Source organism: Phoca vitulina, unplaced genomic scaffold (assembly GCF_004348235.1).
Source record: "Phoca vitulina isolate PV1807 unplaced genomic scaffold, GSC_HSeal_1.0 scaffold13, whole genome shotgun sequence".
NCBI lineage: Eukaryota > Metazoa > Chordata > Mammalia > Carnivora > Phocidae > Phoca > Phoca vitulina.
In genome coordinates this window covers 43629599-43770752 of record NW_022589716.1, presented here as the reverse complement: position 1 = coordinate 43770752, position 141154 = coordinate 43629599, and the positions used below count along the sequence as shown (strand labels likewise).

General features: G+C 53.6%; 1 protein-coding gene and 1 pseudogene across 2 annotated transcripts; both read left to right on the top strand.

The window, feature by feature from the left end:
- Positions 1-50271: 50271 nt before the first annotated feature.
- LOC116636880 lies at positions 50272-50522 on the top strand (annotated as a pseudogene).
- An 8974-nt stretch (positions 50523-59496) lies between these two features.
- On the top strand, positions 59497-139518 carry SLC6A6 (solute carrier family 6 member 6). 2 transcript variants are annotated; one of them, XM_032412004.1, is made up of 15 exons: positions 59497-59776; positions 71918-71955; positions 100384-100626; positions 102324-102458; positions 103536-103770; positions 113624-113756; positions 121241-121375; positions 122561-122664; positions 122794-122918; positions 126717-126829; positions 131267-131404; positions 132721-132823; positions 133389-133489; positions 136070-136240; positions 139215-139518. In XM_032412004.1, the coding sequence occupies exons 3-15, from the start codon at positions 100398-100400 to the stop codon at positions 139353-139355; spliced, it is 1863 nt and encodes a 620-aa protein (XP_032267895.1). In that variant the 5' UTR covers positions 59497-59776; positions 71918-71955; positions 100384-100397; the 3' UTR covers positions 139356-139518. The 2 variants fall into 2 exon arrangements, with proteins under 2 accessions (XP_032267895.1, XP_032267896.1); XM_032412005.1 differs by lacking the exon at positions 71918-71955.
- Positions 139519-141154: the final 1636 nt, after the last annotated feature.

Sequence of the window (141154 nt, the reverse complement as noted above, 5' to 3'; positions counted from 1 at the left end):
ATTCTTGGCCCGTCTTCCTCGTTGTTTGTCTTTCTAGGCCCCTGAACCATCTCTTCTGGTTCCTTCATTCTTTTGTTTATTCATCAGGCATCTATTGAGCACCTACTGTGTACCAGGTTTATTCATCAGGCATTTATTGAGCACCTACTGTGTACTAGGTTCTGTGCTGGTCATTGAGACAGATTCGATCCAGTTCCTGACCTCCGGGAGTAAACATGTTGTCAGGAAAACAGACCCAGAAAGAAATGGGGGATCTGATATGATGCATCTGGCCACGTATTTGATGACTATTTATTGAGTACCTACTACATACTGGGCCTGTGTTAGGGGCTGGGGACATCACGGTGCGAGAGAAGCAGCATGGCCGTGACTTGGGTGCCCAGACCACAGCAGCACTGCCTGGGGGCAGGTCCTGGCTCTGCCACCGACCAGTTCCGTGACCCTCTCTGTAAAGTGGGGACAAAAATGGAATCTCTGCTCCGGGGCTACAGTTAAGATGAAAGGACTCCATCTACGCAAAGTGCCTGCAACAGTGCCTCCTCCCCACTAAGAACCAGGTGCACGCTGGCTATCATCACAATTGTCGTGGCAGTTCTGCTAGATGTGAATAGTCTGGGGGAAGCAGAGGTAAGAAAGCCAGCGGGAAAACATATCTCTGCCTCCAGCGCCCTCCCTCCTTCTGTTGTTGTTCTGAAACTCACCCCTGCTGTTGGCTAAGCACTGGCTTCCTCAGCGCTGGGGGCCTGAAGAGCTGTGATGTAAGACGAGCCTTTATCTGATGGGCAGGCTCAGAATGGCTGCTTGGATGCTTGGGACCAGGGTACGGGTGGGTGGGGCAGGCAGCCCTAGGGACTTGGCAGGCTCCAGACCCCAAGTTATTCATGCCACCCCCTCCTGCCTGCCACTCCTCCACTATGACTGGAACCCAATGAGCATCCTGGATTTGAGGGTTTGAGGACCACCCTGCCTCCCAGGACACGCCATGCCCTGTGGTCTGATCCGCAGCTTGGGTGGGGTCTCCGAGCACTCCATAGGGAAGAGGACCTTCTCTCTGGGCCCTGTTTCCCCACATGTGAAATAGGGTTTAATTTCTCTGACCATTCCAGATTTGGGGAGGGGGATGATTTCCTAAGCCCCTCTAGCCTGTGCCTGGTGCACAGTGGTCTGCTCCCTGTCCATGTCCTTCTGTCTGGCCACACCACCCGCCCTGAGTTCCTCACACGTGCTCTGTCCCGGGGCTGGCTGCATAATTCAGAGGCCCCCTAACTCCCATTCAAAAGGCAGGAATTAAGTATCATTAAAGGGACTAAGATATAGGGGCACCTGGGTGGCTCAGTCGTTAAGCGTCTGCCTTCGGCTCAGGTCATGATCCCAGGGTCCTGGGATCGAGCCCCACATCGGGCTCCGTGCTCCGCAGGAAGCCTGCTTCTCCCTCTCTCACTCCCACTGCTTGTGTTCCCTCTCTCACTGTGTCTGTCTCTGTCAAATAAATAAATAAAATCTTAAAAAAAAAAAAGGGGACTAAGATATAAACCTTTTCCATTCTTCCATGATCTTTCTTTCTCTCTCTTCTTTCTGTCTGTCTGTCTGTCTCTCTCTCATGGTGCTAGTTAATGTCACACTCCCTCGAGTGCAGAGACGCTCATGGGGAACCCACACCTGCACCTGGTGTTGCCCCACAACTCAGCACTCACGTGCCCACGGACTTCTGGCTTGCCTCTCCCACCGGCTGCCTGATCGATGATGAGCTGTGCCCCAGAAAGGAGTGGCAGACCAAGCCAAACATCTCCCCTCCCTGGGCCTGCCACCCCAACCCACTGGGACAGGCAACCCACAGGGTACTGTGCCATCCCTGCTGGGACAGTGTCCTTCTGCACTAGGTACCTAGATCCCCCTGCTGGAGTGGCCCCCATATGCCTTCTGGTGCTGTCAGCTTGGGGCCAGAGCACCCATTGCCTTGCCCTTCTCTGAGATGCTGTGGACATGTGACCCTGACCCTCTCTCTGCCAGCACCCAAGCCCCTGGCAGAAGACACGTCAGCGGGATGGGGCCTGGGATGCCAGGCGGGATCATGGCGGGACCTTGAACGTCCTCAAGTAGTGGCAGAAGGTGGGACCACGTCCAGCGTGCCAGCCGAGCTTCCAAGTCCCCTGGTACACACTCCATGTTGCACTTAAGCAACACAAATTCGAAGATAAAATTATGACAAATTTCAAGGCAGCAATTGGGAGCTTTAAAGCCCAAGCGCGAGGCTCTTCTGAGCAACTGCACTGGGCATGTACCCCTGAGGGTGGCCTTGTCCTGCCCCCTCCTGCTTCCTGGCCTCTGCACAGACTGCTCTCTCTGCTTGGAATGCTCTCCCCTCCCAACCTTCCCCAATTCTCTCATACACACTCAGCGCTTGCCCAGGTAGCCCTCCCCTGCGGAGTCCTGCATCAGTCCCTCCTCCCGGACTGGAGGCTCATGAAAGCAGGTACGGATTGTAGCTGTTCATCCTCAGAGTCCACAGAGTCCACAGCACCTAGAAGGTGCTCAGTAGCGTGCAAGGAGTGATCAACTGCATGAGTGGCCAGGGGTGAAGGGGAAGGACGGTGTGTCTCCCAGGCACGGGAGGCAAGGAGGCAGCTGCCTGGCGGCTCCTGGTGTGTTTGGGAGAATGTCACGTCCTGGGTCTGAAGGCAGGTGAAGGGATGGTGGGAGAAGAGGCACAATGTCAAGTTGGGGTCAAACTGGCAAGAGCCTCAAATGCCAGGCTAAGGATTCAGGCTGTATCCTGGAGAGGGCAGAGTCCTCCAAGGGGATCCTAGCAGTGGCGTGCTAGGGTCACAGCTGTGCTGAGTGCGGATTGGAGAGGGTTAAGACCGGAGGCAGGGAGCCTGGTGGAGGCTGGTACAATTGTCCAGATCTTGGGGAAGTGAAGGAGGAGGGAGAGCAGAGCCCTTTAGCAGCTGCCCCCGGTGCTGGGTCCCACACAGCCTAATCCCTCTCTCTGGCACATCTTAGAACGAGGTGCTTAAATGTCATGTGGCAGCCGAGCCCCATGCTATGGGATTATTGTATGCTCATGGACGACTCGAGCCCCGAGGAGGGCAGGGCCACACACCAAGTTGCAGCCACCTCTGAATCTCATTGTGGCCACGGAGCTCCTCTCATCCGATCTAGGGTCCAGATTTAGCTCCGAGTTTGAAACCCCACTCTTAGAATGAGAACACTAGAGATCTGGCTGGCCATTGGAAAAGGGAGCGTGGAGAGAGACGGGCAGAGGAGAGTAAGTGACCATTCCAGGAGCCCTGCAGGTGCAGAGCCCCGTCTCGGTTTGAAGGGTTGCCCTTAGAACAGAGTGACACCCTAGACAGGCAGAGATGCTGGGGTGGGGAGGGAGTTGACAGAGGGCGTGTGAATGCCAGGTGAGGGCAGTAGGCGGGGAATCAAAGATCTGAATTTACCGGATCCTGCTTAGTTCTGAGTGACTTCCATGTTTGGGGAGAGACCCTGACAAAGGGAGAAATACTGGGCTGGGCTGGAGACCATGGGCTAGACCGTCCTGGTATCAGTGCCTGGGCACCGCTGACCCTGACCGGCGCCGAGAGGAAGGGGGGAGTGACTTGCCAGATCCTGGCGGAAGTGTGAGGTAGTCGGTATATCAAGTGTATGACAGAGAGCTTGTTCAATGAGTTAATTGACTAAGTGTGTGTTTCAGAACTGCCCGGCACCATGGTGAGGCCCCGGAAGAACCGGACAATCAGATGCTGCTTCTGCCCTCAAGGGGCTTCCGGTCTTGGGGTGGGGGGCAGGGGGCTCGCCTTGGTGAGTTACTTTTAAGACAAAAGAGGTCATTGACTTCAGAGAGAGGAACACGCTGCTGGGGGGGCCCGGAGGAGGGAAGCTGAAGCTTGAAGCTAGAAGATGCTCTGCCGTGAGCGAAGGGAGGCCCCAGGCCTCAGTGTCCTCTCTCGCACTGGACGGGAGCAGGGGTTCTCAGCCCTGCTGGAGCCTCAGGATCCCAGGGGCTTGTGACTCCCCCCCCCCCCCCCCCCCCCGCCCCAGAGCGTGTGTCTGTAGGTCTGAGGAGGGGCCAGGAAGGGACATTTCTAACAAGTTCCAGAAGCTGCTGCTGGTGGTCCCGGGACCCCACCTGGAGAACCAACAGACTCGAAGAAGGGTTTTCAGACGTGGCTTTAACCACATAGCCTGTCTTCATGAAATCCTACTCCTACAAGCAGCTCTAAAAGAGAGGTGCAGGGGTGTGAGGGAGAGCGCGGACACCGTCCCCCACTTCGGTGACAGTTAACCACCACTGTGTGTTCTCAGCGGCCCCGAGCGAGGCCCCGGGGACATCACAGCCTTCAGACAAGGTTTGCTGCTGACAAGGTGACCTTGGGTAAAGAGCCAGGGCCTTCCCTGGCCCTTGGTTTCCTCCTCTGTGGAATGGGTCGTGGAGGGGAGCGAGCCAGGCATGGAGCTGTGGGGAGTCCTGTCAGCACTTCGGCTGTCGGCCTTCCCCCTGCATCCTCGGGCGGCTGCGTTGGCTTCTGGGGCTCCTGGCCAAGAATCCAGCTGGATTCGGCCCCCAACACCCCAAACCACAGGCATGTGCCGCCCCCACTGGGGAGGAGCAGACCAGGGTTAAGCTGGCCCCCAGGATCCCCTGGCTTCTGGCTTTGGGACAGGGCGAATATTTCCAATTACAGAACCTCCCCGGGCAGTGGCTGTCCGGGGTTTGCTTACCTCTCTGCCCACCCCTTGCAAAGCCCCTCAGGCAGAGGCGGTCACAGGGGTGTTGTTCGGTGTTTTGTTACCGAATTCTTCTAGAAGAAAGGACCCACTGTGTCGGGCAGCAGCGCCTGGAGGCTGGCCGGGCAAGAGGGTCAGCTCCCCCGTCCCCCTTCCAGGGCTGGTTGCTGAGGCTAGAGGGGGTTCCAGGGGCTCAGTTTGCTTCTCTCAAGCTCTCCTTCCTCTAAGGAGCAGTTTCCAAAAAGTCACAGCACTTCCTGATGCCCACATCTTGTGCTTGGCATTCGAGGCCCCTAGAACCCAATCCCTCCTCTTTCCTCCCTCTCCTCCCTGCTCCTTAGACCCAGAAGTTTCCACAAGCCAAAGCAGCCAGATCTGCCACTCACACACTTTCATTCCCACCTCCCATCCTTCACGGGGGCCGGGCCTCCTGCCTGCCTTGCCCTCCCTTCACTTGAGAGGGACCAATAGGCCCAATTAGCCCAGGACTAAGGTTTCCAGGATCTACGGCTTCCAGTGCTCAGGCTGGGACTGTCCTAGACAAATGGGATGATTTGGTCGCCCTACTTCCCTCTCCCTGCACCACAGCAAGGCCCCTACTTGCCCCTAGCAGGGCAGGGACACAGACCCAGAATGGAATACAATTCAGAGTCCAGCCAATCTAAGTAGACCCTGGTCCAGGTCACAGAGCCTCCTCCTGGGTACAAGGCTCTGTCTGTCCTCTCCCACCCCATGCTTTGCTTCCTGGAGTCTGGGATCTGTTTTACGGAGCGAGTAGCAAAGTAGCAAATGTTAGGGAAGCTATGGGGACAGAGACGGAACCAGGAGAGGCAGCCAAGGGTGTGGGCAAGATGTGGATTTGCAGTCTCCACCCCTTACTGCTGTGTGGCCTTGGACAGGCCACTTCCCTTTCTGAGCCCGGTTTCCCCAACTGCAAAATCAGCCTTTTGATCCTGTACCTTTAGGGGTATCAGTAAATGGCAGACCATGTTATAACGAAGTTTAACCAGCAGCCCACAGCAGAGAGAGGATCCAGAATCCTGCAGGCCAATGCCCTGTGTTCCCCACATATTTGGGACATGAGACTCTGGGCCCCCAAATAGAAGAGATGTCCCCTCCCAGGCACCGCCACCACCCAGGGAGTGAAGGTGCAACAGGGCTGGGCTGACCGTGCCTCCTGGGATGCTCAGGAAAGGCCTCTTTGACAAAGTGACTTTTGGGCTGAGACACAAAGAAAGAAAGTAACAAAAATCTGGGGGAAGAGCACTCCAGGTAGAAGAAACTGCCAGTGCAAAGGTCCTGAGGTAAGAACTAGCTGGATGTGGCTGAGGCTGATGGGGTCAGGGTAGGAGACAAGATCAGGAAGCCCCGTGTGGGTTAGGTCATGCAGATGGATGAGTGCAACAGATGTGAGTCTAGAGAGATCATGCGGCCCACCTGGGGTCACACACCAAGCTCAGGAGTACAATGCTGAGGTGGGAGTCATGCGAGGTTGGCGAGGGGCCCTCAGAGCTGCCCTCAGGGCCGAGCAGAGGATGCTGCTTTTCTAGTGCTCGTGAGCCAGAGAATGCCAGGATCCAAGCTGTTATCACCCAACATGGTGGTGGCCTGAGCCACCTACAGGATGGTGTTATCCCCCTACAGGATGGTGGCCTGAGCAGGGAGCAGATCCCAGATCCCCTGGAACTGGACAGAAGGCAGAGAAGGGCCAGCCGCACTTTTTGGTCATGGGGACTGGGTTCCAGGTGTTTCTGGATAACACATGACATGTCAGGAAGATATGAGAGCGAGGGTCCCTGCCTCCAGAGCCTCTGCTATCCCTGGAGATTGCACGTGACCCTATCCCCACCACCCGCCTACTTGTTCATTCATTCATTCATTCATTCATCCTTTTACTCACTTAATTCACTCACTCACTCATTCATTCATTCACAAAACTTTCATGAAGAGCCAAGCTCTGAAATCAGACCTTTATTTATAGCCACAGAGCCTCAGATCCCAACAAGACCTTTCCAAACAAACAAACAAACAAAACCCCTAAGAGGGACTTGTCTCTGAGAAAGGATCCCCAGAGGTGAGCCCATGTGCACTAAGGCTGCGGGCAGTCAGTTGGAGCAGAGGAAAAGGCATTCCAGGCTTCAGGTACTGGCTGCAAGGGCAGAGTGAACTTGCAAGTCTTCTAGTGACTGGGGACAGGGCCACCCAGGGAATGACTGCATCACAGGGTGCAGGGACTTGTGGGAGCGTAGGAAGGGACGAGTAGGTGTAAACAAGACTGGGGGGCTAGATGCCACAGAGGCTGGGGAGCCACCGAGGGAGCCATACCACGGGCTCCGTGAGTCCAGGCCACGTCTGAGCTGAGCCCAGGACCCCAGCACCCTGGCTCCCCTTGGCAGCTCAGCCACTTCTGCCTCTCTCTCTCATGAGCTCCAAACCTGGGCTCATGCGTGTCTTTTTTCCTCCCATAGCCAGTCCCCATAAATCAACCCTGCTCATCCCTGAGTTATTTTTTCACTGTGGAGATATAACCTTACACATGCTTGGCCTACAGCCACCCATTTGCTGGAAGGAGATATCAAGGCTCGTGTTGCTCAAAGCTCTACTAGCCTATCCTGCCCCAGCAAAGCTGGGAAGGGCAACTAAGTTGGGAACATTCCTATACTTCGGTCATTAAACATGTACAGAACAAGGGGCTGGGCCCATCGAGGGGCTCAGTGCCCGCTGGTGGCGTCAAGAGAACAAGATGGGGCTCATCCTCCTCCCCAATATACAATTCAAGTGAGGTAAAGAAGGTCCTCAGAGGACCTCCCTTATTCACATAAAGGCTGAGTCTTCAATGTCTTCACATTTCCTTCTTAAGCCCCCCACTTTCCTTTCCCAGTTCAGCAGGGTCTTATCCTGGCTGAAATAACAAGGGTATTAATGTCCACTAAAGCATTAGCTGACAAAGTGGGTGGTAGGTGATAACCAAAGTGTTAACTGAGAGGTAAGGTGTTTAGCTGGAAGCAAAGATGTTAGTTTGCTAATTAAGACATTAGCCAAAAAACAAGAAGTTAGCTCATCACCAGGGTGTGAGCCCATTTTTAAGATCTTGGCTAAAAGTCAGGGCTGGTGAGTAACTTGAATGTTAGTCGATAACTAAGATGTTGGCTGAAACACTGAGCCGTCAACCGTAACTAAGGTTGAAACTCAGATGTTAATTAAAAAGTCAGGTTTTCGGGGCATCTGGGTGGTTCAGTTGGTTAAGCGACAGCCTTCAGCTCAGGTCATGATCCCAGAGTCCCAGGATCGAGTCCTGCATCGGGTTCTCTGCTCAGTGGGCAGTCTACTTCTCCCTCTGACCCTACCCCCTCTCGTGCTCTCTCTCTTTCTCACTCTCTCTCTCTCAAATAAATAAATAAAATCTTTTTTTTTTAAAGTCAGGTTTTCCTAACTCAGTAATGAAATGACTGCCCAATTATTGAGGCAGAAACTCTAAGAGATATTTGTACACCAATATTCATCTCAGCATTATTCACAATAGCTAAAACACGTCCATCAATGGATGGATGGACAAACACAATGTGGTCTGTCCATACAATGGAGTATTATTCAGCCACAAAAAGGAAGGAACATGGAACCTTGAGGACATTGTGCTCAGTGAAATAAGCCAGTCACAAAAGGACATACAGTTTCACTGATATGAGGTCCCTAAGGTAGTCAAATTCATAGGCACAGAAAGTAGGATGGTGGCTGCCGGGGGCTGAGGGAGGAGAACGGGGAGTTAGTGTTCAGTGGAGACAGATCGTCAATTTGGGGAAGGTGGAAGAGTTCTGGAGATGGATGGTGAGGATGGCTGCACGACACTGTGAATGTACTTAATGCCAATGAACTGCACACCTACAATGGCAATTTTACGTTATATATCTTTACCGCTATAAAAAAATGACAACCCACGTGGGCGAAAGGAAAGATATATGGTGGCCAGTAAGCACATGGTGAGATGTTCAACGTTACTAGGCATCAGGGAAATGTGAGTTGAGCCACAATGCCACACCAGCACAAGGCCTTTGGAGCTGGAGTCAGAAAGACTGGCCACGTCAAGTGTCGATGCAGAGACGGAGCCCTCGGAACTCTCACGCACAGCTGGTGGGAGTGTGAAATGGCACAATCACCCTTGGAGAACAGTTAAAAGTTAAACATCTGCTCACCATTCAATCCAGGGATCCAGCCCCTGGGGAGGGGGAAGGATACCCAAGAGAAATGGAAATCGATGGCCACACAAAGACCTAGACCCAAATGTTTCCAGAACCTTTATCTTATTAAACCCCAACCTGGAAACCACCCAAGTGTCCCTCACACAGTGGTCCATCCAAACAAAGGATCACTCCTGACAATAAAAAGGAACAAACTACTCATGTGCACAACACGGAAGAACCCCAAAATCATTTTGCTGAGGGGGAGAGGCTAGACCCCAAATAGTACACACTGAGTGATTGCATTTATGTGAAAGTCTAGAAAGGACTAATCGAATTGATAGTGACATGAGGGGTAGAGGTGGGAATGGTCTGCAGAAGGACATGAGGGTAATGTTTTTGGAGTGATTAATATGTTTTGCATCTTGATTGTGCCATTCACTACACGGGTGTCTACCTTTGTCAAAACTCAGCAGAGTGTAGACGTAAAAGGGATGTATATTGTGTCTCCACTCGACCGAATTCATATGTTGCCATGCTAGCCCTCAGCCCCTGAGAATGTGACTGTATCTGGAGGTAGGGCCTTTAAAGAGGTGATTAAGGGGCGCCTGGGTGGCTCAGTCAGTTAAGCTACTGCCTTCGGCTCAGGTCATGATCCCAGGGTCCTGGGATCGAGCCCCACATCAGGCTCCTTGCTCAGCGGGGAGCCTGCTTCTCCCTCTGCCTGCCACTCCCCCTGCTTGTGCTCTCTCTCTCTCTGATGAATAAATAAATAAACTCTTAAAAAAAACATAAAGAGGTGATTAAGTTAAAATGAGGTCTATATCGACATTCTTCCAAAGAAGACAGAGAGATGGCCAACAGGTACATGATAAGGTGCTCAACATCACTCATCATCAGGGAAATGCAAATCACGACCAGAGTGGAATATTACCTCACACACGTTAGAATGGCTAGTATCAAAAAAACAAGAGGAAACAAGGGTTGGCAAGGATGTATAGGAAAGGGAACCATTGTGCACCGTTGGTGGGAATGCAAATCGGTGCAGCTACTATGGAAAATGGTATGGCAGTTCCTCAGAAAGTTAAAAATAGAATTATCATATGAGCCGGCAACCCCACTTCTGGGTACATATCCAAAGGAAATGAAATCACTGTATCAAAGAGACATCTGCATCCTCGTGTTCATTGCAGAATTATTCACAATAGCCGAGGCACATTAAAACAATCTAAGTTTCCTTCAGTGGATGAATGGACAAAGAAAATGTGATGTGTAAATACAGTGGAATATTATTCAGCCATAAAAAAGGAAATCCTGCCCTTTGTGACACTGTGGATGGACCTGGAGGACATGATGCTAAGTGAAATAAGTCAGACAAAGGCAAATACCATATGATCTCACTTACACAGGCGGTTTTAAGGAGTCAGACTCAGCACTGGAGAGTCGAAGACTGGTTGCCAGGGGCCAGAAGGTCAGAGAAAGGCGAAATGTTAGTCGAGGGCACAAACTTTCCATTGTAAGATGAGCCCGTTCCGAGGATCCAACGTGGAGCGTGGTGACTGTAGTTAACAATCCTGTATTGTGTACTTGAAATTTGTTAAGACAGTAGATCTTAAATGCTCTCACCACAAAAAAAGAGGTAACTATGCGAGGTGATGGATGTGTTGACTGATTTTATTGTGGTGATCGTTGCACAACATATACATATGTCAAATCATTATGTTGTATACCTTAGACTTAATATAATTTTATTTGTCAGTTATACCTCAATAAAGCCGGGGAGGGAGGGAAGTTAAAACGAGGGCGCGTGGCTGGGCCCTAATCTAATAGGACTGCTGTCCTTATGAAAAGAGGAGATCGGGACACAGAGGGATGAATGGGAGGGATGACTGAGGGAGGACACAAGGAGAAGGACAGAGGCCTGAGAAGAAACCAACCCTGCCAACACCTTGGTCTTTGGACTTGCCAGCCTCCAGAACTGTGAGAAAATAAATTTCAGGTGTTAAAGTCCCTTCCCCGCACCACCCCCGGGCTATGGTATTTGTTATGGCAGCCCTAGTAAGCTAATCCAGGGTTATATCATCTTACTGTATATAAATTACAGCTCTATAAAATAAAATTAAAGGAAAATAAAAAGATGAGCAAGGTTGGGCACTAACTGGATTGATTATACAGTAACTCTTCAGGGCTCATGCAGCCCCGTACTCAGCTCCATTCCTAGGGAGCCCTCCATGAATGCAATAAATGCTAACTTAAAGTCCCAGCTGCTACCTAAAGTATTAAATGGTTGTCGAGGTGCTCCCTTCCCTTCTCCAAGAGATTCTGGAATTTTTTAAAAGCCTCTGCAATAGGGACAGAAAGTAGGATGGTGGTTGCCAGGGGCTGGAGGGGGTAGGGAACGGGGAGTTAGCATCTAGCAGGTGCAGAGTTTCAGTTTGGCAAGATGAAAAGAATTATGGAGACGGATGGTGGTGATGGGTGCAAACAACATGATGAATGTGTTTAATATCACCGAACTGTACACTTAAAAATGGTTAAGAGGGCAACATTTTATGTTACATGTATTTTACCATGATTTTCAATACTGAAGAAAAAAAAGCTTCTCCAGTCCAGAGCAATACTTATTACGTGCTGGACTAAATGTGCAATAATGGTCAAATGACACAGTGGTTTGCAAACCCCGTGAGGCAGTTGTTTTCTTTTTCTTTTTTTGTTTAAAGATTTTATTTATTTATTTATTTATTTATTTATTTATTTATTTAAGAGAAAGAGAGCACGAAGTGGGGGAGGGGCAGAGGGGGAGGGAGAGGAAGAGAATCTCAAGCGGACTCTCCGGCAGAGCACGGAGACTGACGCGGGGCTCCATCCCACGACCCTGAGATCATGACCTGAGCCCAAACCAGGAGTCCGATGAGTAACCGACTGAGTCACCCAGGGGCCCCGGGGCTGTTGTTTTCATCTTTACTTCACAGGTGGGGTTTCTGAGGCTCAGACAAAGGACATGACTTGCCCAAAGTCCCTCAGTGAGTTGGTGGCCATTTCCATGTCCCAATGAAAGGCGTTGTTCAAACCGGGGCGGGGCGTGTTTCCATGGCCTCGCTAGTCCCCTGGGCAAGCGCCCAGGTCCTTTCAGGGGAGGTGAGTTCCTCCTTACCTATCTTTATCGGGCTTGGAGAGGCTTAAGACAGGTGTTCTCTTTCAGGGCTGCAGGGTTCCTTCCCTCAGCCGGGAGGCTGCACGCAGACGCTAGCACCCAGGGCCCAGGGAAACGGCCTGGAAGGTGGGCTGTCCCAGCCCCCACCCCACCCCCACCCCCGACGGGCAAGCTGGTTTAGTAACTGGAAGCCCAGGAGATGCACCCTGGTTGACGGGGGTGGGGTCACGTCCCTGAGACCCAGGGAGATGTGGCCGCGCTGGAGGAGGCCGTGGTGGCGTGATCAGACTGCCTGCCACAAACTGGCCGTGACCTTGGGCGTTCCTCTCTGGCCTCCTTTTCCTTATTTCATGTCATGCCTTCTGGGCAGCCGGCCCTGACCCCGGCAGTTCGTGGGGCGGGGGGGGGGGGGGGGCTCTGGCTCCCATAGCCCACAGGCTGCTCACCGAGCCTCCTGCTCTCAACTGCGTGTAGACCTTCCTCCTCCCCTCAGACAGTGAGCTCCGTGAGGCAGAGCCTTCGCCAGTCTTCCCTCTGAGCCCCCAGCACCAGCCACGCTCACAGGGAGGCCACACAGTGAGGGGGACAAACACACGAGCTCGAGTCAGACCTGTTGTCAGCTCCCAGCTCACCCACCTACTTGCCGTGGGACCCTAACAAGTCACCACATCTCTTTGAGCCTCAGTTTCCACTTCAGTCAAATGGGGCTGCCGAGGACGGTCCTGCCTCTCTGACTGCACATGACATGACATGGCTTAGAGAGGCCCTGTGGCTGGAGATGGCGGGCCAGGAGGGCCTGGGGACTCTCTCCAGCAGAGTCCCAGCAGGTTTCAGGGAGAAGGACACTCCTTGTGCAGGGCTTTGAAGGACACCACTAGGAGGAGTCATGCTAAGAATCATCATAATGATCATAATGGCAGACATTTCTTGGGCCGTACTCTGTGCCAGGCACTGTTCTAAGTGCTTTTCACAGATTCACTCATTTGAAACTCAAAATACTCTTGAATGTAGTCACTCTCATTAGCCCCATTTTACAGAGAAGGCCAAGGCCCAGAGAAGCTACATAATTTGCCCAAGTAGGAGTTCACCAAAGTAGGGCTTAGCAAGCCAAGGGGACAGTCTGGAGGAAGGCGCAGAGACAGGAAACAGACCAGTGCATGGGGTCCTGGTGGTAGGCTGGCACAGGAGTGGTTCCCCACGAATCACTCCTCCCTGTATGTTTGCCTTGGTATACCCCCTCCCCCACTGATTCCCAGCTTGGCCAGGTGACTTGCCTTGGCCAGCAAATGTGATGTCTGCAGACGTTTAGAAAGAGGGATGCCCAAGGCACACGAAGACTTGCTCTGGGAAAGTTGGATCCAATGGAGAAGCTCAGGCTAGCCTGCTGGAAACGTGTCGCTCAGCCACCAGGCCCACCGCCAGACCTAAGGGATGACATCTTCCACCATCCGGCCCCAAGGTGTCTACAGCTGCCCGAGTGAGCCCAAACAAAACCGCAGAAGTGCCCAGCTGCACCCAGATCAGATGGCAGAGCTAATAAAGTGGTTGCTATTTTAAGCCACTAAGTTGGGTATGGTTTTGATGCATCCATGGATCATTAAGACAAACTTCTGAGCGTCTGGTATCTAAATGGAAAGAGACAGGCAAGGCTGTACAAGGTGACATAGCAGATGACTGTAAGGTGTCCTGTCCTGCGGAGCACCATAGGAAGAAAAGCCTTAACAGGGGGATTCTGGGGCTCTGCTTCCCTGACATCTATAGCCCCCTAAGGAGGTATCAGGGGTTTGCACCCGCCTCTGAATTCTGGACCCTGAAAAGAAGCCTAGCCTCCCTCATCACTACTTCCAAAACACCCAACTACCCTCAAAGGCTGCCAGCTCACCTATTTATCTAGCACCCAGCATGAGTCCAGGCACATAGTAGGTGCTTTAGAAATAGTCAAATGACAGAGGATGCATGGGTCCTCATGTCCCCACCCTGTTCTCTGAGCCACTGTGGAACACTAAATTTCAGCTGCCTTGTGATTCAGGGTGTGTCCACCCCTAGAATGTGTGGAGTGTTTGCCTCCCTCATTAGACTGAATCCGGTGTCTGTTCTGCCCCGCCCCTGAGGCGGCATCTGACTCTTCCTATGGAAAGAATGGGGGTGTCTGCCCCGCTCCCCGGAATGGATAAGTGTAATCTGCCATCCCCTTTAGATGCTATGGAATGTCTACTTACTCCCTTACACTGGGTAGGATTAGCCCACCTCCCTTTTGGGACTGGGAGTTCCTTGAGGGCAGGGTGCACTTCATCAAGCCCTGTGGGCCCACACTCAGCATAGGACGTGGCCCTGAGGCTCTGCAGCGTAGAGCCTCCGGGACGTTTTCCGCTTCCTGATCTTTCGGTGTCCTTGAGCCTGGAGTCCGTGTGTGTTGGTCAGAAAGAGGGACTGACAGACAGCCCTCTGCCCCAGCATGTTTCTTGCCCCCACTTCACAGAACGTGAAACTGAGACCCAGAAGGGATGAAGGACGTGATCACTTTCACGACAGGCAGCAGGTGGTGGAGCCAGGACTCAAACTCTGGTCTATCTGGCTACAGCCCCAGTATTCTACCTGCCACCGTGCAGGAGGGTCTTGGGAGCCCGTGCTGTTTGCGGGGGGCCTGGGTGAGGCTCATGAGTCAGTCTTGAAACGTTGCCTGGAGTGGGCCCCTCTGGGAGGGCTGTGCACCTGGGCAGGGCCTCCAAGGACCACCTGTGGAGGGCTGCAGGAATGACTCCAGACCCACAGGGACTTGCAGGCCCTGCAAAGAGCACTGGACCAGGAGTCCCACACGGCTAGAAGCCAGTCTCAACTCTACAGCTCACCAGCCACTTTGCCTCCATTTTCTCATCCATGCAATGGGGACAGCAGTGCCCACCTGAGATCATGGTGCTAAGTGCCTGGCCCACAGTTAGGGCTCAGTAAACATGAGTTCCCCTGCCTCACGGAGCTCCCTGTCCCACTTTTGTCTCCCTTCTTCCTCATTCACACAGGGTACCCCCATTTCCTGGGTCAAAGGCCAGCCACAGATTTCTTCTTCCTTTGACTTAACCAAGGCAAGCTGGAGTTGGCCACAAAATAGAACAAAATACCTGCAAGGAAAAAAAAAAGAATCTCAGAACAAACAAGCTCTCAAGGCTGGATGCCTCTGAGTGACACATGAGGTGGCGGGGGGAGTCACTTGGGCAGCCATGACCATCCAGGGGCTGCTCACCCTCACTCCTGCCATCAGGGGTCGGGAGGCCTGGGGGCCAGCCCAGGATTCTGGTGCTGCCAGCCCTGCCATTCATCCAGGTTCCACTTTTCAGTCACTGTGTGACCTTTGGAAAGCTGTGTCGCCTCTCTGTGCCTCACTTTCCTGATCTGTGAAATGGGCAGAGAAGTAACAGTACTTGCCAGTCAAACATTCTGCTGAAGGTAGAGCATCCAGCACAGTGCGAGGCAGAGTGGGGCTTTTGAAGAGGCAGCTGTGGGTATTCTTCCATCATAGGTGGACAGCGTGCGGAAATTTAACACTGCCATAGTCTGAAAGCACCCCCAGAATGCTCAGCCCCTCCACACTCCATAAGGGCTATGAGAAGATTCGGAAGCCTGCCCAGAGTCCTGCACCCACTAGGTCCTTTGCCAATCATAGCATTTCAGCCCTGGAAGTTCATCTAAGCCAGTGGGGTTGAACTTATTTTGTGATAAGAATTTTTAGCCTCAGTCCTCTTGCTTCAAATGACTTTTTACAGAGTACCCACTGGGTAAAAAGAGCATAAGGTCCCGAGTTCTGGCAGCTTGGTCCTTCTCCCCTGCCTCCAGCCACCCACAGACACCCCCATGAACCATGGTGTGTAAATCCCTGCTGGAGCACAGTAGGAATGATGCCTGCCTGCATTAATAGTGCGCCTGCTGTGTACGCTGCACTGCCTGAACCCGTTGTCTCCCTCCCTTCCACTTTCCAGTCACAACCTTAAAATTGACATCTCATCCTTCCATCATTTGGGTGAAAATACTAAGTTAGCCGAGGTCACCTAGCTCCTATGGGGTGGACTGAGATTCACACTAAGGCCTGCCATGCCCCCAAAGGCTGTGCTCCTTCTACTGTCCCACATGAGACATGGAGAAACTGAGGCCCAGAGTGGGGAAGAGAGCAGTGCCTTCTTGAGGCCATACCCAAATCTGCTGACCCTGGGTCAAGGCCAGTGTCATCCTGGTGACTTCCAGGCTGGTCAGCTGTGCTGCAGCTAGACCCAGCCTCTGGGTCCCTGGATGGGGAGAATGTGCTGGGCCAGGTCTTAGAGCTATCCTGGACTCGGCCTGGCGGCAGATTGATGTCCAGAGCAGCTGAGTCTTAGAGCGTCTGGGGCTGAATGCTGCCATTGCTTTTCACCCTGAAACCCAGCTCCAAGGTATCTGAGGGTGGCTAGAATGGAGGGATTATCACGTCTAACCCTGTTGTTCATAGATAGGGAAGCTGAGGCCCAGCCTCCCAGCTGGCAGCCATTGGCTTTCCAATGGGCATTCTCTGTCACCGTTATTTTATGTGTGATATTAGTGACTGCATCCTCCCAACAACCCAGCAGTCAAGGAAGGGGCAGCATTTATTAAGTGCCAACTGTATACCTATCCTGCATTCATGGCAGTGGGGCAGGGAGGGTTAGTTTTTATTATTGAAGTATGGTTGACATACAATGTTGTATTAGTTTTAGGTGCACAACATAGTGATTCAACAATTCTATATGTTACACAAAGCTCACCACCATAAGTGTGTCGCCATCTGTCACCATACAACATTATTGCAATATTATTGACAATACTCCTGATGCTGTACTTTTCATCTCTGTGACTTATTTGTCTTAAACTCGAAGTTCATACTTCTTAATCCCCTTCACCTTTTTCATCGACCCCCCACCCCTCCCCCCGGCAACCACCAGTTATGTTCTCTGTATTTATGAGTCTGTTTCCGTTTTCTTGCTTGTTTTATTTTTTTTCTAGATTCCACATATAAATGAAATCATATGGTATTTGTCTTTCTCTCACTTATTTCACTTAGCACTATATCCTCTAGGTCCACCCATGTTGCACATGGCAAGAGCTCATTCTTTTTTATGGCTGAGTAATATTCCTATATATACCGCATCTTCTTTATCCATTCATCTATCCGTAGACACTTGGGCTGTTTCCATATCTTGGCTATTGTAAATGATGCTGCAATGAACATTGGGATGCAGGTGTCTTTTTTAATTAGAGTTTTCATTTTCTTTGGGTAAAGACCCAGTAGTGGAATTACTGGATTGTAGGGAATTTCTATTTTTAAAATTTGAGGCACCCCCATACTGTTTCCCACAGTGGCTGCACTGATTTACCTTCTCACCAGCAGTGCACAAGGGCTCCTTTTTCTCCACATCCCCGCCAACACTTATTTCTTGTCTTTTTGATACTAGCCATTCTGACTGGTGTGTAGGTAAGTTCTCAACGGTCATCTTCACTCTGCACAACCGCCCATCTGGCAGAAGGGGAAACTGAGCTCTGAGAGGGAAAGTGACTTGCCACCTCTGCCCGACTCTAAGATTCTTTTCCCAATGCCAGAGGAGTGGTGGCGAGAGGTGGGGGGAGTAATTTATCTCTAGAGACACCCACTAAGAAGCCTTCCACCCGCCACCAAACAGAATGTGGGCTCTAGCACACGTGGTACATGCCTGTTGAATGTGTGGTGGATGGCTGGATAGATGGATGAGTAGATGGGTGGGTGGATGGATGGATGGATGTGTGGGTGGATGGATGGATAGATGGATGAGTGGATGGGTGGATGATTCTCAAGAGGGAAAATTAAAGGCTCCTAGCCTCTGACCTTAGACAGGAGGCCTGGAACAGTCTGCTTCCATGCCCCCAACACCATGTGTTCTCTCTTCCCCTTCTTATTCCTCCAGGAGAGCCACCTACCCAGCTCCGTTTCTCATTTAGAAGTTATTGTTTCTGCTTCCCTCTGTCTCTTGCCTCTCAAAGCTAGTTCTGTGATCCATTCCTTCAAGGACATCTCTTGACTGAGGAATGAGCACTGATGGGCGACCTTGGTTCCTTTCTAGGGGGCAGGTTCACACTTCAAAGGGGATAGTCTTGAGACAACTGAATCTGAGGACTTAGTGTATGGTCTGGCAGCATCCAGGATTGGGGCTCAGCCTGGGGCTGGGCTTAGAGCTCAGTGTGTAACCAGGGGAAGGGCTCATCTTAGAGCCAGGACAATGGGTCATCCAAGGATGAAGTTAGTGCTCAGTCTATGACCAGGAGCAGGGCTCAGTCTTTGACCAGAGTTGGGGCTCGGTTAGGAGCTGGTATTAGAGGTCATCCAGGGATCAGGATCAGAGCTGAAGATTCAGTCTATAACTTGTGTTAGGCTTCAGCTGGGTTGATGTTTGGGATCAGACAAGGACGAAGATCAGGTTCGAGTATACAGTCATGGTCAGGGCTTAGTTCATTCCATGAACCACAATTAAGAATTAGTCTAAAGTTAGCATCAGAGCTCTGTGTAAGACCAAGATCAGGCCTAATTCTATGGCCAGAACTAGGGCTCAGTCTGTGACCTGAAACCCAGGTCTGTCTATGACCAAAGTCAAGGCCCAGGTTATGATCAGGAATAGGGCTTAGCTTGGAACTAAGGTCAGGGCACAGTCTATTTTTAGGGTCAGGGCCCAGGCTATGACTAGGGTCAGACTTCAGTCTGTGACCAGGATCAATGGCAAATCTATGAACAGAAATAGGCCTTATTTGAGGGACAAATTCAGGCCTTAGGCTATCACTAGGATTGGGGTTCAGTGTGGAACCAGGGCCAGAGCCAGAGCTCAATCTGTGACCAGGGTCAGGGCCCAAGTTATTATGATCAGGATCAGGGCTCAGTTTATATCTGAGGCTATGTTTATAACCAGGCTATGATAGGGGTGACGAGTCTGTCTGAGACTCCGATTAGGACTCAGCCTACATCTGTGTTTAGAAGCTCCTCGATGGATTTCTAAGGACATCAAAGAGTGAACGCAGCTTCCAGAACAACTTAGCTCTCTCCCAAAATGTGGACCCCTCTGGAGCCAACCGAATGTTTCTTCTATTCCTTAGAAACCTAGCTTCTTTCTAGCGGTCACCGTCCTGGTACTCCCCGCGCCACCAGGGGAGCTGCCTCAGTGCCTCCACCCACACCCTGTCTCCCCGACCCCTGCCAGGGAGACTCCTGGCTCCAGGGTTATTAAGGGAGGAATCTGTGGGAAGAAGAGGGTAAACAAAATCCGTCACGCGGGGCTGGGGCCGGCGCCCGTTCCTCCTGTGGCTCCACCAGCTGACTCCGAGGGAAACCAGCAGCTCCGCGCCAGTGGTGTTGACGGGAGACTTAATGAAATCCAGAGGGAGGGGCCCTGGCAGGGCCCACCTGGAAGGAGGCCCGAGGTGGTAATTAAATTAATTCTGGTATATGTCCCAACAAGCGCAGAAGTAAGAGCCGGGGCCAGGGTCCATTCGCCCAAGGCTCCAGGAGTTTGTCATAATTACAGGGAAGAATACATTTCAGAACTTACGGAACCCCACTGCTTGGGCCCTAAGGGTGAGGCCCAAATTGTTTTTCTTTTCCAGGAAATGCACATACTGCAAACCTGCACCTGCACACGGGGTCACCTTTGTGGGTCATAGGACATGAAAGAGCACAGAGCAAGAACTTAGTTCTTGTTCCCATTTCTCGGATGAGGAAAAATGAGGCTCAGGGAGCAAAAGCATCTTTTCAGAGTTATGTGATCAGGATCTAGGACTACCATCAAGCCCCAGAACCCAGTTATGCTGCCCCAAGCCCTCTCTCTCTCCACTGTGGAACTGTGGGCAGCCAGGGCAGGGGGAGATTCATTCTACCTGAGATTGAGGAGGGTAAGGCTCCTTTAAGGTTGAGTTGGGGCTGGCCAGGCAGAGAAGGGGAACAGCATACCAGGCAGAGGAAACAGCACATACAAAGGCACGGTGGCTGGAAAGAGCACGGCATGATGGGAGGAAGGGGTCATATCAGGCTGAGTGCTGGCTCAAGGGCAGGGCTGGAGGAAGAAGCTGAGGTGGGGTGGCAAAGAGCCACACACACAGCCACAGTTCTCTTATTTAATCTCACCATGGCCCCACGAGCTACATGCTTTCATTGTTCCCATCTGACAGATGAGTAAACTGAGGCTCAAGCGATTTGAGACATCTGTCCAAAGCAACACAGCCAGAAAGTGGTGTAGCTGGGATTCAAACCCATATCTGTTGGGCTCAAAACTGCTTCCTTAAACACATTTATTTCCTCCTTTCCAGCACTCCCCTCTCCCAGCACTTTCCCAGCTTCCCAGTTCAGCTCAGCCTGGGTGCCAAGGCACGAAGATGCCCCTGGCCCTGGTGAAAAACCATCAGAATCTCCAGGAAAAGAGGAGGAGCAATGGGACCACTAGCCCAGGAGCAGGGCAGTAGCAGGGAGCTGGTTGCTGACTGCAAGCCTCTGCAGGGCCGTCTGCAGCATGAAGAAGCAGAGGAGTCTGGGGACCCAAGACCCATGGCAGCAGGGGAGGGGGGAGTTCCCGAGAAGCCAGGTCTAGCTCAACTATGGGCTTCTCGGCCAGAAAGCCTGCATCCCACCCAGGAAGATGTGTAGGCTGGGCACGGATAGGGTAGCAGGAGAAGACATTTCTGGGTTGTCCCCCTGGATCTGCACATCAAGTTCTCAGGAACCCCCACTGCTCCTGGAAAAAGCCCTCCCTGCTGGTCGGCAATTGAGGGATGTCCTCCAATGAAGCTCTTGGAAGAGGCAAGGCCTGCCCGAGGGATTTATTTGCTTTCAGAGGGTTACCCTCTTCAGCTGTTTCCAACACCTTAAAAACAGCACCTGAATAGAACCCGGAAAAAAAGTCCTTAGCTTGTGGAGACCTCTCTGTGGGGTTCGGTCTCCTCTCTGAGCCGGAGGCACCCGATAGCACAGAGAAGGGCAGCAACTAGCCGGGCATCACACAGCACGGTCCAGGTGGGCCTCCTGGAGAAGGGATGTGCCCAGGCTCAACTCCCCAGGCCCTCTCATTTGGGTCAGAGGGTCCTTGACGTCGCCCTTGATCAGGAATGAGAGTGTTTGTTTTCAGCTGAATATTTCCCCAACCGCAGACGAGACGGGGCTGCACATTCCAGATTCCTGGCAGCTTGGGAAACTGTACTGTGGGTCCTGCCTGGTCACTTCTCCTCTTCCCGGTGGCCTCATGTCTACCCCCAGGGCCCTGGGGTCTGGCTGCCAGCTTGGATGAGAACCCTACTTGTGGCAAAAGGTGCTGGCAATATCCTATTGCCTCTCCTTTCCCTGTCCTTCCAGATTCCTCTATTCCCTCCCCTCAGAGCTCATCTCCATAGACACTAACTTGGGTCATTGGAGTTTCACCAGACACAGTGAGGATAAGCATCCCAGGCAGGGGAACAGCATGTGCTGCAGTCCAGAGGCAGGACAAGAGTGCAGCCTCCTTGGAGAAGGCACGTGAGCTCTGTGGCTAAAGCATGAGGCTCCTGGCCAGCAAGGGGTGGGTGAGGAGACCGGGCAGGCATGGGCTGGCTTGCTGAGGGCCCAGAGCACTAAGGACCTGTGTTTTATCTTACAGCTTCAGGGAGCCATAGAAGTTAAGCAGGGAGTGCCAAGGTCAGAAATGTATCCGAGAAAGCACCCTTGGGCGGGGGTCTGTGGGGGCGGATTGCACGGTTGGGAGCAGCAGCCAGGGGATCAGGGAGGAAAGTAGAGTGAGGGCCCAGCCCAAGCCAGGTGCAGGCCCCTTCAAAAGATGAAATCGGCAGCATCATGTCATCAGCTGGTTGTGGGATTGACAGACACACACGTTAAGGCCCCAGCTTTATAGAAGAGAACACAGAGACTTAGAAAAAAGTGACTTGCCAAGGTCACTTGTCCAGGGAGTGATGGAGCACTGTGGACTCCAAGTCCAGCACTGTTTCTCTCTCCCACAGCCTCCTTTGCCACCTGCGCCTGGGATTTCAGAGGTGATTCACACCTCCAGGGGCACATCTGCACCCCCATTCCCTCCCAAGGCCCTCACTCCTACCAGCCCTGTAGTGAGCCCCACTCTCCTGCATGGTCTGTTTCTCCCCCTCCACTCCTTGGGGGGGTCCATTTTGGGAAGTTCAGGAGTCAACCTGCTTGCTTTCATCCAACTTAAATCAACCCCTCCCTCTCCAGCCCCCGGTCCTAGTTTAGGCCCCCATCATTGCTCACCTGAACAACAGGGCAACTTTCTTCCCAAGCAATGCATCACATTGACGCCCATGCACTCTACCACCTTAGTGACACCAAACTGTCGCCCAATAGAGTACACACTTTCACATGGCCATGACTTTGCACTTGCCATTCTCTCTCCCTAAGTCACTTTTCCCAGTGAACTCCTATTCATCCCTTGATACCCAGCTGAAAACCACCTCCTCAGAGCTGCCCTCTCGGACTGCTACAGACAGAATCAGTCTCTCTCTTTCTCCAAATCCTAGGGAGGTTGCTTGTTTGTCTGGCCCACCACCAGGAAAGGCCTTAGGGACCTGTCTCACCTCTGCCTCCTTAGCAGCCAGAACAAGGCCAGGTACACAGTAGGTACTCAATAACTGCCTACTGCAGCTGATTAGAGAGAGATGAATGAAGGCACAAGTGAGTGGATGAAGGAATGACTCAGTGCTCCCACCCCAGAAGCACAGATGGTCAAAGACAGGTTTTGAAGCCAGATCCCAGCTCTGCCTTTGGCCCCCATGAGCCTCAGTTTCCCCTCCCGTAGAGTGCTGGCAATCATCTTCACTGTGCAGCCTGAAGAACACATTAGGTCACACACCAGCTGGCCGAGAAGCCAGCCAGCCTATTTGCCTCCGCCACTTACCAGCCGTGTGAGTTCGGACAAATTATTTGACTGCTCGGATTCCCCCATCTGTAAAATGGAGAATAACAGTGCTGACCTCCGAGGGTTATCTGAAGGATCAAAAGAGGAAATGCACGTAACATGCTTACAACAGAACGTGGCAAGTGGTGAGAGCAGACACGCTTGTTTCATAAACCTGTCCGCGAAGCACCTGACACATGCTGTGGGCTTGAACCAGGCGAGCGCTCTGGCTCTCTCACCTCCCCTACCTCTCCCCTGCAGCGCACGGGCAGAGGGGCTTCTCATTGGTCGTCACAGCCGCAGCCCCAGCTTGCAGAAACGTCGGTGAGCCAAACGTGGTGGGATCGGCCGTTTCTCCAAACAGAAGTCGCACACGGACTCCTTTTGAATCCCAAATCAGAGTGCTCCCTTCCACACTCTGCAAGGCTGAGATTGCTGTGAGCATGAGTGTTTCCGTTGTGTTTTTGGGTTTTTTGAGCTCTAAGTACCAGATGATTTGCTCAAATTATGATTTAATCCCTTTAGTCTGTGACAAGAGTATCCTTCCCAGTGGAAGGAGGAGATCGAGGCTCAGAGAGGTTACCCAACTAGCCCAAGTTCACCCAGCATGGAAGCAGAGGCAGGAGTTGAACCTGCAGGTGTCTGAATCCAAAGGCAGTGTTCTCGATACTGGTTCTCAGCACTGGCTGTACATTGGTATCAGCTGGGGAGCTTTGAAAATGCTGGCCCTGGGGTGCGGCCTGGGCATCGGGTTTTATAAAGCTCCCCAGGAGATCCACCAGGTAGCCAGGGTGGCAGGAGAGGTCCAGGGGACAGAGGAGCATGGCCAGGGGAAAGGCATCCAATAGAAGATATACAATCCATGGGGTGCCTGGGGGGCTCAGTCGGTTAAGCATCTGCCTTCTGCTCAGGTCATGATCCCGGGGTCCTGGGATCGAGCCCCGTGTCAGGCTCCCTGCTCAGTGGGGAGCCTGCTTCTCCCTCTACTGCTCCCCCTGCTTGTGCTCTTTCTCTGTGTGTCAAATAAACAAAATACAATCTTTAAAAAAAAAAGGAAAAAAAAGAAGATATACAATCCATGCGGCTCTAAACCCTCCCCAGCAAAGATGGGGTGACCACCTGTGCCTTGGTGAGCCAGCTTGACCCAGCCTCCCAGTGACAATTTAATCATAGAGACCAGACCCCAGCCAGACACAGGTCTAGAACTTCCGGAAACCTGCAACTCTGCAAAGAGTCAGCAAGAAGGCAGCCTGTCTTGGGTGGAATTTCTTGCAGGAGCCCCTCCTGACCCCCGACCGTCATCTGGGCTGGAGGCTCAGTGTGTCCCCTGATCTGGCCTGGGCACCTGCCCCTTCTCATGGTTCAGCTCAGGCATGGCTTTCTGACCTTTTATTCCTTTATTAGCATGGGATCATTGCTTCAGACGAAATCTCAGGATGGTTTCTCCAGGCTTTGACTCAGGCCCATTCATTTTGACATTCCAATGAAATGTCTCTAAGCCAGCCAGCATCCTCCCTCCAAAAGCTCCTCTGACATCCACAAACGCTAGTCCTGGTGGCTCATCCACCTTCCCTGAGGCTGGCAGATTCCACAGCCTCTCAAAGAATTTAGGTTCTAATCCCGGATCTGCCACTTTTGAACTGAGTGGCCTTAGGCTGGTCACTTAACTTCTCTGAATCTCAGTTTCATCATCTGTAAAATGGGCACTTACCTCATACTCATACAAAGGTGACTGGGATTAAATGAGATAATAATGTCATTATGGCGTGCAACAGGCACTCGATAAGGACAACTGTTATTAGCCTGATTGTAATAAGAGAAGGATAGCAAACCCCGAGTCCCACAGCCTCCACCACAGGCCTAGGGATTCATATCCCATGTGGCCCACAGCTCTGTGGCTGTGTCATTGTCCTGCTGCTGGAGATGGATCCCTGGTGGCCATCCTCTGGGTCAGAGGCTGGCACCCGTACGGATACACTGCCCACCTCCCCTCTGCACTGGCTGTAATAATGAATAGAATGAACCTGAGCCCTGAGCAACCCACCGGGTGCCCCCAGCCCTCACACCACCTCTATGGCTCTCTTGTTCGGTTCCCCCACTGCCACCACCCTAGTCCAGGCCCCCATTGGTTATCACGTTCTCACTCCCACCCTGCCTCAGGCTCAGGCCCACAAGTGGTTTCTCTACCCAGCTGAAGCCACATAAATCATTTTAAAACCCTGCGATCATCTGGTTACAATCTTCCATGGCTCCCCAGTCCTTCCATCTCAGCCAGTGACCTGGCAGATTTTTGTGACCTGACCTCTCCATTGCCCCTGGCCTCCACTGTGTGGTTCCACCCACCCCACACCTCTTCAAGCTGCCCAGATGTGCCAAGCTTTCTCTTGCCCCGGAGCCTTTGCACATGCTGTTCCCTTTGTCTCCTGGAATCCCCTTTCCCTCTCTCCTCCGCTGACCGACTCCTGTTCATCCTTCAGCTCAGGGGGCTGGGGCCTCGAATCTTTTCTATATGGGCCTCCACAGATTGCTTGGGCTTCCTCACCGCATGGTGGCTGAATTCCAAGAGTGAGTATCCCCAAAGAACCAGATAGAGGATATATCTCCTTGATGCCTTGCCCTAGAAGTCACACAGCATCATTCTGTCTTTGCCGCAGGCCCACCCAGACTCAAGGAGAAAATACGTGGACCTCACCTGTCAAAGTGAGGAGCGTCAAAGTCCCATCCTAAGAAGAGCCTGTGCAATGGGAGCTGGGTGCGGCCGTTCTTGGAAAACACAAAATGGCACGGGGCGGGGGGGGGTTGCGGGGGAGGTCAATGTCACAACTACATAGTAAGCACAGCGACTGGGGGATACTCCGTGCAGGGACAAAGGTCTGGGACCCTCACTATCTTACAACTAGCGCCTTGGTGGATGATGTGGCCTGGCTCTGTTGGGAAAGCTCAGCTGTTAGTCCTGTCTGCAAAATGCAGGAAGCGTGGGGGAAGATTTGCAATGCAGCAGGTTCTGAATCGTAAAGCGCTAAACGTTAGTGATCTTAAAAACTCCCCTGTGGTGCTGACAACGTGACTTGGGCCACAAGTGACTTCAAAGAGGTTTGGGGCAGGAAAGACGGGAAATTTTGCAGCTACGCCTGGCCAGCTAAGGATCTTGTCCTCCAGAGGTTATCAGGAGAAAAGCATCCGCCTGGCATCTACCTTTCGGAACACAGAAGGGGCCTGTGTTCTGGGTCGATGCTCCAGTGGGACTGGGTGTGCGCACATTCCATGCAGAGCTTCCAGAAGGGAATTACAGGCTGGGGGGTAGGGCGCTGGCATGGGCAGAACCAGCCCAGATGTCCTCTTTTCTTTCTCACCCTGGGCCTCGCCTCCTCTTTCCTCTTCCCAATTGAGCCCAAAGCATTCCAATTTCCAGATTGTGAGGCATCCTTCAGGACCCCATGATCTGGTCCCTGACACTGATTGTGGCTGTGTTCTCTGGAGACCCCCACTTACCCTCAGGCTTTGGTTGCACCATGTGTGTCTCCTGGGCCTCCAGCAATGACATCTGCTCTGTCTCCTTGCCCAGGAAAGGCAAAGCTGTGTTACCTGGTGCATGTCCCCTCATCTCTCGGAGCCACTCCTAATAGCAACCGCTGAGCCGCTAGTCTTACGGGGCGGTTAGGGACTAACAACACAGAAGTGCTTCGTGTAGGAACCAGAACGGGCTGTGTGGTTAGCACTGTGTCAATAACACACCCCCGGCCCCGGTGCCAAGACCAGGGCAGGAGCGTGGAAAGAGAAAGGACTTTAGGATCAGAAGTCATGAGCTCTTCCGCTTCCAAGAGCGAGCGAACCTTTCACTGAGCATTTATCCAGCACCCATGGTATGCCGGGCCCCAGGCAGTACTGTGGACACAATGACACACACAATGGATGCAGCCCCTGCACTTGAGGGCTCACAATCGGGACTGTTCCAGAAACAGGGGATGTCTAAACAGACACCTGAAAGATGAAGAAGAATTAGCCAGACAGAGAGTGGGGAGGTATTGTCTTCCTTACAGAGGGAACAGCATGTGTGAAGGCCCTGGGATCAGGGAGCACAGAGATTTCTGGAGCATAGAGCTTGAGCACGGAGGCAGTGCTAGAGGGGGAATAAATAATAAGAAAGACAAATAAAGAGAATACACAGCATGTTAAGAAGTGGTAATTGCTGAAAAGAAAACAAAAGCAGGAAAGGACCTGAGTGTGTTGGGCTGGCGGCAAGCACTGCCATTTTAAATAGGGGAAAGGCTGTACTAGTAAGAGGACATTTGAGTAGAGGCCAAAGAAGTGAGACAGAGGCATGTGTATTAGGCAGAAGAGTATTCCAGGCTGGGGGAAGTAAGTGCAAAGGTCCTGAGGCAGGGGTTCCTATACCTGGGAGGAATAACCAGGAGGCCAGGGCAGCGGGAGCACAGATGAGGGGGAGGGAGTCTCAGGCATGATGGGGCACAGGCTGTAGAGGCTTTGTGGGCCGCTGTGAGGACTTTAGCTTTTCCCCCATGGGAATGGTGGAACTGTTGAGCAGAAGAAGGCAAGAGTTGACTAGGGTTGAACTGGATCCCTCTGGGCCTACGAGAAGAGGCTGAAGGGCAAGAGAGGAAGCAAGAGAAATTCTGGCGGCTGGACCAGGTGGTACCAGTGGGTATGGTAAGAGGGGACTGGGTTCTGGGTATGCTGTGAAAATGAAGTCATTAGAAATCAGAGAGAGAGAAGACAAGATGGAGAGGAGGAGGGAGGGGAGGGAAGAGGCGAGAGGAGAGAGCGGCAAATCCGTGGCCCACATACCTGTCTGTTCTCTCCTGGGTTCCTGACAGACCTCATTAATTGTGACCTTTTCCCCCTTGATCCCAGATTGATCTTCAGACTCCTCCTCAGCCCAAACCTACAGGCCGTCACTCCCACCAGTCGGAGTCGAAGACCCAGGGAGGTTGGAAGGCAGTCTCAGCTCACACAGGGATGGAAACCATTATTTGTGGGTACCTACCACGTGCCCAGCACTGGCTAGTTGCCTTTTTAAAAATTAATTTTTTATTGTTTATTAATTAATATCCAGCTTTATTGAGGTTATAATTGACATATGGTAGTTGCTTTTTCAAATGCTCTCATTTCAATAGCCACAACAGAAACTAAGGGGTTCGCATTAGCATCCCCATTTCATAGATGAGGAAACGGAGGCTCTGGGAGGCCCAGAGACTTGCCCAGAATTCTCCTGTTAGGAAGTTTAGCATCAGAACCTAAACACGGCGGTCATTTATTGCAATGCCAGCCCCAGGTCCCCACCGGAGACCCCCTTCCCCACCCCGCTCAGGCCTCACTCACCACACCTGGGCCTCCTGGCCCTGCCAGGGCCCTAGTTCCAACAGGCTGATAGAGGCAGGTGTGGGCAAAGCACACCTAGAGGCTGAGAACGCCGCCTGCCAACCCTCGGGCCAGGCAGGATGGCATGAAGGGGTGCATGCTCCAGTGTCGGGAGCCAGGCGCTGACTGGGGGCCGGCCCAGCCCCGCCCAGGGGCTAAGGGCAGAGCGAGGCCAAGGTCCTCAGTTTCTTCTCTCCTCTGATGCACGGACAAGTTCAGGGCCCAGAGTTATTAAGGAAAAAGTAGAGCAGAAGGCATGGCATTATCAGTGCCTGGTGATGGGGCTGGTCCCTGTCACTTGGGCCACACTCCCCCTGCTGGGGCATCTTCCACATAATTAGAGAGTCGATGTGTCTGTCTGTCCCGATGGACCGTGGGGTCTCTAAGAGGCTGTGATGACTTAGGAGGACAAAGAGGCTCATGATCCCATAAGGACTCCAGAGCCTGAACTAGGCTACTGCTCTGTCACTTACCTGCTGTGGGACCTTGGGCCAGTTACTTTCCCTCTCTGGGCCTCTTTCTATGTAAAAAAGGAAATAGTAATAGTATCTACCTGATAAGGATTTTGTGAGTGTGGTGAGTGGCCATGCATGTGAAACATTTCGCACATTATTATTATTATTATTGTTATTATTATGACTCGTCCCTGAGTCTTCAAGATTCACATGGATCTGAGCAGGCACCCAGTCAATCTGTGGAGAAACAGTGCTGGCTTGGGGACTCCTTGACGAATGGTGGATGAATGAGTGGAGGCCACCTAAGGCTCCTGCCTCAGAAGGAAGGGATCTGTGACATTGTCTGCCTGACGGATGGGACGGTGCTGAGAAATGGGCAGAGAATGAGAAGCCCCAAGGATCTGGATCTAAATCCTGGCTCTGCCCTGTGCTGTCTGGGCAGACTTTCCCATGCTGTCTCTGTTTCCTTATCTGCCCAAAGTGGCCAATTCTTGCTGCCTCTCACGCAGGCCCACGTGGAAGGCTGGTCCCCCGAGGTACTGGAGACAGCGTGGGTGTGGTACTGAAGGGTCTGTGCTGAGTTTCTGTGTGGCCCCCCTCCCGGTCGTGGGCTCCCCCCGAACCCACCCTGCCTCACCGGCTTCCTGCCATCGGGCCAGCTCCACACTGGCCTGGCCCCCTGTGCTGAGCAAGGGCTAAGAGCCCTGCAGCCGGCTGTGGAACGCGCGGGTTCTAACGAAGTGTCTGCTTGCACATTTCTGCTTGGAGCAGAAATCCGAGCAGGCTGGGTCGCCCCTGCCCCTCCCCACCCTGGCTGGGCAACTCCAGCGAGTGACCAACACCTCGGAGCCTCCACTTTGTCACCTGTTTCGTGGGGACGCTCAGCATCATCTCAGAGATTGAAAGAGTTACAGATGCAGAGCCTGGCACGGCTCTAAGGAGAGGGAGCTTTTCCCTTTGCTAATGTCTTCGGTCCCCTGGGGACTTGGAGCAGGGCTGGGTGTCTTGGATGCCTCTCGGCCACTTGGTACCCTGTCCTGTAGCAAACCAGAGGCAGGTCTCTGGCTTTGAACCCTCCCACGAAACAGCATCTCGAGAAAACAATAAAATCACAGTCTGTCTTTTATTATAGTTGTTTTTCTGGTACCTTCTGCTTTATAGCAGCCATTTCTCACATGTGACGGAGCTTTTTCTTTTCAAATCTGCTGACCTAAGCAGTAGTGTCAAATAGCGGCAGGGGTTCAAGCCCGGGGACTGTGGGGCCAGGTGGTCCCGGTTCAAATCCCAGCTCCGCCTCTTCATTGCCACGTGCTCCCAGACAGTTCTCGCCTCTGTCCCCTCGCCTGCACAGCGTGAAGACAGCCCCGGGACCCCCGTCTGGCCTGAGGGCCGTTCTGAGGGTTGATGCGTGCAAAGTGCTTATTAGAGCTGGACCCAGGGCACAGTCAGGGTTACCTTCTGCTGGAGAAACCATTTCACTGAGGGAGTTGACACAGAGCGAGCTTGTCGGAGAAACCTGGTGACTTGCAGAAATCACGGCCTGGGAAACACTGGCCCAGGCCACCCGCTCTGCCTGCTCCAGGAAGGCCTGCTGCTACCTGCCTCCCTCGTAAGCCCCCTGGCAGCGGCGTCACCTTTAATCTCCAGGCTGGTAAACATGTGATCAGGTTTCCCAGGCTTTGTCTTATTACTTGAAGCAGTTCTCAGGCCCTGCACCCTCCCCCCAACGGTCCTCCCCACCAGCCTGACTCCAAAAGCCCCAGATTCCCTCTGCCACTGACCCCTGCCTCAATGTCCTCGTCTGTGAAATGGGCCCACCCATGCAATGGGCACAACACTGTTCTGACCTCATAAGCGGGGATGAGAAACGGAGCTGCTGTCCTCACACGCACTGTTGCCGTGCCTTGGCTGCCTCAAACACCGACTGCGGGGCCCCAGATGATTCTACCGTGCCCTGTGCCCTTGGCCGTGCACACTCACCTCCCAGCCTTTTCCTGAGCTGGGACCCTCACCCGGAAGGCCCTTCCTGTTCTCGGTGCATTCAGCTTCCCCACCACAGTGAACGTCCCACAGTGTGGGGACCGAGGGCACGACCTGCCACCTGGCAGGTGGGCTGGGCAGAGGCCAGTCAGACCTCGGTTACCGACCACGTGGGCCTGGGAAGGGCACTCCGGGTCTGCACCTCCAACACGGACACTGTAACCGTCGCCTCCTCATGAGGTTATCCTGGTGACTTCATTCGCCACGTGCCTGGCGGACGCTCTGCCTCTCGCGGCTGCATTCAATGGTATCATCATCTGTGTGAGTCCGAGACGGGGAGGCCATCCTGCCTTCTGTGGGCTGGTTTCTGGCACTGTCTTGGCTCTTAGCACATATGGAAAAATTCACCCCATCGCATCCTCTCCGCACACAGCTCCCTTAGCAGGGTGGCCGGAACTCCTCACCCACCCATCTCCACGGCCCCCACCTGTCACCGCGGCTTCCAGACCCCACATCTGACCAGCTCCTCCCCGGCTCCAAGCCTCTCATGGCACTTCACTGTCCTCGCCTCCTCCTGGCCACTCTCCCGCTGCCCCCGCCGGTGCCCGGGCCAGGCCCGGTGACGTCCAATTCCCCAGATATGCCTCGTGCTTTCCCAGCTGGGCCTCCAGCCCAGAGGCCTCTTGGGCCAGCCCTGTCCTGTCACCTGCTGAAATCTTACTCAAACTTCAAGGCCTCAAGCTCGCCACCTTCCTGGACAAAGCTAGGGGCCCTGGGTCAGCCAGGCCTGCCCCTGAATCATGGTTTAAGTCACCTTTCTTCCTAAAGCCTCGGTTTCTCTAGCTGGAGATTAAGAATAACACAATTTATCAAGTGGTTCTGATGCTCCAGGCACCCAGCCAAGCATTTCATCGGCATGATTTCATTTTCTCTTTCCAGCTGCACCATGACGTAGGTGACGACTCTCATTTAAGAGCAATGACTCTGTGTCAAGCCCTATTCCAAGCGTTACATATCTATTCATTCATTCTGCAAAACAATGCCGGAGCCTCTCTCTATTTCACACATGAGGAAATTAAGTCACGGGATGGTGAAGTGACCAGCCCAACGTCACATCCCAACAAATGACAGAGCCGGGCAATCTGGCTCCAGAATAGATGTACTAACCACTTAGTGTTGTGATATCTACATATACCCATTTCAAGTAAGGAAACTGAGACCCAGAGAGGGAAAGTGACTGTCCAAGTCCAACAGCTAGGGCATAGCAGAAACAAGTCCGAGGCTGGATCATTCCAAAACCCGCACCCACTGCCCTACTCTGTGCCTGGCACAAGGCCAGCCAGGTACCTAGTAGAGCCTCTGCAGGGAGGACTGAATGGGGCTGCCACTGACTAAGGGAAGATCACTCTCCCTAGGAATCTGTGGGCTCCACTTTGGGACCCCTAAGCCTTTCTGCCTGAGGAGGAAGTGAGTTGTGAACAATAGTAACTCTCCTAACCTACCTGGGGACTCCTTGATGACAGGCGCTCTGCCTCATTCATCCATCCACCTACCCACCCATTCAACCTTCCACCCATCCACACACACCCCACTCATCCAACCATACCCACCCACCCCTCCATCCATTCATACCCCCACCCACTCATCCATGCCTCCATACATCCATCCATCTACCCATCTATCCACCCATCCATCCACCTATCTACCCATCCATCCACCCATCTATCCACCCAGCCATCCACCCATCTATCCATCCACACATCCATCCACCTAGCCATCACTCTACTTTCCATCCATCTGCCCATCTATCCATGCACTCATCTACTCTCCCTTCCTTCCTTCTCTCCTACCTTCCTTCCCTCCTACCCTCCTTCTTACTTTCCTACCTTCCTTCAATCCTGCATCCATCCATCCATCCCATCCACCTTTCCATCTATCCAGTCAGTCAGCCAGCATCTCTTCCCTGCTAGGCTCTGTGCTGGGCTGTGCTGAGAACTTGAGTCAATTGTCCCCAATCCCTAATGTCCAGAACTTACTCCCCAGTAAGGGAGACCAACTTATAATTCAGTGGGATATGATGTGACAAATGCTATGTGACTGAGGCAGCGTGAAGGGCTGTAATAGATCAGAGAAAGTGGAGGACTCCACCTAGGAGTCAAGGAAGGAGGTGCCCTTTGAAGGACGTCTGTATTGGTCAGGGATCGCCAAAGAAATAGAACCAATAGAAAGTATATATAAAAGAGATTTATTTTAGGGAATTGTCTCTTGTGGTTATGGAAGCTGGCAAGTCCAAAATCTGCAGAGTGGGCCAGCAGGCTGGAGACCCAGGAAGAGCTGACGCTGCAGTTCAAGTCTGAAAACCATCTGCTCGAGGAGGTCAGTTTTTTGTTCTATTCAGGCCTTCAACTGATTAAACGAGACCCACTCACATTTGGAGGACAATCTACTCAAAGTCCACCTTTTTAAATGTTAATCTCATCCCAAAACCCTCTCATAGAAACATCTAGAATAACGTTTGGCCATATACTGGGGCACTGTAGCCCAGCCAAGTTGACACATAAAATTAACCGTGATGGCACCTTACGTGAGAAGAGGAACAGGGGTTCAGAGCACTCTAGGCAGCGGAAACAATCCTTGCCTCAGTCCAGGGGTGGGACGTGGCTGTGGGACAGTGAGCAGTCCACCAAGGATAGAGAATGTGGACAGGAGAGGGGGGCGGCAAGAGTCGCGAGTAGGTGACTCTGTCCGACACCCAGCAGGGGCATTTGCTGAACTGTCACTTCTCAGACAGATTTGGGGGAAATGGGCTGGTTCACAGCTGACATTGCCCATGCATTCCCCTTCCCCCACTTTGGGGGCCCTGCCAGGCCCAAGCCGGATGTGGTGGGCAGGGAAGAGGGCCTGGCCGGCCAAGGCCGCTTCAGCTGCTGCCTCCAGCTGCCCCTGGGTTAGGGACTTTGTCCCGGCTATTAGGGAGGGGCAAGCCTGGCTGGCTTCCCTTTTGCTCCCCACCCCCTCACTCTGATCCTGCTCACCCCCACCCCCATGTCTCTGTTTGCCTCCTCTGTTCTCTGCACTTCTCTCTCCAGCTATCACTGCTTCTTGCCCCTCCGCCCTTTCTGTTTTGTTCTCTATCTCGGCCTGTGTGGTACGGGCTCTCCGTGTGGGTCTCTCTCTCCCCTCTCATCGCCCAGATAAATGAGGCACACATCAATGGCTCTCTGACACCCAGACATCCAAGCATCCCAAACATAGAGAATATCCAGGTGGAAACATCTCAGAAACCACCCTGTCCAACAGCTGGAATCATTGAGGCCTTTGGGTCTTTTTTTATTTTTTAAGATTTTATTTATTTATTTTATTTGTCAGAGAGAGAGAGCGAGCACAAGTAGGGGGAGTGGCAGGCAGAGGGAGAAGCAGACTCCCCACTGAGCAGGGAGCCCAATGTGGGGCTCCATCCCAGGATCCCGGGATCATGACCTGAGCCGAAGGCAGACGCTTAACTGACTGAGCCACCCAGGCGTCCTGAGGCCTTTGAGTCTTGCCCAAGATCGCTCAGCAGGTAGAAGGGGGTAAGAAGTGCCTTCCACCACCACTGACTCCAAAGTAGGCCATCTGTGGAGCTTCCAGGGTCCAGGACCCTGCTCTCTGCCGCTCCTACAACTGCTAAACCCTCAAAATAGCGGCAGAACCTTGAAGCAGCAGTTAAACCCCAGACTCGCAGGAGGGGCCCGTGGCTGAGGGCCGAGGACACTGCTTGGTGAAAACTACGCTCCTTGGAAGTTTCAGGGCAACTGAATGTCATGGGGCATCCAGGAAGAGGTGGCTGGGGAGGCAGATGCTGCATGTGCGCCTCAGTTTCTCTGTCTCTGTCTCTCTCTCTGCCTCAGTGATGCCTCCAGTCCTCAGAGGCTAAGGCCTGGTTTGGGGATTTCCTCCCTGGCCTGTGCCCTCAGCGCCCCCACGTTTCCTGCTCTTCAGCCTCTCTCCTCACACCAGCAGGTGTGTTCTCCTCTTTGGGTGTCCTTGGGCAAGTCAAACCCCCTCTGTAAAAATAAAGCTCATCACCCTCCCGGGCAGGGCTCTGGTGACAAGCAGGCGTCAGGTTCCTGGCATTCATCTCCTGAGGTCTCACTTTTCTCACCTATCAAATGGGTAATAGCACCTGCTTCACAGAGCCCTTGTGAAGCATGAATTAGTTCATACTGTGGAGCACCTGGGAGGATGCCCGGCACAGGGCAGGCCCCAAGAGCCCCTCCCCCTGAGGCTTGCTAGTGTTGTTATTACCGTCACAACAAGCGGCTTCAACCTCTGGTTTCTCTGAGAAGATGCCCATTGTGTTGTTCACTCCAGAGAAAGAGCTTAAGAAGTTCTGACCCACCGATGCTCTGATCTTGCTAACAATGCCATCCAGAGGGCAAGAGGTCTAGACGTTCACCCACCATTGCTGGGAGATCCCGGGCAAGTCCATGACTTTCCCTGTGCCTCAGTTTCCCTACATGGGAAACGATTTTACCCCAGAGCCCTTCCAGTTCTGACATGATTCAAATCTGGGAAATTTTGGCAAAAATCTCAGCCCAGCTATTTAAGTGCGAAATGCCCCCCTGGCAGTGGGGACAGGGAGGAAAGGAGAAGAAGCCTGAGCTCTTGGTGGAGAGACAGTGGGCCCCCATGCCAGAACCCTTCTGAAGTGGCCGGCCTGCTGGCACTGAGAGACACCAACTGATGGGACTCCTCACCTTTATATTCTTGGTTGGATCAACCTCTCATTGGCCCTCTCCAGGCGCCCAAATCTAACTCTTTTGCAGGTATCCTCCAGGCTCAGCTCAAATGCCTCTTCTTCCAGGAAGTCTTCTAGGCTCCTCACCCAATGGCTATCATCCTTTCTCCTTGTCCCTCCCTCCTTCCTCTCTCTCTGGTTCGCCTGCTGGTTGTTGTTTTTTTTCTCGTTCCTCAGTCTCTCTCTCTCTCTCTCTCTGTTCCCATACCTCTCTGGCTCCCCGTCTTCACTGCTCCCTCAGGCACTTACCGGCCAGACCAAACTCAGCCAGACCAATCCCCCTGGCCCTCTCTTCTCTGGCTTTCAGCATTTGCCTGGAAGTCTTGGGTGTCAGCCCCCCAGCAAAGGGCTAGGACGCACTCACCTCCTCCTCCCAGACCTCAGTGCCAGCCCCTCTGCAAGCCCTGTCCCTGTGTCACCCCATCGAATCCCACATCAGGGCTTCGACAGGGCACATGGCCTGTCCAGGGGTCACGCAGCCTGAGAGTGGCAGCGCCGAGATCAGACCCAGGTCGTCTGACCCAATTTCCAAGCTCCTGAATCAACCTGCCGTATCTTCATCTAAGGTGGGGCCCTTGTTCGGCCAGAATCAACTCACAACACAGGTCTTTCCAGAGGCAGTGGGGGACAGGGGAGGCAGAAAAAGATGAAGGCTGGAACAGATAAACCACTGGGGGTAGGGATGGGAGGGACCAGCAGGGCCCTGGGTACTTGGCAACACCCAGATAAGATTTCCCAGTGGGGCCCGCCTGAGCCCCGAGCTGTCTCTGAGGGTGACCTGAATTGGCTCTTCCTGCCGGGTTCACGTCTGTGTCAAGCCAGGGCCTCGAGCCTGAGTGAAGACGTGAGGGTGGGCAGGCTCCCCTGGCAGCAGCCGCCCCTGGCGGGATGGGCGGGAACCTGGGCTGGTGCCGAGGGCTGACGGTCTCTGGTGGATAGGCAGGCAGGGGCAGCTGTGGAAACTCTGAGGGAAGCAGCTGCCTCTCCCCCGGGAGGGGGAAGGGGGGGGTAAGAAGGGAAGGGTGGAGGAGACAGGAGGAGGTGGGGGGGGGTTCCTCGGGCCCTTGTCCTGGGGGTGACGTGCCTGCCTGTCTGGGGCATGTGCTGACTGACTGATTGTATCCACAGCCACCTCCCAAAGCCTGCCCAGCACGGGAAGGTGTGAGCAGCCAGGAGCTTGGGGCTCCAGGACGCTCACTGGTGGCCCTGGTCGGCTGGCCTCTGTCTGGGGGGGGCGCTCTGCTCAGACCAGGGAGGGAAGACACGGCTTACCTCCCTGCAGCCAAGTGAGGTTCCAGGCACCTCACAAAGCCCATTCCACAGAGGTGCAGAGAGGGCAGGGGGCCCAGGGTGGTGTAGCCCACTGCCCGTCTGTGATCAGACCCCATCTGCTACAGCGGCGGCCGCGTCCTCGGCTCCATCCGGGTTCCTCATTCTTCATCACCGTCGGATCCTCGGTGCCCCTTTAGCACTTGGCTACGGCAGGTGTGCAGCACGTGCTTCCCGAATGAATGAATGAATGAATGAATGAATCTGAACAAAACCAGAACTAAATCTCAGCTACTCCTGAACCATAGTCAAACCTGCCTCTGAGCAGGTACAACACATTACCCCCGAATCACGGATGAGGAAACTGAGGCCTAGAGTCGAGTCTGGCCCTCTTATTCAGCATCCCTGGCAGGAGGTGCCTAATGCAGCCACAGTCCACCCTGCGACTTGTGTGTGGTGTTTCCACACTACCCGTGCAGTGGACAGAGGCTACTGGGGGACTGGGGGCTGGGGTGGTTTGTCCCCACTGGGGCACCTTCCCAATCAATGCCATTTCAAGGTCCCTCTCCAGGCCACCCCCGAGAGCTGAGACAGCCCGAGGGCTAGCCCAGCCGCACGGTCTCTTCCCCTGTCTGCTCACAACACCAAAGATAAGGGAGCACGGGAGCCACACCGTTCAGTGCTCAATAGGGTTTTTTCTGCCACTTAGAAGCTGGCCAATCCCAGATGAGCTCCTTACCCTCCGGGAGCCCACTTTCCCATCTGTAGTATGGGAACCAAAATCACACCCACCTGGACCAGGGGAAGTAAAATCAGGAACAAAAGTTTGAGTTGGAGGCTTTCCAGAGAGTACTAGACAGCATTGAGACAGGAATGAGCAGGAGTTACACGTACCAACTCAGTGAACCTCAGAAACACACTTCGGGGGGAGGAAAGGCAAGTTCCAAGAGGAAGTGTTCAGCGTTGAACTTATCCAAGGTGCAGTTGTGTTAAGATGTAATGTCTCTGCACATCGAGTGTCCCATCTGTGCGTTGTCCAGGCGGGTGGTCAAGGTAGACAGGACCCGTATGGTGGCCCAGGAGGGGCAGATCTGACTTGAAGGTGTATTTTCAGACCTTGCTCTGGGGTTGCATCTGCCTTTGGGCAACTGACTTGACCTCACTGAACTCAGTTTCCTCATCTGCGAAATGGGGAACACCTCTATATGAGGTGCTGCGAGGACTCAGGGTGGTAATGTCCACAAAGTGCTCAGCACATGCCTGGTTCACTCCGGGTCTCGTTCAGAGATAAAGGGCCTTGACCATTAGCATGGGGGGCGGAAGAGGGGAGAAGCTGCGTGGTCGCTCTGAGGCTCAGGGCCCCTAAGCTGGGGCAGCCCCCCCACTAGCACATTAGCAGTTTGGGGCCTCTGCAGCTCTCCCCATGGCAGGAGGTTAGGCCCGGAGACACTTTGCTTCCCAGCAATCCCTGAAAATCCCTCCCCACGCAACTCACGGGCCCCACTAATCAGTCATATGGTTGAACTTGAGCACAGAGTCTGAGCCACACAACTCAGTACCGACCTCCTCCCCGTGTTGTGAAGCCCTAGGCCAGAGGGGGGTCTCCTCCCAATGGGAAAGACAAGCCAGCTCCTGCAGCCCAGAGCATTCTAGAGAGCCAGGCTGAGGGCCGGTGCACTCGTGTCTGTCTGGGCTCTCGGCACCCACTTACAAGGCCTGGGATTAGGTTTGGCTCTGTGACCATGGCCAGTCCTTCAAGCTGTGAGCCTTGATTTTCTCATCTGTCAAATGGGGATATGATGGTGCCCACTGTAATCACATGACACATGGACATTGCTTGGCTGGGATGGAGGTAACTTTACCGTTAGTATCAATCTCAAGGTCATCTCCAGACCCCATCCCTGACATAGGACCATAGTTTAAAGCGCCACAAAGTCTGTTTCATGCACTGCTGAATCCCAGTGGCCAGCACAGGCCATGGCACACAATATAGTGGGTGATCAATTGCTTTGTGTCAAGTAAATGTGGAGGGTTATCTCATGGGCCTGAGCCCCACATCTGACCTGACCCCGGGGTGACACTATCCCCCCCCCCACTTGTTCTCCTGGCCTTCAAAACCAGCTCAAATGCCACCTCCTTCTGGGCCTTCCCTGATTGCTTCAGGCCAAGGAGCTTTCTCTTTGCTTCTAGATCCTGTTGCCCTCCATCCCAGTGCTCCTGGCACATCTGGCCATGTATTGGAGGCTCTAGGTGGTATGTGATGTCCTTGCTAAGGAGGCTCCCCCAGGGTTCGGTGACTTTGTTCATCCCTCTGTGGCCCACAGGGCTTTGGAGCTCCCTTTAAAAATCTACTGAATGGATGGAGTTCTTTCTCTGCTTACCTGAAGCCAGGCCTGCTTACTTCACCCCAGCACAGCCGACGAGGTCAGGCGTCCCGTGTGCCAGGATGACTAGCATGTGGCCAGTAACCCACGGGTTGATGGTTATTCTTCCCTGTTCACTGCCCATGTGCCTCCGAATGGGGTCCAGTGATTCTCTCCCCTGGTAAGCACACCCTTGTGCAGTCCCCCCCACTCATGCCAAATAGGGCTGATCTGTGTAACCAATAGGATATTGCAGAAACGATGGTGTGTGACTTCCGAGGTTAAGTCATATGGTATTACAGCTTCCGCCCTCCTCGGGGACCACTTCCTCTGAGAGAAGCAGCCTGTGCAGAGAGGATCCAAGGCCTCCCGCCAACAGCCAGCGCCGACTGGCCAGCCTTGTGAGTGGGCCACCTCGAAAGCCGAGCCTCCGCCCCAGGCAAGCCTTCTGATGACAGCAGTCCCCACGATCCCCTGACGGTGACCTCATGAGAGGCCAGGCTGCCTCTGCAAGCCAGAAGCACCTAGCTGAGCCACTCCGGGATTCCTGAGTCACAGAAAACAGGAGATGTAACCAACGTTTATTGTTCTTTGGGGCGATTTGTTACACAGTGATGGATAACTGATACAGACAACTGAAGCCCCCACCACATTCCTTGGGGCAAGCAGAATTTCAGGCAGGAGCTGCCCCTAGGTTGCTGGGGGACAGCCTGCCAGGTGCAGGGGCCTGACCCTCACCCCCAGGGCCCAAGCCTTGGGGAGGAAGAGAGACCTCTCTGACCTAGGCTCCAGGCTGGGATCTGTTCTTAGGAGGCAGGCATGACTGTTCTCGACATGGTTACTCTGAGGCAATGTGAACGGTGCTCCCCGAAAGCAGAAGGGCCTTCCTGGTGATTCATGGTGCTCAGGGAGGAGGGTTGAGTGTGTGATTAATCCCAAGCTGCCGCAAGGGCTGCTGAGAAACCAGATCAGACTCTTGTTCTGTTTTTGTTTGTTTTTGTTTTTGTTGCAGCATCAAACCCCAAAAGTCACAGCCTCTCTGAATTCAGGCACACCCAGGTATGACTGGGACATTCTCTCTGCCAGGTCCCAGGCCAGGCGCACAGAGGTGAACAAGCCATGGTCTCTGCCTTCTCGAAGCTCAGCACAGGCAACTAACCCTGACTGAGCACCTCTACCCATAGGCACTGAGGCTGGCATGATTCTCCTCAGAACCTACTTCTCGCCACCTCCACCACTCGCCTGGACTGCTTCAGGAGCTCCCTCCCTGGCCGCCCCGATTCTGCCCTTGACCCCCTGCAGCCTGTTCTCCAGATGGAACTCAACATGGTCTTGACAAATGGTAAATCACATCTTGTCACTCCCCCTGCTCAAAACCCCGCACTGACCCTGCCGTAAAAACTGAAACTTACCTTAACAGTGGAAAGATCTGGGGTCACTACCTGACCACTCTGAAATCACGAACAGTGAGACCACCTGACTCCAGGTCAGATGCGTGATTTCACAGCCCCACCTGTGAAGTCTTGACTTGGCTTCTCCAAGGTGTTTGAGTTCCTATAAAATCCGGGGAGAGAGGAACAGGTCGGCCACACCACCAGGAAACCAGCAGCCACCAGAGCTGTCCCAGACTCTTCCTGCGAGTCCGTGTCTTATTCATTATAGCTAACACACTCCAAACGGCCCTCAACGGGACAGCGGAAAGTGTGGTTCATCCGCAGGAACACGTGGACTCTCTGAGACGTCATGTAAGTGACAGAAGCCTTACCCGAGAGAACAGGCTGTAGGGTTCCATCTACAGGAAGTTCTAAGACAGCCTGAACCAATCTGTAGTGATAGCAGTTAGAACTGTTCTTGCCTCAGGCGGGGGCAGGGATCCCCTGGAAAGAGCTCGAGGGAGCTCAAGGGAACCTTTGGGGAGGACGGAAATATTCTGTATCTTGATCTGGGTGACGATTATATATGTGCAAATTCACCAAGCTGTGGACTCAAGACTTGTTGACTGTGTGGGTGATATACCTCCATTTAATAAAGAAATCAAATGAAGAAATTTTTTAAAAAGTCAGCATCAGGGGAGGGGGGCCTGGGTGGCTCAGTAGGTTAAGTGTCTGCCTTTGGCTCAGGTCATGATCCCAGGGTCCTGGGATTGAGCCCCGTGTAGGGCTCCCCGCTCAGCGGGAGGCCTGCTTCTCCCTCTCTTCTGCTCCTCCCCTTGCTCATGCTCTCTCTCTCTCAAATGAATAAATACAATTTGGGGTGCATGGGTGGCTCAGTCAGTTGGGCGTCTGCCTTCGGCTCAGGTCATGACCACAAGGTTCTGGGATGGAGCCCCACATCGGGCTCCCTGCTGAGCAGGGAGCCTGCTTCTCCCTCTCCCTCTGCTCCCCCGCCGCCCATTCTCCCTCTCTGTCTCACTTTCAAATGAATAAATAAAATTTTTTTAAAATAAATAAATAAAATCTTTAAAAAAAAAGAAAAGAAGGCAAATATGCCAAAATATTCACAGTGGTTGAACGAGATGGCATATATATGAGTGTTTATTCTATATTCTTTCAATTGTTCTATGTTTTAGGACATTTTTATAATAAAAAGTTGGGGGTACAATGAATAAAATCTAAAGTTCTGTGAGATAAAATCTTGCCATTTGCAATGATGTGGATGGAACTAGAGGGTATTACGCTAAACGAAAGAAGTCAGTCAGAGAAACACAAATATCATATGATTTCACTCATATGTGGAATTTAAGAAACAAAACAGATGAACATAGGGGAAAGGAAGGAAAAATAAAGTAAGATAGAAACAGAAAGGGAAGCAAACCATAAGAGACTCTCAACTAGAGGGAACAAACTGAGGGTTGCTGGAGGGGAGGTGGGTGTGAGGATGGGGAAACTGGTGGTGATGGGCCTTAAGGAGGGCATGTGATGTAATGAGCACCGGATGTTATATGCAACCGATGAATCACTAAATTCTACCCCTGGAACTAATCATACACTATATAACTAACTAGAACTTAAATAACAAATAAAAAAAATAAAAATGCAAGACAAAAATAAAAAATAAAATAAAGTTCTGTGAGGTTCTATGTCATCCAGACCCTGCCACCCCGATCTCATCTTCTGCACATTCCCCCTCTCCCTACAAGCACACACACACACACACACACCCCAAGCTCCCTCCTGCCTGGGGTCATTGCCCTGGCTAGTCCCTCTGCCTGGAACACCCTTTCCCTAGACTGCCACACGGCTGTCTCTTGTCACTCAGCTCTCAGCTATGATCCCAGGGGACTCAGGAGAGCAGTGCTGTCCCGGGAAACCACAGCACTTTGTGACTTTCCACAATGCCATCCTCAGCATGTCAGTGACACCTTCCCTCAGGGACACGGATGGTGGACAGGATATCCAACACCTGGAGCTGGGAGAACGGGGGCAACAGCTGTCTCCTTGAACAATGAGGTGTCCCTTTCTTTTCTCCAGAAGGAAACCTTCTCTTAAAGCCCCTAGCAGACTTACTCCTCTGTCTCATTGGCCAGAACCTGGTCCCATGGCCACTGCAGACGTGTCACTGGCCATGGGGAATGGGATGGCTGGGACTGCCTATTCCACTCAAGATTGTCCCCTGGGGTGGAGCATGTTACTCCCTCCCCTGAAATCAGAGTTCTCTTGGCCAAGAGGAAGGTCGATGCCTCTTGGGGAGACAATGCCAGGGGAGGTCCTTGCCTGTTTTGGAACTTGGAAATGAGAAGGCTCATTATCTGTGCCTTCTTTTAAGCCTTCCCAATGCCTTGGGGAGCAGCTGATGGCCTCAAATCCCATTCCATAGATGGACAAATGCTGGATCAGAGAGTCAGGACTTACCTAGCCCTGGTTGGTCCAACCCCAAATTCTCTGTGAATGGAGAATCTACAAGGGCAGCATGGGCAAAATGTCATAGAGCTCCAGAAGGGGAGAGTTTCCATCACACCGGGAAGTACAGCAAGGCTTCGAGGAGAGTGTAGCACTCGGTGGTGTCTGGAGCGTGTAGGGGATTTCCACCGAGGCTGGACAAAGTGTCAGGAGGAGAGAAATGAGTGAGCAAGGGCCAGGAGGAGCGGAGTACACAATACACTTGGGCAGTGAGAATGGAGGAGAGCAACGGAAAGGGAGGATATGATCAGATTTCAAGGCCACCTGGAGGGTCAAAGGAGGGCCTGTTCTTTGTTCTGCAGGCAAGTGGGAGCCACTGAAGGTTCTGGGGGGCAGAAGCACTGCAGAGTGAGCAGAGAGAGACCTGGAGCGGGGAGATAGAGGCTGGGAGACCGTGGAGGAGGCCGGTGCAAAGCTGTGGACCTGGAGAGACTTGGAGGCAGCTCAGGGGCCTGGGAACTTGCAGAGCCATTTCTTTGGGGGAGAAAATCTCTCCTTCCTGGGTGACTGGGCCTTACCTGTGAAATTGCATCCCGCCTGTTCATAGGGGGGCCCCCCTTCCCTCTCACCTTTGGGGGTACTGCCATTTACTGCCTGAGTCAGAACACTTCCTGGGTGGTGGCCTTGTGCTGAGAACTGCACTTACTTCACATCGCACCGAATTTCCGTGGCCCCCTGAGGGTGGCATTTTTGAAGGGCCTTGTCCAAGGCAAACAGCTAGGGAAGGCTGTGGCCACAGTGTCCTGGAAATCGGGGGCCTGTGCACCAACGGCCTTGTGGCCTCCTGACCTAAAGCCTCACACGTCAGGCCGGCCTGGCTCGAGGGCTCCCAGGACCCCAGTGGCCTGCCTCAAATGACTCCATCTCATGTCCAGCCTGTTCCCGAGCCACCACCCTGTCCCCCATCCCTGCCTCTGCCCCAGCACTGGTGCATCCCCCAGACCCCCACCTCCCTCTGATGGTGCCACCACTGCGGGCTGGGCAGGGGAACAGAACCTCCTAGAGGCCAAGAGAACAGGCCCGACACTGGGCACCTCCAGCCAAGCCTGGGCACAGACGAGATGTGGGCCTAGTTTGGGTCTCAAGGAACCCTCACACTCGGAAGAAGCACTGAGAGTCCTCCTGAGGGGCCCCGGGGAGGTCTGTGGTGAGCAGAAGCTCTCCTTGAACTGCAGACTGAAGCGATTCTGGGCATCGTTGGGATGGACACAGGGTGGCAGCTCTCCACAGCAGAGTGGACAACAACCCCGGGTATGCCAGGTTCCAAAAGCCTCCCAGTTGATGTCTTCCAGGCTGTTCTGGGTGTGGGAGAGGGAGGACTCGCTGCCCTCTCAAATTTGTTCAGATGTGGAGGCCGAAGGGGCCTGGATCCTGAGTCTCTGCGGCCTGACTTCCCACCAGTAGGACACGGGGCTTCCGCCAACTTTTATCTCCTGTCACTTCTTGGACTGAGGGCTCCTGCTGCCTCGTGATCCTCCCCTTGAGGCTGGGGAGGTGGTGGGGGTGCACGGGCCCAGAGAGGGCTAGCCCCTGGCCTCAAGGAGCTCAGGAGTAATCACACAAAACCCACTCCGGCCAGACGGTTTAAGTTCTGTTTCCTACTTCGGGAGGAGCCGTGAGCCTGGCCTGGGGAACAGGAAGCTGGACCCACAGAAGGACTGTTTGTGCAGACACACGGTGGGAAAACCCAAAGGGAAAGGAAGCCTTGCCTGTGGCCAGCTGCAAGAATTTAGGGGAGGCAGCTGGGAGCCCAGCTAGAAAGAAAGCATCATGAGCCTCTGAAGGCTGGGCTGAGGGGTTTGATCACTTGGAAGACAATAGGGAGCCACTGAAGATTCTTCAGCAAGAGTGACATGTGAGTTGACTTTTCCCCAGGGACTTGAGTGGTGGCAAAGCCGGTGAGGAGGCTTCTGTCAGGGGTGGGGCAGAGGGTCAGAGCCTAAGTCAGGGACAGGACCTTGGGCTCCCCCTATTAGGAGAGAGTGTCCTTGAGGGCCGTGGGCCTGGGGGCAGGGACCGACTCAGGGCTGACCAGGTGGGGCATTTAAGCCCCAGTGAAGAGCAGGAAGGGGCCAGGAGAGAGGAGCTTGGAGAGCAGGACTCAGCCCTTTACTGTACAGATGGGGTGACTGGGGTCCGAAGAGGACCAGGCCCCCACACAAGTCTGTGGCAGTTCTGGGCCCCAACCCAAGGCTGGGGCTCCTAACCCTAGGCTCTGTCTACCTGGACAGGCACCCCCTTCCCTGCCTGCTCTGGAGTCAGGCTGCCAGGATTAGGATTCCAATCCTGCTTCTGCTCCCCAGGTTCTGTCACAAGCGGGGAGATCACTCCATTTCTCGGTCGGCAAAGTGAGGATGAGCACAGCACCTGCCTCATTGGGCTACCGCGAGGATTCAATGAATTGATGAGGTGCAAGAGCAAAGAGTAGGGGCTGGAGCACAGCAAGTGCTCAGGGGCATTCCTGCCACCCTTATCCCTCCTTTTCCCCTCCCCTTCTCTTCCTTCCTGCCCTCACTCCCACACACAACCCTTTCCCTCATTTTGTTTTTCCCTTCTGTAAGAAACAGGCATCCACCTGGTCAGGTGTGTTTTATGAAAACAGAAAAGATCAAACTCACAGCTCCCTGGGAGATCTGCCAGCTGAGGGGAGCCTCTCACACCCCCACTGCTGTCCACAGAGCTCCCCCTCCATGGGATCTTGCTGCTCTTTCTCACTCAAGAGCCAGGCACGTTGGCAGCTATCACAGCTCCATGGTCCAGGTGAAGATGCCAAAGCCCAGAGAGGTGAGGTCGCTTGCAAAGGTCACAGAGCTTGCAAGTATGAGCGCTGGGGGTGTCCTACTCCACAGCCTTTGTGCTGGACCCCAGGATGAGCTGGGGGGAGGGGCTAGCCCCTGGGGGCATTCTACCCAAGGAGATTTCACTCACTCGGTTGTTGTTTTATTCATTCAGCCACCATCTCTGTGTCTCCTCATGGATCTCACATTTCTTAAGATGCAGACTGTTGTGTTTACTCCTGTATGCCCCAGTCGCTAGGAGCAGAGAGGTGCCAGTACGCAGAAGTAGAAACGATATTTCCATGAGAGAATATCTGTGAACATAATACACCTACATTCCATGCCTTCTGTTTGTCTGGCTTTCCCCTTGAGCATTGCGTTCAGATGTCCTTCCCTCGTACTCCATGGAATCCCACGTTGCCACTGACAGCTCATCTGTATGTGGACACATCCAGTTGTCACTTGTCAATCCTCTTTCACTGAGCTTCCTTGGACCCCATTAAAGCCCTCCTCCTTGGGCGCCTGGGTGGCTCAGTTGGTTAAGCGACTGCCTTCGGCTCAGGTCATGATCCTGGGGTCCCTGGATCGAGTCCCGCATCGGGCTCCCTGCTCAGCAGGGAGTCTGCTTCTCCCTCTGACCCTCCCCTCTCTCATGTGCTCTCTCTCATTCTCTCTCCCTCAAATAAATAAATAAAATCTTTAAAAAAAAAAAAAAAGCCCTCCTCCTTCATGATTCCCTTGCCCTTCACTCGGCTTCCATGACATGCCCTCTTCCGGTTGCCTTCAACTTCCTGCCCTTCCTCTTCAGGCCCCTTTATGAGCTCCTCTTCTGAGGCCAATTCCTTCAAGGTTGGGGTTCTCTTCTCTCTTAACATACTCTTTCTCTGGGTGTTCTCATGAGTTCCCTGGGGCCTAAAACACTCATAAGGATGGCTTTCATGATGGGCACCTAACCCCAATCCACCCACAGGAGCCCCTCTAGGACATGGAGAAGGGAACCAATCTCAGGTGAAATGAAATTCATGGTAAAAATCACCAAACCTACGAGAACTTCACCTTCTTTCTTTTATTTTTGACCACTAAAACATATTTTGTCAGAGGAGTAAGAGCACATCAGCATTTATTGGGTATTCTCTCTGTGGCAGCCACTGGCCAGAGTGCAACCTAATTTACTCCTCACCAGCTCAGAGAGGATTGGAGTGGAGGGTGTTAGTTAGCTTCAGCCCAAACTAAGGGGCTTAAAACAATCACGACATATTTGGCTCACAGTTCTGTGGGTTGGAGATTTGGACTTCACTCAGCAAGGGGTTCTTCTGCTGGCTTGGTGGGGCTCCCTCATGAGTCCTCATGGTGTCTCATCCCCCAGCGGGCCACCCTGACTTTGGCACATGGCACGGCTGCCGTGTGACAACAAAAGCAAAAGCTGCAAGGTCTCTTGAGGCCCAGGCTTACAACTGGCACAGTGTCTCTTCCACCATATTTGATTAGCCCAAGCAAGTCCCGGGGCCGGCCGCAATTCAAGGGCAGCTGTAAAGTGTCATGGCCGTTTCCCCCATCTGCCCCATGGACAATCTTCGTTTGATGAAGGAGGCTGGTGGGAGCAGAGGGGCTGGCTAGACTGCAGGGCCAGCGCCCCTCCCACCAATCCAGACCTGTGTGCCTCGGAGCTCAGAGGCAGGCCTCACCAAAGAGGCTGATCTGAGGGGTCCCAGGCAGGCCGGTGACAAGCAGGGGCTTGACTCAAGAGGAGGATTAAGGACACTAAATCCATCCCTCGGGCTTGAAGCCTGGCCAAACAGCAGGGCAGTGTTCCAAGGGCAAGCCTCCGAGGGAGACAAGCTCGGGTACCTCCCCACCAGGCTGCCTGGCTCGAGCTTCACCAGCCTGTCCCGCTGGGACTCTGGGCACCCGGCACTCACAGGCCCCGTGCTGGGCCTGGGGATCTGATGGCTGACCACGGTCCTTGCCCACACTGTCAGGACACACAAGTACCACACACTCACACACTCACGCCCTCAATAATGTTTCCCCTGTGGTTGTCCTTAGGGCTGGGGTGCCTGAGCCCGCCTGGGTAGAACGCCCTCCTTCCCATGTGATAGGGAGGTGGGAGACCTTGGGCAGGTTACTGTGCTCTCCCGCTGAGCCTGTTTCCTCTTCTGTAAAATGGGATTGAAGAGTATGCTTTCCTTACAGAGAGGTGATGGGGATTGGAGAAGGCAAGCGTGTAAAGGACTTCTCTCTGGGCAGGATGAATGTGACATTGTCTAGAGAAGGCAGCCATCCTCATTATGGTCTCGGGTCCGCAGTCCCGTCTGCAAACACTGGAGACCAAATGTGGTAGGGATTACAAGAACAACGCAGAGCTTATACCATGTATTACATATCACCCCAGAGTGTCCGAAGCAACCGCTCTAGCCAATCCAGTTGAGATTTCTACAGGGAAGCCTATGACTATTAGTGGTACATGGGCTAAATGAAGTTTCTAGATGGCTTTGCAGAGTCTCTAGTTTTGCCACCAAATTTGTTTTTAGATTTTGTTTTTCAAAAAATTGCTAGCTATGGGAAGTACGGATTATTTGGATCGTTATAATTATTAGTCGTGATTCTCAACCGTGGCTGCATATTAAAGCTGGTTAAAATGCAGGTTCTTGGCCTCACGCCAGACCAAAGGAATCAGAAGCACAGGAGGTAGGCCCCAGGGAATGGGCATTTTTTTTTTAAGTAATCTCTACACCCAATGTGGGGCTCAAACTCACAATCCTAAAATCAAGATTACATGCCCCACCAACTGAGCCAGTCAGGTGCCCCAGAATGGGTGTTTTTTTTGTTTTTTTTTTAAGATTTATTTATTTATCTTAGAGGGGTGGAGGGGCAGAGGGAGAAAGAATTTTTATTTATTTTTTATTTATTTATTTATTTATTTATTTATTTATTTATTTATTTATTTAACAGAGAGAGCCACAGCGAGAGAGGGAACACAAGCAGGGGGAGTGGGAGAGGCGGAAGCAGGCTTCCCGAGGAGCAGGGAGCCCGATGCGGGGCTCGATCCCAGGACCCTGGGATCATGACCTGAGCCGGAAGGCAGAAGCTTAACGACTGAGCCACCCAGGCGCCCCCAAGGGAGAAAGAATTTTAATCAGACTCTGTGCTGAGCTCGGAGCCCAACGCAGTGCTCGATCTCACAACCCTGAGATCACAACCTGAGCCAAAACCGAGTTGGACGCTCAGCCAACAGCACCAGCCAGGCGCCTCCAGAATGGGTATTTTTTAAAAGCTGCCAAGGTGAGTCTGATGCAGAGCCAGGGATGAACCATATTCTAGAGATTATAAAATGGCATGGTGGAGGGAGGGGGGGCTTCACTAGTTGAGGAAGATCAGGGAAGACTTCCCTGAGGAGGGGACCAAGCTTGAGCAGAGCAGACAGATGAAGGGGTAGAAGAATGTCCCCAGCAGAGGGAATAGCGTGTACAGACTCCCCATGGCAGGCAGACCTTCAGCAGCAAATTACAAATTATGGGAACTGAAAGGTCCCTAAGGCAGCTGGAGCCTGTGAGGGAAGGGCCCCAAGGCTGAGCGGCCTCCTCCACTTCCTCTCTGGTGGGGTTCCGAGGGGAGCTTTGAGACCAGGATCTTTCCTGAGGGTGAAATCTGCACAGACGGACGCTCTCTTCCCAGAGAAAAGCGAGTAGCAACTGCTCCTGCCTTCCCAGCCCAGGGAGGGGACAAAGTTAAAATCAGAGTGGGTGCAAGGAGCTGCTCAGACCCACCAATGCAGTGGTTTTCAAATGTTCTTATTTTGTAAGTTATTTTGGTGCCTTTTTGTCAAATATTTTCCCACTGTCCCAATAATGGATGGAGCAAAGTGCTGGTAATACTGGGGGGTCTGGAGTCCTGCCCTCTCTGACCTCCCCCAAGTCTCTCCATGTTCCTTTGGGATTCTGTGGGGCCCAGTTCAAAACTCCAGGGAATCAAGGCTCAGAGAGGGGGGACAGCAGGATTGCCCAAGGAGTTCCCGTCATGAGGGGATCCCTGGGGCAGGATCCCAGCCCCCTGACTCCCTTTCCTGTGCTCTTCTGGCCTGGGTGGAGTTCCCCAAACCTTTGTCCCTTAGATCTCTCTGTACAAGTGTTTCTTTGGCCACAACTCACCTGTTAGGTATGGGTTGAACTGTGTCCCCCCCCCAAAGGGATATGTTGAAGTCCCAACTCCCAGCACCTGTGAATGTGACTTTATTTGGAAATAGGGTCTGTGCAGATGTAATCAAGTCAAGATGAGGTCATTAGGGTGGCCCTAATCCAATATGACTGGTGTTTTTAAAAAAAGAGGGAATTTAGGTTCTCGGGGGCGGCTGGTTCCCGAAGACGTGGGGTCCTGCAGAGTGAAGATTTAAATCCCCAAGGTCATGGCAAAACATTTGACGTTCACAGCCAGGATTGTGATGGTACAGGAGGGGAATGTGGAAGGTGCATCCAGGACCCTAACCAGAATCCTCGCCATGGATGGGCTCACGGAGGACATTATAGTACTGTGTGAAAAGCCATGCCTTCGGCGACAGAGAGAAAGCTATGAAACCTGCCAGTGGATCTACAACACAGAAATGGCTCTCAAGACCAACTTGAGGGGAAAGAATCAGACCCGTGGCAGGGCTGCTGAGGCCTGTGGACAGTAGGCCCAGGATGAAAATCCCTATCCAGCTGTCTCCTTCCCTTCTCCAGCCCCATTTTCTCTTAACTTCTTATAATAAACCAATCACGGACATGCAAGAAGGCCTGAATATAGAGAAGCAACCCCACAATTAGCCATGGACCCTCTCTTTTATTAAGCGAAAGAGAAACTGAGTCACAAAGTAGTCTAAGAGCAGAATGGTGATTGCCAGAGACTGGCTGGGAGTGGGGAATGGGGAATTATTCTTTAATGGGTACAGGGTTCCAGTGGAGGAAGCTGAAAAAGTTCCAGAGACAGATGGTGGTGATACTTGTACAACAATGTGAATGTAGTTAACACCATTGAACTGTACACTTAAATGGTTCAAATGCAAATTTTATGTATATTTTACATCATAGATTTTTAAATTTTTTTTATTTTTTTAATTTTTCTTTTATTTTTTTTTGAGAGAGAGGGAGCGTTTGTGCACAAGCGGGATGGAGGGGGCAGAGGGCGAGGGAGACTCCCAAGCAGACTCCACGCTCAATGCATAGCACAGAGCCTGATGCGGGGCTCGATCTCATGACCCTGAGATCATGATCTGAGCCAAAATCAAGAATTGGATGCTTAACCGACTGACCCACCCAGGCTCTCCAGCTATAATACATTTTTTTAAGGAAAAAGAAGAAGAAGAAGAAGAAGAAGAAGAAGAAGAAGAAGAAGAAGAAGAGGAGGAACTTTAGGACACAGGGTGATGGCCATGGAAAATCAGGGACACATGGGGAGAAGGCTTCGTGACAGCAGAGACCGAGATTAGAGTGATGCAGATACAAACCAGCAATTGGTGAAAACCACCAGAAGCTAGGAAGGGACAAGGAAGGATACAATCTATCCAGAGCCTCCGAGGGAGCAGGACCCTGCTGACACCTTTATCTCGGACCTCTGGACTCCAGAACTGTGACAGAACAGGTTTCTGTTGTTTTAAGCCAGCAGTCTGTGGTACTTTGTGAAGGCAGCCCTAGGAAACTGAGACGCCTCCTAAATCATTGCTCGTTTAATTTCTTTCCCTTCTAAAGGACTCATTTTTTAAACAACGTGCATACATTTTGCTAAAAAGTAAATCTCCCAGCACTGCTATAAATGGAAGACCACGATCCTTTCCATAAATAGAAGGCGCCTTAAAAATAAAGACAATGAAAACCAGGCAATGGTGGCTCTGATCTGGGGATGCCTTTGTGGGAAAAGGACATGAACAACTGACGAGGGGTGTTGAAGACACACAAGCACCTACCTAGCTGAGACTTCTTGATTTATCAGGGAGAAAAAAGGAGAACTGAAAAGAGAAAACTTGCTTATTACCTGAAAATGTCACATTCTGAGATGTCTCTAAGGATTAGGACTTCAGGGATGGCCATGCCCCCTCCCTGCCATCTTCCCTTTATGTTTGAGGAAATGGAGCCAGAAAAGCTCAGTGATTTGCCTAAGGACACACAGCATCGGTGAACAAGTCTGGATCTGAGCTGCACTCCTATGTGCTTTTCCAGGAAAAGACTTCTCGTTCCCATCCAGCAACCCCGGGTCATGCCCGGGTGGCCAGGAGCTGAGCACATGGATGCAGAGCAGGGGCAGGAAACTCTGAAGGCCGAGCACACAGACACAGCCTATGTGTTCTAATCCCATAGAAGTTATAGCCAAGTGAAGGCTCTGCAGGATTATTCTTACTATGCTTCGAGCAACTGGACCTGGGTAAAAATTGGCTTGCACCAAGGGTTATAACCCAAGTGATGATTATAAAATCTGTCTCTTCTTGCTCCATTGGATCATCTATACGGAAAATCAGGGTCCATGCAGGCAGCTGTCCCACATCCTGCCACATATCATTACATGCTAAGCAACTGAGGTCATGGGGCACATCTCCCAAACCAGATATCTCCTTCACCCTTGTTCTGACCCTGAGTTCATCTTCTTCCTCCTCCCTCTACTTCTCCCTCTTCTCTTAACTTCCATTGCCTGCTCTGGCCTATGAAAAGGAGCAGGGCTCATAGCTTAGAGTCTGATATGTTTGGATTCAAATCCCAGCTCCACTGTGTGGCCACGAGTCTGTGGCTCATCATCTCTGAGCATCAGTTTCCTCATCTATGAAATGGGTCCCCTCCTCCCAGGTTACTGGGAAGGGTCAACAAGATCATGCTTATGAACCTGGGAGCTCAGAAAATGTTCATTCCCTCCCCCTGCCAGACTGCAAGAGATGAGAGAGGCCTTCTCAGCACTGCTGTGTGTCCTGGGACCAATCACTCACCCTTTCTGAGCCTCCACTTCCCTGGGGAAGTGGCTTCAGAGGGCGCCTAGGGCCACTCAGAGCTGGGGGATTCTGGGATTCCAGGAGTAGAGCTGGGGTGGCCTGTGAGCTGGGGCCCACCCTGCCTAGCTCAGATGACCAGTCCCAAAGGCCCAATCAGGCCAGCCTTGGATCAGGCCATAAGTGGGAACAAAACAGTCAGGGAGCTCGCCTCTCTGGCTTTGTTTATTGTCTGGGAGCTGGGAATATTTTGAATTGTTGTGTTTGGGGAGGGAGGGAAAAATAACCAAATATAAGAAGGCAGCCAGTGAGAAGCCCGGGCAGGAATGCAGAGGAATTAGGCCTGCCTGGGTATGTCTGGGAGATGGTGATGCTCCCAGAGGCCCCCGCACTCCCTAGGTCAAGGATTCTCGTCTCTGATGAACCATTCAAATTGCCTGAAGAACTGAACTTTTTTAAAAGCCTCATGCCCAGTTACACTAGGATTTCTAGGGGTGGGGCTCAGACAGAGGGGTTTTATAAGCTGGGTGACTGTAACGGGCAGCCCAGGTTTGAGAGCAGGTGCTGCCCATAGCAGCCCATTAGAAGCCCCCAAAGGGCTTGTGAAACATGATTGCTGGGCCTCCAGCCTGGAGTTCCTGAATCAGGACATCTGCGCCCGGCCTAGGACCGTGCATTTCTCACAGGTTCCCAGGTGCTGCTGCTGCTGGCCTAGGGACCACACTTTGAGAACCTCTCCTCCGCACTCTTAGGACTCAAGATGTTGTCTGTGGACCAGGGGCATCTGCCTGGAGCTAGTCAGAAATTCAGAATCTTGGGCCCCACCCCAGACAGTGCAGTGGAATCAGTCTGCCTGTGAACAGAATTCCCAGGTGACTCTATGCACTTTGCAGCTGGAGGAGGGCCAGGCGAGGTCATGTTGGCTAACCTTTCCCCCTACAGATGGGGAGACTGAGGCACCCAGAAGTGAAGGCCCCTCGGGGGTTATAGAACCATTCAGGATGCCTCAGGGCTTGGATCCAGGTCTCTCCAGGGTGGAAGGGGAGGGGAGGGAGCTTCTGTGGGTAGAGTTGAATTCACAGTTTTGCAGACTGGCCCCTTTACCCCCCAGCTAAACAAATGGTTTTGCCGTGTGTGTGTATGTGTGTATGTGTGTGTGTATGTGTGTGTGTGTGTGTGTGTGTGTGTGTGTGTGTGTAGGATGGGGTGATCCCTTCTGTGGATGTGTCCAGCAACTGTAGATAGCTACAGAGCCATTCATTCATTCAGCAGACATTTCCTGGGCACCTACTACGGGCCAGGCATTGCTCTGGGCCCTGGGAATATGGCACTGGACCTGGCCGATGCAGCCCTGCCCATGTAAAGTGGGCAGCCTCGATGTGGAGCCAGATCTAAACAGGCCAACATAGAAATGATCAAGGTATATTCACACTGTTATCCAACTTAGGATGAAAATAAAACCAGGCCACGGCACCGCGCTGAGGCCTAAAGAATGGGAAGGAGCCAGCCCTGGGAAGGGCTGAGGGGAAAGTATTCTGGGGGGTGGGGGTGGGGGCAGCCAAAGCCAAGGCCCAGCAGCAGAAGGAGCTTAGGTTTGAGGGAAAGCCAGGGAATCCAGTGTGGTGGGAGCGGGAGGAAGGAGAGGAGTGTGGGGAGATGGGGGGGGCAGGCCTCAGAGGCTGTGAGGGGTTTGGGCTTAGTGAGTGTCAGTGTGGTGGGGGTTGTGGAGTGGTTCAAAGCAGGAAGAAGGGAGTGAGTCTGAGGATCTTCTGATTTTTCACTGAGGAATACACTGCATTGGGTGGAATGCACCTAGCTAAAGGACACGATGCTCAGGATAAAGCCCCTTCTCAGCCCTCAGGAGGGTCTCTGGGGTCCTTCCGGCCAGCCCCTCCCCCACCCCCAGAGCCAACCCGGGCTCCCGAGCCCAAGACCAGAGACGCACTTGGCCTGATTGAGCCGTCCGCGTGGTCTGTGGTGTTCCCTCACCAGGCCTGGTGTTTTGGAGATCCCTCTATGGTTTTACACATCTCAGGAGTCCTTCCTCTGTGCGTCTGTTTTTCCGTTCTCCTGTGGGTGTTACGCAACCAGGACTGTTTCCGTTTTTCGGCTATTACGAATAGTGCTGCCATTCACATTCTTAGCCGAGTCTTTGTGTGGCCGCTTGTTTTCATTTCTCTTCGGTCGATGCTTAGGCCTAGAATTGCCGGCTATAGGCTAAGCGGACGTTTAACCTTATAAGAAATTGCTGAGCTGTGTTCCACGGTGGTGGCGGGGCCGTTCCATTCCCCCACCAGCCGTGGAGGAGGGACCCAGGCTCCCTCCAGCTGCTGCGTGGAGACGGGCTGGTGGGTAGGAGAGGAAGCCAGGAAGCCAGGAAGGAGGCCCTTGCAGTCACCAGAAGGGAGACCGCGGGAGCTCGGCCTGAGGCAGGGCTGCAGCGTTGCATCGGTGACTGAATAAACACGCACATGGGACCCCTACCCTGAATGTCTGTGCCCGGCCCTGACACGTCCCTCGGCCCTGGGGACAGATTTGCCCTTCCTGTCAAGGGAGAGGAGGAAGTGAGTCCTTGGAGGCTTGCCACCTACAGGCCACATCGGGCAAGCATTTCCTGGGATCTTCTGTGCTCTAGGCCCCTTGCTAGGTGCTGCTGGGGATACCTGGCTTATGGGTGCTCCCAGTCTGGGGCTCCAAGTGTGGCTGAGGCCCGGGTTGCAGGAGGGCAATGTGCTTTGGGGAAGGGAACAGCATGGGGGAAGGCTGGAAGGTGGGAATGCTCAGAGCACACACATGGAGGAAGGTCAGTGAGCGTTCTGGTTACCCCAGCGTTAGACTGTGTGCCTAGCACCAGGCTCAGGGCTTTGTATGAATCTCCCCCACTTCATTCCCACAACCCCCTAGGACATAGAGACGATGGTTAGCCTAGCTTAACAAATTGGGAAACTGAGGCACAGAGAGACTTCCCATGATTCTATGTCACACAGCCCATGACAGATGAAACTGGGAAGTGCAAACAGGCAAGAGGAGGATGGGAAGGTGGGAGGCAGATTCCTGAAGGTTCAGATGCTCTGATAAAGCCTCCATGGTACAGGGGTCCATCCGTACACATTCAGCAGCGTGGACACATGGGGTGTGCCTAGGAGAAGGTGCCCAGGATGGGGACCACTCGACAGTCCCATCACGGTACCTTTGTCTCTCTAGGGAATGGCGTTCTGAGAGGCTGAGCAGATGACCCTCGGCAGGGCTGCGGGGGAGGGGCTGCCCTGGGCTGGCCAGATGGCCCAGCATAGCCAGACCGCCAGCCAGCAAGCATCTCGACAATTCTTGTTGGTTGCCTGATAGATGAGACAAACGATTCTTTGGCAAGGGACTAAAGGTTTTGTCCAAAGTCCTGGATCGATTTTATTTTATTATTGCCAGTGGCTGAAAACAGCATTATCAGGAACTTTCTCAAAATCACATTCACTGCCTTTAAGTTAAGGATGGCGGACTGCAGCCTGAAACTTGGCTGCCTTTCCTCACATGCCCTCCACCCGGCCATTGATTTTCATTCTCGAAATGGCAGGAGTTAGTCCCAACGGGATTTCAGTCTAGTATGTGGCTTCTGAAGGAAACCTCTGCCCAGGTTTCCTTGAAGTTCCCTCCTCGCTGCCAGCGCTTTTGGTTCCTTGGTGCTCATAGTCTCTTCCTGGGGGTGCCAGGAGCAAGGGGCAGGGCCAGCACACAAAGTACATGCCGGGTCTCAGAGTCTGCTCCCTGCAGGGCCAGGTGGGTGACGTGAATGAGGGAACGAGCCAGGTGGGGACTCTGGCACCCTGCGGGGGGGGGGTCTCACATCCCCATGTGAGGGGCTGGCTGATGTCACTCAGCTCCGAGGGATGGCGGACAGGTAGATAATGGGCCCAAGGTGGCTCCGTCTTACCATTATCTAAATGTGAATCTCTCAACCAGACCTTCAGATCTGTACAATCTGAAATCTTCCAAGTTTTTCTTCATGGCCACTGAAATGTTTAAAAAATATTTTAAAGCCAAAAAAAGCACATCTGGGTTCAGTGCAGGGCCCTCCAGTTTGAGACCTTTCCTCACAATGGCTCAGTGAGGCAGGACTCACAGTCGCGTATCAGGGATGAGGAAGCTGACCCCCAGAGAGTGGGCACGCAGGCAGCAGCAGAGGGGGAAATGCAGACTGGGGGTCTATGGCCTCCACGGGCAGCTCTCTCCAGTCCACCCTATCCTGGCCCAGGTCCCCTGTCCCCCAGCCCTTCTCCACCTCTCGGGCCAGCTTTCCTTGGGGTTGAGGCTGGAGGTCTTTCTGGCTTCTCTTCTCCTTCCCCTCCTCCTTCCCCTTTTCCCTGCTTCTTCTCCTTGGCTTGGGTTTTAACTCCAGCTCTACTACTCACCCGCTGAAGGACTTTGGACAAGTTATTTAATTTCTCTGTGGCTCAGTTTTCCTTTCTGTAAGTGGGGGAGATTAATAGTAGGAACCTCCTTGGGTTGTTGGGAGGAGTCAGTGAGTTGAAATACACAAGGGCCTTGGGCCGTGCCTGGCATGCAGCCAAGTGCTATCTATCTAAGGGTCTGCTAAATAGAGTAAGTGTGACAAACATTTATTGAGTGTCTACTGTGTGCCGGGCCCTCTGATGAACCCCAGGGCTCAACGGGGGCACCAAGGACAAGAGCCCACCCCTCATGGAACTTACACTCTAGAGGAGGAAGACACAGGGTTGGACGAGCCCCATCTGTGGGCCCCATGCCGGCACAGTCTGCACTATGCTGACCTGCCTGGAGTTCGCACGATCCAATGGGCCTTTCCAAATCGCAGCCCTGGATGTGGCCACTCCCCCTCACTCCTCCCACGAACTCCGCTGCTCGCTCTCTGTGACCCTCAGCTGGCCCATATCACCTTTGCTTAGGGCCCAACCACTCTTGCCAACAAGCTTTTGCACAACAGCTCTCTCTGCTTCTCCCTCCCTTCCCCTCAACCCCTTGGCTTAGTCAAAGCCGCCTCTCCAGAGTCACTTAACCGCATTATGACCTGCCACTTTGCACTGTGTGTGGTGACCCACGCGGGGAGGCCGGGGAGTTTTTGTTTGCCATCTGCTCCTCCAGCTTATGGAAGAGCCTCACTCGCATTGGGAAGGAAGGGAGAGATGTGAGGACTCAGTTGCTTCTCCTCTCCAGCTTTGCTTTCCTCACCTATAAAAGGGGTGCAGTCACCATGAACTTGAAGGACCGAGCTGACGAGCCTGGAAGTGGATGCCACCTGGGGTGGCTGGGTGCTTCCTGGAGGAAGGGGCAGCTGAGGACTGCAGAGAAGGGCAGGAGGAGGCCCTGGAGGAAGGCAGGGGAGGGCATGCGCTGAGAGGGGCCAGTGTCTGGCTAGCTGCAGCCTGCTAGAAGGTCAAGATGGAGGCAGATAGCAGGGGTCCTCAGTGAGGAAACCAGGCAGAGAATAAGTGTCATCTCCCCAACCCTGCTCCTCAGCATCCCTGGTCCTCCCTCTGGGGCTGTTCAGGAAGAGGGTCTTAAGAAGCCCCTCCAGGCTGTGGATCCAGGCTGGGTCAGGTATGACGTGGGGGATGGCTCTCTGTGGAGCAAGTATTTCTTCTTTTATTCTCAGTCTAAAAGGTGGAAGGAGGCACGTGTTCTCCACACAGCCTCCCAGGTGCAGAGAAGGAGGGAGTGAGAGGAGAAACTGGAGAGTTTTCAGAGAGGGGCAGGCATTGCTGGAGGTCACACAGCACTGCTCCTCATGCCCACACAGGGCATGAGTGTGAAAAATGGTCTCAGAGGAGCCGCTCATGCAAATAAGGACAAGAATAATGGCACATTCCCCATTTTCATTTAAAAATAGTCACAGCAGTGACGTCTGGCACTTCCTAAGTGCCCAGTGCTGTTCTGAGCTTTTTACACTGTTAACCTTGGCTCTTCATAGCAGCCAGAGGAGATAGGTTCTATTACATTTATTTCCACTTAACAGATGAGGAAACTGAGGCATAGAGAGCCTGAGTAACTCCCTCAAGGTGACCCAGCAGGAGCAAAGCCAAGAATCCGGGAGCTGTTGACCGCTTCACATCAGTCTCAGGTCACCCTAGTGCCTCCGGGGAGACAGCGGGGGCACGGTTACTGTGCCCATTTTTCGGAGGAGCAAACCGCGGTTCCGAGAACCTGGATGATCGCCGGAAGGGAGGCGGCGAAAGGAGGCGTCGGAGTAGTTTGGGCCCGGCCACTCAAGGAGCGGAGCCGCAGGCCCCTCCCAGGAGCCAGGTGGATGGGCGAGTGGTGGGGGTTGGCGGCTGGTGTTAGGGGAGGGGGTGAATCGAGGCCGGGGGCTCCCTTGCTCTTCATCCGGAGGCAGGAGGAGGCTGAGGACCGGCTGTACCACTTGGCACCAGCATTTGCAGGGAAAGGGTTTCCTCGAAAAGTGCTCTCTAATGCGGGAAGCAGTGGGCCGAGTGTTCGCCGCGCAGCACGAGGGTGTGTGCGCGCGCGCTCGGCGAGCCCGGGCTCTTTGTCCGAGCCCGTGCGCGCGTGCGTGTGTGGTGTGTGCGAGTGTATGTGTGTGCGCGTGTGTGTGTCTGTGTGAGTCCTCATGGGGGGCGGGGCTGGGCGTCCGGCCCCGCCCCGGCCCCGCCCCCGGCCCGGCCAAGCTGGTATTTTTCCACCCAGCAGGATGGGTGATGCTGAGAGCTGCCTGCTCAGACAACAGACACGCGAGGTCAGGAAGAAGCCGCTTATAAATTACCGCTTCCTCCGCGCCGCCGCCAGCGCCGAGCTCCGGGCCCTGGCCGCAGCCCCGCTCGCTCGCCAGCTCCGAGCCCCGAGGACCGCGAGCCCAGAGACCCAAGCCACGCGGAGAAGGAGCGCGGAGCGCGGAGCCCGCGGGCCAGAGACCGAGCAGGAGGGCAGCCCCGGCCAGTGGAACCGAGTGCAGCCGAGCGCAGCGCCGCGGCCACCCCAGGTACCCGAGGGACAGGGAGCCGCGCGCGCGGAGCCCCCTCCCTATCCCTGTGCTCCCGCCAGCCCGGACCTCCCCGCCAAGCCCCTCTCGCCACCGAGGGAGGGACGGAGGGTCGCCCGCGCAGACCCGCTGGTGGGGCTGTTATTGTTTCCCCAGCGAAAGGACTTGGGCTTTTCGTGCCGGCGGCAGGTGTGTGTGTGTGTGTGTGTGTGTGTGTGAGTGTGTGAGTGTGTCTGTCTCACTGGGTGTCTCTATGTATCTCCTGTGTGTGTGTGTGTGTGTGTGTCGGTGTCTCTGTCTCACCGGGTGTCTCTATGTATCTCCATGTCCCTGTGTTTCCGAGGGTGGCTGTTCCTTCATTTCTCCAGCAATGTGCACTCGTGTGTCCCAGTGTGTGCCTGCTCTTCTGTGTCTTGGGTTGTGCTTGTCTGTGTGTTCGGGCGTGTCTGTGATACCTGAGTGTGGCTGTGTCAGTGTGTCCTAGGATGTGTGCGCTTGTGTGTCCCGGTGTGTGTCTGGTGTGAACCTGTTTGTATGTGACTGTGTCCCCGAGTACCTCGCTGTGCACGTGTGTGTCCCTGAGCGTGGCTGTGTCTCCGGGCCCCTGGTTGCCGGCACTTGTGTGTCCTGGCTGTACCTGAGGGAGTGTCCCTGGTGCCTAGAGGGCCGACCAGCCCGAGCTGATTCTCCAGGGCAGGCACTGAGTTGGGCGAGGTGATAGGGGGGCATGGCTCCAAGGGTGCTGCCCGTGTGTGGCGTGCAGGTGGCACTGCCAACGTCCAGCCGTCTTGAGTGGCAGGACGGAGGCCCCAAGGGACAGCTGGGGGCCAAATGGGCAGCAGGCAGGGACAGCAGGACACATCCTCCTCCAGCCTTTTCTCCTTCCTTCTGAGGGTTCCTCTTTTGAGCAAGAGGTTCTCTCGTCCCCCTCCCACCAGGAAAGCCAGATAGAGAATCTCAGGGACCTTCTGCGACAGCCCCAAATCTTCAGCCTAAACTGGAGGGGGGACCTGTGGGCCACCCCCTGCCCCCGGCATTCAGAGGGAGGTGTGTGCTGAGCAGGGCCACCAGCCTGGCTATTTTGGTCACTGCCTGGCCCCTGCCAGATCCTGGTGTCCCCTAGGACTAGCCCCAAAGCCTTGGGAGGCAGCCCAGGCCCCCATTTCCTGCCTGGAGAAATAAATCAGCTCAGTAACTGCCCAGACACTTGAACGGAGGGTCTTTGGGCTGAGGTTTAGTGGCGCGTGGCTGGCTCCGTTTGGACTTCGGTAAATTGGCCCACGCTTTGGCACTGCTGGCGTTTAAATAAATGTCATGGAGGAGATCTTTTTAAAATTTCTTTTTAATTTTTTCTTGGCTAGAAGGGAGGGGATCTCATCCAGAGTCTCCCAGCCAGAAGGAGTTTATTTTTGTGAGAAAGAGCGGGTGAGTGCTTAGCAACCGCCTGCCTCTCTCTCTCGACCAGGGAGTCATCCTGGGAGTGTGGGGTGGGCATGAGAAGGTGTGGCGGTGGGTGGGGGAAGGAATTTAATCAGGATGGTGTTGGGGGGATTAGAGGGATGCCGGAGGGCACTGGCTGAGAACCCACCACAAGATGGGATTGGCAGAATGGCTAGAGGTCTTAGGCCTGGCTCAGCCCCTAGTTGACCTTGTGCAACCTTTTTGGGGGGGCCTCAGTTTCCTCATCTGTAAAATGGGTGGAGTAGACTGGTTATGGGGTAAATGGGGACTGAGAGGCAGAAGCATGTCCCCAGAGAGCTCAGTTCAGTTACTGTGCCTCAGTTACTCTACCTTAGTCAGTAGGTGACCTTGGGTGATTCTCTTGGCCTCTTTGAACCTCAGCTTGGCTGTCTGGGCAGCAAGGACGCCAGTGCCGGCCTCGCTGCGCCCTTGAGGGGATTGAGGGAGATGAGGGTGAATAAGCCTGCGGTAAGCTGTAAAGCTCGGCTCGGCTTCGTAGCTGCCGATTAGAGGGTGTCACGAGGTCTCAGGTCACTGGTATGTGGCAGGGCCAAGGTGCACTCTTGAGCTTTTGTCCTTCGGGGATACCCTTGTGCTGGCCCATAATGCAGTCGCAGTGGGCCTCCTCTGCCCGGTTCCTCTCCTCTCGTCCTGCAGTGATCGGGTCACATCTGCTTTACAGAGTCGGGAGGCCTTAGTGGGAAGTACCCATTTTAGAGATGGGCAAACTGAGAGCTGCCCAGGGGACTTTGCCTTGATCGGACGGTGGCAGGAGTGGGCCTCAAAGGTCTTTCCTCGGCCAGCTGTGAGTTTGGGCCCCATGGAGCTTTAGTCACTGATATGCTGAGGAGTTGAACTTGGACTGTGGTCAAGACCTGGGGAAAAACAAGGGACAAAGATCCTCCAGTCCTCAAGGTTGGAGGGAGAGAGCGCGGGACCCACCGGCACCTCGATTCTGTCCCTCGTTATTCATTCTCCCTTCTGTGTGCCTTCTCGGGGAGCCCTGCCACTCTTCCTACACAAGTGTCAAATCCACAGGAGGCTTTGGGCGCTGGTGATGGTATTTTCTAACTCCCAACTTGTTTGCCTGTCAACCTGTCAGAGGACTTGGGAGCTGTACTTCTCTGAAAGTCTTTCCAAAAGTCCCGAAATGATAAGACACTTGTGAGTCATTGAACACATTCCTGTATATAGGAAAGAGCTGACAAATAAATTACAAGGAGTGCCCAGAATGCAGCTTAGCCACAGCTGGAGGGGGTCTGGGCGGGAATAGGGCTGGCCTTGGAAGCCCAGGGTCACCCCCACAGGTACAGGCTGATCACTCACCTCTGCAGAAGGTCAGAAGCAAGAGTCAGATTCTTTGGGGCTACATCTCACTCCTCTGCGTTGGCCAACTTATCGTGGCGCAAGTGTTTGTTTGAATTTATGGGTTCTGGGGAGGAGCTGTGGTTGTGGAAATGCCCAGGGTGGCCTTCGAGTGTGAAAGAGAGCTCTTTTTAAATGTGCCTCTTCTAGTTGTTTAATAAATCTTGCTAAGGTCAGCTCTGGCCTGGCACTGGATTTGGGGTAGAATATTGGCTTTCGAGGTGCTCAAAGTCCAGAGGGAGAGAGGGCACTGACCATGCCATCCGAGGCGTGCTGTGAAGACTCAGGTGACTGAGTATGCACCGATGGCGGGGTCATAGGCAGAAGGCACTTCAGCCTCTTAGAGGAGGTGATGTCAGAGCTGGCATCTTCTGTGAGCGGAGGAACAGTATGGGCTGGCGTTCTGGGCAGGGGACATAGCAGGTACAAAGGCACAGTGGCATGAAATAGCCAAGCATGTTTGTAGAATAAGCCTTGCAGGGTTCCTGCTGGAGAAAACAGGGGCCAGGTGGTAGAAGGGCCTGAGCATTGGGTAAACGGGCTTGAGCTTTATTCTAGGGCAGCAGGGATAGAAACGGCCTCAGACTGGGTTTAGGGGCAACAGTGGCAAAGCTAGTTAAACCCAGGAGCCCAGAAGACCCCTGATGGTGGGTGGGGAGCTAGGCTGGGGTCCAGGAAACCGAGGGTGGCCAGGCCACCGCTGGTCAGGGCACAAAGCATTTTCCATGCCAGTGAATCTTGCCCTGAGCTCTTTTTGTAAACACAAGGTGAAGGCCTGGACATGCTGTTTAATAGGTACACAGGCCATTAGCTTACTGGCTTTGACCTCCCTGGGAGCATGAAGCCCAGGAGTCTTTAGGGTGAATTATGTCTGCCCTGGACAGGGCTTTGGGGTTTCCCCTCCCACAGAGGCTTCATTTGGAAACCTGAGCTGAGGGGCAGGGGCTATGAGTGGCCCAGAGAGGGCAGAAAGAATGGAAACTGCTGTGCTGTTTCTAAAGCTCTGTGAGTCAGCCAACTCTCTTGTAAAAATCAATGTACAAACAACAAATCACCCAAAACAATAAAAGGGAAGGGGAGTGTAGGGGCCAGGGGTTGGGCAGTGGTAACTGTAATCAGGCAGAGAAGGACTTGAGTTACTCTTTTACAAATTCAGATTCCCAGGTCCAGCATGGACACACTGAATCAATCCCCATGGGGTGGAGCCTGGGAATCTGTATAAAAAATCATGTGTTGTTTTTTTTTTTTTTATTTAAATTGAGATCTAATTTACATGCCGTGAAATGCAAAGAGTCTGTTACAGTTTGATGAATTTGACAAATTTATACACCTGTGTAACTACCACTCAGATCAAGATAGAGAATATTTCCAGCTCCCCTAGAAAGTTAGTCGTCTCCTGCCCTTCCCCTCCCGGAGGTGAGGAGTTTCTGATTTTTGTCACCCTGAATTAGTTTTGCCAAGCCTAGAACTTCATATAAATGGACTTGTGTGGTGGATACTCTTTAGTGTCTGGCTTCTTTCTGTTTGATGTTTTTGAGATCCATCCATGCTGTGGAGTTTATCACGAGGTGATTCCTTTTACTGCTGAATAGTATTCCATTGTATGGAGTCACCTGTTGATGGACGTTGGGGTGTTTCCAGGTTGGGGTGATTATGAATGAAGCTGCTGTGAGCATTCCTGTATAAGTGTTGCAGTGAGCTTATATTGTACATTTCTCTAGGAGTGGGACTGCTGGGTCCTAGGGTCCATAGATGTTAACTTTATGAGAATATGTCAAAGAATTCTTTTAGTTACAAAAATAATACACCTCGGGGTGCCTGGGTGGCTCAGTTGGTTAAGCGTCAGTCTTCGGCTCAGGTCATGATCTCAGGGTCCTGGGATGGAGCCCCACATTGGGCTCCCTGCTCAGGGGGGGCCTGCTTCTCCCTCTCCCTCTTCCCCTCCCCTGGCTCATGGGTGCTCGCTTGCTCTCAAATAAATAAAATCTTCAAAAAAATATATACCTCAAGCAATACAAAACTGTATAAACTAAAAGTGATCCTCAAAGATCATTAAAAAAAAGTGCACTCTAATCTTCAGTCTGTCTATTTGTCTGTCTCTTTCTCCAATAACAATAAAGGCCTGTAAGGTTATACATTTTCCTCTGCACACAGCTTTAACCGTATCTCTCGGCTGTCTACAGGGACGTATACTTTTTTATTACATTCTAGATCAGTTTTCATTTCAGTTTGGATTTCCTTGTTGATCTGGGGCTATTTAGGACATGTTCAGCAAGCTAACTGTAGTTTTGTTTTAGTGTTACCGAAAATGGCATCATACTGTTCTTGGTTTTGCCACTCACTCTTCAAACAATGGACCATTGTGGAACTGCCGCTTGTCAGAACATACAGATCTGCCAGGCCACTCTGAACGGCCAGTCTGCATTTGGGAATCACTCACCTAGTCTGGCCTGCCTTAATCACCACATGCGTTGCCAGCTCACTGAATGCAGAGCACCCACCTGGTGACTCTGAACTTCCCTGAAGGTGGGCAAAGAAGCAGGCTGAGGCCACTCGGCATTCTGAGATGGGAAGGAGCACCCCAGATGCCTTATCTCCCTTCCTGCATTTAAGGCCTGTGCCTGACTTAGGGAAGAAGCCCCATCTTCTGGATGAGTTCACCCGGCCTCAGAAAAGTGACTTGCTGCAGCTCACACAGCTGAGATTGAATAGGAAGGGGAACTAGAACCAGAGCCCGTCCTTATCCCCCCAGCGGCGCGGCAGATGCGCACTGAGCACCCACGGGGTGTCAGGCAGAAGGCCAAGGCCAGGAGGGCAGGGATAAGTAAATAAAACAGCCCCTGCACTCAAGTGGCTCAGTCTCACGGGAGGGGAGAAGATCTGTATCAGGAAGAGGTTAATGAACAATTCCAGGCGGCTTCTGCCAAGGGCAGGCCATGGTCCAGGCAGGGAAAAGTGGGGAAGGTCTGAGGGAGAGTGGTCCTCTGGCCAGGGAGTGTGGAGACTTTGGGATCTTTGAGTGAAGGCTCCCCGCCATCCACTTTAGGGATCAGGAGGCTGAGGTCCAAGCCAGGCTGATAAGCTATCAAAAGGGCCATTGTTCACAAACTTGCGGTTCTTCCCCAGACTCAGGCTCCATTCAGTGATTCTGTTAAACAGGTAAATCTCGAGGCAGTGTTTTTACCTCTGCCTCGAACTCTTGATGACAACGTTCACAATTCAGATGCTAATTTTAACACAGCTAATGGGAAGGGGGAGTGAGAGGACAAAGCTGTACCAATCCAAATGATTCCTTAGGACTTGGCTGCCCGGGAGACACCTGCAGAAACCGGGGTGGGGGGTCCTGGACAGCAGGACCTCCTGGCTCCTGTGGGCAGCTCTGGCTCCTGGCGGTGGTGCGGGATAGAATCAAGGCAATTTGCAAGAGGCCTGGAGGGCAGGAGAGCTGAGTTCTTCTGGTTTCACTCACTTGGGTCCTCCCTAGTCCCTTGGAGCTTTACCCTCCCCATTAAGCAGAAGCTTGGACCACATCTCTGAGGGATCCCTAGGATGGACATTTGGAGAGACCTGCCCTTCCCCCACGGCTCTTCTTTGCACACAGTAAAAGTGCTAAGCCATTCGCTGCCAGGTTCCACCATCCCCTTTCCAGCAGAAAGTCCTTAACCCAAGCCAGGTTCGGGGTGAAGCGGTGCAGGGTGGAGGGGTGAAGTGGATTCCAGCAGAGTCATGCTTAGTGGGTGAAGGGCACCGGAAGGGGGTGGTCCTGAGGGCTCTGCCCTCTTGCCCTATAGCCAATTGGCACCTGGGGATGATTGCTGCTGAGGCCTCATGGAAGACCCGGGCCGTGATTTCAAGGACATTCGTGCTCTCACCAGATGGCACTTGGTATCTCCTCTCTGGGGGGATAGCCCTACAGCTTGAGACAATAGGCTCCTTGCCAGCCTCCCTGCCTCCTAGGCACCCCTCTGTACCGTCCGTGGGCATGCCACTCTCCTGCTCAGAGGTCTTCAGTGGCTCCCTAGTGCTTTGTGAAATCAGGTTCACACTCCTTGGCCTGACATGCGAGGCCCTGCAGGTTCTGGCCTCTGGCCAGTGTTTACACTCATCTGCTGCCACTTCTCCCCACCTCCTCGTGATTTGGCTGATTTCTGCTCCTAAACCGAGCCTCGGGCTCTCTTGGCTCTGCCCGTGCTCTTGCCACAAGGCCCGTCCTCCCTTCTTCTTCTTCTTTTTTTTTTTTTTTAAGTAGGCTCCATGCCACCATGGGGCTCGAACTCAAAACCCTGAGACCAAGAGTCTCATGCTCTACTGACTGAACCAGCCAGGCGCCCATCTCCCTTCTCTTCTTATTCCCCTTCTTCAAGGGTCACCTTGAAGCTGCCTGCTTCATGAAGCTTTCCTTCAGCCCCTTAACTGTGCCTGGCACATAGTAAGGACTCAAAAAGGATCCAATGAGACAAAGTATACATCATCTCACCTTGCTCAGAGCCTCCTCTGTAGGGCAGAGTTCAGATCTTTGTGGTCTTGCCTTTTATCTGTTCACCTGACTGAGGTCACATCAGGGGAGGGATAGATGCTCCATTATCCAGCCTGGTACACAGTGGTGCTCAGGACACAAATAAAGGCTGTCTGATCCCCTCTACCCTGAAATGAGAGCCTATAGTGGGTCCGGGCTTGAAAATAATATTCACCCATCTCCATCCATACTTATTGGTTCTAGGCCCTGGGGATGTGCCAGGTGAACCAGACGATGACCAAATCATGGCCATACGCTCATGGAGCTGACCATAAAATAGTCGAATGAATTATCCCAGCGGCCTGGGGCACCAGGGTTTGGATGCAGGATCAAGTCCCAGGCCTGAAAAAACAGTACCAGTTGCTGTAAAATGGTCTCCCAGGGGCAGCTCTGGACCACAGGCATGTTTTGTGTTGTCCGCATAGACAGAGTTTTAGAATTTTAGAATTCAAGCCTGTATTTTTCAATGTGGGGTTTTTTTCTTCTTTTTTTCTTTCTTTCTTTCTTTCTTTTTTTTTGCCTCTACATCTGGTCATTGTCTGGTGTCTCTGAACATCTGGACATACTGCTGTTCCACCTGGCAGCCCCCCTTGAACTCTCCAGCATGCCCCAGTGCAACCCCCTCCAGCCCCCCCACCGGCTGCTTCCTCGGTTAGGTCTGGCCAGGCCCGGGGCATGGAAATGAGTTGCCAGTGGATCCCGAGCAGGGGGAGGCATTCTGCTCCATTCATTCACCGGGGTTTCTAGTCCGCTTCTAGCCCGCCAGTGGGGACCCTTAGCGCTTTCCCAGGGGCAGCTTCAGGCCACCCCCCCAGCGCTCCATGTGGGGCTTGGCGCACCCCCACATCAGGCTGAGACCCGCACCTTCCCTGGGAGCCCCTCCGCTTTCAGCCTCTGCTGTGGGTTCTGGGCCTTGGGCTCCAGGCAGGGAGGGTAATCTGCCCCCTTGAATGCTAAAGATTCAGCCTTCCGCAGAGAGGCTCAGAGGCAGCCATACTCTGCTGGAAGGAAGCCCTAAATCTGAGACCTGGAATGTTTTCAGTGTATCTTGTTACCTTGGCTGAGCCCGAGAGTGCAGTCCGGTGATCGGTACCTATTCGCTAAGTCTCATTGCAGGGCGCCAGAGGGGCTCCTTGGTAGTCGTGAGGCTCAGAGGCACGGGAGGAGCTTTCTGCCCTCTCCAACATTTCCTTACCTCTGACCCCTGCTTGCCGTTGCCCCAGCCTGGGGGTCATTGCTACATCTTGGCCCGGTCCTGGGATATGGCAGCAACAGCAATGATGATGACACATACTGGTGCTCCTCAGACTTGAAAGCCATAGACATCCCTGGAGAGCTTGTTAAGATGCCCCTTTCTATGCGGGACGACTGAACTGGGCCCTGAGAGTCTGCATTTCTAACCAATTCCCAGGCCGTTGTCAAGGCTGCTGGTCTGGGGACCACACTTGGAGTAAAGGAGGTCAGTCCCAGCTCTTGGGCACCTGCAACCCTTCCTAAACCAGGGCGGGTTCCTGGTCAGCATCATCTGCCCAACCGTCCCAAGAGATACCATTATTCCCATTTTGCATGTGAAAAGTTGAAGCCCCAGAGACCGCAGGTAACTCGCCCGAGGCCACACAGTTGGGAGGCGGCCGAGCCAGGCCAGGCCAGGCCCTCTGGGCCAGTGCCACTTTGGAAAGGATGCTGGTGGGGAAGCCGTTTTCCACTGAACAGTGTCCACGGTCCAAAAGCCACAGGAGGCGTTTCGAGGCAGCCAAGTCGGATGTAAATCAGGGAGAGCCCAGGGCCAGCCAGGCGGTGCTGACAGCAGGGCAGCCTGAGGCCGTGTGTCAGGCTCAGGTCTGAAGTGGGACTTACTGGTGCTGGCATGCTGCCTGGTGTGGGGAGCCGTCGGGGGATGCTCGCAGCTCCTGGAACACCAGCGTGGGGCCTGCTGGAACCCAAGAAGGCGCCTTCTCACTCTTACACGGCCTCACTTTTTAGTTGAATCCCAGGGTGGAGGGCTGGCTGGAAGCGTCGGCAGTAGGATGGATGGACGCTGGGACCTGGTGCGTCAGTTGTTTAAATACTGGTGCGTCAGTTGTTTAAATACTGGTGCATCCTTGCAACCGGGGATCTCATTGAGGACTGAGGTTGCCGAGACCTTCTGCTTGGCTGGGGCTTTATTTTTACACGGGGCACCTGCCCCAAGCAACTGGAAAGTGTAGAACAGATTTAGAGTCTAGGTTCTCGAAATGTGGTCACGGGATGTGCGGTCCAGTCATCACCTGGGAGCTCGTTAGAATATAGAATCAGGGGCCCCACCCCAGACCTGCTGACTCAGACCCTGGGGGTGGGGCCTAGCAAGTTTTAAGAAGCCCTCCAGGCTTAACTTTGAGAAGGGCTGATTTCTCCATCTCCAGCCAAATGCCCAGGGGTCCGGGAGGGTCAGTCCTAACCTTTGCTACTGGCTGAGAGTACCAGGGCTGCAGGGTGACCTCAGATGTCATTTCATCTGTGCCCCACTTTTCTGATGGCCTAAACATCAGTTAAAGGGGCATGCATAAAGTTATACGGCATATCTGAGGCAGGGCATAGGTCTGGATTCTTAGAGTTGCAAGTTGTAGAAATCAGTTCAAACTAACTTTAAAAAAACAAGGGAGGGAGGGAGTAGGGGAGGGAGGGAAGAAGGGAGTAGGGGAGGGAGGGAAGAAGGAAGGAAGGAAGGAAAGAAAAAGAGAGTGAGAAAGAAGGAAGGAAGGAAGAGAAAGAAAGAAAGAAAAAGAAGAAAGAAAGAAAGAAAGAAAGAAAGAAAGAAAAGAAAGAAAGAAAAAGAAAGAAAGAAAAGAAAAGAAAAGAAAGAACAAAGAAAAGAAAGAACATTTACTGACTCTTAACTGAAAAGCCCCAGGGTCATACTTCAGGCATGGCTGGATCCAGGTGCTGAGATATGTCATCAGGATTGTTTCTTTCTGTCCATTTCTGGGCTCCTGTGTTGGTTACTCTCAGCTGCATAGGATGCATCCCCTCCCAGCATAGCCATCTCAGTCTAGAAAGAGCCTTCTTTTTTCCCAATATTCTTAGCACGAGCCCTTGTCATCACTCTCATTGTCCAGGCTTGGTCAGGTGCTTGTCCTTGAGCCAACTGTCACAGCCCCTCTGATTGGCTAGGCCTGGCTCACATGCCTACCCAGAACCCCGTGGGCTGAGAGTGGATGTGCATGGGTGTCCAGGTGGAATGGATGTGAGGCTGTCCCCAGAAGAAGGGGCATGGGTGCCAGCAGGCTATACCCACAGGGACTTAGTGCCATTCTTATCCTCCTCTTGGAGCTGGGTTGCCCTCAGGCAACTGCTAAGGTCTCATGCCAGATAGAATTATGCTCCCTTTCCTGGTTCCTTTACCATTATGCCTATAAATGTGCATTAAACATGCTACCTTCATCTTTCCCTTTGTCCCTCTTCCCTTGGTATAGTCCAGGATAGCAAGTTACACGTTACCCTGGCACCCACGCCTGTTGCAGGCATTACTAACCCACCCCCGCCTTCACAGCGCCACGTGTCCACCCAGAAAACAAAGCCTCCGTGGCGTCCGTGTCGCATGTTGGCCTTTACCATGGGGTTCTGGGCTCCATGAGAGCAAGCACCTCGGCTGTGTTGTTCATTGCTGGGTTCCCAGGACCTAAAACAGTGCCTGGCACATAGTAGGTGCTCAAGAAATTTTAAAAAATATATATATTGTATATATATTTTATTCTTAAGTAATCTCTCCCCCCAACGTGGGACTTGAACTTACAGCCCTGAGACCAACAGTCGCATGCTCTACTGACAGCCAGCCAGGCGCCCGTTAACAAATTACTGACTGAATATTCCTACCCCACAGTGCCTTGACCATTGGGCACCTACGTTAGCCCGTTGAATGTGGGGGCGCTGCCATAGCAATGAGGTTGTCTGATTTGGGGGACAGGGAGCTCTGCAGACTGCTGGGGCCATGTTTCTGAGTCTGAGGAAGGGGCTCCAAGGGCAGGGCCTCAGGTACATTGAGGAAAGACTTGTCCACCCTGCAGGCCTCTTTCTGCCCTCCCACCATTACCCCCTTCCCTGCTCTGCTAATCCATTTACCTGTTCATTGAAATGTGTGATCCTGGTTGATAAGGAGCCATTTCCTGGTTTTCTGCATTTTTATATTCTAGGAAACCAGGGGAGCCTTCCAGCACAGCTCTGCTGGTGGATGAGAGACAGCGGTGATCTACCCCAACTTGCATTTTTTTCCCAAACTGAGTGCCAGAGAACAGGAGGTGTTCTATTAAAAAACAAAAAAAACTAACAGAAAAAACAAGGCTTCGGGGGTCATTCACATTTGGGGACTGCTTGACTCAGCAAAGTTCAGCAGATTCCCTTGGTACGGTGATTCTTGGAGCCTTTAACCAGTTGATGAGTTATTGTCTTCTCCAAGAGTCTGGGGCCCCCAGGGCCTCCCTCAGCCCCTCCGTCTAGCCGTGGTGTGTCCCTGGGCTCACAGGGAATAGTCTTTCACAGACTTGGGCCCATGCCTAGGCTGCTCTGGTGCCCGCCTCTGGGGCCGGGCAGTGGCTTACGGTTGCAGCTGGGGGGAGCCTGTGTGTGTGTGTGTGTGTGTGAACACGTGGGTCTGTGTGTGTCTGCGTGTGTGCACGGCTGCCTGGGCAGCCCGCTGTTGACTTGGCCCCTCCCAGCGTGCGTGAGGTGAACAGTCACACGTGCAAGAAGACTCCGAGTCCCGCGTATAGTCACAATCTGACCAGATCTTCTCTTTCCTTCTTTGCTTCCTCTCGTTGTATTAGGTCCAGAACAACAGCCCTTGCTGAGGAGCCTCCAAAACGTAAGTGGCATTCGTCCTCTCAGTGCTGTTGGCGTCTCCCCGATGTGCGGCCCTTGGGCTCTCAGGGTCTCCTCCAGGCTTGAGGAGGAGAAAGCAGAACCCCCAGGGCTCCGGGGCCTCATCCACATGTCACTTCGGGGTGGTGGCTTCATGGCCCGGGTCGGCCCCCTCCGCCTGCCTGTGCCGGGGAGACAGCCTTACAAATGCTGAGCACTGATTTTCGAGTCTGGCCTGGACCCCATCCTGGCTCTGCCACCGAGCAGTGATGGGGCCTCGTTGAGTTAGTTCTGAGGATTGGGCTCAGACACATGTAAAAGGGTGAGATGCTTGGTTCCCAGCACAGATAGGATGCTCCCATCAGGACTTGGGGCTACTGTCCCAATTGTCTCTTTATTAAACTTTTTATTTTTTATTTTTTGGGTCTTTTTTTAAGGATTTGTTCATTTGAGAGAGAGAGCGTGAGTGCCTGCGTGAGCGCATGCGCACACACCTGCGTGAGGGGAAGGGCAGAGGGAGAGAATTTTTAAGCAGACTCCCTGCTTAGCGCAGAGCCCCTCCCGGCTGATCCCACCACCCATGAAATCATCAACCCAGCCAAAACCCAGAGTTTGTCGTTCAACCGACTGAGCCACCCAGGCACCCCTAAACTTTTTCTTTTTAAAAAATTGAAAACTTTCAGAAAAGTGGAAAGGAGAATACAGTGAACTCCTGTATACCTTTCACTGAGATTTTCCCATTGTTAACATTTGTTACATTTGCTTCATCTCTCTATATATGCTATAAAAATAGTCACATTAAAACTTTTTTTTTTTTTTTGCTGACTCATTAGGAGTAAATTACAGGCATGATGCCCCTTTACTCCTCCTAATCCTTCCTATGTATTTCGTAAGAGCAATGCCATTCATTCTCTTATATAAGCACACGCAATTATCAACCCCAGGACGTTTAACATTGACACAATTCTCTTATCTAATCTACAGACCTTAATGACATTTTGCTGACTGTCTCATATTTACAGAAGCTTTTTTTTTCCCCCCAGTTCAGGATCACAGTGTTTTTAAAAGGGGTTTCATGGGGCAGGAACCTGACTTTTCTGCAGATGACTTCTTCACCTTGATCTAAAACATCCTTGCTATTGGGGTTTTGAAAGTCTTTTTGTTATGACATTCGGTAAGAAATAGATTTTATGACAGGATGCCACCCGTGCTCACATATCCACACATGCTTGAAAGTGAAACCAGTCTCGCAAAATGATAACTCACATCTTCAGCATCTTTAGGGCTCTGTTCTATTCTGTTTTCTTTTATAAAAGTGATAGTCCTGACCCTTTGAGTTGATTTCATGACCCACTAGTAGACTCTGTTCTGGAATGTGAAAATCCTGGCTTCTTAGGCAGAAATTTCTCCCAGGAGGGAAGGTAGTGCCCTGACCAAGGACTTGGAGTTTGGTTGATTTGGGGTCACCTCGGAAGCCAGGACTAGGAGAAAGGCCCTGAAGACCCTGGCCCACTGCTACCCATCGTGGACCTGACCCCATCCCTGTGATCAAGCTCCGCCCCCCCGAGGCCCTGTGACCCCATGGAGACCTCCAGTTCTTTATGCTGTGACATTAGGCAGGCGTATCCCTGGTGGCTCAGGACACTTCCCTGGCTGAGTGGGCATAGAGTTGTTCTAGTCCATGTCAGCCTCCAGAGTCGTTGCCATACTGGTCACAAATGTCAGTAAGAATAATCGCGAACACTTATTAAACTCTTTAATAGCATGCTCGATTCGGCACGGAGAGGTTTAATGTATAGTGGTGCATTTTAGCCCACAACAGTCTTAGGATGTGGGCGCTGCTGTTCTTTTTGTAAAAATTACAGGTACATTCATTGAGCACTTACGGTGTATCAGGTACTGCTAGGTACTTTACAGACTCATGCAGTCCTCAAAGTAGCCCTAGGAGTTAGACCCTGATATTATCTCCATTGTACAGATGGGGAAACTGAGGCGCAGAGAGGTGAATTGACTCCCCCCAGGGTCACACTGCAAGGAAGGATTTGAACCCGACCTACTTTCTGACCCTATCACCGACACCATCCAGCACTGCTCTTCCCTCCCCCCAGGCTGGGAGCAGACTCCTAGGCAGGCCCATTCCCAAGGCCTTGTGCTCGTTAATGAGTAGCCTGGGGCAGCCCAGGCAGGCAGGTGCCTGCTGCTGCAAAGCTGGAGTCTGAGTTCTGCTTCCAGATAAAGAGTCTTGTGCAAGGCTCCCAGCCCCCATCTGGGCTGGTGGCTTTAGAGACAATACACAGATAGAAACCAGCTGCTGTTCTCTCCTCCGAGGTTTGCTGATCCATCCACACTTGGTGGGAGCCCATTTCACAGAGGATGCCCTGGAGGCTGAGAAGTGGGTTTGCTCTCAGGCCCGTATGATGCTTCCTCCACGTGGCCCTTTTGGCTTATGCTTTCTGAAAGGGCTCCCTGGCCATCTATATGGCAGGCAGCAGGATTGGGAGGGGGTCATCTTTAGGGAACAGAAGCTGTCCCCTCTGAAGCTGGAGCACTACCAGGCATGCAGGTGTGTGGCCCTCCTCACTGAAGCCTCCAGGTTCCCATCTGAGAACAGGGACGATAATCACTCACTCTAGCCCCTGACAGGGCGTGCACAGCTGGGAGGTGGCTGAGATGTGGATGGGTTGTCCGTTGTTCAGCGGACTCTGAGTTATTAAGGAACCGGCCGAAAAACTGATTCCTGACAGGGATAAAACCCACATCGTGGAGAGTCCGTGAAGCTGGAGTCAGACAGTCAGACAGTCCTGGATTCAAATCCTGTCTCCACCCTATGCCGGCTGTATGACCTGGAGGGGAGAGTCCTTGAACTCCTCCGAGCCTCAGCTTTCCCACCTGTAAGATGGAGCAGCAAGGGCACCCAGGAAGCTTTGAAAGCGAGTATGGTATCGGGGGTAACGGTCCCTTTGTCGTCATGGTGGAGTTTTGAAGCACTCAACAGGCCTAACAAAATCAGGACCCAGCACCCCAGTACATGTTCTAATTTCACCTCCCTGGCGAGATCCCCTAGAGCAACCCCCTCACTCGCCTCAGCTGAAAATCAGATCCACCCTTTTGGGTGTCTGTGGTCATTTTAGCTAGAGGGGCACCTCTCTGGGCTTGTTATAAGAATTCCCACGGGGCCTTCTCCCCCACCCCCTCCCGGACCCCTCCAGGTTGTAAACTCCAGCAGGGGAGGGGGTGTTCATACAATGGACTTGTGACCCATCCAGGGAGAGCCTCACCCTCCTCACTCGCTCCCTGGAGGGGCCAAGTCAGTGAGAAAATGGTATTTACTGTTTGTCTGACCTGATAATAAAAGTGATACATTTTTAAAAAATGAGATATATTTGACCTACAACATTCTGTGAGTTTAAGGTGTTAAAACATTTGGGTTTGATACATTTATACTGCAACATGTGATTGTCACTGTAGCGTTAGGTAACGCTTCTGTTGGGCCACAGGATTATCATTTCTTCTAGTGTTGGGAAGTAATGTATTTGTAATACAGAAAATTTGGAGAGCACAGAAAAGTCAAGAGAAGACAATAAAATTCATCTTGTTCCCGCCATGCAGACAGAACCATCTAACAGTGCATTTATAAACGCGTGGGTAAATATACATTATTTACATTTTGCTTTTTTTTTTTTTTTTAAAGATTTTATTTATTTATTTGACAGAGAGAGAGATAGCGAGAGCAGGAACACAAGCAGGGGGAGTGGGAGAGGGAGAAGCAGGCTTCCTGCCGAGCAGGGAGCCCGATGTGGGACTCGATCCCAGGACCCTGGGATCATGACCTGAGCCGAAGGCAGACGCTTAACGACTGAGCCACCCAGGTGCCCTACATTTTGCTTTTTAAAGTTGAACTCACACTATGGCGACCCTGGGGAGCCAACTTCCTGTCTCCACCCCCCAACATATTTCTTAGCATTTTTCTGGGTCTTGGGTCTTCTAAGTCAGGGTCAGCAGAGCCTTTTAAAGGGCTGGATAGGATGTATTTTGGGCTTAGGGGCCTGTGGGTTTGCCTCCACTGATCTCATATGGTCTCACCTCTGCTGTTGTAGCACAGAATGCAAATGAGTGGGTGTCGTTTTATGCCATTAAAACTTCATTTACAAAAACAACCTGCTAGATTTGGTCCAGGGGTCGAAGTTTGCTGACCCCCCGCCCTTCCCTTCTTATTAGTTTTGATTTGTTTGGGTAAACCATCATTTATTTAATTAATCCTCTAGCAATGAGAGATTGGCCATTGGTAGTTTCTCTTTCATGTAAACCACTCTGCTGTGAACATCTTTTTTTTTCTTTCTATTTTTAATTGTAAAATATACATAACATAAAATTAAACATCTCGACCATTTTTAGGTCTATAGTATAGGAGTGTTAAGTGTATTCACGTTGTCCTGCAACCGATCTCCAGAACTTTTTCATCTTGTAAAACCAAATGCAGTGAACATCCCTGAGTGGGCATCTTTACACATTGGTCTGGTCCAGAAAATTGGAATTGCTAGCCTAAAGGGGGTGTGCATTTTTTTTTTTTTATTTGAGAGAGAGAGAGAGAGCACATGAGAGAGGGGAGGGTCAGAGGGAGAAGCAGACTCCCTGCTGAGCAGGGAACCCGATGTGGGACTCGATCCTGGGACTCCAGGATCATGACCTGAGCCGAAGGCAGTCGCTTAACCAACTGAGCCACCCAGGCACCCGGGGGTGTGCATTTTTAAGGTGCCGGGCACCTGCTGCCAAATCACGGACCCTCAGGAATTGCCCTAACTGAAGCCTCTGAGGATCACCAGTGACAGCCCACGGGCCTCAAGAGGGAGTGAAGCCAGCCACTTCCTTGGGGAGCCCCTGCCTTCAGGGCTTGGGGAGCAGTGGATTTAAAACAACCCATCCCAGAGAAGCAGCAGCCGGTCTGCCAGCCTTCCTCTTTTGGGGAAGAAAATAAAAAGTCCATAAACAAGATGTGTTATGAATACCGAACCAGACTTGGAGGTTGATACATCTACCCTTTAGAGAGAGGAGAGGTGTGGTTAAGACCTCAGCTCAGCTGTCCAGTGAGTCCAGGGGTCAATGGCATTTGGCCTCCACTTTGCTGTGTGACCCAGGGCAAGTCATGTAACCTCTCTGGGCCCTCGGGTCCTCTGTCAAAATAGACATGATGTAGACTCTCTCCTCTCTGGTTGGACGATCAGAGAAGAACTACGAAAGTTCTTTGCACAGTGGCTGGCACACAGCCCCTACCCAGTACGTGCTGGTTGTGATTGCTATTCTTACTGGGGCGGTTAGGATTTCTTTTAACACCTCTATCACGGTAGTCTGAACATACAGACAATAATAGCACGTGCAGCCCTTCGCAGTTCTCAGAGAGGTTTTCCATGTGTAATACTTGCGTTATTTTATAGCGCAGTTATTAATGTCCCTGTGTGACAGGTGAGAAATTTGAGGCTCAAGAGGGCAGCGGCCAAGCCGAGGTCAGCCATGTGTCAGGACAGGGAAGCTGGGCTTTAGTCCATGCCTTCGGCTAGTCGTCTGTTCCACGCCGCAGCTGCTGGAAGCCGGGGCCTCTGGATGACCAGGGCAACCGCCTCTTCTGGCCTCACCTGTGGTGGGAAAGCTTGGGCCTTTGGTGGAGAGAAGGTTCCTTGGTTTATTTTCCTGTCTTGCCTAGCCCCAACAGTGGGCAGACGGGGGTTTTTTCAAGGAGAGAGGTTACAATTCTAATGTGTGGGGTGCCCCCCACCCCCCGACACCACCAAGCGATTCTCCAGCGCTAGCTGGATGTCCTACCTTGTAACTCACTCCTGACACTATTTCCCTGGATCTGCAGGTTAATGATTCAGCCCTCCAAGGCCGACCCCCTACTCCCACCTCACTTCTGACGCCTGTTGTACGTGTCCCATCATCCCCTGTGCTTTTGGCGGACTGGCTAGAAATCAGAGGTTCCCATGACCTCCTCCTTGGGTTTGATTAATTTGCTAGAGCAGCTCACAGAACTCAGAGAAACATTTTATTGACTAGATTAGTGGTCTGTTAGTAAAGGCCGTAACTCAGGAACAGCCACGTGGAAGAGATGCACAGGGCAAGGGATGGGGAAGGGGCGAGGAGCTTCCATATCCTCCTCCCCAGGTGCCACTCTCCCCCAATCTCCGTGTGTTCACCAGTCTGGAAGCTCTCATTTAAATTTTTATGGAGGCTTCATTACTTTAAGCACCATTGATTAAATCATTGGCCTTTGGTGATTGAACTCCATCTCCAGCCCCTCTCCTTTCCCTGGAGGTCACGGGGTGGGACTGCAAGTTCCAACCTTCTAATCACACATTTGCTTCTCCTAGCAACCAGCCCCTAGCCTTAGGTGCCTTCTAAAAGTCCCTTGTTAACATAACAAAAGACACCTTTCTCACTCTCATCACTTAGGAAATTTTTTTTTTTGAGAGAGAGAGAGACGGCACAGGAGAGAGTGAGCATGGGGGGGAGGGGAGAGGGAGAAGCAGGCCCCGCTTGGAGCAGGGAGCTGACCCGGGCTCCATCCCAAGACTCCAGGATCAGGACCTGAGCCCAAGGCAGACGCTTGACCAACTGAGCTACCCAGCTGCCCCTCTCATCACCTAAGACCAAATATATATTTATATTGATTATAAGTCACAGTATCGCAGTTTGTTGTTGTTGTTGTTGTTGTTGTTTTCAGAAACCGGCAGGGCATTTCAAAGACCAGAGCTGCCTGCTGAGGTGAAACCTGAGCAGGGTTTAGAGGAGGTATTCCCATCGGTTAGTCTGTCCTCAGCCAGCAGACAGTAAGTCCAGAAACCCACGCTCCCCAAAGCAGGAGGCTCTTGGATCCTAAGGCTAGACATACCTCTGGGTTTGGAGGGGTTGGCTCCCTGGGGCTCCCCTGAAGGAGGGTGCCCTGGGTCAGTATTCAGACCCAGCTGCCCAAAGGGTCCCCCACGGCACCACCTTTATCTACCCACTTCCCCAGCAACTTGCTGGGGGACCTTGGGCGAGTCATTTCCCTTCTCTGGGCCCTCATTTTCCTCATGCGTAAAAACAAGGGTCTGGAATCATGTCCCCAGAGGAGCTCCTGGGGTGACAGCTTTGGACGTGCATCTCAGCTCTGCCGTTTAGGAGCCGGTGCTGCTGTGATGGGCTCCCTCTCTGGGCTGGGTGTTCTCTGTAAAGCAGACACAGTGCCCATGGCTCGCAGGGTCTATTGTGTGCTTGGCAGCCTGGTGGCCCGCACACCCTCTGTGGGGCTATATACTTGGACACCTCGGCTTCCCATAATGGATTCTCACCCCTAAACCTTTGGCCTTCATCCTTAACAAGTAGCAGGAGGCAGTTTTGAGTCACTGGTTCCTCTGCCCCTCATCCCCAGCCTGAGTCGGCTCCTGCATTACCTTGCACAGGGCTTCTCTCACCCCCAAATTCCCCCATCCTTGTTCCTATCATCACCCCTGAACTCTTGCTCTGAGGGTCCCGTCAGGACTGCCAGGTTGTGAAGGGCCCATGGCTCCCTCCCTCCCTCCTGCCACAGTGAGGGGGACATGGTTCTCACTTATGTTTTCAAGTCAAGTGGTGCTCTGACCTTCTGTCTGATTCCTTCCTAGTCTTCTCTGGGCATCCTGCCTGCCCCCCCACCTTCTCTGGGCATCCTGCCTGCCACCCCGCCCCCCCCCGCCGCCCCCGACATGAGAGCTTTCTCTTGTCCATTAAGTTACAGAGGCCCAGAGAGAGAGACCATGTTTTGATAAGGACTCTAAGGCTGGCTCCTGATCTGTGGGAAGGATGCCACGATCGATTAGCAATGTCTTTCGGGAGCAGGATGGGTGGAAGCGGCATTGGGGGCCTCGATGAGGTGAGGGCTACGGAAAGTCCTTGGGAGTAGACTCCTGCTCTGCAAAAACTGTGGAAACAGGGAGGAGCTGAGAGGACCCCAAAAGGTCTGTGCAGGTACCAGGCAAGCAGCTTCTCTGAGTGGGAAGAAACAACGGAGCATGCCTGTGGGAGAGCGTGACCCCGAAGTCTCAGGATCTTTAATTTGTACTCAGGTTGAAGTTTTCAGACCAGGAGCTCAGAGTCTTTGATGCTTCTTATGTCCTGGGTGTCATATTTTGTGCGGGATGCGGTGTGTGTGTGTGTGTGTGTGTGTGTGTGTGTGTAACAGGGATCCCTCTAGACACTCTGAATAAGGTTGCTAGATGAAACACAGGGCGTCCAGTTAAATTAGATAAACTGAGTCATGTTTTTGGTTAAGTATGTCCTTCGCAGTATGAGTACATCCGACAAGCTTACCTCCGCAAGCTCATTTATCCAGCTGCCCCGGGAGGTTGTGCCCGCAGGCCGGGTCGTACCACTGCTTGAGGTCACAGATGTCCCCGCGAACCAGTTGCCGCAGCGCTTGTCCCAGCCCTGGCCCTCCTCGCTGTGAGTCCCTGAGGTGGTGCCACCTTGGGCATCTATGTCCTCCTCCAGGCAACCAGAAGGGTCAGCCTAGTTGACTTAATACGAGGTCTGATTTTGACCTGGAGATGCTTACTGAGCACCTATGACGCCCAAGAACTTGATGGTCATATCCTCATCCCCGCCATGAGACGGTCCTGTGACAAAGTTCTGATGTTCTCTGCCTCATGGGTGCAGAAGCCGGGCTCAGGGAGGTGCCCCGCGATACTGCCGCGGCCACACAGACCAGGAGACAGGACTGGTGTGCTTCTGGGCCCAGGCTCCCCGCCCTGCCCCCCTTCCATGGGGGAGCTGCCCAGTGGGGCCCTGCTGCTCCTCTGGATTATTCCCTCCAGATCCCCTGTCCTGTAAGGAGCTCACACCGAATGAATTGACGCATGTACTCAGCATTCACGTGTCCATTGACTCACGTGCTGAGTACTTGTGGAACACCTGCTGTATACCGGGCCCAGTGCTGGGCAGTGGGGATAGAGTGAGGAGCGAGGCAGGGAGGGAGAGACGACGGAACTGAGCACACAAACCATTGTTCGGTTGCAAAGTGGAGCCTGCCGCCCCACCCCCCACCACCGCAAATGCATGCAGTCGGTGTGTATGACCAGGAGGCCAGGGCTCGTCTCAGGGTGGAGGAGGGAAGAATCTGGGAACATGAGCCTGTCTGCCTCCACCCTCCTCTCCATCCTTCCTCACGAGGAGCGTCCTGAGGCTCAGAGAAGGGCATTGACATGCCCAAGGTCATACATCACCGTAAGACATATGGCCTCCGCTCCTCCCCTAACCACCTTTTCTGTCCTGGTGCTGTTGAGAGAAGAGTCTCTGCTGCTTCCTGGCCGTGTGACCGCCGGCCAGTGCCATCTCCTGCCTGGGCTCCAGTGGCCCCATTTGTAAAGGGAGGCCCGTGATGCCCACCAGGCTAACTGGCTTAAGCAAGTAAGAGAGAGCAGTTTGGTATATTTCTTATTAATGTGTTTTATTAATAATGGCTGTATTAAAGTGCTCTCAGGGTTGATTTAGTCACATTAAAAAGTCCAGACATGGAGTAAACTCTTCCTCCTAAAAGAAACAATCTAGAAAAGCCGCAGCTCTGGAAGGCCCCTGGGGACCGGGGCTGCTTCAAGGTACTGATTCCCATCCACATCTCTGGCCTTGTCTGGGTCAGCTGATCCCCATGTGGCCAGGCCTCAAAGCTTCATGGCTGAGGGCTGAGCCTGCTGCGTGCTTCTGGGGGGAAAGGGCCACCCCCAGCTCTTTAAAGAAATTAATTTTATTTCATATTCATAAACATGATGACAGGTGCTATGTCCAAACATAAAAGACACAGTGTCAATTTTTTAGAAACGTACAATCTAGTGAGTGAGACGTAGGTGAACATATGAATTACATTACAATTTAGTGTGAGCTTTTTTCCCCCGTCTTATTGAGAAACGAAAGGCATACATCAGTGTGTGAGCTTAAGGCGTGCAGTGTGATGGTTTGTTGTGACGTGGTGGAGTGATGACCACAACAGACTGTGTTCACATCCACCTTCTCATAGATACAGTAGCTCCCAACGCCAAAAGGTCATGGGGGGCAGACCTTTTGTTTTCCCTTTGGCCTTTATGGTTCATTTGAGGAGTGTATATATTTTCAAACCCCTTCCAGCCCTGCTGAGTGGGGGAAGGCCCAGGCGAGAAACTTTGATATCTGGGGAAGTTTGGGGAAAACCTGTAAGCATCTGAAAACCGAGAATTGAAAGTCTGTTCATGCAGTCATCAGAGACTTGTGGACTTTTCCTGTGGCCCAGGCCCCGACCACGCCCTGGGGACCCAGAGTTGAGCCTCTCTCTGTCCTGCCTGGAACAGCCGGGCCAGCCCCAAGACAAGTCGGCTGTGCATCATCAGTGGGGTCTCTTGAAGATGCTTTGGGCACACAAAGTTCACAAAACTTTCCCAGAGGCCTTGAAAGACAAAAGCAGGCCAGGCAGACAGACACAAGCCAGGAAGGGCATTTACTGGTAGAGGGAAGCGACCCTGAAAAGGGAAAGCAGAGAGTTCCCGATGCCGTCAGCGGCATGGCTGGGCTGCCCTGTCTCGCTCTGGGGTACGGGGGCCAGGAGAGGAGCTGGAAGGGAGGTCTTGGCTGGTGACCCCGAATGCCCTGCTGAGTGCTGGGGTCTTGATTCACTTTGGGGAGCCAGACTGGAACCTGAAGTCCTTAGTTAATGCTGCCAGGTGCCCCCTTAAAGGTGGTGACTTGTTTAGTTGTTTGGACAACTGGTTTCTGTTTGGGAAGAAGAACAGCCCGGCCGGGCCGTCACCCAAACAGGCTTGCAGGAGCATTGCTGGCACTGCCAGAGGTCCCGGGAGGAAACCCACTCTACCGAGGTGTCTCACCTAGTTTTGATGACTCACGTGGTTTGGGGAGCAGGCGAAATGCCTTGGGAGGGAGTGGCAGTGCCAGCAGCCCGGGCCGTTCGTGTGTCACAGAACGCCGGATGGAGGAACTGTTTATCTGCTGTTTTCCCTGGGGGACAGAAGAGCTCTGGGTGCTTGTTTCTGCCCCCAGTCAGTGTTGCTGTTGATTAACCGCATGAAATGAACCGCACGGGCATTTCTCCTGAGAGCAAATCCACTCATGTATTGGAGCACTTCCCCCTGCCTTCCCTGTGGAATTCGGGATGGCCCATTTTACAGATGATGCAGCTGAGGCCCCAAGGGGGAAGTGACATTCCTGAGGGCACTGCTTGCAGTAGCAGACAAGTGACAGAGTCAGCTTCCAACCAAAACCTTTTAAGGTGACGCAGCGGAGGCAAAAGTGGAACCCGGCAGAGGGGGTTTGGGGAACAGGGTCTCGCAGGGGGTGGTGCCCATCGGGGAATTCAGAGGACAAAGCTGGAGAGGCCAGGAGGGCCACTCCTCTCCACGGACAATACTGAGGAGGAATTACATAGAATTCCACCATCTGGGGGTCAGTGGGAACCAATTGACCAAATCAATAGATGAGTCAATCTAAAAGGACGGATTTCTTGACTATTTATAGTTGTGGCCTAAATCTCAGGTATCCTTGTCCCCAAGGAGTAAAAGGAGACTTTTTCTGATCGGCCAGGCTATCTAAAGGGTGAATAAGCTGATTAAGTCCCCCGGCTGCTGCAGAGGATGGGACAGTGCGGGAGGGTCAGGGTGAGAGCGAGCTCAGAGGAGGTGGGGGCGGGGATGCGCCCAGGGCTCAGTCCCTTCCCTTCACCAATTCCTTATTAACCGCCTAATTGCTCTAGGTAGCCCGAAGTGAAATGGTTAACAGTTCTTCCTAGCCTGAGGGGCCAGTATTTAGTAATCCCAGCAGGTATACATAATGAAATGGAAAGGTCCTTGCAGAGCCTGGAGCACAAAGCCTCTGCAGAGGTGGGTTTTTTGTTCCTGCTGTTGTGTAGTTGAGGCTGGCCCAGGACCTGGGATCCGGGCCTGCTCAAGAGACCTGGATTCCAGTCCCAGCTGGTTAATGTGCACAATGACACCCATACCTACTGCTGGCCTCAGTTTCTTCCTGTGTCAAGTGAAGAGGGGGACTTCCTGGCATCAAAGGCCAGAGCCAGGAGATGCCCCAGAGCCCAGTGGTTGGGGACCCAGGATTCTGGAACCCTGCCTCTTCCTGGCTGTGCAACTTTGGTCAAGTCACTCAACCCCTCTGAGCCTCAGATGGGGTAAGATTCCTCATCTCATAGGATGGTTGGTAAGGACCGGGTAAAAATTCGGCACCCAAGTGACGGGCACTGAGCTGGGCACACACAGTCGCTCAGCCCAGGCAGCTGATATTCCTCTCTGGAACTAGCTGTGCGGTTGGAGCACTTTCCATACTTTTAAGGCATTTAGAGTGTGGTTTTTTTTGTTCTGTGAGAGTCTCTGAAAAAGTCATAAAGTCTCATTACCTTTGGACTGATTATAGGAGAAAAGCAAGCAGCCATAATCAGTGAAAAGTGATTTAAAATGCAATAAGAAAAATATTTAGCATGATTAAAAAATTACTACGAGCTAGAATTATATCAAATGCCCAACAGAGTGCCAGGCACATAATGTTAGCTGCAACTATCTTTGTTTCCAGGATGTAAGAACAGTCGGAATTGGAACAAAAGGTTGCTATGACGATGATACACCAGGGTCCTCCTCATTTGCTGCCTCCAGGGAGGAGGCCCACCCACTGCCCCAGAGCATCCTCTGACTGTGGGAGGAAGAAACTAGGACTATAGCTGAGGAATGAGCAATTCGTTCTGCTGGGAGATGGACAGGGGATGGTCAGGGAAGGCTTCCTGGAGGAGGTCTCATTTGAGAATGGAGAAGAGCAGGGATGTGCATTCCAGGGCCTGAAATGGCTTGCAAAAATGCACTAAGCTGTGAAAGCCCAGGGCCTCCCAGGCAATGACATATAGAGACAGTAAATTCTATGACCAAAGAACGTCCCCTGGCTTTAGTTCTGCTAAGGGACAATACTAATCACTGGTGTTTTTCTGGAGTACGCCATCTCTGGGCACTTGAGCTGTGTTGGAAGGGGTATTGTGACCTCGTGAGCGGATATTCTGAGGGCCGTAGCCAAGGTGCTGGGCATCTTTTATACTCTCGAGGGCTTCTGATGTACCCAATTTCCCAGTGTCTGGGGTAAGTCATGTTTGCATGTCCACCTGTGTCCCTATCTGCTCAGAGAGCCTCGGTCCCCTTACAGAACCTTACTGGGCAGCCTTCTGTGATTCAAGCTTATGGGGTCCCCAACAGCTGCAGTTACCTAGGAAACAGTGTCCAGGGAGTCCACTCAGGAGGGAGGGAGCAGAGGACAAATGTGGGAGCCCTTCATTGCTCTGACCTGAGTGGTCCGACCGGAGGCCTGGTGGGAACAAGGTCTTTCCGAGGGGCGTCCAGCTTGGAGTGGGCCATGGCTCCCCTTGCCAAGAACTATTCACCCAAGCCTCCCACCACAGACCACCAGTGGGACCCTCTGTTTACCTACCACCTCCGTCCAGATCCTTGCTTGATAGAGCCTCTCGGCCCCTGAGCTGACCGGAGGTAGGTTGCTGGGTAAACAGGCAGGGCATTCCCTTGGGGTCAAAGACCTCTGTGGGATTAGTGCTCTGCGTATCCTGGGCCTGGCAAGGAGCTCCCCAAGTAAGTAAGGAGTTGAGCTGGTCCTAGGCATCCAAATAGTAGGAGCGGGCAGGGGAACTGGAGGCCTAGAACCCCAGTTGAAACACTGGAGACGGAAGCTTTTGCACCTAGGCCTCAATTTCCCCACCAGTAAAACAGACCCGATGACGGTGTCGAATTTCCTGAACTAGTACACGTCCACAGAACAAATTGGGGTTGAAGACTGGAGTAGCCCACCCTGGGGCTGGCAAACTTCTTACCATAACTGCTGTTGTCTTGCCTTCCTACTAGCAGGCAGTTCCCTGAGAGTGGCTCCAACATGAATCATGTTCGCCCTCACACTGCGATGTCTTAGCAGGACCCATCTGTGCACCCAGCCGGGTACTGGGTGGTTTACCTGCATCGGCTCACGTGATCACCCCTGCGCCCTGAGGGGCTGGTGCCGTCCTCGGCCACAGTGTACGGATGAGGGAACAGGCACAGTAGTTTGCCCAGAGTCCCACAGCAGGGCCCATCTCGGGGCTTCCTGGAAAGCCCCCTCCTCTTTTTAAGCCTCAGTCTGCTTATCTCTAAACTCTGGGCCCTGGGGATCCAGGGCTGATCTGTCATTCGTTGATGGCCAGTTGAGGGGTCTCGGGCACCCAGGGACCTCCAGCTAGGACCTTTGGGGTTTTGAGGCTGCTGGGAGTTGAGCGGTCCCAGAATCTGAGTTCTATAGCTGCAGCCAATCTGGGGGATACCACCAAGCCGCTTCTTCTCCCAAAGGTTTTCTTCACAGCTGCGCAAGGAAGGAGGGAGGCTGCTTGGTCATCTGCTCCGAGTAGCTGGTCTGCACTTCCGCCACGGGTTGTCGGGGCCACTCTGCAGCCCGTTTCCCAGTGTCTGTGGCACAAACTTGGCTCTCAAGGCCAGGCCCCGTGCCCTGTAACTTCCGCCTCCCCAGCTTGGCAGGCACCGCCGCCCATGGGGCATGGACACCTGGTCTGGGTTGCCGCAGGCCCTGGTCTGGCTGCCCGGCTGGGGGCAGCTGCCTGAGCTGTTCTCCCGACCCTACCCCAAGGCGAGGTAGAGGAGGTGACAGGAGGGCCCACATCCATGCTCAGATCCCCATGGAACCACCAGCCCCCAGGACCTACATCATCCCATAGTCAGCAGGTGTCCTGGGAGGGTCCCCCAGGGTCCCCTGGTTCCACCCACTGTGGAAGAGGAGTGGAGGCTGGATAGAAGGGAAGGGGCAGCTGGGAGGAGGCAGGAGTGTTGGGGGATGCCCCACATCTCAGAACTGGCTGACCTGCTTTCGAACCCTGGTCCTGGCTCTGTGAGGGGATATGGAAGGTGCCCAGCAGGTCTGGTGCACAGGACAGGCCCAGCAGGGCCACCAGCCTCTTTCCAGGCTGTCGCCGGTCTCAGGGTCATCGTCCTGATAGCTCACGCTTTGTTCAAGTACTAAGTGGCCTGTACCTATTAGCTCATTTCATCTCGCAACAACCCTAAGAAGTAGGTACTATTGCTATCGTCATCCTGTGTTTGAGGAAACTGAGGTACAGACAGGTGTATTTATGGTGTGTATTTTCTTTTGTTGGAGAGGTTGCCTTTGCAGAGAGACGTGTGTGTGCACGTGCGTGTGTGTACCCCTGTGTGCCCCTGTGTGTGGGAGGCGTGGTTGGGATCCTGCACTCGCGAGCTGTTAGGGTCTGCTGGTCAGCTGGTGGAAACCACAGCCCAGGGAAGGCCGGGTGCTGCCTTGGTCAAGCAGTGGTCACTGGCCGAGCTGGCCTCACCTGGGCCTCACCCGGCCCTCCTGGGTCCTTTCCTGCTATTGTTCCTTGGGTTTGGGGAGTTGGCATTTTAGGGACAGGTGCTTCTCCTTTTGGGAAGGCTCCACCTGCTGCCTCCACTTTAGGGAAAAAGTGGCCCCCCCATGCAGGGGTGACAGCTGGGGACCCCCAAGTCCCAGGCGATATGCCCTGTACTTTGTGTCTCTTTGGAGATGCTGCCTGAGGTCTGCTGTGCTGGATTTTGCCCCCGGGCTGGGTGGGGCGGTCTCTGATGCTTGTTCCCCCAGGATCACATACCCCACTCAACTCCCTGCCCCGGAAGCCCGAGGTAATCCACCTGCCAGCCCCAACCTTGATTTCTCAAACTCCTTTTAACTTTAGCAAGTGGATAGAGGGAGTATTGCCTTGTCCCGGGTTCAGATTCTGTCACTTGCACTCTGGGTAACTTTGGCCAAGTCCTGTTTCCTCTCTGAGCCTCGGTTTTCTTACCTGTAAAGTGGGCTACTATACGGAGCAGTGGCAAGAGGGAATGGGGAGCCTCTGGCAAACTGTCAAGTCTGGGCACATGGTTCTGGGGTCGCCCCGGACTCACTGGGGCTGGCCGAAATGAAGCCCAGCCGGGCCCAGCCCCCACCTGCTCCCAGTCTGGCAGGAGCACCGTCTGTGGGCCTACGCGGACGGTGTGTGCACACAGCTATGCATGCCCGTGTGCATTATCGTCAGCCAGTAACAGTCTCTTTAACTGGCTGATTTTGTTTTACATGTTACCAAGCTTCTCCCAGTTCATTAGCACCACTCTTCCCAACCTCACCTGATTCTAAGAGTCACTTGGTGGTGGTTGGGGGTGGGGGTTGGTTTAATAACCTCGAAGATTCAGAGTCAGGAGGTCTGGGGCGGGTCCAGGCATCTGGATTTTCAGCCAGAGTCCCAGGCAATGCCAATGCTCAGGCAGCCTGTGGTCATCCACCGGCTTGGCCCAGAGACTTCGGCAAGGAATGGTTTCACAGATTATGGAGACCACTTACAGATGACGAAACTGAGCTGTCTCAAGGAGAACTTTGAGCTCTGTCCAGGGTTGAAGTCTGAGCAAGAGCCCCGCACCTGGTGAATGGTGAGGTGACACAGGCCACAGGAGGAGAGAAGGGGGAAAAAATGGGGTGGGCAGGCAGGGCTTTCTGGAGGGACGACACTTGGGCCAGGTCTTAAAGGAGGGTGGGATCCTCCTAAACATAAGGGAACCCACAAAACACAGCATTGAACGGGATAATGATGGAAAAAACGAGGAGGTCCTGAGACTCAGGCAGGACCGGAGGAGAGGTAAGGTGGCAGAGATTGGGGCCAGCGACAGGGTCAAGTACCATGAGCTTTGGATTCCAGGTGAGGAACTAGAGAGATGATTCTCCAAGCAGCTGGGAGCCACCATTAGTTCTTGAGCCGAAGGCGACATGGTGGGCAGTGGGATGGGCTAGAAACAAGCTTGGCTGGGCTAGGGGGCATGCCTCTAGGGAGTTTCCAGTGGTTGAGGTGGCCTCATTTTGTGTCCCCGCATGGAGGCACCGTGCTCGTGGTGAACACGACCGGGCCGCAGGTGGAATTACAGTGGAAGGTGAAGGGAGGTGGAGGCCATCTGGGGGTTGCCCTGGGAGATGGTCTGTACAATGTAGAAACGTCATCCTTCCCTCGAGCGCACCCCACCCCCGGTATGGATTTTAATGCTGAATTTTCATCTAGCTGAGCAGTAGCTGCTATTAGGCATCATCTTGTAGCCTGAGAGTTGCCCCTCGCCGCACCACCATCTGCCAACCCGACGGGTCCAGCCAGGTTGGGAATAAGAGCTTTACTTTCAGCCTCTGGCGCCCACTGTGTCCCACTGGGTCAGGGGTGCTGGGAGCATCCCTGCCCTCCATCACCTCCCTCCGACCTCGCTTTTCCCTCTGAAACGAGGTTCCTTCAGTGCTGATGGCCCAGCTGTGAAAGAGGCTGGTGGCTCTTGTTCATCTGGTATGGGTCCAGGGCCTCAGTTTGCTCATCTAGAAAATGGGCTTGCATTTGCATGTGCCGATACCCTAAGGCCCCCACTTTGTGCCTTGCAGTTTTTGTGCAGGATCCACGAGGAGCCTACAGCAGTACCTGGCAAACCTTTAGGAGACCGAGGAGCATTCACTTCAAGGTCCGTTTTGGAACATGCTCAGGGAACACGTTGTTTCATGAAAAGTGATTTCCTGAAGGTTTAGGGCTCATCTATCAAAGGAGGGCGAAGCTTTGTAGAGTTTTGACCATTGGGGGGAACTGTGCTCAGTTGCCGGGGACACAGCCCCTGTCCGGAGGGGATGTCCGGCTCACCCTTACTCTGCCGGCAGCCCCGCCCGGTCCTAGCGTCCGCTGCTGTCCTTGCTCTATGTGCCGAGCCGAGGGGCCCTTGCAGCTCTGAGGTAGCACACGTTTACCCCGATGTTGAGTGTCTCCAGGGTTGTGAACCCTAAAGCTTCTGTTTGACGAATATTGATAGTGCTGGGCCTTCTACTGGGTGTCAGGAAGCTGGCCCACAATTACAGTATGGGCTGCTGAGCATGGGGACAGAGGTGGTGTGACCCACGGAGCCCAAGGAAGGCACTGGGGAGTCCTCAGGGCCATTGTCCTAGGGGATCGCTTGAGGATTTCCTGTGCATTACTTGGGGAACAGTGTGCCAGGCTAGGAGGACAGAATGAGCCAAGGCATGGAGGCGTGAGAAAGCCTGGGGTGTGTGTGGTTTGGTAGCCCCTGGGGGTCTCAGGTGGGCTTTGGATGGTGGAGGACACCTGAGACTTGACTTCCAGATAAATGGAGGAAATTCCAGGCAACAAGCCCCTTTGCTCTGAAAGGGGGCGCCGGCAGCAGACATTGCTATTTGATCACCACCGCTAAGTCTTGCTAAATCCCAAGCTGCTTTGTTCCACAGGCAAACAACTCTTGAGCTAAATTTCTAAGTGAGGGTGAGGTATGGGTGCAGCTAGGAAGGAAGAAGGTCCTTCCTCATTGAGTAGAGACATGTTTAAAAGAGGAACCATAGCAGGGACCTTGTTTACATACATTTAATGAGCGAGGAGGCTTCACGCACTGTAGATGGGAGATTATGCCCATCTTACAGATGGTAATACTGAGGCTGAGAGAGGTGACTTCTCCAGGCCGTTTAGCAAAGAGTGCTTTAGCTGTTTCCATGGAGATGTGACTTCCGGCAGAGCCCTGGTGACAGAGTCGGAGGTGACTGGCTCTGAGTGGGTGTTGGGCCACAGGCGTGCCCTTAGCTGGCCTTGTCACTGAGGGCCTATCTCTCTCCAGTTTCTATAGAGCTAGGGAGGGGCCGCGCTGTTTGCTTTTCACCACCAGTAAGAGGAGAGTGGCTTCAAAGGGGAAGTCTGAGGAAATGGAAACTGAGCTTTTCTTTTTTCTCATAGGTCTCTTTTTTTGTGACCTCCAGAAATAATCCTGGGTTCTACCAGAGCCTGCCGCAGGACCATGGTAGACCCTACCCCACCCCCACTTCCGGCCAAACCAGGCTGAGGGCTGGGGTGGTGGGGAAGCCGACAGGAGGAGAGTGACAGGCTGTGGCTGGTGACTCAGTGCCAGGAGACCGTTGCCCGCTGACTCACTGCCCTGTGCACCAACACAGGCCCTTGAGGGCCCCCTTAGACATCATGGCGGCCCTCCCCTCTCTCCCTACTTCCTCCTTTAGCTAAGCTTAAGTTGTGACGGCATATGCTGGAAATCTCCCTAAGTGGCATTTGGGGGCTGAGCCGGCTCAGACAGAATCCATGAGGCCGGACTGTTCCTGAACTCTTGCGTCCTCCGGGAGTCCAGGCCCAGCCAGGCCGCAGGACCCAGCCGGGAGGGTGTCGGGGGCCTGCTCCTTGAAGCTCCTCTCATTCGCCCTTGACCAGATGCATCTGAACTTGTAGAATAATTTTTGGGCTACTTTGACAAAACGAGCCCCTCCCCTCTGCCTCTGGACATTAGCCCCTTGAGGGCAGGGAGGTGACTTTGAATCCCCCTGCAGTGGCCCTGGGCCAGCAGGGTAGTAGGTGCTCAGTTACCATGGGACAGTTGGGGCTTTTCCTGCCCACTCCCCCAGGTGAGTAAGTGCCTGACCCACTCCCCCAGGTTAGGATCAGAGGCTGACCCTGTTCTTCCCAAACCCATGGACTTCACCTATGGAGAGGTGAGGGTCCAGACTCAGTACACAAGGGTATTTTCTTCTCTGTGGCACTGGTGGTGTGGCCCTTGGCCACGGGGAAGGAGGTCCCGCCACCCATCCTTGGCTGATCCCTCTTTAGAAAGAACAGCAGCCTCCTTCAGCCAGTCCTGCAGGTACTCGCTCAGCACATGACGAAGGGGCTGGGTGGCTCTGGGGTGTCCGGGATAAGGACTCGGGGTTCCCAGGCCCCCACTGGAGAGTCCCCATTAGCAACAGCTTACAGGGAAAAGCCTGGCATGGGCCCTCGAATCCCCCTCCACGGTGGTAGGGAGAAGTTGGCCAGACAGTCAGGAAAAGTCAGGGGCTGGAGCCACACGGTGGGGTCCTCACTGAGCACGAAACTCTCCAGGGGCTCCCACCAGCCTCTGGCTAAATACAGCTTTTAATCCTGGCCTCCAGACCCGGCCTCCTCTCTAGGTCACCCCATGCCCTGTTTCCCTTTGCTCTCCGTCCCACACTGGCCTTCTCTCTGTTCCTTTACCAGGGCCAGTGTGGCCCTCTTGGTACACACCATTCCCTGCTCTGAGAACACCATTCCCCCAGTTGTTTGCCACACAGACCTCAGTTTCAGTGTGGTTGAAAGCACGGACCCTGAAGCCCATTGCCTGGGCTCAGATCCCAGCTGTGTGGCTTTGGGCAAGTGGCTTCCCTTCTCTGGGCCTCCTTCCTTCATCCAGGCTGCTGAGAAGAATAAAGAAATTGCTGCCCAGGGCCAGGCCTGCCCCCGCAGTGAAACCTTACCTCCTCAGAGGGGCCTCACTGGCTCCTGGATCCCTGTCACCTACATCTCATCCCACTTGGTTGCCTTCTGCATGCTGCTCCTATCTTGTAAATATTTACCTCCCCTTCTGGAACATCAGCTCCTGGGGGCTCACCTCCCTGCCCCTGGTTCCTAGACCAGCTCCTGGCACCTAGTAGGGTAGCTTCTCAGTAAGTGTTTATTCAGTAGTCCCTGCTTGCCAGAGCTGCCCTTGCTCTATTTTTGACCCTGGACATCCGAGGTGCAAAGGGGCAGTACTTGGCCCACGTGACCCAGTGGAACCGGAACTAGGCCCAGCCTTTTGACCCCTAGTCCCTTGCCCTTTGCCCTGACTCATTGGCCTGCTTGGCCGGTGCCCTGCCCAGGGCGCCTCTGTGTTGTGCATGGTGGGTGCCCTGCTTGCCTTCCCCCCCCCCCCCCGCGGGGGGCCACACCTGGCCATCTTGCCCTCTTCACTCTGCCCCTCCCCCGGCCTAGCCTGGCGCCTTCTTCCTCCCCACCCCCACGCCATTTGCATGTCTTCTTTTTTGTTTCATCTCTGTTGACTGCCTGTGGTTCTCTGGGCTTTAGGTCAGAGCCTGCCACCTCCAAGATAAGAAGAATATTTGGACCCAGTCCCCAAGACCTTTTACCTGTAAATGTTTTTGTGAGAAGAACATAAGGTGGCAGTACATTGGGCCCACATCCTGCCTGCCACCAGTGTTGTCCCAGAGGCCAGTTCTATGCAAAACCTGTTCACTTTCACCCACTTTTTCCTCTGTAAACCACAGACTGAGAAGTAGGACTCGTTCTGGTAGGCCCCTGTCCAGAGGTTACCTCCTTCTGGGGGCATGGAGGCAGGGTCTGGGTGCAAATCCTGACCCACTGCCTCGTGGCTGTGTGATCTGGGCCAGACCTTCCCCTTCTCCAAGCTGTAGTACCCTGAGCTGTGAAGGGAGAGGCTCTGTGAGGCTTGGGGAGAAGTCGACACTGGACGTGGGTTGAGGGCCGGTCATGTTCCAGGCAAGGTGCTCTCAGCAGAAGTGAGGGGTCTCTGAGGGTACACCTGAGTTTTTGTGGGGTGGGGGGTTTGCAGTTAGATCAGGGGAGGGGAAGACACTGAACCCCATGTAGATCACAAGCCCTGTCCCCAGAGATGTCATGCGAAAAACAATTCCCCAAACAGAATTCACTTTCACTAGGATCAGAATGTGGTTGCTCATTGTTCGGCTTTGTTCCGGGCAAAACAATGGCAGACTTCCTGGATGACCTCACTGGGGCGAGCCGTTGGGCCCGTGAGGCTGGGCTGGTCAGCATCTCCAGGCAAGCCTGCCCTGCCCTTTGCTGTGGCCACCTTGGGTGACCTGGGGTAATGGTGTGCCCAGACAAGGCCAACAGTTTGTGTTTGGGCCACACAATGTTTTAGAAATTAGAAAATGTAGGTAAGGCAACGGGAGCCGAGGAGAGCCACCCGTGGCTGGAACCCGGACTCCTGTTTGCCACAGACCCTCCTCCCTGAGGCCTCCCCACTGTACCCTGTCTTTTGCCTGCCAGGCCCTCGAAGGCCGTTGAGATTTTCAGGCATGAGTGATCCCGAGATACAAACAGATGAACAAGACAGAAGGATACAGACCACATGATTCAAGCCAATGATTAAATCTTTTAAAGGTGTACCTTTTTATGAGAAGGACAAAAAACCTTTCTTTGATTCATTTCTACTTTCTCTTCAAAAACAGCTACCCGTAAGGCCCAGGGTAAAATAGTGCTCTCACCACACCTCATGGTTTTGTTTGGTTGGTTGGTTGGGTTTTGGTGCTTATTTATTTATTTTTGTGCTTAATTTTTAAATGCTTCCTAGGGCCAGGATGGTACCTAAGGAGCATGCCCTTGGCAGACATTACTAATCGATCCCAGCCCTCCTACTCACTGAGCCTGTCCCTTGCCTGGAGTTTGTGGACACAGCGCTGGAAGGAGCCCCTTTGGATCTATCAGAGAAGTCTGGGAGGCTCTCCCTGGCTGCTGGAGGAAGCCTCTGGTCCAGAGTGCCATGCGTCCTGGCTATCGATGCCACTTCATCAGCCTGCCCAGCCCGTCCCTAGGGCCCTGGGCCCCTGTCACCTCTGTATCCTGTGGCTCCTCACTTCCCTGTCCACCATCACCTACTTCTCTGATGTGTCCAGTCCAGCAGCTTGAAGCTGACTTAAAGGCACCAGGCCTGATGCCACTTTGTCAGCTTGCTAAAGCAGGTGATGCAAAACAGCCGAGTGCTTGAGAACATGGGATTGAGGCCGAACCAGACCTGGGAGCCATTTGAAGCTCCAGCGGCCTTTTACTTGCTGTGTGATTCTGGACAAGTGACTTCACCTCTCCAGGCCTTGTCAGCAAAACAGGGATGGTAATGGCTCCCAGAGAGGGGGTTGACTAAGAAAATGCTTGCAAAGCCCTTAGCACAGGGCTAAATAAACGTGCCTGTAGTCATCGCTTAATAGATGCAGCTTGCTTTTTTCCTCTTTTTTAAAACACTGAGGCTATGATGCCTGCCACCCCGTATTAATAAAATTCCAAGGTGGTCAGCTATTTTCTTCAATAATAGCTAATATTTATTAATCACTTTGTATGTACCAGGCCCTGTGCTGGACATTTTACAGTCATCATCCTATTTAATCCCTGTGCAGTGAGTTCTTTTAACCAATGAGGCACAGAGAGGTTGTTACTTGCTCCGGGTCACACAGCTGGGTCGTGGCCTCAGTGAGCCCAGAACTCTGGCTCTGGAGTGGGCAGAGAAATGAGGAAAGGGGAGGATAAAGCCCTGCTCTGGAGTGCTTGATTCCGTAGAGAGCCCAACAGGACAGGGCGGTCCAGGCCCCCGGTATCCCCAGCTGTAAAATAGGTGGGTCATCCAGAGCTCCCCTGGGTTTCTAGGAGCCACTTACCTAACCCCCAGAGGTTTGCTGAGAAACACTAACTGTCCAGTGAGGCCCAGAGATGAATCTTAGAGGCTGACTGCGTGCTAAGTACTTTTGGGATGGGAGGTATTCTAAAGAGGAAACAGTGAAGTACCTGCCTTCTTATATTGGAAACCTTGTAGAAGCTCGTGAGTGGATAAGTCAGTGACAATGAGAGATTTAAATCATTCTTTTCCAGAGAGATTCTTGTGGGAAGCTGATTGTTTTTACTTGAGAAGGTTCAAGTTCTGCAGGGGAGGGTGAAAATTTCCCAGCTTCCCGGCAGCTCATCCAGGAAAAAGAGGCAAGGGCTTGATTTCCCCACAGCCTTGGACTGAGGTGGCAGATGCTGGGGGAGGCAGCCGCAGCAGGGTCTGTAACTCGATTCAAGATCCAGCTGGCTGGTGTGTGGGCACCTGGGGCCAGGGGGGTTGGGAGGGCGTGGAATGTGGGCAGGATACCCAGTCCCTAGCCCTACCCTGCTCTACCTCTGCATTCCTTTTCCCTCTGGCCTTAGCATCCCCATCTGCAAACAGCACAGAGGCCTCCTCCTTTCTAAACTTTGCTCTGGTGCCCTAGGCATTGGGCAGATCAAGATGGGAGTTCTGACTTCGGTCTTCCTGGGTGCTTAGCCTCAGGCAGGCCGCTCACTTCCCTGCTTGAGCTTCAACTTCCTTCATCGGTAAAACAGTACTAAAAATCCCTTCCACAATAAGGCTCTTTGAGGAGTAAATAGAACACTATTTAGTGACAGCTAAGCACAAAGTAAATACCAAAAAATCTGGTAGCTGTAAATCGGGGAGAAACCAATCCTCGGCATTGTTGGCACGCGTTGCCGGCACCAGGTTGGATCTGTCCACGGACGTGCCAAAGCTGACCAGGTGATCTGCAGGTGGGTCTTCAGGCACAGCCAGTTCTGGCCGTGACCCCTGGAGCAGAGAGACAAGGAGCACTTCAGCTGGCCAAGGAGGGAGGCTTCATCCTGGAGCCTCTGGATCAGGGCTGATTCTGATGCCTATTCTAATCGCTTCTCGCTGTAATAACCAAAGAGGAAGCTCTTAAAATGGGGAATTATGTATCACGGTCGCTACAAAATAGCCCTGGGCCTGGCGCCAAGGAAAACAGTTCTCGGCGGCGGCCGGCAAGGCAGCGGGCTGCTGGAGCGCCTGGGGGGGCTTCTTCCTAAGTGCTTACTGCACCGGGTTGGGGGGGGCGGGCCGCTGCGGGGTGACAGGTGGGAATCGGTGGGCCTCATCATGAGTCCGTGGAGATGGATGGTAGTACTCCAGGGAAGGTGGTGTCTGAGGTGGGGCTGGGCTGACAGAGGGGTAGGTCAGAGCTGAAGGTTCGGGCACGTTACGGTTACTGTTACTATCAGCTGTATGACCTCAGGAGTGTCGTTTGGCCTCCCTGGGCCTTGCTGATCTCACCCTGAGTAGAACTAAGGCCTTATATACCCCAAGGTCAAGGTGGGCCCTGATAATTATGGCAGTAACAACAGTAATACAGCGCTACTATTTAAGGAGTACTTGCTACTTGCCAAATGCTGTTCTAAGTACTTTCCATGCATTCTACACACACCCGCCCCCCACCATTCAGCCCTTACATCATCCCCATGAGGTGGGCATGATTAGCCCCATTTTACAAATGAGGACACTAAGGATCAGAGAGGTTGAGTGACTTGCCTGAAGACACCGAGCCGGGAAGTGGCTGTCAGCTTCTCGGCCAGGGCTCACACTCTAGTTCCTGCAGGGGTCAGGCTGCCACCGGAGGGCTCGGAGCAGCTGTGTTAGGGAGCCTGAGCCTGAGGCGTGGGATGGACGAAAGCAGTTCTGTGGAGCCAGTGTCCCAAGGAGAGGGGAGAATGGGGAGATGGGGGCGAGGCTGCGGTGAGGAGTTTGTGTTTTCTTCCAGGAGTGATGGAAGGTTGGGGGTGGGGGGTGCATTCTGGACTGATTATGCTCTAGACCTTGCCCCCAGCTGCTGTGCTGAGAACAGTTTGTGGGGGGCTGGTACAGTGTAGCAGCAGGGAGACCTGGGAGGAGGCTGCCGTGGATGCCCGGGCAAGAGCTGTCAGGGCCCCGACGGTGGTGGTTGCCTTGGCGACGGAGAGATGTGGGTGGATGCCAGGAATGTACAGGAGGCAGAAGCCAAGGGGCTTTCTGCAGTGGGCTTATGCAGGCATGGGGCTGGTCAGACACCCCGGAGGGGCTTGGAAGAAGTCCCTTGAGAGGGAGGTGGGATGCCTGCCTCTGGATCTGGCCTCATTGAGAGGCATGAGTGAGTGAGTCTTGGGTGAGGCCATGGACCATGACCTGGCGGGGAGGGAGCCAGAGGTAGGGCTGCTGGCTGTGTGTTCTCGAAGGGCGCGTGGGCTTGTTTCGTGGCAGCCGTGGATGAGACAGGTGACGTAACAGAAGAACCCATCCCTGGATGCACTTGGGGTGAGGAGCGGGGACACCCCCATAATGCCAGATGCGTGACAAGCCCCAGTTCTGCCCCATTCAAGTCCCATCCCACATCCCGGCTCAGCCACGGGCGTTGGGAAGACGGGGTCCTGAGTGGAGAGGGGGCTGGAGGTCTCCCCTCGTGGGAAACCAGAGGCCAGAGCAGAGGGTCTCATGGAACTTGCTACCCCCATCCCCGCATTTCCGCAGGGTTCTCTGAGTGCCAGCCTGGCCGGTTGGTTTCGGGGCCCAGAGGGCAGAGCCAGGACTCTCAGGGTAGCCACAGGGAAGCAGACCCCGGCTCCTGGTGTCCTAGTGGGGAAGAACCTTCGCCATTCCCAGCTGCCTATGTGGGCAGAAGCCGGCCACCTCCCCCCTCCTCCTGTCTGACCTTGTGAAGTGCCTTGCAGCCCCGAGATCCAAGGAGAGCCTGAAAGGGCGGAACCGACCCTCTTGGTGAGGAGGTTCAGGGGTCATTCCCTGAAAAACATCTTCACTAGGAGGGACTTGAGTCCCACATCCTCCAATTATGCTCCCATCCAGCCGGCCCACAATGGGCCGCCCAGATAACCATCGGGGGCTGCACATATTAATGCTGGAACAATGCTGGCCGCTGGGGCTATTTTTACAGTAGCCATACGCCCGGCCGGACCCCCACGTCGCCTCGAGGGAGCAGGGCAAAGAAAGGCTGTGCGGATGCCGCCGCCAGTCTGCGCTCCAGGAGACAGAGGAAGGGCTCAGCGAGCGCCTGGCGGCTCCAGGAAGCCTTTTCTTGGTCTGCTCATGGCCAGATAGCGAAACAATCAGGGTCCCCCACCCCGAGCCAGGGAGAGGAAGGAGGCGTGGGGGAAATGGGGATTCTGTTGTGCTTTTGTGCCTCTGCTCCTCCAAGCAAGGCCCCTGCGGGCCCGGCTGCTGGGGCCAGGCCAGTGCACCTTCTCTCTGCACACCCCAGGTCCGCAGGCGGCCCCCGCCTCGCCCTGCCCCGACCGCCACCTACGCCAGGCAAGGCGCGGAGGCTGCGACATGGCTGGCGTCAGAGAGTTGGGAAGTGGCAGGCCTGGGGTTTGTACTTAGCAGCAGCTGCTTGCAGACCCCACCCTGAGCACCATTACGCATCAGTTCTCCTGCGCTCCAGGTTCTGGGCACAGCAGTAATAAGACAGGTCCTTGCCCCACGGAGCCTCTGTTCTTGTCAGTCGAGGGGGAGACTGTTAACAAGGAAGCAAGGACTCGAACAGACATGATCAGGTGGTGCTAAGCACTTTGACAAGGCAGTCTCAGATCCCCACTGGAGACGTCCCGCGAGCCGGGTGGCAAGCTGGCCCGGGTGTGCCCGGGTGACGGGGCTGCATCTGGTCCAGCTGATGGATCCCATAAGGAGTGTGAACCCAGTGTGGCCCGACGCCCTTCACATGTTTTGAAAAAACCTAGAAATCTCCACTTTTCTCTGTTATTTCAGTGTCGGCCAACAGTTTGGATCATGAAGACAAGTAGTACCCCAGGCTGTTTGACTATGAGTTGGTCGCCTTTCCTTTCAAGCTTTTTATTCTGCAGATAAAGAAAGTGAGGCTCAAGGAGGGGTGGGTAGGCCCACTAGCTCTGGCTCCCCCAGCTCAGCTGTCTCCCGTGGCCTCTGCCATGTAGGGGTAAAGCCTCAAAGGCACCCTCTCCCCCTGGGCTGGGACTCATGGTGCTTTTGCCCTCAAGACCGAGGTGTGTGTGTGGGCGGGGGAGGGGGGGGCGGTTAGGACTCGGGGACCTGAGAAGTAGAGAAGGGAGATATTCTGCCCTGGCTGGTGGCAGCCTTCCTAAGCAGGGGTGGGCTAAGGGTGATCCTGAACAGCTCCTGGAGGCTTGGAGACTTGACCTCCCCTGGGCCCTTGCATTGCTGAACCCAATAGGGAGTCAGAGGGCAAAGGAGCCTGGATGGTATACGGGTTAGAGCAAGCCAGAGAGTGGATAGAGAGGGATGGACAAAGGAAGATTCACCTGCATTCTTCCATAATCCTCACAGTGCAGAGATGTGACTGGTTAATGAATTGCAAATATGTTTCATAAATACCCATTTTCCATACTTTGGTGGAAACCTCCTTTTCAAATACTGTTCCTATCTCAGCCTGAAACCCCATTCCTTATTCACTTATGTTTATCCATTCTTTAAAAGCTCGGAACGAACACCTCCTGTGGCCAGGCACTGTGCTGAGTCTTGAATGAAACGGGAGCCATCATTTTCTAGGCAAATGTGAGATGCAGAAACGGTATCTGCTCGTTGCTAGAAAATGCAGGCAGGCTGTTATTGGGAAGTTACCTTAGAGTTGCCCAGAGTGTGTCATATTTTGTAGAGATGATGCCAGGGTCGGGGCGGGGGGGGGGGGTTTGGCTTCATGCTTCTCTGCCTGCGGGTAGAATGCGGTGTGATGTGTGGGGATGACAGGCATGGGGTCCCTGCGCTTCTGTTGAGCAGGTGCCTGGGGAGCGGAAACGGTCAGTTCCTGAATCTCGAGGACCTGATCACCTAGAGGGGTCCGAATCACTCGGGTTGTTGTCAGAGCCGTGGACAGACGGGATGGCAGGCCCCTCGCCACAGGCCTGGGCTGGTCAGAGCCCGCCAGCCCGTGGATGAGAAAAGAGATGTGCCAAAGACGAACGGGCCATCCCTTACTGAGCGCACGCTGGCTTCTGTTTTGTCCCCCACAGAAAGCGAGGAGGACATGGCCACCAAGGAGAAGCTGCAGTGTCTGAAAGACTTTCACAAAGACATCCTGAAGCCATCCCCAGGGAAGAGCCCAGGCACGCGGCCCGAAGATGAGGCCGAGGGGAAGCCCCCTCAGAGGGAGAAGTGGTCCAGCAAGATCGACTTTGTGCTCTCCGTGGCTGGCGGCTTTGTCGGCTTGGGCAACGTCTGGCGTTTCCCGTACCTCTGCTATAAAAATGGTGGAGGTAAGCCTGGGCTGGGCTGGGCTGGGCAGCGAGTGGCCAGCAAGGAGAGGGAGGGGCCAGACCGTGGGGGCCTCTCTGTGCCCCGCTTTCCCAGGCCCCCACCTGGAACCTCTGTGTGCCCACCCCATCCCACCCCACTTCAGAGGCAATACATGAGCATGCCTGAGAGGCAGGTGACGTTCTCTCGGTGTCTTAACTCTGCAAACTCGGGCAGGTCCCTGACTCTCTCTGACCCTCCAGTTGATCCCCTCAGAAGAGAGGCAGTGAGGCCAGGCCCATGTGTCCCACAGATTCGCCCAGATCCATATGCTTTTGCTTTGGCTTTTTCTAACTTAACCCAAAGGCACTTCAAAAGCAAGCTTTGTTTCCCCCCGATAAATGGAAAACCAGTATCATTTGCTGTGATAGAAAGGTATCCAGGAAAAAAAAATACAGTGAAGGTATTTCTAGTACTTTTTAATTTAAAATTTTTCTCCCCTTGTATTGAGATATAATTGACTTATAACATGTATTAGTTTAAGGTGTACAACGTAATGAGTTGATACATGTGTATATTGCTAAATGATCACCACAATTAGTTCAGTTACCATCCATGACCTCACATAGTTATAACGTTTTTTCTTGTGATGAGAACTTGAGATTTACTCCCATAGCAGTTTTCAAATATGTAGTACAGCGCTATTAACTATAGTCACCATGCGGTAGGTCACGTCCCCAGAACTTAAACCTTGAAGTTGTCTCTTTTTGACCACCTTTGAAGATCATTTTTAAAATATAAGGCCCCTGTCTGGGTGTTTGGTTAGTTGGTTGGTTTGGGTTTTTGTGGTTTTTTGTTTTTTGTTTTTTACACCTGCTGAAGGCTCTGAGCTAGAATCCTCTCCTGTTGGAGGTGTCAAAGTCCGGCAGCATGTGACAGAGACCTTCTCCCTGGTGCAGGAGAGAGCTCAAAGAGCCCTGGGCAGGGAGGAACGGCTCGGCCCTCGTGACGGCCTCAGTCGGAGGCTCGTATGGCAGCAGATGGCATGCCGCGGCCGCCCAAGTTAGAAGAACCACCTTTTGGGAAATTCTGCCTTAGAGCCTGGTTTCTTAACCTTTTGTAGGTCTCAGGCGCCTTTGGGACTCTGATGAGTGCCCTAGACGCTCCCCAGAACAAAGCACATAGCCATAGACCCAAGTTGCCCACAGTTTCAAAGGGTTTATGGACCCGCTGAAGCCATTAGTGGACACCAGGTAGGAACCCTCGCCCTGGCTCTTTGCCCTCACTCCTCCCCTGGCTCCCACCCCGAGCTGGAGATGCCCACCTCTTGCTTCTCATCACTGCACTCTTCCTCGCTAGTTCTTCTTAGCTGCCTGCCCTGGGCGGGCCTGGGGAAGGACGGGTGAAGGCTTCATGAGGAGGCCGTGTTTGAGATGGACGGATGTGGGGAAGGCAGGCAGGTAGTTGGCACAGCGTAAACAAAGGCTCAGAGGCTTAAAAAAGCACCTGGTGCATCTGGAGGAGGTGAGAAGGCCCCCTGGAAAAGTGATGTCAGCTGGACAGATGGGCAAGGCCTGGAGACTTTTCAACCAGGTCCAAGAGTTTGGCCTCTATCCCAATGTCCCTCACTCATTCTCTTGGATCTCATTGGCTGGGAGGGCTTGGGAGCGGCCCCCGTGACAGCCACAGCCTGACCCTCACCACTCTGCTCTCTCTGCAGGTGCATTTCTCATACCGTATTTTATTTTCCTGTTTGGCGGCGGCCTGCCTGTGTTTTTCCTAGAGGTAATCATAGGCCAGTACACCTCTGAAGGGGGCATCACCTGCTGGGAAAAGATCTGCCCCTTGTTCTCCGGTGAGTATGGGACAAAGGTCACCTGGGGCCTGGTGTTCATCGGTTCAGCACATTTTTATTGAGCACCTGCTATTTGCCAGGTACACTGGAGCCTCATGCAAGTCCACTTGTGCCTGTGCTTGACCCAGGGTAGCAGGTGGCACATTGTTCCCATGATGCTGCTGCCCATCATAGCTGCTCAGCACGTCCAGGCTGTTCCCACCTCTGGGTCGTTGAAGGATTGCAGCTGCTTAGCAATGTAGTGCAGAAGATAGGCGCTCAGATCAGGAGTCTGTATGGCTTCAAGTCCCACTTCCTCCTCTTGTTCAAACTCTTGTTATTTTGGAATAGTCACTTAATCTCTTTGGGCCTCAGTTTCTTTATCTATAAAATGGAAATAATGTGCTTACTTCATAGGGTCGCTATGAAGACAAAATGACATAGCTATGTAAAAGTGCTTTGTATACATAGTAAGCTCCAAATTAAGGGTAGCTTTATTATCATTACAACATTTAGTCCTGTGCCTCACACCTAGTATGCACTCATAAAATAATCACTGTTATGGTTATAATTGGCAGGGTTGGGAGGATGTGTGGATCTGTTCATTCATTCATCTATATAAATCCATCCATCCATCCAGTAAACTTTCTTCCATTAGTCAATGGTTAGACCAGCCATCCATCTTTCTGGCTAGCTATCCACTCATTCATCCATCCATTCATCCACCTAACCTTCCAACCAACCACCGTCCATACATCCATCAACAAATTGGATATCCATCCATCAATCCAACATCCATCCACTCAGCTGTCTTTCCAACCAACCAACCAACGAACCATCCATCCATCTACTCATCTATGTGCCTAGCCATCCATTCATTGAGCTATCCCTCCTCTATACATCCTTCCATTCATCCACCTTATCGGACCATCCATTCTTTCATCATCCATCCAGTCATCCGTTCATCCTACAAATATTTGCTGGTCCTTGTTGAAGAGCCCCGTCTGGCCCCAGGCCTAGAGATACCAGGGTTGACTACGTGGCCGTGGTAGGTCTGGCCTCCCTCCTGATGCTCCTCTTTCTTGCCCACACCCACAGGCATCGGCTACGCCTCCATCGTGATCGTGTCCCTCCTGAACATATACTACGTCATCATCCTGGCCTGGGCCACATACTACCTGTTCCAGTCCTTCCAGTCGGAGCTGCCCTGGGCACACTGCAACCACAGCTGGAACACACCCCAGTGCATGGAAGACACTATGCGCAGGAACAAGAGCCTATGGGTCACCCTCAGCGCCAACAACTTCACCTCGCCTGTCACCGAGTTCTGGGAGTAAGGCCAGCCTCGCTGAAGGAAGGAGGGAGGACGTGGGTGGGGGCAGAGAGGACAGCCCACTCCCTCATCTTCTCCCCAGGGATGTGGTTGTCACTCTCTCGGGGTGGGGGGCGGGGAGGAGGGTGCGGATTTGGAGATAAATCCATGCCTTTGGTCTCAGACAGGCCTGGAACCGAATCCCAGTTCTGCCATTTTACTGGCTGTTTGAACTTCGGCAAGTCACTGCCCCTTTCTGAGCCTCAGTTTCTTTAACTGTCAAATGAGGGGAATGAATCGTTCCTACACCCGTATGCAGGTATATGTACTTCTGTTGTCTGAAAATGATATAGTTTTCTTAATGTATTTTAGAAAAAAATATAGTTAGCACGTCAAACCTGTTATTGCACAGAGAAAAATGCACATACGAAGCTGATATAGTTACTCAAGCGAAAAGGTGAGTCGATAGAGTAAAAAATATCTATCAGTTAGCTTTTGCTGTGTAACAGTCGCCCCCAAATTTGGTGGCTTTCAGCAACGACCATTTATTTGGCTCATGGTTCTGCTGATTGGCAGTTTGGACTGAGCTTGGCTGAGCAGTTCTGCCAGTCTTTGCGGGGCTCCCCCGTGGGTAGGTCAGCTGTAGGACATCAGGATAGCTCTTCTGGGGATTAGCTGGCTATTGGCTGGGGGGCCAGGGGCAACCGGTCCATATGGGCCCATCACCCAGTGGGCCAGCCTGGGCTTGTTCACGGGCGGCTCAGCACGTGACCACGAATGGGGGAGCCCCTGTGCAGGAGTTCTTTTCAAAACTCTGTCGGCATCATTTTCACTCATGTCCCATCGGCCAAAGAAAGCCATAGACTAACCCAATCCAGGAGGTGGGGAGAGAGGCTCTGTCTCTTTAGGAGAGGAGGGGAGAACCACCATGTCGTCAGCAGCTACGGGAGTATAGACGCAGGACAGACATCAGAAAGGCGGAATGTGGAGACCTGAAGTTTGGGTAACTCTTAGCTGACGTACAGGGGAGTCCTTTGAACACAGTGCTTGGAGACCAGTCGCAAAAGCACTCATGGGTCACTTTCCCTGCTCTTCATGATCTATGAAACTTGGGGTTCAGCACCTGCGTACAGCCCCAGTGATCCTGGAGATGAAGTTGATAGCGGGGGGCAGGAGACAGTATTAACGATGGGGGTGGTCCCTCATCATCATGAGATGATACTCCTTTTTGGGTCAGCTTTGCAGCTTCCAAGGGTCTTCCCACCTCTGAGAACCCAGCCCAGCAACGGACCCACAAGAGAGGGGGTGTCCTGCTGGCCGGTCCCAGCCATGCTTGAGGGCCAGGGCCAGGAAATCGTGGGCAAGCAAGGATCAGGTGGTCCTCAGTCAGGGGGTCCCTGTCCTTGTCATGACACGCAAGCCTGTGGTCGATGCTCACAAGTCCCTAGGCCTACTTGGACAGGGGCTCTTTCTTTGTGTGTACATATTTTCCACTTGCAGACAAAGAGCACATTACAAGCACACTCATCACCCCCTCCACGCCACACCCTCTGGAGAGCTGAGTTTACAGACAAAGAAATGCGGGCACTTCATTCTTCTCACTTGAATGGGGCCCGAAACCACAGCCCTGTCTGTCCTAGGCTGTTCCTGGCACAGCCTGACCACCCATAGCCCACCCCGCCCAGGACACTGGCACTCAACCAGCCACTTGGGTGCCTGCTGGAGCCTTACTGCCTCGGGCCTGGGTTGGTTGTCCGGGCTTTCATGAACCCTCGGTCTGTCACCTCTAGCTTGGGCAGGTGCTGTTGCCCCTCTGGGCCCCGATGGCCTCACCTGTGCTTGGGGAGATCCTAGCACTGCCCTCCCAGCGTTGTGGGGTTGCTCTAACTGAATGAGACTGTGCATGGCCAGTCCTGAGAAGCTGCTTGAGAAATGCAGGCCATTATTATCTATTTAGTGCCCTCATAGTGGATCAAACTGCCCTCCAGGGGCGTTTGGAACTCAGGTGATCTGACCTTCAGAGGGACAAAGAGTGGCCCCTTCTCAAATGCCCATACCCTCCCCCTCCGCCCCTGCCATTGCAAATGCGGCTGTCCTTCTGGCTCATCTCTGCTGTCATAGGCCTGAGGGCTCTCGGGAAGGGGCTCCCGTGAACCATGAGGTCCTGAGGGGGTCCAGTTGTTCCCCATGCCTTCTCACCCACCTGTCCCCTACACTCAGCCCTCCTGGGAGTTCTCGGGCTCCTGCCTTCCAGAATCCTCATTCTGAGCACCCAAGCTGCCCTTTCTGGCCTGGAAGCCGTGAAGATAGGATTTATCTTTGGAAATGTCCTGGGCTTGCAGGCAGCTTCCCAGGGCCCACAGGATCCGGATGGACTTTCTCAGCCCACAGAGCACTGGCCACCTGCCTGGTGCTCACCTCCCATTCCAGCCTTCGGGTCCTAGCTGAACTTTGTGAGCCCACCTGAACATCCAAAAAGAACTTGCCCTCTTTCTGGAACCCTGGGGAGGACTGGGGTCCACAGAGCAAGAGCCTGGAATGCAGGCTTAGTTGAGGAGACCAGGCCCGCCGCCACGCATGAGCAGAGGCTGAGGCCAGTGAGTAGGGCTGGGGGCTTCAGTGCAGTGCAGCCCTGGGCCAGGCCTATAGGTGAGAAGGGCCCAGTCCCCAGCCTTCCAGAGCCTTCCCTTCTCCTGCACGTGAAAGAGGGGAAAGGAAAGAGAACTAACGTGGAATAACTAGCTCCCATGAGCGTTGTGCCAGGGACATGTCCCTCTCTTTGGCATTTCATCTTTGCAGAGACCCTTCAGGTGGGGAAGTGCATGGGAATCCTCCCAAATTCCTGCCTGCCTCAAATCTCACATCCAGTTCCCAGATGCTCTGGGCTCTCCCTTTCAAGTATACCCGGAGTCTGACTACTCTCCCCACTTGCAGTCCACCCCCCCTCCATGGGACCCCCAGCATCACTCCCCCAGACCCCAGCACTGGACTGTCCTCTCCCTGCCTTACCCTTGCAGCTCTGAAGTCAACCGTGAATCCAAACATGGCATTTGTCAGCTCAGAACCCTCTCGTGGCTTTTCCCATACTATGATCTGGCTCAGCCAGAGAGGATTAAGTGAGAGTGTTTGAACACAGTGAGTGCTCACTGGATGCTGATTCTTCTTACTGATTCCATGTCTGCCTCCACTTGGCTTCGGAGCCTGGAGCAGCAAGTTAACTACCCCTCTCAGGCCTAGTTTCCTCATCTGCAAATGAAAGGGCCATATGAGCTGGGCTCTGAGGCACAAATAGGAGCTCACTAGGCTGAAAAGGAGAGCCAAAAGACATTCTGGGGGGAAGGAACAGCCCATGCCGAGGCATGGCATTCTGAACACACACAAGTGTTTGGGAACCGTTAAGTCATGAGTTTGGCCCGAGCATAGGACACATGGGACCAGGAGAAGGTTTGAGGCCTCGAATGTTAGCCTGGTAAGTTTGAGCTTTGTTCTCTAGGAGGGGGAACCATGGAAGGTATACGAGAAGGGGAGTGACATGATTGAATCTACTCAAGGAACACACTAGTGGGAGAGAGACTAGGACATATATTAAGCACCAACTGTATACAGGGCCTCAGAGGGTTCAGCCATCAGTGGGTCTGGGTTCCGGGGTGAAACAGTTTCTATGATTTCCCCCGAAAATAGCCACTGGCCCTACAGTGACTGGTTCTGGGGTTTCCATCAGGAGAGGCTCCCGGGGACATGACTGAGGTGGCAGTGACTGGTGCCAGGTTAGGCTGCCGAGCAGTGAGGATACTCTCAGAGTGCTGGTCTCCACGCCCCTGGAGCCAAAGCCCAGCCCCAGCCGATGTTTATCTCCACTTCTCTCACCTGCAGCAGACGTGTGGGTCCTTGAGGTGGACCAATACCCGACGGGTGTCTGGGAGCTCCCTGGGAATCAAGATAACACGGCACCGTGAAAGCTGAGACTTCCGTATGGCCCTGGACAGGGAAGGAATTTGCTGATCATCCCTGCCAGCCGCCCTCCCCCTCTCTTGTTTTACTAGAGGAGAGAGTTGGGAGCATGGGTGATGCTCCGGTCCCTTAGAGCAGGGGGCCTGCCTCTGGCCCCCACACGTCCCAGCTGCATGACCTCAGGGCAGTCACCTCACCTCTCTAAACCTTGAGGATAGCATGGTTCCAACACCTCACAGTCTGGCTCGAGTTAAAGAGCTAGGACAAGTGATATGCTAAGGACAGGGCCTCCAGTCATGGCTCATTGGGTATGACACTGAGGACCAGAGAGGTTAAGTGACTTGCCCAAGGTTACACAAGCAGCTAGCTAGAACAGAGCTCCCAGCCCTCACCTCCGACACCGGTCTCTGTGTCCCCACCAGCTACAAGTCCACGGCCACAGGTAACATTGTGCCGTGTGTGTGTGACCCACTCTCAGGGGGGGTCTTCTCTTGGTGTGGACCCACCCCATCTGCAACGCTAAAGCACCATTGTCAGCAGGAGCCGGCGAGATGTCCTCTTACAGAGCCCCGTGAAAGCCACCGGGGCCCCTGAGACAGTCATTTCACGATAGCTTCATGATTTGACTCAGAGTTGCTCTGTGACGGAAAACAGAGCTTCTGCCCCCGGTTAACCTCATCCTGCTGGTCCCTGCTCTGGGGTCCTCGCTCTGTCCCGAGGGTCCTGCTTCACCCTAGCCCTGGAAGACAGGCGGGGCCAGATCTGGCCGGAGCCATGCCTTCCTCCCTGGTTCCTCCCGAGCCCCCTGGGAGCTCAGCACGTATCATTAGACTTTATTAGAATCAAAGAAATGAGTCATATTTGCAAACAAGCCGTGCTCAGCCAATCTTCCTCTGCAGCTGTCGGAAGGAGGAGGCGGTGGAGAAAGCCTTGTGTGGCCCCATGCTCAGGGCGGACGGGCTCTTTTATAATTGTTGCCTCCGCCAGTCTCCAGGGAAGAGCCATGGCCAATAAATGGCTGGCCGGCAGTCAAAAGGAAACGATTTGGCCCACTCGGAGGACGTATTTACATCTCTGAGTGCCGGCTGGACGGCAGCGGGGCGGCCGACTCACAACAGACGTCCAGGCGATTCTTTTTTGGATCCCACCCTGGAATGAATCATTACTATTCTTGGACAAGAATGCAGCTCACCTCTGGTTCTCCTCCCTCTGTATGAGCGATGCGGGGAAGCCTGGGATTCTGAGGGCCCTCATGAAGGGCAGAATAGGACCAGGCATATGGGTGGCTGGTCCCAGGGCAGCATCAGAAAAAGGGATCCAGGCCCAGGGTTGATTTTTATCTGGGTCATGTCAGGTGAATTCCTGAACCTCTCTGAGCCTCAGTTTCCCCATCAACCAAATGGGTATGATTACTTTACTCAGTTAATGCCTATTGAACACCTACTCTGTGCCAGGCACTGTTCTGGATCCAGCAGTGATCAGACACAGGCCCTGCCTCCGTGGAGATGGCATTCTAGTAAGACAGACGGACATTAAATGGATAGCACAAATATAATTGTAATATAAAAGCGATGACAAATGATGAAAAGTAAAGCCAGGGCAGAGGAAGGAGAGTGACCAGGGATACTTTTTATACGATGGCCAGGAGAGGCTGCCCCAGTGAAGTAGCATTTGAACAGAGACCTGAAATGACACAGGGAGGCAGTTGGCATGTCATATAACAAGTGACTGACGAAACAACCTGTTCAAAGGTCCTGAGGCAGGAATGTGCTCAGTCTATTCAGAGATCATACCAGAAGACACTGGCTGAAGGGGCCATATGGGGGATGAGGTTCAAGATGGGACAAGCATACATAAACTTGTCCTGGACATGTCTCATTTATATACCTGTGGTCCCAGTGTCCTTATTAATAGGTCTGAATGATAAGAGTATTTGGTCACCTTATTCAGGGAGGCCAAAAGGGATGGGGCAGGTTAGGGGGGCCTTTTAGCCAGGTAGGTGGGAGCCATGGGAGGATGTGGGACAGAGGAGTGGTGTGACCCGTCTTTGGGTCTGGACAGATTCTCTCTCGATGAGAACAGACCTGGGGGGGAGGGTGACCGTGGAGGCAGGAAGACAAGTGGGGAGCCCACTGAAAAAGCTCTGGGAAGCAGTGGGGGTCCAGACAGGAGTGGTGGCAGTGCTGGGGACATGTGGCTGGATTTGGGGTACCATGCAGTCTCCTGGGGTGGTTAGGAGACTGCTGAGGGGCAGTGCACCATGGCTGTCCCTCTGGGGCACAGCACTTTACAGTTTACTGAGCCCTCTCACGCACCACCGTGGGAAGGCCCAACAGATCCCTGTCTGCTGTTCTGGGGCTGAGGCTGTGGGAGTCCCACGTGGGAGGGACTCGTGGAGGGTCCTTCACGCGGGGGTCCCTTCAGAAAGGGATTCGGATGGCCGCACACGCTCTCCGGCCTCCACGGCTACCCAAAGCTATCTTTGGAAAGGATGTCGGTCACTTTGGCCCCGAGCCCACGTTGGGCTCTGTTTTGACAACCCCTGACTGATGAGACACATTCATTCCATTCCTAGAACGTCTGCACGGCCCATTACAAACATTTTCAAGACTTCTAAATAATTTTTATAAAGGTGCTATTAAAAACATTGAATCATTCGTCTAAAAACATCAAACATTCAAAGAGAAAAACATTCAAGTAGAAAAAATGATACCCAAGGCCAAGTGCGCTCCCCTCCCCCGCGTCCCCACCACCAGGTCCCCCCTCCCCACAGGCAGCGACTGACTGCAAGCAGCGGCGTCTTGTGTGTCCTGCCAAAAATAGTCTGTGCGCATTCAAGCACAAATGTACATCCACCCCCTTCCCTTTTTAACACAATAGGGAGCATGCCATAAGCGCGGTTCACCTTGCTTTGTTCACTTATTTTATCTCCAGGATATCGTTTCTTAACCTGCGCACAGGGAGCTTTCCCACCACCTCGAGGGCTGGGTGACATTCCACTGTGTGTCTTCTCTGTGCTGCTGAGCCCCTATTGATGGCCGTTTGGGTGGTTTCCAGTCTTTTGCTCCTACAGAGGGTGCTGTGATGACTAGCTCGGGCTGGACCCCGTCGTTGGCCACCCGTGCAAGAGTTATCATGGGAGAGAGGCTCGGGAATGGCATATTGCTGGGTCAAAGAGAACATGCCTTCTAGTGTCACCCGGAGGTGTCATGAGCTCCTCCAAGGAGATGGCCACCAGCGGTGGAGACTCGGTTTCCCCGTTGTGGCTTCCGTAGCTGGTCAGCTGCCCAGAGCCAGCCTGCCTGCCATCTGTGGCTGGCCCCGCTGGTTTACGGAGCGCAGGAGTAGGAGAAGGCAGAAAGGGTGTCCGGGAACCGAGGGGCTCGGTGTGGTCTGAGCTCTGCGGATTCAAGCTTCTCAGCCGACCTGGCCTGAAGAGAAAAGAAAAGGCGGGGCCCCTCCTCAGCATTAGCTGAGCACCTGCTGTGTGCCCGCCTGTGAGATCCTTGTCCTCGGGGCCGTCCGGAGGCTGGTAGGCAAGACAGCCTTTTCACCCGGAGGTTACATTTGGCGGAAGCGGGTGGCCGGGGAGACGGCCGGGGACTCCAGTCAGGTGTCCGCCGAGCAGCAGGAAAGGCTTCCCTGGCAGCACGAGGACCGTGTGGCTGCCGCGGGCGCCAAGGTGTGGAGGTGGAGAAGCACTCTCTCTCCCTGACGCTGCCCATTCACAAGGAAGCCTTGGCCGCTGCCCAGCGTGCCCCGGGCCTTCATTGAAGGCGCCGGGCGCTGGAGGCTGCACGGGGAAGGCCTTTTTGTTCTAAGCAGCCACCGCCGCCAGCCCCACGTGCTTGGCAGGGCCCCAGCCGGGGCGCGGTTGGCGGACGGCCTGCCTCGTGGGGATGCCCCCTGGCTTGAGGCTTCAGGGGGACCCTGGCCCATAGCAGGGGGACGGGGCAGATTCTTTTCAAAGTTTAGGCTCTATTCTCCCTGCTTATCAGAGGAGCAGTGCGGGGGAGTCCACAGAGCAGTGGCTTTGGGAGTCCGGCAGGCTTGGGTGTGGGGTGCTAGTTCTGCCCGCCACTGGCTGTGTGTCTGTGGGCGGTTGAATCTTCCAGGCCTCGGTTTTCCCCGTCTGTAAAATGGGGCAAATGACCTCTCGTCCTTGGATCAGATGAGATAAACTGGAAAGGCCTTGTGGATGTTCCGAGCACACATCGTCAGAGGTGCCCGAGGGGAGCCCCTTGATGTCGGGGTTCTCACCAAAAAAAAAAAAAAGGACAGGAATGCTGCCCCTTTTTAAGGTGAATGGAAAGATTTCATGACTTGGTTCTGAGTGCCGTGTGAACTTGCCTGTCACCTCAGTTGAGTCCTTGGTTCATTCACTCAACAGGTATCTACTGAGGCCCTACTATGTGCCCTGTGTCATTCTAGGTGCTGGGAGCACGGTGGCGGCCCAAAGAAAGGCCTCACTTGGATGCCACTTGAGATGGGGATCTTGGGTTTATTCAAGGTCCACATGTTGAAGCTTCTGTGGAAAAAAAAAAAAAAGGAAAAGCAATGAAGTATCCTGGCCCAGCGGGGTTTCCGAGACCCAGAGCCCTGACCACTGACTGGCTGGGAGCAAGGGAATGGTCTGGAATGCATTCCTAGGCAGCAGCCTGGGGGCAGAAGCTGTTATCTGTGTTTTACAGAAGAGGATATTGGGGCACGAAGTCACACCCCCTCTCTGCCTCTTGGGCTGGAGTGTGGCCTTGAAACCAGGAGCTAACTTTGGTCAGAAGGAATCCCCGCTTTTCCCAGGGGAGCACAAACTGCCTGTCTCCCGTGGTCAGCAGCCTAGGAGTCAGGGGACAGGGGACCCTGATGGAGTGGGGGGGCCGGGCTGACGTCCCTGTGCTTGATGCGCCCGCCCTTGGTCACTGCTTCAGTATCAGAGCTCTGGGACCATGGGGACAGTTTCTTGGCATTGAGTTTCGTGGCTTCTGGCTGCCAGCACCCTGTGCTGCCCCACCCCGACTTCAGATGGCTTCGGCCCCTCAGGGATGTGTCTGCGAGCAGGTGCCCATAGGCGTCTTCTGCAGGTCAGCGAGGTTCTTGGACTCCAAAGGCCCAGCGTCTGCGGCGTGATGCTGGGCAGGGCTGGTGGTTGCCCTGTGCCGATTAGCTTTCAGACCGTCTACCTGCCTCCTCCTGAGACCTTCACAATCCTGCAGGGAGTCAGGGGCAGGAGGCCAGCACTGCTTAGGTGCCGAGAGCTGCTCTGGGCGTCTCAAGGCTAGGATGGAAACAATAAGGTTTACCCAGTGCTGGCTGCACCCCAGATCTTATCGTTAGTACTTTGTGTGGGTTTTCTCTTAACAATGATCCCTGTAAAGAGGTGGGCAGGTGCTCTGTGGCCACATATAGAACAAACACTTTGCCCTCTTGAGGCGTACATTTTCATGGAGATCCAGATAAGAAACAGGGGTGAATAACATAAAAGAGGACTGGGACAGAGAGTGTAAATCAAATCCATTGATTTTACACGGTAGAGCCTAGTTTGAACCCATTGTTTGGCCCACAGTGGGCACTGAAGAAGGGTCTACTGAGAATCGATCACATGGGAATTAGTACCCATTTTACAGATGAGGAAACTGAGGCTTAGAGATGTACTTAACTTGCCCGAGGCCAGGCGGGGTTGATCCCAGGTTCACCTGAGGTAGGAGTCCGAATCTATCCCCTTGTTGACTTCTCCACAACCCTGTGACGTGGGTGGGTACTGCTTCAGAGACCCATGGGGATTCCAGGGCTTGGAGAGGCGAGGGGGCTTGTGGAAACACGGCACCTGAGCCAGGGTTTCAACCCCAGGCTGTTGGAGCCCTGGCCTCAGCTCTCTCTGCCCCAGGGCCCAGCCCGACTGACTTGTGGCTCTGTTTGCTTGAAGGCGCAACGTGCTGAGCTTGTCTTCAGGAATCGACGACCCTGGCTCCTTGAAGTGGGACCTTGCTCTCTGCCTTCTCCTTGTCTGGCTGGTCTGCTTCTTCTGCATCTGGAAGGGCGTCAAGTCCACGGGGAAAGTGAGTTGTGCGTCTGTCCCTCCCCTGCCTCAGGGGGGTCTACCCTCAGCAGAGACTCTATCCCCATCCCCCCAGGCCCTCCTGCTTGAAACTGGCCCAGACCGAAGAGCCAGCGTAGGTTGCTAAAGCAGTCCTCTGAAAGAAAATAAGGCCTGCTCTGTTGCATTTGCCCACTTCATGGTGTAAATACTCCCACCATGTCTGATTTCAAGTTACCGATGGTTTAACAACTAGCTAACAAGATTCCTGAAAGTTAGGTGCTGGGCTCTCTGGAGCCTGCACAAGCTCCCATACACCACTGGTTCCCATATCAAGGTGTTGGTGGTAATGCAGATGTTAGCAGATAACAAACATTGGCGTTGATAAGCTAGCAGGTAGCAAGGTGACCTGGCGACTTACTGTTGATTACCAGTGATCCACCCACAACACGGACCCTTGCTTGGCAGAGTGTGCCCCGACTGGCAGCATCAGCATCCCCCACAGACTTGCTAGACATGCAGACCCACGGGCTTGCCCCGCACCTACAGAATCAGAACCCACGGTTGAACGTTATCCCCGGATAATCCAAATGCACCTGGAGGTTTGAGAAGCACAGGCTTGGAATTTGGCTGCTAAGTCTGATTAACCGAATTCTCTTACAACTAACACTTGGGCTGGAGACTAAGATGTTAGTTATTAAGGAAAGTTTTCGGTGATGATTAAGTCATTTGCTCATAACCAAGATGTTAGTTGTTAACCAAACTGTTAGCCGTCGCTGAAATATTCGCGGCTGATTTAATATGTTACACGATGACTAGAACGTTAGCTATTTTTTTTTTTTTAAAGATTTTATTTATTTATTTGACAGAGAGAGAGATAGCGAGAGCAGGAACACAAGCAGGGGGAGTGGGAGAGGGAGAAGTAGACTTCCTGCCGAGCAGGGAGCCCGACGTGGGGCTCGATCCCAGGACCCTGGGATCATGACCTGAGCCGAAGGCAGACGTTTAATGACTGAGCCACCCAGGCGCCCTAGAACGTTAGCTATTAACCAAGGTGGTAGCTGATCATTAAAATGTTAGCTTATCATTGAGGTTTTAGGTATAACTGGTATATTTCCCATAATGAAAACGACAGCCTATAACTAAAACACTTCCTGTTAACTTAGAGTTGAACAATTACCCAAGAACCAAGACCCTGGCCGGTATCGTGGTCACTGTGATGTGGTCAGTGCGGAAGGGTCTGTGGTGATCAGAGGTGTGAGCCTGCACCGAAGGCTCTAGGCCAGAGAGAGGGAGTTGGCTGATCTGCCTTTATATGGCCCCCACCTAGCATTTCCCTCCTATCACTTGCATCTTGGCAGGGGGAACATCTCTTTAAGGTCTAAAAGCCCCCGAAGGTCCAAAGAGTAAGTTAAGGTGGCATTTGAGGTACGGTGATGGGCAGGGGTGACATCACTCGGAGAAGGGGCCTTTGCTGCACTGGAATTTACATTAAGGACCATGCTCTCCTGGATGAAGAGCCCCGTAAGTGAAATCGTGGATCTGAACAGATCCCAGCATTTACTTCAGGGCAAGATCTGGGTCCCCAGGATTGCAGAGGCAGAATGGGGATGAGTCTGGAGCAGGGCCCTCTGCCTGTTCCTAAAACCCAGTCTGGAAAGGAAGCAGGCGAGGCTGACATTGTCCCACCGGGACAGGCAGGAAGGGGGCCCCTCGAGCAGTCCCCACAGAGCCTTGGGGTGCTCGTTCACCGGTGTTGGCCCACCTCCTCCTCTGTCTTGTGTGCAAACCGTTTCCTTACCACCTTTCTTCAAATGAGGAGGGAGCTGAGCTGGGAGAGGTGAAGTGATTCGTCCGGGGGCACTGGACTCGAAGCCCTGGTTTCCTCTTCTACAGAAGGGTGAAGGTGAAGGCTCCAACAAGGTGTGCTCTGCACCCAGCACCAGTGCTTGGCAGAGACAGGGCCCTAAACACCAGTGCTCTCTTCACTGTGCCTCCCGTTTCCCCACGTGGAGGTGAGTTTATCTGGAAGTTTCTGTGGAGCACTCGTCCCGAACGATGCTGGAGACGTGATCATTTCCTGATGCACTCATACATTTTGAGCCTCTACTGTCCGTCAGGCACTGTTGTAGGACTAGGGTCCCGGGACACTCGGGAGTCCACAGAACAGACAGAAATCTCTGTGGTGCGGGAGCTGACAGATTTGTTGGTTGTGACAAGGTGAGTGCGTAAAATATCTAGGAGTCAGGTGTGGACTGAAGAATAACGTGGTGAAGGAGGACGGGAAGTGTTGGGGTACACTTTTAAATGAGGTGGCCAGGCAGGCTCACCAAGAAGGGGGACTTTGGGACACAGATCCGAAGGAAGTGAAGGGTAAGCCATGTGGGTATCTGGAGGAGAAAATATTCCAGGGAGAACAGCCAATGCAAAGGCCCTGAGGTATATCTGACCCAAACCTATGGGGGAGCCCCCAGTCTGATGGAGGAGGCTGATGTTTCCCAGAAACAGCAGGCAACCTTTAAGATACAATAGAGGGGGCAGGAGGATAGAACCAAATCGAAAAGTAGAGGGTACCGGGCTGCAACTGCGGCCAGTTGAAGACGTGACTTGACAGAGGTCCCCCTACCCTACCCCGCCCCTGGAGACAATCTCCTCCTCACGCTCCAGGCCCCTGAGGGGCGGGCATGGCTCCCAGAACAATAGCAGAGCCTGGGCCAGCCCCAAGAAGCCAAGACAAACACAGTAAGGCTCTGTGGACTTCCTTGAGCTCCATGGCCCGCCTGCCCGCCCGCCGCCCGCCGCCAACCATGGCTTCCAGCCCTGGCCACAGACCAGGTTCACGGCCACCGTGGGGGCTGGGACCATGGGCAGCAGGACGGACCTCATCCTGGCCCTGGCCGTGCTTCAGTGGCTGACCCTGGTCCAGCAGGGGGTGGATGGAGGGAGGGCCTGGGCGGCTCAGGACCCAAGTTCAAGTCACTTTGCCTCTCTGAGCCTCAGTTCCCCCTTTTGTAATTGTCATCATTCCAAGGGTCTGAACCTTGGCCCAGAATCTGCAGGGGCTTCATTCATACACCAGACAGTGACAACGACGGCGAAGGCAGTGTCGTGCACGCGCGCCAGGCCCCGGTCTCAGGGCTGTCCATTACAGCTCATTCCATCATCCTCATGTTCTGAGGTGTCGGTGGCCAAGTGGGATTTGAACCCAGGCAACCCAGCTCCCCACCTTGGTGCCCTGCATTCTTCCACCTCCTAAGCATCACCTGCTGCCTGCCCTCCCCCTCGGCTAGCCTGACCGTGGGGACGGGAGGCAGGCGTGTCCTTGCTCACAGCGCATGAGGCCAGGAAGGTGCCAAGTCCAGACCGTCGCGCAGGAAGTACAGTGCTGGGGACCCGAAGGGGGGTACGGTCATCACGGACATGAGCACAGACGTGTCCTGAGGCTGCAGCCCCAGCTCTTCCGTCTCACACTTGAAAACAAAGTGGGGGCGGGGGCAGTCAGAGTCGGACTTGGTTTGGGATCTCAGTTTTGCTCCCACAAGCTGCACGACTTTGGGGACGTCCCCTTCCCTCTCTGAGCCTTGGTTTCCCCTTATGTGAAAGGAGTTAGTGATGCCCCCCTCACACACACAGGGGTGCCGTGAAGACCCTCGGGGCCTGCCTAGGTGCTGGGCACAGACCCGTGGCCCCACCTCTAGGAGCCTCCATCTTTGGGATGAGTGACCCCTGCTGCCCAGGCCTTTACCCCCAAAGGAGGTTCAGGGCGGCAGTGGGAGACTAGCCCATCTCCCTCCTGCCTTGTGGGCCACTCTCTCCCCGCCGTCCCTAGGGGAATGAGGAATAGTTGTCCTTGCAAGTTTCCAGGGCAGTTGGGCCACAGGGCTTTTGGGTCAAGGGCTCAGAGGAACCACAGAGGCTTGCCAGCAAGAGTGGAAAAATACCATGTCCCGTGGCAAGGCCTGCTGGGCCACCACTAGAGGCCCACTGGCGGCGGCTGGCACCAGCTTCTCCCGTGAGGATCCCGGGGGAGTCACGGAAAAGTTGAGAGAATGGCTCTCAGGGGCTTGTCCTCAGAGCAGCAAATTCTGCAAAACAAGGGTGGCTTCCAAAGAGGCAGATGAGGTGGCGTGACTAGGTAGGGCTGTGTGAGCAGGTGGGGCTGTCTTCTTTTGGATCGGGGGACGAACCGCAGTAAAGTGCACACACACACACACACACACACACACACACACAAAAGACCCGGGACTCTGAAGCCAGCTGGCAGGGGTCCCATCCCACCTCTTCCACCTACTAGTGCTGTGACCCCAGGCACCTGACGTCACCTCTTGGGGCCTGTTTTCTCCTCTAGACAATGCAGGTAGTTCACTTCCCTCCCTCTTCAGGTTGTCGTGAGGATGAAATGAGTTAACGCACATAAAGCTCTTAGCATAGTGCCTGGTACACAGTAAGTGCTCCCTAAGTGCTTGTTAAACAGATTTAATACACGAAAACAAGGGAAGCCACCCCCATCCCGGGGTGGTTTCCTGTGTCCCTGACACAAAGCCCTCTGGCCAGAGCCTGGTTGCCCAGCCCAGTGGGACCCAGCTGGCTTTGGGGACAGCCACCAGCCCCTGGGTGTGGTCCACAGCAGGGCCCAGAGGTGGGAACCAGTGGAGGGCCTGTCTGCAGGAAGGGAGGAGCAGCCTGGGGGGCAGGGGTGGGGGCATGCTGGTTTTCTTTCTTTCACCCCTTCTGTGGCTTCCTGACCTGCCCCCTTCCTCCAAGCCTGCCTTCTTGTCCTTGGGAAATTGGGAGGGTTCTCTGCCTCAGGAGAAGAAGATGGGGTGGCTGGGGAAACTGAGGCCCAGATGGAGAAAAGGCATCGGAGGCTGGAGGGGAACCACAGAGGCAGGGGTAGGGCCCGCCCTGTAGCCTAATGGGATCAGCAGGAGAGTCCTCACTGCTCAGGTTTCTTGAGGATGGCGAGTGAGGTAAGCACCCTTATTTTCCTCCTCATACAGATGGGAGCTGAGGCCAAGCCACCCAGCTGGGAGGTGGCAGAGGTGGGATCCAAACCCCAGCCCGGGTGACCCCGAGTGGGCCCTCCCTGCCACTCTCTCCCTCCGCCCAGAGCGGCAGAGCTGGACGGAACCCCAGAGCTCATCTGGTCTGAGCTTCTCACTTCGCGGGTGGGAAAATGAAGCCCAGAGAGGGACAGTAGCTTGCTCAAGGTCTCACAGCAAGCCAGACAGCGAGCTTGAATTCCGACCTGCACCCTTGGGGAGTCCAGCCTTCCTCTGGTTGTTGGAAGGGTCGAATAAAGTGCCAGACGGGGAAGGGCTTTTGACTGCTCTGCCCCTGTCTGGAGGCAGGCTCTGGGGCACTTAAGTGCTGTGTGACCTGTGGACAAGCTGGCAACTCTCTGGGCTTCAAGATGAGGCTGGTAATGAAACCTGCCTCAAAGGGTTAGGGCGGGACCAACTAAGTACAGAAGTTACTGCACTTGGAATAGTGCCAGGCATACAGTAAGCACTCAATAAATGCTGGTTGGTGGTACTGGCCAAGGGCAGTTGAGCCAGGCAGGCCCTGAGAGCTTTCTTCTTGCCCTTTTCCAAAGCCCCTTTCTAGTTGTTTCTACTCACAGGGATGTTGGCTGTCCAAGAATTCTGCTCCAGCAAGGGTTCCTGTGCTAGATAGTTGGGGTTCAGGGCTCCGTCACCCTCCATCAGTGTCTGGTACCTACGTGGGCCCCAGAAGTGCCCTGCAGTAACCTGGCCCTGCCCCCAGCCCCCAGCACCATGGACACGTTAATCCTGCTCTCTGGGTGTGGGTTTCCTCACCTGTAAAATGGATACACTGGCTGTGTAGTCATTCCTTTCTGGTCCCCTGGTCCCCAAGGCCCTGAGGGAGTCAGGGGCTCTGCGACCCAGTCTTAGCGTTTCAGGTGGTCAACAGGAGATTTCTGTATGTGCTGCGTTGGGGAAGTGAAAATGCCTGGTGCCTTTGCTCAGAACAAGGTGGTTACCCTCCACGGGCCCTGACTACAGCTCCCGTGCCCTGGGAATGACTCAGGCAAGTCTCCGAGCCCTGCTGAGCTCCCGTTCCTCCTCTGTCAGCACGGTGGCCAGCACGCCAGTTTGCGGGCTGCGGTGAGCATCAAGTGGCCTTATGCCTGGGGCGTCCTTGCTCGGCCAGCGCCCTGCTGGAAACACCAGCATCTCGCCGTCCGTTCAGAGCCACGCACCTCTGAGCTCCTCCCAGGCATGAACCCTGCCTGGAAATGCCTCACAGTGAATGAAAAGCTAGGGAAAAATCCATCCGAGAGAACCGAGGGCACAGGATATTTGGAGACCAGCACTTTCGGGAGAGGAGAAGGAGAGGAAGTAGGGCAGGCCCTTGGCAATGGAACAGCCCATCCTGGGTCATCTCTGGGTCCCCACCTCCAATTGACCTTAGGCTGCCCGGGATGTGCTGTGTGATCCAGGGAGGGCTGTGGGGCCTCCCACGGCCCCAAGTAAGTTGGGGGGGGGGGCCTTCCCTGTCTCCTGGCCAAGGGGCTTTGAAAGCTTCATTTCCTCCCAGGAGTTCTGTGTGCACTTCCTACAAAATCAGTGTCGACAACAGGCCCCATTTCTTGAGCACCTACGTGCCAGGCACTGTTTTGATGGTGTTCCAAATATCATCTCATCGAATCCTCACTTCCCCTCTTGATGGAGGTCTTCTATTACTGTTGTCTCCATTTATACATAAGGGAATAGGCCCAGAGGTGAAGCATCACGTCCAAGGTCACACAGCAAGCGAGGGGACAGAGCTGGGGTTTGAACCCTCACCTAACTGATTCGTAACCCTAAGAGTCATACTAACAGTTGTAATGTTAGCTAATACGTAGCGTCACATGCCGACCATGGGGCTAAGCCTTTTTCATATACACTTGATAGTTGACACTCTTATTTTGCATTTTCCTTCTTCACTCATTAGAAATGTCTGTTCCGGGGACCTGGGTGGCTCAGTCGTTGAGCATCTGCCTTCGGCTCAGGTCATGATCCCAGGGTCCTGGGATCGAGCCCCATGTAGGGCTCCCTGCTCAGCGGGAAGCCTGCTTCTCCTTCTCCCACTCCCCCTGCTTGTGTTCCCTCTCTCGCTGTGTCTCTCTCTGTAAAAAAAAAAAAAAAAAATAAAAAAAAAAAAAAAAAGAAAAGAAAAAGAAAAAGAAAAAGAAATGTCTGTTCCATGAGGGCAGGGATTTCTGTCTTGTCCACCACTCTATTTCCAGGGCCTAGATATTCAGTAAATATCTACAGGATTGTTTTCATTGAATCTCAGTAAATCTGTGAGGTAGGTACTGGTATTATACCCAGGTTACAGGGGAGGCAACTGAGGCCCAGAGAGGTTAAGCAACATGCGCAAGGTCACACAGCAAGGGAAACAGCACGCTCGGCTCCAGACCCCTGGCCTCGGGGAGAATGCTTGAATTTGACAGCAGCGGTTGATGCCGGGTTTCCCCTGAATCACTCTCTGCCCTCACAGGTCGTCTACTTCACGGCCACTTTCCCGTTCGCCATGCTCCTGGTGCTGCTGGTCCGTGGACTGACGCTGCCCGGGGCAGGCGCAGGCATCAAGTTCTATCTGTACCCCGACATCAGCCGCCTCGAGGACCCGCAGGTACCGCAGGGCAGCCCGTCCTCCCTCCCACCCAGGGCCAGGCAGGGCAGGGTGCGGGGAAAGCTAGGCCGGCGGCCTTGGGGGCACAAATCGAGTGGGGCCATCAGCGCCCAGTACTTTTCCGCTGGGCTGTGGCAGGTTGTCTAGCATGCTCGTGGGCCTTTCCAGCTGCGTGTGTATCTTTCCATGTGCGGGACTGCTGAGGCCAGCCACAGTCTCCTTCGGGCGCTGTGCCAGGGAAGGGGGGAGAAGTCTTTTTAGGAGCTAGTCTCCTCCTTGGCCCTGGTCTCTGCCCGCAGCGGCTGGGAGGGCGGCATCGTGGCGGGGGGGAGCTGGCCCAGGAGCGCTGCTAGCTTCCTTGGCTGACGTTGGAATTCAGAGTGGGTACTGAGCTCTTGGAAGGTCGAGGGGCAGATACTGAACGCCCAGCTCCGGGCACTCGGCCACGTGACCGCAAGGGGTTGGAGAAAGCCCTGGGATGTTTTATTGGCCCATTTGAGGACCTTTTGTCTCCAGGATCCTCAGCCTTCAGGTGGCCTTCCAGGTCCTGTGCTGCTTTGGTTCTCTTCCTCACTGCCCTCTTGCCCTGGGCAGGATGGGGGGGCCGGGGCGGGGGCTTGGCCAACATCAGAGGACAACTGGGAAGGCAGCTTTGTGGCCCTCCGGAGCTGCTGGATGAAGGTTCTGGAGAGCAGCTTTGCCTGCATAATCCGTTAGGGAATTCCTCCCCGCTCCAGACAATAGCAATTACAGTCATGATAGCAGCCTTGACTTAACGGTCTTACCACGTGTCTGCACTGGGCTAAATCTTTACTCTTAGAACCTGCGTAATAGTGCAGCAGAGCCCATTTTACAGATGTGAAAACTGAGGCTCTGGGCGGGAGTCCTCTTGCTCACAATCATTTCATGGTTGGAATTCAGATCCATCTGCTCCAAAAGCCTTTCCTCATAATCCTGATACTGAGTGACTGGGGGTTTCTTCGACTTCTGGGCTTCCTTGCAATTCAATATTGCCTTGAAAGACACCTTGGATTCCAGCACGAATGCTCTGATTGCAGTCGAGAATCTGCACGTTTTGAGGTGCAGTCCTTCAGGTGGCCCGGAACCCGCACCGTCTCCTCCAGGAAGCTGGCTCTAACTGGCCCCTTCTCTCTCTCCTTGCCACCCCCACCCAAACCCCCATAGGTGTGGATTGATGCTGGGACCCAAATATTCTTCTCCTATGCCATCTGTCTGGGGGCCATGACCTCTCTGGGGAGCTACAACAAGTACAAGTACAACTCGTACAGGCAAGTGTCACGCCAGCGGGCCCGGTGGACCTTAGAAATGATGATGTTTAAAGAAAAAAGAGAAGAAGTAGGGAGCGTGGCTTCCTTGTGTTGTGAATTAACTTGCTCCCTGACATATGTGTAACTTAGGGACTGTATGCTGCTGGGATGCCTGAACAGTGGTACCAGTTTTGTGTCTGGCTTCGCAATTTTTTCCATCCTGGGCTTCATGGCACAAGAGCAAGGGGTGGACATTGCTGATGTGGCTGAGTCAGGTATGGTGGTATTGGTGGCAGTGGTGGTGGGCACTGCCACCTAGTGTGTAAGCCGAGTACTGCAGGCATGAAGCCAGACCCCAGGGGGCTTTGGGGGGGGACGAGCCTGGTTTCCGAAACGGACCCCCCCCACCAAGATGTCCCCAAAGTATCAAAGAGTACAAAAGCTAAATTTTAAGCACTTTCATTGCAATTTGGCCCAAGGGGCTGCAGAAACGTGGGGGTTGGTTAAGTTGGGGACTATTTAGCTACTTTTGTGTGGTCTTCCCTCCCTCTCCTTCCCCCTGCAAACTCCTGGTTTCAGCAACAGAAACCACTTTCCTAACTCAGGCCCAAGCCAGCCACCAGTCGGCGTTCCATCACCACCTTCTCAGCTTTGGTTTCTGTATTTTGCACTTTGCTCCCAGCGCGCTCCCTCTAGCAAACCCATTCATTCATTCCACCGATGTTCTTGATTAACGGAGTCTGCCCTGTGTCAGTCACCACCGTAGGCGGCGGGTGGGGGAGAGACAGTGGGCATGCCGGCCGCCCTCTGGGACGGTGACAGATCCAATTTGGGGGTAGGTTGGGGGGGACAGTGTCACCCCCTCAGGGTGTGGGCCCTGTTGGTGGGGTGCTCCTTCTGGAAGTAGAGGAAAGAGTCTTAGAATGATGGACTCTGTAAAGCCTGGGATCCCAGGCTGGGATCCTGGAGCTCCAGCAAGGTGGCTCTGGAACCTGAATATGATGAGGTCTTCGGTTGCTAGAATCCTAGAGCCTCAGCACCGCAGTATTCTAGGACTTGCCCTGGATGTTCTAAGTCCTAGAACCGCAGCTATATAACTGCAGTGGTTTGGATATGGGAACAAGAACCATAGGCTCCCAGGATCCCCAAATTCCACCTTTGCCCCTTCTCCGCCTCACTCCTGTCCTGCCCATTCATTTGGCGGGTGGTCGTCAGCTGCGTGCAAGGTTTGGTTATTTTGTACACGTCCTCTGCTGCACCCGGCCTCCTGATTTCTCATGACCTCTCTGGGACCACATGGAGGCAGGTGAGGGTCCTGGGCAGAGGCTTCTCTCAGGCCCAGAGGAGAGCCTGATGTCCTAACTCCAGGGACCACCATGGACCAGAGTCAGATGCAGCTGGAGCCCTTGCCCTCGTGGGAAACTGGGCGGTGTCCTGGTTCCTCAGCCACAGCACCCTAGCGTTGGGGGTCAGGGATACCTCAGCCTTGTGCATGTAGACGTCTGTTCTGCAGATGAGGAGACCAGTGGCTTGAGAGCAAGGGCCTTGCTCGGGCTGGTAAGGGTCCGAGCTGGAGTCTCCTGGACAGGCCCCTCTGACATGAGGACCTCCCCCACCTCCTGCCTCCCCACCCACCCTGGACGCACGTAACAGCTCTGGTCTTCCCTGTGTGAGAATGCACCTGAGCTCCTCTGACCTTCTCTGACCTCCGAGCCCGTGGGCCCTGCTTTCATCCTCACTTAACGAAGATGTTCTCTGCCACCCTCACCCCCCCCCCCCAGTGTTGCAGGACAAGGGTGGCAAGTCCACAGCTCAGCCCCACGCATCTCTCCACTGCCCCCAGTCCCAGACCCGACCGTCAAACGTAGCTTTCCTACCCCAAGAGGCTGGCCAGAGACTGAGGACACAAAGTAATTCCAGAAAGATCCACACCCACTTGGGAGTGTGACAGTTCCAGGGACGAGGGGGGAGACAATTTGCAGCTCCTTTGCAGTGCCTTTTTTCAGTCGAGGGCTTACAAACCAGTTGTGATTGCCAGGAGTGTGGACTGAATTTGGTGGTGGGATAAAAAAATAGATATTTCTCCGTGGACAACTAGGTATTTTTATATCTGTCTATATCATCACCCTAAGTTGTTTTCTTCCTCCTGTCCACTTCAAACACCTTGTCGTTTATTCCCCACGGTGATGTCTGAACAGCTGACACATCAAGGATGATTATTTCTCTAATAAGCTTTTAACAAGCACCATATTGAGTGAAGTGCATTTGAACCAGATGATTATTTAGCCGAACGGAGTGCACACGGCGCGGGCAGGGGCGCGTTCTCTGCTCGCCGAGAGGCCTGCGCTGGTGCTCGGAGCGGCTGCGTTCCTTCACATGGACTTCTCTCTCTATAGTTCACCGTGCGCTTTTAGAGAAAGATGCTCAGACCCTCTCCCAGAGGCTGGCTTGACAAAGGCAAAACTGAAATACAGAAACGAGCGCGTTGAGAAAACCTCCACCAGGCCCCAGTGGGCGGCGGGTGGCGGGCGGCGGGCGGCAGGTGGGGGGTGGGGGGCCCCATTTTACATCTGTCTCGCAGTTGGCTGGACTCGAATCCCCACGCACTGATGCCTACCAGTCGGGCCAGAGCTGGCGTGGAGGGGGCCCCGTGGGCCCCAGCCAAGGTGCCCACGCGGCTTCTGTTCCAACTTGGGCTTTGGGGTTGGTACAAGCGCCCCTTACCCCACTTCTCGTGGGATTTTCTACCGTCGCAGTGTGGGGACACCAGGTCACAGGCGGGTTTTCCTCAGTCGGGTAGACCCGGGCCAGTAGGAGGGCTCGCCCCTGCCTGCCACGGTTGTGGTTCACGCCCTATGGTGTGGTTTCTGGCTCCAATTTATTTTACAGTTTTTTTGTTTTTGTTTTTGTTTTTCATTCTTAAGTCAGTCCTTGGGTTTCTGATATCTGCTCTAAATATCCTGCCCTCTAGCCCTTTTTTGTCTTCACATTTCTTGACCTTTTTAAAATTTATTTATTTATTATTATTTTTTTAAGTTGTGGATTTTACTTTATTTTTTCAGCCCCTTTCAGGCCTCCTTTCTTTTGCTGCTTCCTACCGCCTCTTGCACCTGCGGGCCTCAGTTATGGTTCCTCCCCCTGGCTTCTCCCCTCAGGCCCCCTGTAGATGGGAGGAGACCTTTCCCTCTGTCTCTGGAATGTTTCCAGTCAGAAAGGTGCCCCCTAAGCTGGCGGGGCTCCCATCTCCCACACCCTGCCTCTGCCAGAGTCCCCTCTTTAGAAACCAGAAGCCCTTTTCTAGGGTAGTGGTTTCAGCATCTGAAAATCTGGGCACAAGAAGGCTCCTTGGGAGGCATTTCTGGGATCCTGCCCCTCACTTCCCAGGTGGGGAAACTGAGGCCCTGCAGGGGCACTTGGTGATGTAAAGAGGAGATGACGGATGGTCTCCTGAGCCTGGGGTCTTGCCCTGCGCACACCTCCCTTCAGCTTTGGGCCTTGGCTGTGGCGTTGCTCAGGTGGGGTGCGCAGATGCACCCCTGAAGAGATCTGTACTCTTTCACAGTGTTTCAGTCATTAACTCAGAAGTCGAAAACTTTTCTTTGCAAACGGGGGCTTCAGTAGTTCAGATAACCAGATCTTTCCCCCTTTGCTTCCTTCCAGCAAACGTTGGCGTGGTTGCTCTGGTTTGGGGGAGGGGGGCTCCTTTTTCAAGCCGGTAGACTTCAGTCCCAGTCCCGAAACCCAGGCTCCCTGGGACTCCCAGTCCCAGGCTCAGTCCCATTTCCCTCTCCTAAATGCCCGGTGCCTGCCGGATTCTGTGAGGCCACGGGTGCTGCTGCCTAGGAGACAGATGCTAAAACGGGGCCCCGCCCGAGCCCCAGCGCGCCCTGTCCGAAAGGGAGGCAGGCCTGGGCGCTTCCCCCAGGCAGGAATTCAGACCCGGCTCCTCCCTGCATTTGGGGTTTGGGACACCGCCTCAGTCCCGAGTGTCTTTGTGTGAGCTCCAGTGCTCCGGGGGGCTCAGTCACTAATGTGCCCCCCCTCTGCCCCTCCCCATTCTCTCTTCCCTCTAGGGCCTGGCCTGGCCTTCATTGCCTACCCAAAAGCCGTGACCATGATGCCGCTGCCCACGTTTTGGTCCATTCTCTTTTTTATTATGCTTCTCTTGCTTGGACTGGATAGCCAGGTAGGTACGGGTCGAGGGGACGCCGTGGGGAGGGCTCACCCGTGGGGAACGGGGTTCTGGGAAAGCCCCCTTCAGCGTGCCATGTGTGAGATGGTCACCCCTTTCCCACCCTCACATCAGACTTGCACCAGCTGCAGCCAGCGAGGCTTCCTCTAGGACCCCGGGGGGTGGGGGTGAAGAGGCCTCAGGGCAGCAGGAAGAGGACCTCTGGCCCAGAGTTCGAGTCTTAAACCCCAGCCAGGGGGAAACGGACACTTGAAGGGTGTGGTCAAAACGAAGCCATAGACGGGAAGTAGAAGGACAAGACCAGGTGGTGATGATGTGTTCCCACGGAGGGTCCCGCGGGGGCCCATGAGTGACGCGGCAGATAGGCAGTTCGGGGCGGGGACGACAGTCACGGCCCAGGCCGTCCCTGGTTGTCCTAGTGCAGCCACAGAGGCCTAAACCGCACCTGGTGTTCAGTGAGGCCTGGAGCCCGGGAGTTGTTTCCCATGCAGTGAAACTGTGATCCTCCAGTGCTCGGTGAACAACTAAGCACTGGGGTGCCTCGCTCAGACCCGCCCTGTCCTCTGGCCCTCCTGGCTTCTGCCCTCCCACGGCAGGACTCCATCGTATACCAACCACCTGCGTGTGGCTGTTTCCCTGCACGTCTTAACCCCTACATCCTATCCCTCCAGGGCTCAGGCCTCCGGTGTGTATGTCAGTGAGAGCCAACCAGAGGCCGAGTCTGGCTTTGGAGCCACAGCTGCTGTGTGGCATCGGGCACTTTTCCTCCCCTGTCTGAGACTCAGTTTTCTCATCTGGTAAATGGGTGTGATTATACCTCCACTGCCTTGTATGAAATACCGGGCACAGTGCCTGATACAGAGCAGCTAGTGGTGCTTGGAGGACAGTAGAGTGAACTCCTGGACACGTTCCCCTGGAGATATGTGTATTCACCTTGGGGGTGTCTCAAGAGGACAGTTTAGAGCACGGGCATGACTCCAGGACCGGGGAGTTCGGGTATGCAGGGCGGGCTGGTGGTATGCCCAGACCAGAACCCTACAAGCCGTGCCACCGGGGGGCCAACATCTGAAAGGACGGCGTTTTGCCATCTCATGTTGTCTGGGTCTCTGGCCGCCTCCTGGGAGATCTTTGGTTAGCTGGGACCTGTGAGAGGTGAGGCCTGCTGCCAGGTCAGGAGGGCTTCACCACCTACCCGTGGGCAGCAGCCTCCGCACCAGGGCCCAGGGTGGGTCCCTGTGGACTCCGAAGCAGGTAGGAGGAGCGTCTTAGAAGGTCGAGCAGAGGAGAGGAGGCCGTCTGCCAGCGAGGTCAAGAACAGAGCGAAGGACTTGGCAGGATGGGGATCAGGATTAGCAGAGAAGACAGAGTGGAAACATTTGGGAGCCTGAAAACAAAATACTTGTGCAGTTGTTGGTGGGCTTGAGCTGTATAAACAGCAAGAGGACTCCATTAATCATCCCTCGTTAATGAGTTTGGCCTTCGGAGGCCCCAAGCAAATGGCTTTTATAACTTCTTCCAAAGCTCTAAGTGAAAACAAAAAACAAAAACAGAGAGAGGTTAATAAATGACAAAGCATGACATCTCCATGGGCCCCAAATGGGCCTCTTGGGCTGTGGAAGCTGCTTCCTGAGTGAGCAGAGGTGGTTTATTCATTAGGTTTTTACCCTGGGAGGCAGGGGGGGCCTGGCTGGGGATCTGCACCTCTGAGCTAGGCCTCATGGCGGCCAACAGGCTCGGGGCATCGTGGCCAGCTCTCAAAGCCAGCCTCAGGGGGAGCTGGTACCCTTTCCGCTCAGAACATGAAACTCAAGGTTCAGAGCCCTTAAATGACCTGCCTGATTGATATACCAAGAAGAGCCTGATGGGGATTTGAACCCCAGGAGCTAGGGCATGATGTCTCGGGAGTCTGATGGCCTCCTTTGGAATCCCCCCTTTGCATCTATTTGCTGTGTGAACTCGGGGCCGTACGGGAAGGTTTTGCAGATGCCGGTGACCGCCTCGTGCACCGTGAGTACAGTCGGAGCTCTGTCATGCGAGGCGTTCCTGGGGGCAAGGCTTCATGCCGGGCTTTTGATGTACCTGCACGTGGCAAAATGCACGTAACATAAAATGGACCATCTTAACCATTTTTAAGCATGCAGTGCAGTGGTGTTAAGTACATTCACGCTGTTGTGTGACCGTCACCACCCTCCATCCCCGGAACTTTCTCGTCTTCCCAAACTAAGCTCTGTCCCCATTAAACACAAGTTCCTATAGCTGGGCACAGCTGTTGCCCTGTCGAGCCCAGAAAACCGAGGCTGAGGGAGACAAGGACTCGGCCGAGGCCGTGCAGAGCTGGTTTAAGGAATGGGCTTGCCCCTGGGGCCACCCGTTCCCTGACCTGTTAATTCATCCCCCCTGGCCTTACCTTGGAGTTCCCCCAAAATAGCTTCCTCCCATGGAAGCGCGGAGATCCCCAGGCAACCACAGGCAGAGGCCTCTCGCTGATGGAGTGTGACCCTTGCACGTAAAGGAAACGCCCTCCAGATGCCTAGCATCCGTGGGGAGCACTCTTTGGCTTAGGATCCATCGTACCATTGTGTATTTCTTGGTGAGGTGGAGGAGGGATGCCATGCGCCTGGAGGCAGACGCTTGCGCGAGAGAGCCAACAGCACCGGAGGAGGAGAGAGCTGGCCCCATCTCCCTGCACCTCACTCAGCCCCTGACTTGGGTTCACAGCAATCACGCTATTGCCAGTTTTTCTCTCATGATTTCACATCTTTCTCAACATCCCTGCTACTGAGTAGGCAAGATCCCCCGATGGTGCAGGGGAGAAGACTGACGCTTGGAGAAATCAGATCCCATAGCTGTTCAGTGAGAGAGGTCTGAAGAGGCTGGTGGAGCAGGACTGAGGGGTGGGGACGGCGTTCTCCAGAAAGGCAGGGAACTTGGAAATGAGGGGCTTGTGCTGGTCTTGACCCTGACTCACAGTGACACTGCTCCTTCCTGTCTTTAATTTCCCCATCTCAAAAAGGAAAGGACCTTTGTTTCTAAACTCCTTTTGAAGATTGATGTTTGAGCTGGTTTTCTGTAATTCCGTGGCAATTTAGGGTCAAAACCCCGCTGGCTGACACATCAATCAGAGGTCAAACCATCAGCCCCATTTCTTTGGGCCCCTTTCAAGAGCCTCTTGCTCATCTTTTCCCTGAATTCCTGGCAATGAAAAATCATTTTTCCAGCCCCTTTCGGCCATGAAAGGGATTTGCTCCTTGTTTGTATTCCTTGATCCTCCTGTGATGCATCCCAAAGGAGTTAAGTGGTTGGATTTTTCTTGTAGGAATGCTGGGGAAACATCCTTCCCAAATGCCTCTCACAGATGAAAGAACAGAAAGGTCAAGGTTTTAGCTTTTCAACTTTTAAAGGAATCTGACGGACAGGCCTTGGAGGGTGTGTTGGTTGGCAAGCAGTTTGGCTGTAGCTACCCAAATGTAAAATGCTTCTACGTGCCTTTCACCCCTGAAGCTTCGCTTCCGGCTTGAGCTGCGATACCTACGCACCAAAGCTAGAGGGGGAGGAAGAGTCCTTGCCCAGGCCAGCAGCCGCAGAAGGCTGGAACCCATCCACTGGGCATCAGTCAGACCCATGACGATACGGGTCCACAGGACAGAGTTTTGTGTTGCCATTTAAAACAGAGGCAGCTCTCCGTGTAATGATATGGATCAGTCTCCAAGTTACATTGTTAATTGCAAAGATGGAAAGATTTAGAGGGATTGAGAATCATCCTAGCACATTACCCAAGGAGGGGCCCCTTCAAATGGGCTTCTTTCCCTTTGGGAGCCCAGGAATGGGTTCCTGGGGGCACGGTGAGCCCTTGGCTCGCACATGTGGGCACTTGGATTCTTTCATGGATCCACAATCCCCACGGAGCTAAAACCCCACCGTGTGAATCTGTTGGGGAAAGTGGGGCCCAGACTTGCCCTGAGTTAGCCCCCTCCCCATTCTTCATGTGTCTGCTGGGCAGCCACACGTGCCTGGCCCATTCTGGGCACTCGAGGCACAGAAATGAGGGGACACTGCCCTCAGCATCAGAAAGGACCAAGACTGAAATGGGGGGAGGTGTTCGTGCCAACACATATTTTCCAGCCAGCGGGCTAAGGCGGAAGGTCAGCATTAGCTTCAGAGAAGAGGTCATTCTTGAGCTGAGTCTTGAAGGATGAAGGAAAGGCATTCTGGGGAGCTTAAGCAAAGAGACGGACGTGTGGGATATTTGGAGAACTGTGTGTGGCCCACTGTGGCTTGACCAGCAGGCAGGACTCCCCAGGCAGAGCCTACCAGGTCAGGTTTATACATTTGGACTTGACCCCCCAGGCTACTCTGCGCATGCTGGGGACTCTCTGAGCAGAGGGGAGGTGCTGGGCACCTGGGGCTCAACCACTCTCTTCTCCTCCGCAGTTTGTTGAAGTCGAAGGACAGGTCACGTCCTTGGTCGATCTTTACCCATCCTTCCTAAGGAAGGGTTTCCGTCGGGAAATCTTCATCGCCTTCGTGTGCAGCATCAGCTACTTGCTGGGGCTGGCGATGGTGACGGAGGTAGGTGGCTTTCTCACCTGGCACGAGGGACCATCCTCTCTGCAGGGTTCTTGGTGACCTCCATACGCTGCAAAGATCGGATCAGGGCTGGCCTGACCCCCGCCAGTGAAGGCAGTGGCTAGGCGGGAGGACCAGGACAGGGGGTGTCCTGGCCCCACCCAGTTCAGGGATCCCACCCTGCCCAGGGGACCTGGCCTACACTGTGGGCAGCAGGAGGCAGCTCAGGACCCAGCAGTTGACCCAAACTCCCGGGCCCTTTCTCCTGTTACCGTGGCAACACCATGGCCACCCCCTGCCCTCTGTCCCCCCTTCCTCCCAGGAGGCCTGGGGGAGAGGTACTTGAGCTGAAATCCATTTTAATAGCAGCTCTCTTCATCCGTGACTGTGCAGTGGCCCTTCTCAGGCCTGGGGGGGAGGTGGAGACGTTCGAGAGGGTAAATGAAGACCTCCTGGTAAACACTGCAGGCAGTGCTTGGGCCTGTCTGGTTGACCGGGAGTGTGCGCTGTTCAGAGGATGGGCAGGGGCCACAAGGAGGATCCATCTAAATGGGAAGAAAGGAGCAGAGAGGAAGGAAGCCGGGAGTGTCTAAGGCAACAGTGGATCAGCTGTCTAAGAAGAGGCAGGCGAGAAAAGAAAGAGATTCTTGTGCTAAATAATAAAAGCATGGAAGCCTGGCATAGCCTGCTGTCTCATGCGCCCCTGCCCACCCACCTCCCCACATTCTCCAGCAAATTGCTGCATTTGCCCCCAAACTCAATTTGGGTTTCCCATCCCCACTTTTTCCTACTGGAAATACAAATAAATGTTTCCCTAAGAGTGCCTCTAAGGAACACACACACACACACACACACACACACACATGCCAAAAGCAGATCATAGGTCCACACCGAGCAGCTCAGTATCACTGAAGTATTCTCTGCTGGCCCCAGTTAGTTTTCAGCACCTCCTTTGGAAGCAGGCTTCAGGAAACCCATCATTTTTGCTAAGGAAAACATGTTTTGTTTTCATTTTTCTGTGTGTGTGTTTTAAAGATTTTATTTTCTTAAGGAATCTCTACGCCCAACGTGGGGCTTGAACTTACAACCCTGAGATCAAAAGTCACACGTTCCACCGACTGAGCCAGCCAGGCGCCTCTGAGTGTGTGTTTTTAATTAAATTTGTCAAACATGAAGTTGAGCATCTTTTTACACATGTGTCTGGTCATCATTTTTCTCTTGGGTTTTTTCTTTCTTAATGATATGCCAAAGCTCTTTATATATTAAGGGAGTTGGATACCAAATAGCAAGCCAACATTCTCTGGTTTTTTTCTTCACAGGGTGGCATGTATGTGTTTCAACTCTTTGACTACTATGCAGCTAGTGGTGTATGCCTTTTGTGGGTTGCATTCTTTGAATGTTTTGTTATTGCCTGGATATATGGTGAGTACAGATTGTTGTATATCCTTCCTCAAGTCTCTGCTTTGGGTGTCTGTATTTAGAAGCTTCCAAAACAGAATTCTCAGGGGAATTCATTCTGAGTTGAACACAAAGGCCTTCCCTATCTGGACTTTTCCCCTCCGGACTGCCCCTTCCCTACAGAAATAATACCATCGTGGCCGCACTGCGTATTCTCCCCTTGCTGAAGATGCGGGGTATGACTGTATGTTTTGACAAACACAGAATTCGGCTGTGCAGGGGTCTCCCTATGATTTACTGCTCTGGGATCCAGGCATGGTCCATTTCAACCCTCTTGAGACCTTGGATTGGCCACACCAGGTTTTGGGGCTTGTCTAAGTTTGCCTGAAAAATATAGGATGCCCAGTTACATTTGAATTTCAAGTAATTTCAGATAAACGCCTGCCACCCTTGGGTCTTTGTGGCGTCGAGTAGCAGGGATCTGGAGCAGACCCCAGGGACCCCCTCATGGCCCTTGAGCCCCTTCTGTGCAATTCAGATGCTAGTGTTGGACACTGCCTGACCATCTGTCTACCTCTGTCTCTCCTAGGCAGCGATAACCTTTATGACGGTATTGAGGACATGATTGGCTATCGGCCTGGGCCGTGGATGAAGTACAGCTGGGCCGTGGTCACTCCAGTTCTCTGTGTTGTGAGTTCTGCCCTGCCTTTCTGTGGGTGCTAGCCTTTTCTCCTTGGGGCTTGACGTTCTTACCTGCTAAACCATCTTTCACTCAGCATCTGCCAAATGCTGGCCTCTGACAAGCCCAGCGACACCTCTGCCTGGGAGAGGTGGGGCCGCGGGCTGCTCCCAAAAGTTACTTTGAGATGAGTTTTGATGGATAAGACAGGTTGGGCAGGAGGTTGTGTGCTCTGTTGTGGACCCCCTGAATTTCTCAACATGCCCCGATACACAAGCCCGGGATATACAGGATAAGAGCTGGTCAGGAAGAGAAAAAAGGAAGGGCATTCCTGGCAGAAGAACCAGCATGGGCAAAGCAAGGCATTCTGAAAGAGGAAAGTGTATCGGGGCATGTTGAGAAATTCAGGGGGTCCACAACAGAGCACATAACCTTTGCCCAAGCACTTCTGGGACTCAATGAGCTCAGTTTGGGTCACTGATTAAGTTGAGGGGCCTTTGGGATGTCAAATGGAGACAGGTCATAGACATTGGAAATGCGCTGTTTCCATGGCAGGGTGGGGGTTGTGGGAAGTCCCAGCAAAGAGATGCTACGGACTCTCCCAAGAACAAGGAAGCTTCGTCCCCACCCAGGACCCAAAGGCAGTGATGTGCCACATTCCTCTTCCCACCAGGGTTCCCTTGCCCGCCATCTTAGAATGTAGCTTAGAGCGTGCCCAGGCACCCCACTTCAAACTTCCACTCAGAGGCTCTTGCAAAAGGGAAGTCTTCTGCTTCCCTGTCATTGTTTGAAACCAGTCGTGAGCTTTGGAGCTAGCTGCAGGGGAAGACATCTGCTATGCCATTCTCAGCTCATACCGTGGGGAGTGCAAATGGCAGAAATGTTCCTTACATTTAGGAACCAGGTGCTGAGAGATGAATGGGATCCTTCCCTCAGTGACCCTGCTCCCAGGCCAGAATAAATCCATACTGCCCTTAACTCACTGTGTGGGACCTTAAGCAAGTCCCTTACCTGCCGGGGCCCCAGTTTACCCCATCATAAAGCAAGGACTCTGCAGTGGGAGGTGAGTGGCAGCTGACAACCTTAGGTTGTTACTGCTGCCCTTGAATATGGCTGTGGTCTTCTCATCTGACGTGCGTATTTTCCCCACAAAATTCAGTAAATTGTAGCAGCCAGGAACCACAATTGGCGAGTTATTGTTGGAGATGAATTTAGTTGGGTTCAAAGCCCTTGTTCTCGTCCTCACTTGACGTTGATTTGTGAGAAACTCCTCTCACTACTCTGACCATCAGTTTCTTCCTCCTTTCCTCCCCGAGGAGTTGGATAGATCAGGGGTAGCCTGCATCCCCAGGTGGTAGGATAAGGTCACCCTGGTGGAAAGAGGAATATGAATGGGCAGGTACCAAGCTTCCTGGTGCTGGGAGAGCCTAGAGCAGCCCTCTTCTGGGCCTCTCCCTGTCTAAGCTACACCCCACCTTTAGGGACAGGAACAACAACAGGGCCAGGCATACAGTAGACGCCTAATGGGAGACGTCTGCAGCCTAATGCTCTCCCTTGCCCCATCACTAATTTTGATTTCTGTAGATTTGTCTTCCCGTCAAACCCCAGATATTAGGTAGTGGAGATTTAAGTCATGTTTACACTGTGGATGAATCTATGACAACCCTGGGTTATACACTGAGATGCTGGAATTCTGACAAGAAGCAGAAGTCCTGGGCCCTCCCAGCCAGCCTTACGTGCTCTTCTCAGGGAAATACGGACTTTGCATAGGCTTTTGGGCTCAGAGCTCACCGCACCCCACCATTCATAGATGCTGATAGCCACCGGCCTTTGGCATGGGCTTGGGGCTGGACACCCAACTGGGCAAGGCCCAGGTCCACACCAGGTCCTGGGAAGCTAGGCCTGGGGGTCAGGGATAGAGATGTGTGGGTGGCAGTTGGGGAAGGGGAGGAAAGACTTTCAGCCATGCAGTTAGTGTTTATTATGCACCCACTGTGTGCACCAGGACCTGCACCAGGTGTTAGAGAACCGGGGGAGAACAAGACTGACTCCCCACCTGTCCTCACTGACTCAGTTGGGTGGGGGACTGTGTGCTGAAGAAGTAATTATAACCACATGCTTCCCGGGAAGGAAGAGGATGGGCACCTGACTGCGTCTGGGCAGGGCCTGGACAAGTAAGGCAGGACCATAAGAGCTAAATTAGGATGAGAAGATGAAGGGTGAAGGGCTCTAGTCAGAGAACAGCCTGTTCTAAGGCCCCGGGGCAAGTGGCTGAGGAGCTGGGAGGATTTCAGGGCAGCTGGGGTGTGGACATGGAAGAAGGCGTAGTGGGTAGGTAAGGGGTGGAGGGGCACAGCTCTTGGCTGACATTGCTGGCCGGGCTGAGGAGTTTAGATGGCGTCCTGAAGGCGATGGGAAGCCCCAGAACGGTCCTGAGCAGGGAAGCCACTTGATCAGATTTGCACCAGGGAGGTCCTCAGGCAGCAGAGTGGAGAAGGGTATGAGGCCCCTCGGGTGGGGGCTGCCCTGGTCCCCTAAGCTCTGTGCCCCCGATGCCCAGGGCCCCCCCTAACTGTGCCATCTCTCCACAGGGATGTTTTATCTTCTCTCTCGTCAAGTACATCCCCCTGACCTACAACAAAGTCTATGTGTACCCCACCTGGGCCATCGGGCTGGGCTGGAGTCTGGCCCTGTCCTCCATGATGTGTGTCCCCTTGGTCATGGTCATCCGCCTCTGCCAGACGGAAGGGCCGTTCCTCGTGGTGAGCACATGGGGCCGAGGCTGGATGTGGGGGATGTGGGAGGGTGAGAGGGGGTAAGGGTGAAAGTCAGCTACCGGCTGCTGGCTGTCGGTTTGCTGTGTGACCTTGGGCACATCGCTGGCCTCTCTGGGTCCTGCACCCTTTGCCTGCCCTGTGGAGGGGTTGAGATTGTGGGCAGGCACATGGGGGAACAGGAAAAAAGAACAGTTCACGGGGACAAAGGCTCTGTGGTGAGGTTCGGAGCAGGGCTGTGGGCAGGAGGAGGAATTTGCCAGGCAGAGAATGAGACATGGAAGGCCGTGATGCCCGGTGCATTCACAGGCAAGGACGTGTGACAGCGCTTGGGCAGCAGTGACATGTTCTGGGGGGTGGGTGATGGCTCTGGACAGGTGACTGTGGTTTTGCATGCCAAGCTCGGAGCTAGGGCTTTATCCTGGGAGCAGTGGGGGCCGTGTTGCTGAAGCCATAAGACAAGAGACAAGGAGCCAGGAAGGAAGCCTGAGCTCCACCCAGAGGCCTTCTCTTACCCTGAAGCCAAGGTTTGGATAAGCCCAACCCATGCTGGTGTCCCCTTCCCCGCATCTGTGGGCCCGTCTGCTGCCGGAGACAGAACCTCAGGCCCCCAGGTCCCTGTGCCTGCCAGCCTCCCACCCCGAGGCTCCCTCCTTACCACCAACCCCTCAGAAATTTCTCCCAACAATACTGCAGATTCCAGGCTGTGGCAAAAGCTGAGGCTCTTTCCAAGAAATCCTTTTCTTAGAATCTCCCTTAACCTTTGGGCTTGGGCCAGCTCCAAGACTACGCTGTTTTGTTCTGGGCTGTTTTTATTGTTATTCTCTTAAAAATCTGGAGCCAGGATGTCCTGGGGCCCTGGCTCCCCCTTGGGCTGGGCCAGTTTCCTTGTGGGCAGGGGAATGGCCTGGAGGTGGTGGTGGTGGGGGGAGAGGGGCGGCCCTGGGCAGAAAGGGAGCAGCCTGCCCTAGACAGAGGAAGTAGGCAGGGGCGTGCCTGGGAGGAACACAGGCCATGAAGCCGGGGTCTGTCTGAGCCAGGACAGCCCTGGGGCCCTTGGGGGTTCCTGCAGCAGTGGACCCATTGTAATTTGTCAGGATACAGGGAAGGACCCCAGTGTTCAGCCAGAATACTGGTAGGCCCTATGATTTGTTAAAATCCTGAACTACTGGGTCTGGGGACAGATGGGTGATTGCTACGGCCCTGAGCCCTCCACATGTCCCCCGCTAAACACTCTATGCCAACCTAGCCCCTCCCTGGGAATTTCCAGAATGTCCCTACTACCAAGAAACTAAAGGGGTGATTGGGGTGCAGCAGAGGGTCTTGAATGCCTGTACTGATAGGTCAGTGCCCACAGCAGTTGCAGATTCAACCGTGGAGGGGAGACACCTAACGCTAACTTGTGTCCCTTCAAAGCCTAATCTTAAAATAGTGTTCCATCCCAAGTTTAGAGGTTTGATGAGAATGGGGTTTGTGTGGGGGAAGGAAGAGGGTGTGGGTGAGGCCTCCACTCAAACTTGCACCTACAAACCGGGTGGATAACCAAAGCCCCCTCCTCTGAAGGCATAGGAGCGCCCATCGATCTGTTTGCTGTGGGCCCCTCGACCTGTCTCCAGGCTGTGCTCCCAGCCATGAGCGTCTCTCTGAGCCAGGTTTGCAAACCCAGAGCTCTGTCCTGGGAGGACTCCAGTTCCGTCTGCACCTCCCATATACCTGGAGCCCCGGCTGGCCGCCTGGCGTTGTCTACCTCTTGTCCCATCTTCTGGGCGTGCACCTGTGCAGAGAGGCAATGTGGTGGAAGGGAGCTGAGCCTGCTCTCTGGCCGCCCTTCCATCCCTTGCCCTTTACCTGGGGCCTCCAGGCCAGCTCCCCCAGGACCAGGCAGGGAACCCAGGCGAGGGAAGCCATCAGGCAGGGCTGGGAGGGACCTGGAGAAGGTGATCCAGAGCTGCGGCAGGCAGCCAGGCCCTCAGCTCTGGCGTGCTGTGACCAAGAGGGGGTGTATGGCCCTGGGGTTGCCAGATCTTGCAAGTTTTTAAGAACAGATGGAAATCTGGATTTTCCAAGTGAAATACTGTAGCTTTTAATAAGCACCTTAAAAAAATTGTAATATACTTAAGTGGAATGTAAATGCCTGAGTAGAAAGGTTTCTTCTTCACGACTGCTTCCTACTGAAGTCTCTGAATGGACACTTGGCAGGAGGGGAGCTGGGAGTCAAGAGCCCTGAGCTGGCCACTGTTGGCTTTCTGGGTGTCCTGGGAAGGGCTCTCTGCCTCACTGAGTCCATGATCCGGCAACCAGCCAGGAGGACAAAACTCACCCTGCCCAAAAGTGATGGGATGATTCTCGTACAGTCCAACCTCTGGCTCCTCTCTGTCAGAAGCTGCAGCTCGGACATGAACAGTGGTCTCTGAGCCCCGAGCAGGGAGAACCGGATACCTACGGGGTGGGGAAGGGAAGGGACCCTAGTGCAAGAAGGCAGGAAATGCAGTTTCCAGGCAGCTGAGGAATTTGGAGTTTCTCCTTGGGGAAGGTGGGGGCCGCAGGAGGTTCACAACAGTTATCCAACCTCTGGCATACAGATTGCAGAAACTCGGGCTGCTTTGCGAGTCAGAGAAGTCGGGGGGTGGGAATTACAAGGAGGCATATTTCAGCTCCATGGGAGAAAGAAATCGGAGCTGGGAGGTGTGAGTCCCCTGTCCCTGAGGTGGGCAAGCAGGGGTTGGCCAAGGGAACTACTGACAGGAATTCTGCGCTGATTCAAGGCCCGGAGGGACCTTAGAAGCACCTTAGTTCAACTCCTTCGTTTGCCAGTGGATGCCTTGGGGGGGCCAGAGAGGGTCCGAGTTCGCCAAAGGCCAGACAGCACACTGGCCCGACTCAGGGGGTGTAGACGGTCGTGGCGGAGCGGGGAAGCAGCCGCCTGACTTTCCTCTCTGCTCCCGTCCCCTTGCTTCTCCAGAGACTCAAGTACCTGCTGACCCCGAGGGAACCCAACCGCTGGGCCGTGGAGCGCGAGGGGGCTGCGCCCTACAGCTCCCGCCTGGCTGTGAACGGCGCTCTCATGAAACCGACCCACATCATAGTAGAGACCATGATGTGAGCTCTCGGGCGGACGGGCTGCTTCCCTGCTGTTTACTAACATTAGATTCTCATAGGACCAGGTTTACAGAGCTTTCTATTTGCACTAGGATTGTTTTTTTTAATTGTCACAGAAAATGTTACTCTGTGTGTGTGTGCGCGCGCGTATGTGTGTGTGTGGGGGGGTGTGTGTGCGTGTGGTATTGTGCGTATGTGTATTTTGTTTTGATTTGGGGATATTTTGTACAAAAAGAAAACCCACCGGCAGATGTCCGGGGCAAGGCAGAGCTTTCGTATTGAATTAGATGTATTTTATGGGAACTTGGTAAATTTCTCTTTGTATTTTTTTTTACGTATAATTATATATACATTTAGAGATTGTCATACACTTTTACCACTTGAATTGATCTTCTTGCCAGCAATAGATCTCGTTTTCAAAAGCAATTCTTCGGTGCTTGCGTAGCTGGCAGAAAGTTCTGCCCCTCAAAACACAGGGTGGGATTTTCCTGGACAGCAGACCCATTTTAAAGGTGTAGTACCTTCCCAACCTGGTTCACATAGAAGCATACAGCTGGGGAAGGAGAGGGCCCACGAGCTGGCCAGACCCAGAGGGGCTGGAGAAAGGAGGGCCACGAGAAGATGCTTCATTACACTTGTATTAGCCAAGAAGAGAGATGCCAAAATAATGAATCCACCCCTCACATCAAGGGACTGACTTAAAGCGGACAGATGAGGCCGGACAGCGAAAGTCTGATTCTCTAGAAACCGTTGCACCAGGAGCAAAATCCCACCTAATACTTTGAGATTGAGGGTGGGTAGTCAGAAGGACCATCCGACAGATTGTCAGAACCATTCATCTGAGGGGGGGCCCGTCAAGAGCTCGCAGGAGGGCTTGGTGAGGATGGTGCCCCGACATTCAGGAGCCCTCAGGAGGCTGCCAGCGCGGCTGCCGCCCAGGGCATCCCAGGTAGAGCTCTGAGGCCCGCCCAGCAGGAGCTGGCGGTCTCGGGGCTCCAAACCTCACACAGATGGGGCTGTTGCATTTTAATGGGGTTCTTTAACCTTAAAGAACCTGGCCGCTCCCCAGCTGACATCTCTTGCAGCTGTGTGGGGGAGAGAAGCATGATGTATTCGGTGAGGGACGAAGGGTGGGCCGGTGGACCAAAGGGTGTGGGCCCAGGCGTTCAGGGAGGCCTGGTGTCAGGGAGGGGTGCTTTTCTTTCCTCATCTCTACCCCCTCAGCTCTGTCCTCATCTCCCAGAGGCTGGGAGACTCCTGACAAGCTCCCCGCCCAGGCTGCCCCAGCTCCTCGCTGGGAGTGCCAAGAGTGCTTTTGGAGGCTTCCCGAGTCTTGGATTCGGTGAAGTGCTCCCAAACCCTCCTCCCCGTTCGGGCACAAAAGCAGCCCTTGGTGACGACTCAGGAGGTGGTGAGGCCCTTCACGTCACAACCCCTGCAGTAGCCGGTGTTAGATGCACACTATGTGGGGACCGAGGAGAGGAGGTGAGGGAGCGTTTTTTAGAAAGGTGGGATTGTTCGGGGGGCTGGCACCCCAGAACTGGTTTGACCAAGAGCCTGATTGAGAGTGGCATTCCCCTCTGAACCAGGAGGGAAGGTACTCCACCTTTAAAATCCTGACACGGACGTGTCTCCACCCAAGCCCCCATTTGGACCTAAACTGTGCCATTTAAACTGTCACTTCCAAGTTCAGAGTCTAAACTAAACCGAAACATTGTCACTCAAAGATGACAGTGACTGCCTCGTGGGGTGTGGAGAGAGAAGTCCAGCTCGGGTTTTCAGAGCGGGGGCTCTCTGAATCCT

Excerpts from the sequence above, each read along its gene's own strand:
- SLC6A6 (XM_032412005.1), top strand. The coding sequence starts at position 100,398 with ATGGCCACCAAGGAGAAGCTGCAGTGTCTGAAAGACTTTCACAAAGAC. Across the intron at positions 132,824-133,388 it reads TGTTATTGCCTGGATATATG|GCAGCGATAACCTTTATGAC; the intron begins GTGAGTACAGAT and ends TGTCTCTCCTAG. Across the intron at positions 133,490-136,069 it reads TCACTCCAGTTCTCTGTGTT|GGATGTTTTATCTTCTCTCT; the intron begins GTGAGTTCTGCC and ends ATCTCTCCACAG.